Here is a 144,179-nt window from a genome sequence, read left to right on the forward strand (position 1 = left end):
TTATATATGTCATTTAGAAGCATACATAACACAATCCATTCATCTTTCTCACAAACAGTATATTATTCTCTGTATTATTCTAGATATTTTTAACGTTCGCGATTGAAATTGTTATTAAAACTCTCTCTGATAACTATAATCAAACTGGTGTAACCGAACTCGCACAGTACTGAATATTTTTTCTGGTTTGGCAGGTTTCCGTTTTGGACAGGTTTTTACTGTATTTTCAGATCTCCAGCTATTATAGGACCACAGTGAAGATCAAAATTGTTTTATTTGCAAAAGTTAGACACAGTTTTCAACTACTTATCTATGTAATCGCTGTTTCGATTTACGCATTCATCAAACCGTGGCACCAACTTTTCTATACCCTCGTCAAAGTTCAAACTGGAAGTGTTTGAACTTTGGTGAGGATATAGAAAGCTGACTTAATACCAAGTGTTTTCCATCTGTTCACTCACTTAAAGCTGTGGTTAGGAGGATAAGGATTCCAAGCTATCGAGGAGTTGAAGGCCAGAGTGACGGGTTTGCTGAGCGACCTAGCGGCAACCTTCTTCGATGAGGGTATAGAAAAGCTGGTGTCACAATATAAAAAACGCCTAAATCGAAACGTTGATTACAAGAAAAAGGTAGCTGAAAAGTGTGTCTAACGTTTGTAAATAAAACAGTTTTGATCTTTACTGTTCGTTTTCTTTTTTCCTGGCACGTCGAAGATGAAAAAAACTCACTCGTATCTATCGGTTCATTTATTCAGAAATTTGACAAATAAATAAATAAATAGGAGATATGTTCTCATGTTTATATAGTTTGTGTTTATTCTGTATACCGTATAATTGTATTTTCACGAATAATTTATAATATTTTAAAAATGTTTACCGCATAAATTTAGCAATGGAATACACAACATCGTTAGTATCTAAATTTTATTATTCTTGATAGTAATAAAATTTGTTTATTGACTAATAAAATACCGTGTTCTATCAAACTAAAAGAAAAATTACCTGAACTAGTTACTTTTTATCTTGTTGTTGCTTTCCTTTATCTTCTTTCTCTTCTCTTCATACGAAAATTACGTTTCGGACTTATTTTTCGGAAAGACTTGTTACGATTTCACAAATTTAAAGCTCGACCAACTGCGAAACTCCCGGAAATTTCCGTAGGTTAACATCAATACAAAATAAATAGTATAGTTAACAAGACACTTAAGATGCATTCGTTTTGTCTTAATAGTGTACACTATTACTTCAACTTGATATCATTCTCACAGTTTTCTTACGAAAAAAGTGTGATAATGACATCAATTTGACGTAAAAGTGTGTATTATTTACACAAAACGAATGCACCGTTAAATTACGGAAGAAAAAAAATCTTTAATACTACAAATCGTTACCCCTTTACTTTTACCATATATTTTATTGTAGGGCTTTAATTTTCAAACTGAAAAACTATACACTTACAACTGTCTGTTCGTTGTTAATCTCGAGAATGAAGTTCGAAAGATGAAAATAGAGACCAGTATGAAAAGCTTAGTGTCGTAGGTCCCGATTAACCATATACAACTTTCGGTCTAGACCGGAAACCACGTGATTTTTAAAAACTTAATAGTATGTTGTATCTTTAGGAAAATAAAACTTTATCCTATTACCTAATACATAATAAGTGTCATTGATAATTGATTGATAATTTAATTATAGTAATAAGCAAATTATTTATATTTTCAGAGTTGTCATTTTATAGAAGAGAACAAGTTAACCTTTTGGTTGTTAATTTCATCGAAAGATAGTAAATTAAATGGAAATAACAAATAAATTGTATCATTACTTCGAACGAAGTCAATCGTTAAAGTGAACTCCCAATAGACAAGATTATTTAAAATTCAGAAAATTCATTCTTCAGCAAATTACTTCACTCTATGTACATTTATTATAAATGATTTACTTGTAAACATAAGAAAGTATAAGCTTTTAGTGAAAAAAGTAAGTTTTCTTACCAATTTTTTTATTTAAACAGTAATGAAGTTCTATTTTCTAAATTAGAAACCTTTGTTTTTCTCGCTCGAATGCATTCTTCATCCCACATTTTGCTTATTTTGCATAATTGAGAGAACCCATGCCCCGACTCCAAGTGGGAGCAATTATCTCAGTCGGGCGATTTCTTTGACTCAGGCCGCCAAAGGCGACCTTTACAATTTTATTCGTTAAAATAATTTACTTGAAAGCACTAAAATATCTTATAAATTACTTATTTATATACGTAAATTCAATAAATAAATTTATTTGTTAATAAATAGATGTGATTATGAATTTAATTTATGCTTTATTTAATTATTCAATAATATTAATTATTTTATGAATTGTTCATTTATTCATTATTAAAAAATCCAGCAACGAGTTGTGTAACTTTCTCGGAAAAATATTTAAATTTGTGGTAGCGCCATCTGTTATGATATTTATATTAAAATGACTTGTATTATTATTTATTATAAAATGGTAAAAAATTTAATTTTGAGAGTAAAGATGAATTTTATAAAACATTTTAAAAGTTAATAATGAGTAAAATTTCATTAAGTCCGACCCCACTTGAGATATGACAAGTGGCCCGTCTCTATCTCCTCAACCCCTTAACCTTAAGACACCAAAATTTAATAGCATCAATTCCCCTAAAACGCAAACCTATTTTCAAAATTACAGAAATTTTCAACAAAAAGCACAGGAGTTAAGCTTCAAACAGGGTGAACAAAATCGTGCTCTCCAAACACAATTAACGTCCATACATACAGAAATAACTGCATTTCTCAACGTTTCAAGGTACCCTTTATTGATAAAAATTTTGAAAACTCTGTTTTTATTTGTTTTATTGTATACTTTCAAGGATTTTGAGGAGGATGGGCCCCCACATTTGCTACTAAATCAGAGAGTGCGGCGCTAAACTAGGTTCTCAAACTTAAGAATTATGTACATTGATAACGCCTACACACTAATTCGATTTTGAAAGTCACCTGATTTGGTTTGCAATGAAAAATCTCGTATTTAGTAATTTACAGATACTGAAGAGTTCTGTATTTAATATTCACTAGGAAGATCCGCTTACATGAATTCGCAGGCCTTAACAAATTTGGTATTACTCAGGGGAAAGCCATATTGAAAATATATTATATCAATATAAACCTCAATACTGATATAAAACAAAATTGAATCCAACTCGACAGTTATTCAGCTGCTTCCTCTGTAAAGAAATGGTAATTTGATCAATAAATTATATCAAAACTTCAGTTTTAAATTAGAATTAGGCAAGGCTTTAACAATGTATAACCTTTTTTCATTACATTAAATGATGAAAATAGAATTATTGGCGATAAAAAAGATAAAAAATTCAATCTTCTTACGCTATAATTTTGTAAAAATTAATTAATTATAAAAATTTTAAGTAATTGGAAGAGGGAAATTATAAGAAACCATACTTGCATTCGAAGACAATAATTATTCAATACAAGAAATTGGAGGTGATATTTGTCATTTCTGCTTTTGTGTCTTTATATATTTGAATACAGTCACAAGTATTATATAACGTAAATCACTTCTTTTTCGTATATTAATATTACTTTTTTTATGTTGGAAGACAACTCTCTCTTTTCTTCTCTCTCACTCTCTCTCCTCTTTCCTCTCTCTCTATTTACGAAGACAGAATAACAGATATAAGATATAATAGATTCTTCAGTTTATTATGATATTATATAAAGGGGAAATTTTAAAATTGGGGGTTGGGATTGAAAAATTGTAAAAAAAATGGGATTGCTAACCTAACCTAAACATAAAGTAAATGTTTTAACAAGAAATTTTTCCTTCTTAGAAACGAATTTTAATTTTTAATTTAGACATTTTTCTAAATTTTTTGTAGTAAAAATTAATATTTGAACAGTTAGGTATTTAAAACAGGCTAATTGAATTACTTTTTAAAAATAAGTTTATAAAATTTATTAATAATAATGAATATTTTCAATGCACCGTTCATTATCATTCAAGTAAAATTGTAAATGTGTTCTATAAAACAATTTTGAAACGTTTTTATAAAATATCGATTTGAACGAATTAATTAAAAATTTGGAAAACAAAACTAAATAAAGTTAATTAAGTTTTAAAATATTAATCTACTTTTAATGAAGGATATATTATAAAGGACATACTAATAATAAAATTTTGTTTAGGAAATAAAGATGATTGAACACAAAAGAGGATATAATGGGTCCTTCCCTCACCACTCAGTCGTTCCCCCTGTGAGCTTGACAGAACCCACGATGAGTATGGAATAAAGACACTGTTAGTATTCACAGAATGGAAAGACCCAAACATGAAAAAGAGAAAAGGACTGGCTTTATGAAATAAGGCATGGGCGATCTGCTAAAAGTGGAAGCCTCCCGGAAGGACCTTTATGAGAAAATGTCTCATATTTAGGTGTTAAATACGTAAAGAAAATCAGGGAAACTTCACTCGTTGGTGAGGTTCGAACCTGCGACGTTTGGTTTTTAGTCGCTGGTTCTTTAATCGAGGGTAAACATTATGTTCTCATTCTGTAAAAAAAAATTAAAAAATGTTAAAGGATATTAAATAAAGAGGAAAACATTTTATCTTTTTACATTAAATTTATTAAAGTAAGTTTTTGTAAATGTAAAAAAAATTATGTAAAAACAATTTATATTAAAAATGACTTTCATTAAGAGAAATTAAATTTGCATTTAAAAATTTTTATATAAATATAATAATTACGATATTTTTATAAAGAAAACATAAAGCGAAGTTATTATAAATTATTATGTATTTGTATTTTTAAATAAAAAAGTAATACAGCTGCTTTAGACTCTTATTTATCATGAAACATAAATTACAATTTTTATATTTTTAATTTCAATTTATATTAAAATATAAAAATTGAATGTAAATATAAATATTTAGTAATTATAAATGTTAGATATTTAAAAAATAAATTTACGATAAAAAATAAATTAAAATTTTAATTTTTTTTTAAATCATAAACATTCATCTAAGATAAAAAAGCAAAAAGTCTTTTTACTTTTTTAACTTTAAATATTTAAAATATACACGTATTTATATATATTTTTAAACAGATATTTACAATCGAGGGGTTTGGAAAACGGCGTATCCTTCAAAACCAAAAACACAAGTTATTAATAAATTTGGATTTGTGCATCATCGATCCGTCTTAAGAAACTTTCGCAGCTCCGTTGCTCGTCCTAAGGATTGTCGTCGTCATCATTGTCCATGGCACTATTGTCCATTGGAATCCGATGCCATTTTCACCCCTCTTTGTCTAGGGCTCAGTGAACCAGCTTCAGAATAATATTCTTGCACTATTCTTTCACATCATTCATCTATTCTCTATGTGGTCTGCTTCTTATTTATCTCCTCCATGATTTCAAGTGTTATTGTTTTAATTTCTCTCTTGTCACTCATTCTACAGATATGACCAATGAGACTGTTTCTTTTGGATGCCAAGGATTGTACACCCGCATTAATAAAACGTTGCATATTAAAGTGTTGGTGAATTGAAACACAAATCCTCCATTTTTCTAAACTTGGGTGGGATACGTCGATTTTAGTAAAAGTTTCTCAATTGTAACTTTATGTAACGAGTAGGTTATCAAGTTTTTTGTTATAGATTGTTTATAAACAGGCTTTCAACAATATTGCCGAACCTAAGTTACGAATTAAAGAAATTTTTAATTATATTCGATTTGGTTTGGTTTTATGACACACATCAACGCAACACGATCTACTAAGGAAAGCTGCCAAAAAAGGTCCTTAATTTTGGTGTTAGGCCCCGAAAAAAATGCGGCTAGATGGTTGATAAGGTGCGAATCCACGACCATTGTTTAGTGGTTTATCCACTCGTCAACTATTCGAGATTGTACAGTGCATTTTTCTACTATTTAGCTATTCAATGAAACAACATTAATACAGTGAAACGTAGCTTTAATAATATAAAATGTTCTCAAATTGTAATTAATTTTAGAAAATTCATGCACTATCAATATAATTAATTCATGAATTCATAATATACAGATGTTACGAATTCATTTCACCAGTATTCATAATTATATTTAAATTATTGTTTAGATTGTTGTTAATTAATCGTTCTTCATTATTTTGAATTATTAGAGTTTTGAATGCCAAAAAACCAAGTGTTAGTCGCTGTTCTAAGGAAAAGTTCGAGTCAGGATCAATTTCAGAAACATTCATGGATGGTTTGCATCAGATGTGTTAGACTCTGCACCTCATTTTGGACATGGCCTAGAAAAGATTCTCCTGATTCACGCAAAACGGAAAGAGTTTTAAAAACTTTTATATCTAAACGCAAAATAACGTTTATTTGACTGTGGATCAACCATTCAATCATTTAATCATTTAAAGAAGAGCAAACAGGATAGAGAAGAAAAGATATTACAACGTCTAGTGTATGAACAAAGTCACCTCTAGCAGAAAAATCAATGACAGTAAATGGAACAAGTGTCGCATTCGGTAAATACATCAAAACCTAAAGTTGATGAAGCGTTAAACTAGAAATAGAAGCATGACGTCAATATCGGTAAACAAAATCCATACAAATTTGACAATCGGGATAAATCTCAAAACATTTTAACAAATGTATTCTGCCATCGTTACAGAGATACAATATTATTCTGCCTTCATGAAGGAGCTGGGTTCGAATTTCATTTGAATGGTTCCCATCAAGACAGGTTTCTCTTTCTTCCATTCTTTCTATTGACCCAAATAAGGGTCGAGTGCCTCCTTAATGAACAATATTGAGATCAATCACTTAGCCTTTAGTTTGCTGGAGCCAGCCATAGGCTATTAAGAGATAAGAATAACTGATAATGTTGTAAATTCGTAAAAATGGGCAAAATAATAGAAAGTTTTGAACAAGAACAAATGATAAGACAGTAGGATAATACGGAATAAAGAAAAAAAAAGGAAAAAAGAGATGGCCCAGGAGGATTGGAAATGAGAGCCACATAAAAAGAATATAAGAATACTTTTGAAAAATTGGATAGGCAATAATAAAGAAGGTAATTTATAAAAGAGAAGTAAGAAAATGACTTTCAAAGAACATAGTTTATTGGATATGAGGGAAATTGAAAGATTTGACACAAATAGAATTTGAAAGATTCCCTTCAAATAAGGAAAATCCTTTCAATCGTTGATTATACATTATTTTGTGCGTTTCTTTTCTGAGTAAAAAATAATAACACGAAAAACCGTAACATCACAAATGCCTCTTCATGGCCACTAATTCCACTTTATTAGCATTAAAAAAAATAATTTATTATTTTTATGTTAAAATTCTCATATTCAATACTTGAAAACAATAACAAAGATAAATGTAAAATAAAACATCAAACTAAAGACAATTTCTATATCTAAAACAATCACATAATTGAAGCTTTTTAAACAGTTTTCAACATTATATAAATGAGATTTATTTTCAAAAAGTATCTTATTTAAGAAAGTGATTTATTTAAATACAATAATGTGATTATTGAATAACTCGACAATATCTTTCTTTCGACCTTGCAACTATTCAAATATTATGACCTTACTGTTGATAAATATATTCGTTTGATGATTTTTCAAACAAAATTGATATCAGACATAAAATTTCGTTTGGGTCACATCATATCCGTGTCGTACATTTTATCATTCAATCATAAAGCCATAACTATAAGTTATATTTCCAGAGCGCAATTGATTATAAATTGTAATTGATATCACAAATCGTTTGCCATTTTTACTTTCCCAGTGTTATATATAGCAGAGGGAAAGTATGGCAATTGATCAACTCCAAGATTTTTGGACTCAATAGATCTTGAAACGTCGACAAATGCAAAAGAAATTTGGGAAGTTTCTTCTTTATGTATGGATGATTGTGTATGGGGAACATGATTTTGTTTATCCTGTTTGAAGCTTAATAACTTCTGTGCTTTTCGTTGAAAATTTCTGAAATTTTGCAGGGAGGTTTGCGTATTGGGGAAATTGAGGCTGTTAAATTTTGGTGGATTAAGGTCAAGGGGTTGAGGAAATAGAGAGGGGTCAATTGTCATATCTCGAATAGAGTCGGACTTAATGAAAAGATTACTCGTTAGCATTTACAATTTTTGTAAAACTCATCTTTATCTTCAAGATTAAACTTTTAGCCATTTTATAATAATTAATAATACAAAAAGTTTTTAATAAAATATCATAAGAAATGGCGCCATATACAATTTTAAACTCTTGCAGAGAAAGTTACGCAACTTATTGCTGGATTATTTATTATCGCCGATGCTCGTTTTTTTTTCTATAAACGAATGTTTAGAAGTATATATATATATATATAAATACCGATTTTTGGTGTAGTTGCAAAAATTAATTTAATTTATGTCTGTTGTATATCTTTATATTCATTTTATCATAAATTACAATAAATATAAGATTCTCACGACAATAGAATTTAACATTTTTATGGCTACGCTATAGAATTTTAGAAAAATAAATATTCTCCACAACGTTTTGTTTAAAATATAATGAAGGTAAACAGAGATCTTGATTTAAAATATTATCCAGGCCAGTTTCATTAGAATTAAAATCTTTTAAATGTGTTCTAGCTATCATTTTATGTCAGTAGTAATATAACCACAATAAATTTCTTTAGTTTCTGTTTAAAACTTCTTAAATTCTAAAAAAAATTAATAAATATTATAATTAATATTTTTAAAATAAATTAAATAAACGAATAATAGTCATCGTCTTCTAAAAAGCTCTTCTAATCTTTCTTTTAGATTTGCCTATTTATTACACTCATTGACAAAAACAATAAGAAAAAATTAATCAAATTGAAGACAAGTCTGCCCAAGAGGGACCACCATTTATTTTGCGCTCCAGACTAAAAACATACACATATGGCGACAGGCCTTCCTTTTTAGGCTTCATGTCGCCAAAGGTAAAAAAGTCCTTTAAAAAAACACAAACATCCAGTTAAAACTAGGAGTCGGTGACACACAGACGTCTTACTCTTCAACCATCCAGCCAGTGGGTGTTTCCGCTGTGAAGCCTAAAAAGGAAGGCCTGTCGCCATATGTGTATGTTTTTAGTCTGGAGCGCAAAATAAATGGTGGTCCCTCTTGGGCAGACTTGTCTTCAATTTGATTCATAATAATCTCGACATCGGTCGGAAAAATCGACAAAAAGTCGAATAAGAAAAAAGTTACGCACCAAGAAGTAGCTGTTACAATCGAATGAAACTCTATTCATGGAAACGTAATGACGTTGGTAATAAATGATTAAAATATCATAACAAACCGATAATTTCCTGTGCAGTGACGGTACAATTTAAAGTAACCTTTACTATTTTGTATAACTTCTTGCCTGGATACATGCAGCGATAGATCGGATATATAGGCATTATAGGCACCGTATACTATACTGTAACAGATGTTGCAATTCGCGGTCCAGATTCTTCTCGTTTGTAGATGGATTAAGCCATAAATGCTCGATGGATAACAAATCTAAACGCGAGACCCCACGAAAATATGAAGACATTCTTGGGAATCCTTAGCTATGGTCACTCGCATTATCTTGCTGGAAAAAAGTTGTTTGCAGTCCTGCCATGAAAGGGAACAAAGAAGAGCACAAGAAACCCGAACTTTCCTCTGTGTCGTCAATGTCACTATGCACACATTCGCACTACTGCCATGGATAATCGATTGCCATCCGAGATGGATCCACATATCAGCACGCTAGCAATAGCAGCAGAGTGCCACTCAACGTCAAAGGAATTGAAGCGCTTACCACTGGCGATCCATACTCTAACACGGTGTTTGTCCATTCCCAAACAGAACAAAGATTCATTGCTAAGAAGGACATAAAACTCTGAACACTGGTAGTTACCTAAAACTATACGCTGTTACTATTTATAAAGTGTGCAATGAGTTTAATATATAAATTTTATTTCAACACTTACAAGTCAATTAAAAATTAATAAATGCATTAAATATTTCTGATATTAATTGTAAACAAATGTCATAATTAAAGTATTAATATCTATATTTGTTATAAATATTTAAATTAATTGCTTTTACAGTGAATTGAATACAAAATATCTATAAATAGATTTGTCTACTGTAGAATTTATTCTTGTTGAATTATAAATAATCGAGAAATAAAGGAAAATAAATTAAATCAAAGGTAAAATTAATGATAGTTAATTCTTAAAATTACGTGTAATTTACTTAATTGTGTACGTAAATAAAAGTGTCGTTGATGAAAAATTTGGAAACGGGCTGGCTTCTATTGAGAACTTTACATGTTACCACATTTCTTATATTCAGTAGATGTGAATCAATCAATTATTTAAATTCTTAAAAGTTCGATACGTAGATGAAGTTTACTACACATTTTAACATATAATCTGTATCAAAATAGTAACTAAAAAACTGATTTCATATATGTTTACATGAATGTATGCATGAGTTATTGTTTGGTTTCGATGCGATTGCAACACATGAGGTATCTGCAAAGGGGGAACATCCCGAGAAAACTTTCCATGGAAAACTGGTCCTATTTAGGAATTAGACACGTGTAGGAAACCCAGAAAACACTACCTAACCAGTCAGTTGGTAAGGCGCAAACCCACGACCAATACCAAAATTCAATGATTTTATCTACAGTACGTGGCCATTTGAAGGACCAAATCGTGTTTAGCGGAGAATGTTCATCTTTTTCTTCAAATTTAAACATTAAATGTAATGATTAATATTTAGCTTTGCTATTTAAATTTTTAATTAACTGAGCCTTAATTTCTATTAAATATTTTACCACGTTATTGATAGTTTGTATATTCTATTAACATTTTAGAACTAAAAATAATTCTTAACGTTTGTAAATCCTTTTATGTCGGCATAAGCTAGTAGTAATTGTTAAATATAACACAATGCAGACGAGAATAATATTCGTATTTTACAATCTTGTTTACAAATAATTAAACAGAAAATTAAAAGGAAATAAACTTGAGATAGGATTGTAACAAAAAGTAATAAGCATTTCTTCGAATTGGTTAAGGTCAAATATTTGGTGAGTAGTATCGGTTCCAGACAACTAATTCATGCTATAAAGCGATAAAGTGTACTTAAGACATCCAACTTGTCATTGAACAAACTAGGAGCTTCCTGATTTCATGCTTTGTGGTTTATGAGATATTTGTTTTCCATTTATTTTAACAAAAACACAGTCAAATCTCAGTCAAACCTCCGAATAACTGCCACAGAAGGAAACATAAAAATATCGCCGTTATTGCAGTTTGTATAATTATTCATTCAAAATCGATTTTAACGTGGAAATATTCGTCAAATTTCTATTTGGGAACACTTTTTTAAACAAAAATGTTTACAGAATAACCCCCCAACAACGGCCATTTTTTATGTATCCATCAATGGTTTAAAAGTTTGACTGTATTTCTTTATTTAGAAAGGTCGATAAGAAGTTTGTCTAAGTAATTAATTTTAATAATATAGGCCTATTCTTATTATTTTCATTTGAGATATAAGAACAAGAGATAAAAAAAAATAACAAAAGAAATATAAAATTGGGCTTATTTGAAAAACTGAAAATTTTAATATAAATCTGTAATAACTATCTTCGCGTGGAAAACCACCATTAATTCACCCGTGTATTCAGAACACACAAAAAATATGGTTAACTGACTACTGATCTACTCTTTATTTAAGCATATCGAACAGAAAGTTAATTATAATAATGTCGTCAATAACATTTGAGAGCTATTCTTATAAGTTATGTAATTACAATGTTTAAATGCTTAAAAGAATAATTTGAAAACACAAATATTTATTTAACAGACTATTGAAAAAACATCTATTCATTTCCTATTTTAATATTAAAATTAATATATTGAATGTGTTTACTCTTTCTGGATTTAATGGATCCTCTCAACAAGTCGTTAAACAATGTTTTCATGTTGTTCTAGTTGAAGTCTTGCCAACTTGTGTACTGAAAAGTGATAAAATCTAAGATATTAGAAGCTTTTCCTAATAATTATTTAATATTTTTCTAATTAATTTAATAAAATATATCAAAAAATTTGTCTTTGTAAGTAAAATAACAATTTAAAAAAATCCAGCAACGAGTTGCTTAACATTCCCGGCGACATTTTTTAACTGCGTTTGTGGCGCCATCTGTGATGGTATTTTATTATTAAAAACTTTTCATACTTTTAATTATTATAAAATGGCAAAGAAGCTTAATTTTGAGGGTATGGATAGGTTTTATAAAATGTTGTAAATGCTAACGAGTAAAATCGTCGTTCAGTCCGACCTTACTCGAGATACGACAAACGACCATCTCTATCTCCCCATTCCTTCGACCTTTAACCACTAAAATTTAATAGCATCAATCCCCATAATAAACAAACCTCCCTGAGAAATTTCAGAAATTTTTGACAAAAGGCACAGGAGTTATTGAGCTCCAGATTGAATGAACAAAATCGGGCCACACCGGTTTTGAATAATTTAATTTCAATTGAAAACGTGATTTCTCCTAAAGCGATAGATTAATCTGATGTTTTAATTACGATCAAAGCGTAATTAAATGATCAAAATGATGTCTTAATCCCGTATTTCAATAATTAACCACATTAAATACGATAATTACAATTTGATTGAAGATGGAACGAGTTTAGCGCGAGTTAAACTCATTCCATCTTAAGATTAACGTGATTAAGATTGAATTATTAAACTTAAAATCCAATTCTGATTGTGATTAATGTGATTTAAATAGATGAGCAAATATTGCAGAGTTTGGAATGATAAATTAATAAATACTGTAGTTAAATTTTAAAACGAAATATGGAATTCATTTAGTTTGAAGAAATATATATCCATTTTAAATCCATTGTAGAACGTTGCAATTTTATTATAATGATTTTACTTATATTGTATTAATTGCTAACTACGTGTGCTCAGGCTTTTCATGGATGAAAATTAGTGAGTTTTCTTGGTTTGGGATAGGGTTATTGATTATTAATCTCAGTATTTACAACAACATAACTGCAAAACACAAAAACTTGCTCGAACTAAAGAGGGAGTTGGCTTTAAAGGTGTTTCGAAAGTGGAATCCCATAATAAAATCCCACGTTTTTCTAGGGTTTCGAATAATATTCATGCCAAATATGGTGCGAATATGTTGAACGATGTAGAATCCTTTATTTAACAAATGTACAGTACATAATAAGCTAAGAGGGAATAAGACTTTACGGGTGGTTAGGGATGGAGACCCGCAATATTTTTTCTAGGGTGTCAAAGAATATTCATGTTAAATTTGGCTAGGATACGTTAAACGGTATAGAAGTCTTTGCGTGACAAACAAACAAACATACATTTAGATTTTTTATATAAATATATACATATAGATATTGTATTAAGCAGAATTCATCCAAGTGCATATGACACTTCACATCATGAGATTAATGGACTATAATTACAGTATATGATTAATCGGATTTTGTTATGATTGCAAGAATGGCTTTGTTTCCTGTAATTCGACTATTTATGGAAAACTTCTATTACATAATTCTTCATTCGGATAATAACACAGCTTCGTCCTTGAACTTTTTCAAGGATACTTTACTGCATTTTAATCATAATCGAGGTTCATTCTATCAAACGTACGTACAATTGATTATCGTATTTTATATTTAAGAAAATTTCTTAAATATAGTTAAAATGGAACTTAATAATAAACAAATTTTAGATATTCAGACTAAAAATAGTCTGAATGATCCATGAAAAACAATAAGAGCAACTTTCTTTGATGATTAAAAATTTTCTAGAAGGTTTTTTTATACACAAAATCATTTGCTCAGGATTGATGCAATAAGGCAAACGCAACAGGTGGACCAATGGAAAACTGGCTTCATTTAGGTGTTAGACAGGTGAAGAAGACTAGAAAATTTCCACGAGACCAGTCCGTTGATGAGGAACGAACCCACGACTAACCACTCTTATTCAGTGGATCTATTCACTCGGTCACTGGTAGGTCCAGACTCAGATACAGAAAAGTCCACCAAGATTTGGATTTTTCTGTTAAAATGTATGAAAATAACAGTGTGTTTTGGTAAACGATGCAAATTTTTTATTACTTTTATTGATTTTACTCATATATTTATTTATGGTTTTCGAAGAGAAGTCGCATTTCATATTTGCGATTGTCTCGAGTCTCATCTCGCATCTTTCCGGTTTTTAACATACAAAAACAAAATTTTCACAAAAATATTTCATAAATTGAATAGTTTCTTTCATTTAAAATTGGACAGACCGACATATTCCCGAATGGCTATTATTAAATACACCAAAATTACATTGTATATATTATCATACATTCAAAAACTTATGATTAAAATATTCACGTGTAATCGAAATTTTGGAGTCGACCTTTATCTTGAGGCTCTCATCTGCCTCAATATACAAAACTCATTAAAATTTCCCAATTATAAAAGTAACAATATATTTTTTAATAATTGTGCTATCTCCAGAGGGAATTTTTTTAACGAGTTTCGCATATTGATGCTGATAAGAGCCTCAAGACAACGATTGGCTCTACTGTGAGACTATTTCCTGAGGTGCAAGAAAGGAAGAAATATGAAAACACTTTTAATTTATTTAAGTATTTTTTCTAATTATTGTAACTCTTTTATAATATGCCTATCGTCCTGGCTTCTTATCAGTATACGGACGTACCATTTCGTCAATTTGATGTCATCTTACGCTTCCTTATTGTAAGAAAGCATAATAATGACGTCAAAATGATGCAACAATGTGCATTGTTATGACGAAATGAAGATGTCTTATACACATAGACAAGGGAGAAGCAGAATAGCCTATTAACACCCCTTCAAAAGTAGTAGTAGAAGAAGAAGAACAGCCATTTTCTCTGGCCCCAGGCACAAATGATTTGTCAAAACTTCAAATTTTATACAAGACAAAAATGCAATGTACAGATTATGTAAACTAAAATTTTATTTATATATTTTTAAGGCTTTTTCGGAGAGGGATGAGATTCTACATTTTTAACTAGCCTGGGCATCTACTTTTAATCTCTTAATGTATAAATCATTAATTAATTTTTTATTAACTAAATTGCAATTTATACTATCCAGAAGACAAATATTCATAATTGTTGTTTAAGTTTCGGTAATAACACGGACTTATAGAAAACATAATGAAGAGGTAAATGGACGGGTATGATGGGCGAGTAAATTGAAGTGTGGAAGGACAATTATCTTAAAATGTTTACCAAAGCGAATTACAGTTAGAGTAGAATGGATATTGCTTAGTCTGTGGCTAATGTCTGACTTGTGCTTCTCCACAAGTGACTAGTTGTATGAGAAGTTCTCTTCTCGTTCGATCGATACATCAACTCAAATGACGTTTTGTTTGTTGTGCTCTGTTTTGCCTCATTAAACTTGACAATGGATATTGTTAGACGTGCCGATAAATTAGGGTATAAATGCTAAAGAAACGAAGAGTAAAAATTCTTTTGACAATGTTCTAACAAAGGATATTTTTTTTATACTTTTTACAATAATTTTCTAGTTTAGTATATTAAATTATTCTAATCGAAATTATGTTAATACAGAATTTATTTTTTTATATTTTTGGTTATTTATTCGTTATCAAATTATTTAAATCAAGTATTCTTGTTGATTTTTATGATATATAAATTAATTCTATTAGAATTAATTTGCTACATTCGTGTGTATTTAGCGATAAATTAACAAAAGATTTGAGCTAGGATATAGGAAAAATTTCATTTATTTCTCCTGTATATTTTATAATTAAAGATCACATTTAACACAAAAGTTAGTGTCAGACTACCACTCTGGGGTAGGAAATGTATTCAAGCGAGCAACCCATAAATTTTCAATGGGGATCTATTACAGACAGATCGTATTCTATTGTTCACCATATCCATTGCGAGCCTAACCATTGATGGGTATGACAAAAAAGTCCGTTTTACTGGTTACAGGAGTAAAAGAACTCCCAAAATTGATCATTTAATGAGAGTTATTAATAATGATTCACTCACTCTTTATTTCGTTAACTTCATATAACGATAATTTATTAATGAAACGGTAAAGGCAATTACTGTAAAATTTAATAAGATCAAATAGAAAATTTGAATTTTTACTTTATAAACTTTAATAAAATGCAATCTCGGTGCAGTTTTACATAAAATTGTTACTTCGATAAAATTAACACGATAGAAATTCTTTTTGTTAAAGTTTATTTATAGAAGAGATGATTCGTTAGTCGTATTAAATACGAAGTTAGAAAATAATAATTTTAATGATAAACAGAAAAATCTCCTCTGTGAATAGTATTTACGAAAAATTCAGAAAAATAAATAGCGTTTTGAGCCTTTTTTCTGTTATTAAATCATTAATATTTAATTTTTTTTAGAAAAAATTCAGCAACAAGTTGCGTAACTTTTCCAACAAGAAAACTTAAAGTTATATGTGGCGCCTTCTGTTACGATATTTTATATTATTAATTATTATAAAATAGAAAAAAGGTTTAATTTTGAGAGTAGATGTAGGTTTTAAAAACCCTAACCCTATTTGAGATATGACAATTGACCCCTTCTATCTTTTCACCCTCTTGACATTTAACTACCGAAATGTAAAAGTATGAATCCTCCTTCCTTACACAAACTTTCCTGAAAAATTTCCGAAATTTTTGACAAAAGGTACAAGAGTTATTAAGCTTCAAATTGGGCGAAAAAACCATGCTCCCAGCACACATTACCACCCATACACACAGAAAACCCCCCTTTTGCATTTTAATGTCCCCTGAGTCCAAAAATGTACATAGTTTGGGTGTAATTTTTGTGACCAATGGTTACACTTTCCCTCTGTTATACACAACCAGCTCGAAAAGTAAACAGTTAATGAAGAATCTATATAAAAGTATTACTCAAATAATAAAATTTAGCATGATTAATAAATAGTCTTGTTATCTTTTTAAGTTGTTTGATGCTCCATAATCTTATGAATTTTTTCTTGAAACAAAAACGTAAAAATATATACATTTTACTCTGTAAAATAATTTTTTAATGTAGTTTTCTAAATTTCTTCATCGCTTAAAACAACCATAAACATTACGAAATAACAAATAGCAATTATGTAAATAATATATTTAATATACTGTTACTTAATTGACTTAATAATATGGATTTAATAAATGTTATTAAAGTTTGAATGCTTAGAAATACTTTATGAGAAAATTAATATCTTAAACTAATGCTTCCCGACAGATCCAGATAGAAGAGCAAAAAGACCATTGATCAGAGCCTTGTACACACAGAGAAATCTCTTTTATGTAAAAAAAAGAAATAATATGAAAGTAATATGTGATGAAAAACATGTTATTATTATTCTTATTTATTTTATACATTTATTTTTCTGTCTTCCGGAGTGTGGTGGAGCTCCACATTCATAATCTCATCTCTCATGCACCAATTGCAATTATATAAAACTGTATATGCTACAAAGCTATCCATTTTAATTATTTTCTTGTAAAACGTTCACAAATATTTCATATTAAAGTAACTGATAAGTACAGTTATTACTTTTGTACGAAGATAAAAGGAGTAGAAAGAAGTGAAACTGAGAGAAACCAATCAATAGTTAATTTACCAACATGATATAAACCGTGACAAGCTTGTTATTTGGTACGTTGTAACATATATCTGTAAGAAATATGTGACAAATTCTTGGAATTTTTCTCGTGTAGTACTTCCAGAAAAGTAATTCATATTCACAAAATAATTAACGAAATTTAAATTTAATTATTTTTAAATTGACAATTGAAATTCAAGGTTTGATTTTATTTGGTTATATTTGGGCAATCTGTCGAGGGGATGTCTCGTGGGAGGACTTTATGGGAATCTGGCCCCTATTTAAGTATTATAGACGTGAAGAAAACCTGTAAAACTTCACGCTGTCAGCCAGTGGAGTTTAAAGTTTTTGTAAACTTAATCACCATCCGGCAAATAAGTATTTTTTTAAATATTTTAAAAGTTTTTATACAAATGAGGAGGCGTTTAATTTCATTTTTTAATTGAAAATTATAATTTAAAGAATCTAAAATGCTGATAATATTATTTTAAATTAATCTATACATTATTTTTGTAAAAGATTTTTTCACAAATTGCAATCGAGATTAAGCATATTCTATAGTATTCGAATACAAAAATATTGCTAAAATGTTCATTAGTACCCTCTGGAGATCCTGGTTTGACCCTGGATCCCAGAGGAGAACCCCTGGAGGGAAATTCCAGAAATATTTTAAGGGCACTTCACCCCATGTCATTCTGTAGCACTATTCATTACCCTTAAAAATATTTCCCTGTTACTATTTTTAAGACTCTGTATTAGAAATTGTTATGTTTTGAATTGATTTTGTTAAACTCAAAATACATGTTTTGAATGTTTATACCACTTTTATGATGGATATAATCATGACGCGACACGATACACTGAAAATATTGGAAGAAAAGAGTGCAGAAGATTGTAAAATTCTGTGAAAACTAAAGGTTTTTTATGTGTTACGGACCAAAGATTTTTGGCCACACACTAGACAATTTTGGTCAAGTAAACTTAGATGAAAGCTATCACGTGTGCAGCCATTCATAACTATTGATTGATGAGTTTCAAACTGAAATATTCCAAAGGGGCACACCAATAGCTGTAAACGTGTTATAAGAGCCGATTTTACAGTAAATAAGAAACTTTAATAAACACTAAGATTAAAGATTAAAAAAAATATCAATACTTAGCAAACGTGGTCGTTTGATCAATCAAACTTATTCACACGGAAAAGGATTCGAGATACAATATATTTTAGGGTTTCTGTCGTTGCAAAGCAATATATTTAATGATGCTAAAGAGCCTATGGCGATGTTGAAGCCTAGTTTTTTGGTTTATCTTTAGATTTTTCCAGAACAGATGCTAAAGAAATGTAAAGAATAAGAAGAAAAGTTGCTACTTCTCATTACTATACCTCAAAATAATGAGGTAGAGTAACCAGAGGTGAATTAAGAAGTCATCTTTCATAATTAACTTCTCACTTCTGGTTACGTAAAACCTGTTTAAGTTTTGGAACAAACACTACTTTTTATACCGTTCCACGGCTTGTAGATTACGAGAAAGAATTAAACAATACAAGGGTGACACATAACAGTATTATCTAAGCTAGTAATAACAAAAGACTATTCTTGCTGAAATTATATCCGATTAACCATCTCTTATCACAAGAAAATCCTAATTTTTATTACAGAATCCTTAGAAATTCTAATACAAAAACCCTTCAACATCGACAAACTAAGCGATATATGAAAGCAGTTTCTTCTTTAATTTCTTATTTATTCTTTGTCATAACACAATACTACAACCCAACCTTTATTTCATATTTTAAAACATTTTATTTAAAATAAATCAAGCGAAAATGTGTGCTGATTTTTTTAAATCTTTAATTTTCGTATTCATTAATTTCTTTTATATTCTGTAACATCGGCTTAAATGTACATTTATTATAATCCATTTATATTCTGAAGTGGAAACGGTATATACCATATATACAAAAGCTTAATCTTCTTCCATAAAGAATTCTGGCATTAAATAAAGAGTAATTATTTTTGAAAAATTGCAGTAAAGCAGAAAATATATTCTCGGCATTAATTTATAGTATGAATCAAGTTTCCACTTTAGTTAAGCTGAATATTAAGCATAAACTACCCTTATATTTAATAATAAATTGTTAATTGTTTCGTTTAAAATGATCTATTGTTGTTATCTTAGACATTTACTTTCTGATATTATCAGGTTTATAAATTTACATTCAAAAGAAACATGGAATATTATGAATGGAAATCGAACCCGAACTCATTTGGTTTGACTTAATGGAATACGGCAATGCAACACGCGGGTGATCTGCCAAGTAGAAGGACTATTTAAGTGTTAGACACACGAAGAAAACTCAGAAAACTCCACGTGGCCAGCTAATTAGTGTTCAGTGGTTTTATTCACTCGACCAAAATGAGCCTTGAACTCAGTTGACAATATGAAATGTAATTTTATAAATAAATCCATTCTCGAACGAGAGAATCTTCAAACTCCTGGAGTGTTCTTGGTGGAGGCTGACTGGATGCAAGTTAGAGCATCTGAGACAAGCTCTGTAGCATTTATGCCCAGAGAGCTTGCTGGCCATTCCGTGTAATAAATATCTTCACTGCCCAAGAAAGTTATTGGAGAGATAGCCATGAGCATGCATATAACTTAAAATTTTAAATATACATTTATATTTTAAATTATTTAGCATTTTAATATAATATTTAAATAAAAAATTTTTAAATTATGAATGGTTGTAATACCTCTATGACTAAATGCTGCAAATAACGAGGAACGTTTTTATTTTCTATCAGATATTATATAATTTTGCATATAAAACGGAATTAATAAACTGAATTTACTTGAATTAATAATAAAAAACGAGGAAATTGCACTTCTTATCTAACATCTTTTGTGAAATTCAATGTCTTCAGAGCTGAATAATGATAAGTATTCATGAAAACAGTGTCTAAATTTATCTTTTAGTAAGGTAATTGAGATGTCAAGATTAATTATTTTTTATTTATATTGGTAACAGAGCTTCATAATGTACAAAGAGATGATAAATATTAATTAGATTCATAAAAAAGACTTTTTCCTCCCCTTAAAAACCCTCTAAATAGAATCTTATTGTGTCTTTTACACAATAAGATTCTATTTAAAGGGTTTCAAGAATAACCGCATTTAGACGACTTTTGCAAATTTATAAAATAGAAAAATCTTTGGTAAAAATCATCTTACTTAATTCTTTTTATAAGGGTAATATAATTTCTTACTATACCGTTTAAAATACCGTTTAAATACGTTTAAAATATTTTATACGTGATATAATATACACATGTAAATAAATAAATATAAGATTTTCGAAATATTAAATATAAAACTTTAAATTATTTTGCAATATTCTACAATTTGAATAAAAGCACTTTTATTTGAAAATTTTACAAAGTTTTACTTCTAAACAGCGGCCACTAACGACAACACAAAAATGGCCGTCGTTTAGAGGTTATTTTGAATGCATTTTTGCTTAAAAAAATGTCTTCAAAATGGCGTTGTTTAGATGTTCGACTGTATTTGTATAAGAAAAAAGCAATATTCATTGTTTTCACAATGAAATTCTTTCCATACAACATCTATTAAAATAGATTAGATTTTATATTAATGCGGTTGTAATTAAGTTAAAAACTTTAATAATTAGAAAAAAAATGTTTAATTAATGTTCGAAGATAGCAAAAAGTTTCATTTAAGATAAATTACATTAATAGTTATCAGTAGTAATGAATTCATATAATAAAAATAATCAAAAAACGTTAATAAAGTTATACTTTATTTGTTATTTCTTTGATTTGAATGAATAATTATTTGAATTAAATCTTGTTTTGTTATTTTCGAAAAAAGTAAAGATAAAAAGTGTATAAATATACAATTTATTATCGACGAATGAAAATAATTAACAAAATAAAAGCATTCAAATATTGAGTTTCCGAGGAAAACAGTCCATTTATAGCAATAATTTTCTCTTTGTCTTCTACAAATCAATAGTGATGCCATTATTATCTTTGTTTTTGCTGTTATAACTTTGTGATGCTTTATTTACTTGATGATAAAGTATTGAGGTTACTTGTGGTGTCTGAAAGAAGCATAAAACTTAATGATATAGTTCGATTATACGCCTATGGATTATTTGTCTTAGAGTTCTCAGTCATGGAAAAGTAATCAATGAAACAACTACAAATCATATGATTACAGCAAATAAATTTTTACCAAGTGAAATCGTTATATATAGGCCTAATGTGACAATTTCCGGTTACAATTTATAACCATCTTTTAATTTAAAAAAAAATTACGTGACCGGAAATTTGTGTAACCCTATAGTTAATCAGGGCGACTGGCTCCTAAACTTTCCATATCTGATCTCGATTTTCATTTATCAGATCCATTCTGGAGATTAACGAAGGGCAGATAGACAGACGGACGGCACTTGGAATACATAAGTCTGCATTTTAAAAAAATTGCATCCAATTAACAAATTTATTAAAAAAATACTCATCTTGCATTAGATTATAGGCATCTCTATATAGAAATATTTATCTCCGTGTTTCATACTTTGAATGTTTAACAGATTATCATTAATATTCAAATTACTTTTATTTTCATTAATTTTAAAGATATAACTAGCAGACATGCGGCAGATCTCCTAAATTATGTACTGTACACGATGTACTCTGAATTAAATTCTTTTTACGTTACAGTGTGGATTGTATTTGTTTTCGTCGCAGTTAAACTCCTTTTCACTATTACTTATAGGCCTACTGATATGAACATAATGAACTTTCCGAACTCCAACTTTAAGATGGGCAGGGAAGAAGTCTTTATTCAGGTCAATAGTGAACAATTCAATTGCATAAAAATTTGCTTCTTGTCTTTCTTTTGAAATTTAATGGTTATCAAGCTTCTATATTGGCTTCTAGTCTGAGGACTTATTACAGCTTTTGAGGAATGTTTTCACTTTAACACCAGAAAAAAAAAATAAAAATAGACTGTTGGTGTTCAAGTGAAACAAACGATCACGTTGAAACGGTGGCTACTTTTTAATAAATGTTTCTTTAGAAACGTATATAAAATAACGTTCAAACAACGGCAATTCTTTATCTTCTCGTCAGTGGCCGTTTTTCGGAGGTTTGACTGTCTTTTTTATTTATTTATTATTTTTGACATTGGATGTTCTGTTTAATTTATTCTTGCTTAACTATAAACCAGTGTGGAGCAGTTACATGTTATTCGTAATTTAAACAACTACTTCACGTATTTTATCAATCATGTATATAACTATGTCTATGTATATAGTGAATTGTTCTAAATCGATTTTAATCGTTTATAAAATAATTTTAAATCTTATAAGTTAACTAGCTTTTGTGCTACCCTGGAAATGATTTTCAGTAGTTAAATAATAATAATAATAAAATCAGTATTGTCAGATATGAAATAATTGTTACTGTCGATCGATTTCGAATGCTTCTTCGGCACGAGATGTTACAGAGTCTCTAAATGGCTTCCACGTAACTTATATAATAAAATACTAATAAGCCTGTCTACATTGGAATCGCACAGTACCCAGTATTTTTTCATGGTTTAGCAGGTTTCCGTCTTAAAAAGGTTATTTTTAACATAGAAAATAGCCCAGTTCTGAAGAACTTTTTCCGTTTAGGCAGGTTTTACTGTATTAAATAATACAGAAAAACGCTCTTAATTTCAGAAATGAGGCAAAATAATTCAACTTTTCCAAATATTCCCTGTGAACAATTTTCAGATGGTTTTCAATTGAGTTTTTTCTGTTTATTCTCAATCTCTTTAATAAAATTTATTAAAGAGTATGTGTGGCTTGGATTAGCCACACCATACTCTAATTATAAATATTTATTAAGATTAAATATAATATTAATAATATATTTCTGATATAAATAAATAAGAGTAAAATAAATACCAAAAGATAGAAGACCTAGAAAATTATACATTAAATATAATTAATAATATAATGTGTCAAATTAATAGGATTATGATAAGGACATTGATACTCTGCTGTAATTACTCGCTAATGAGATATTCTTACACCTGTTAATTATATTTCACAAGTATCGATAATGAAATTAATGCATATTAATTTGTTAATTATTAAATGGAATTTTTGAACAATTAACTAATTATATTATTTATAATTTGAAGTAAATTATTCAGGAGCAATTTGGTAAAATATTCTTCAAAGAAATGTTCTCGAGAGAACTTCTGATATATCAAATTAACTCATAAAATGTTACAGTTTGTTCAGTTTTATGGCTTTACTTTCGTTTTTTCTCAACATTTATTTGGTCAAATGTCGACTTTTAACGTTCTCTTGACAGAGATCAAAACTATAAAACACTTTCGTTCAATAAGGTCTTTTCTATCTTATTCTTAGTTTTTCTCTATATAATCTCTATTTTCTTGTATCAAAGGTTCTGCTGATTCAACTTTATCATTACAATTCTGATTATTTTTAATTATTTAATTACTTTAAATGGATGATTCTTTAGGTATTCTTGAAACCGTGTTTTCTTATATGTTGAGCATCAAATACAAGACCGTGTTATTTATTAAACACTTGGCACTTTTCCACTTCTATTAGTTGAGACGAGATTTTATTTCACTCGTTTCGGGCATTTCGCCCCTCTTCAGTCAACTAATAAAACAATATACAACATTTCAAATAATATAACACACACCAATAGATACCACAAAAATTAATTTAAAACGTACCGTTAATTCCTTGAACTCAAGGGTGCGCGTGCATAGCACAATTTGGACCTCAAAGTTACAGCAACAAATGTACATGTTCTACGTACGGCTAATTAAATTGTAAAATTTCTTTTAAAATATATAAACATACAGGCTTATTTTATACATATCGGTATATTAAGCATATTCGGTATCTTACTTTTTTAAAATCGAACGCAATAAATCTTTAATCTTCTTTTTACTAACTTTTTTCTTTTCTTCATTGTTGTTTTATCTTGACATAAAGCAATAAACGTTTGGACCTGGTGTTAACTAAAAAACTCACTTTTCATCTAGCACTAGCTCATTATTATGCAGTTGTTTGTTGGCCATTTGCATATTCTGCTGGTTATGACGATCTGAATTTACATAATTAACTGTATAGCCAAAAGTAGCCAAGTTAGGCTGGATCTGTTTTTTATTTTTTATATGACTATAATATTCTTAACCAATTCATGTTTATATTTATGCTTAAATTTTTATTTATAGAATTACTGGACTTTATGATAGCCACACTCTCTTTAAATTTTCTATTATAAGCGTATTTTTCTTTATATAAAATTTTTGTACCATCTTGATCTATATTACAATTATTAAGTAGGCAATGATCATGAAAAACAGAGTTTACTCGATTGTATCTTAAGTCGGCGACGTGTTCCTTTAATCTGATATTTAACTTACGTTTCGTTTCTCCAATATAAATACTATTATTCTTACAAGTACACGGAATTTCGTAAACGACATTCTTTGTTTCTTTGTGTACTTGTAAGAATAATAGTATTTATATTGGAGAAACGAAACGTAAGTTAAATATCAGATTAAAGGAACACGTCGCCGACTTAAGATACAATCGAGTAAACTCTGTTTTTCATGATCATTGCCTACTTAATAATTGTAATATAGATCAAGATGGTACAAAAATTTTATATAAAGAAAAATACGCTTATAATAGAAAATTTAAAGAGAGTGTGGCTATCATAAAGTCCAGTAATTCTATAAATAAAAATTTAAGCATAAATATAAACAAGAATTGGTTAAGAATATTATAGTCATATAAAAAATAAAAAACAGATCCAGCCTAACTTGGCTACTTTTGGCTATACAGTTAATTATGTAAATTCAGATCGTCATAACCAGCAGAATATGCAAATGGCCAACAAACAACTGCATAATAATGAGCTAGTGCTAGATGAAAAGTGAGTTTTTTAGTTAACACCAGGTCCAAACGTTTATTGCTTTATGTCAAGATAAAACAACAATGAAGAAAAGAAAAAAGTTAGTAAAAAGAAGATTAAAGATTTATTGCGTTCGATTTTAAAAAAGTAAGATACCGAATATGCTTAATATACCGATATGTATAAAATAAGCCTGTATGTTTATATATTTTAAAAGAAATTTTACAATTTAATTAGCCGTACGTAGAACATGTACATTTGTTGCTGTAACTTTGAGGTCCAAATTGTGCTATGCACGCGCACCCTTGAGTTCAAGGAATTAACGGTACGTTTTAAATTAATTTTTGTGGTATCTATTGGTGTGTGTTATATTATTTGAAATGTTGTATATTGTTTTATTAGTTGACTGAAGAGGGGCGAAATGCCCGAAACGAGTGAAATAAAATCTCGTCTCAACTAATAGAAGTGGAAAAGTGCCAAGTGTTTAATAAATAACACGGTCTTGTGTTTGATGCTCAATGGATGATTCTTGTGAAACCGTGTTGTATTATTCTTCGAAGTATCGAACACAAATTCGTGTTAATAACAACCACTTGGCTTTTTTCCACCTTTATTTAGTTGATACGGTACACGTATCGGTCCAAAGCTGGCAGAAATGGTAATGATAGATATTGATGAGAAGATAAACAACATATATGGAATAAACTTTTATAAACGCTACGTAGACGACATAATAATTATATATGATACTTCAATTATTACAATAGATAAGATAAGATAAATACGCTCATAAACAATATACACAATAATATTAAGTTCAAAATCGAAGAAGAAGATAGTATACACAATAATATAAATTACTTGGATATTACAATCAAAAGGAATATAAATAATCTAGAATTTGAACCCTTCAAGAAACCTTGTGCCATAACAAAAACTATAAACTACAGCTCCCAAATACCACTGTATATAAAACAAAACGTCTTCTCATGGAATACAAAAAAATTAAAAGTAGAACTAGTAAACCTGAAAATGTTCAAAAGCATCTAAATAATTTAAAGAAAAAGTTCATATTAGACGGATACCCAATTAGATTGATAAATACATGGGAAACACAAATAGAAAAATCACAAATAGAAAAATCAACCTATGAAAAACAAATCCAGGAAATAAAAAACCAAGATATATAATACAAAAGTTTCCCATACATAAAAGGACTGTATGAAGAAATAAACAAAGAAATGAGAAAAATAAATATAAAGTTGGCACCAAAATATCAAAAATTGCAATCACGAATAATAAATAAAAGAAAAAAACAACCTGTTGAAAACATCGAAGAATCCAAAAACGTCGTTTATGAAATACCATGTACTTGCAAAGACCCACATACCTACATTGGAGAAACAAAACGGAAATTAAAAGTACGAATAAAAGAACATATAGCTGATATGAAGCACCAAAGGATGCAATCCGTTTTCCACGACCACTGCTTAATAAATAATTGTAATATTGATAAGGACAACACCAAAATTCTGTATAAAGAAAAAGACATATATAATAGAAAGTTTAAAGAAAGTTTTGCTATAATCAACTCAGAAAATTGTATAAATAAAAATACAAGTATAAATATTAACAAAAACTGGTTAAATATATTATAAATTTTAATATTTAGTTAAAAATACAATAAATCTTAATATTTTACCAAAAATACCACCAGGGGGCTTGATTTGTTTCAACCCCCTACATGTAGTTATGCAAATTTTAAATGTCACACAACCTAAACAACGTTGAACAGGGGAAAGTTCAGACTAAAACTTATACCCAAAGTTTGTCTACAAATTTGTCTTTAAGGAAATTTTCTGGATTCTGTTTCAACATAAACGAGCCAAAAGTGCTCGAACGACCTTTGAAAATGTACTGTGTATTAACCATCTCTACTAGAAGTACAAGAGAACAACAAAGTAAGAACTTGTTCCAGTTTTATTCATAGTTAATTTAAATTTATTGTTATATTAAATAGTTGTACCTTTTAACTCAAAATAGATATGTACAAGAATTTTATAATTTTTATTCTCGAGTTTGTAATGTCCAAACTTACCGTGTACAAGTGCCATACTGGGGGAAGAACTGGTATGTTATATACGTTTAAATGTTTATATAACTTGTCGGTAAAAACGCTGTATACATTATTTTATATTATTTTAGTTGACTGATGAGGGGCATAAGGCCCGAAACGTGTACCGTATCAACTAAATAAAGGTGGAAAAAAGCCAAGTGGTTGTTGTTAACACGAATTTGTGTTCGATACTTCGTACTTTAAATGGTTTCAGTACATTTTAAATATTATATGTATAAAGTTCTTTACATTTATTAAAAGAAATAATATCAGCATTTTTTAATACTGTACAGTGGCCCAGTGGTGGATCAAGCATATGGAGAGCCTCAAGTGCAACCTAGTTTTGAGCCCCAGTTGTTCTAGATTAGTATTTAGAACTAACAAGTAATGATATTAAATCATTTTATATTATTTATAAAAAACACTAATCAGTTAATCGTTTCCTTAAAAATAAATCTCTAAATGTCAAGAAATGTCAAAATGGTATCTGTGCCTGAGGTTCTTGGAATGTATCTCTTTTGAAGCTTCTAACTTTCGAATGCCTCAAGCGCGAACTTCTTGCACTTCTTGCATAGGATGATCCCGCACTGCAGTGGCCGAGTGAATAGCACTACTGAATACAGGTCATGAGTTCGCGCCTGACTAATGGGCTGACCCCGCGGAGTTTTCGGATTTTGTTTACATGTCTAACACCTAAATAGGAGTTAGTTTTCTTTCGAGTATATCACAGTACTGTACATCATAGTTTCCTGTCAGAAATAGTCGATCCGATCAAATATCTAACTCATTTCAGGGATAGTTTTGAATTGAAATAACGTGATTTCCGATTTGCTAGTTGTGTAGTGAATAAAACCACTGAATACTAGTTAGTCATGGGTTCAAGTCTAAACAACGGGTGACCATGTGCAGTTTCCTGGGTTTTCTTCACGTAAACTGACACGTATTTAGGTGTTACAAGGTGTTACATACATGTAACACCTAAATAGGGGCCAGTTTCTCACACAGTCTTCCTAGGAAGCACATCCTTCCATTTCGCTCCTGTTTCTTTGCCTTATCCCATCAAATCAAACTCCTTTTTTCACGTTTTTGTATATTTTATTCAATATAGTCAATTAGTTTATAACAGTTTTGTTTATTATTAAACGGTTATTTTGCTTCATAAGCATTACATTCCAGTTACATAGTTCATCATCATCATTTGTTTATTAACGATAAACAGAGAAACGAGAGTGATTAGACTGAGGGGAAAACAAATTTGGCAATTTTATCCTTCTGAAGATGTCTATTTGTAAAATTTATAATTAAAAGTGCAATGATTCCGATTATAATGAAAGAATTGAATTTTTGATGGCGTATCTCTGCCTCTCTTGCCATTTATAGGAGCGTAATTACGAGAAACGAGATAATTAACGATTTAGGATACTGCAACTGCAGAAACATTTTAGTTAAAGTTGCTTTGCGGGAATTGTTAATGGGAATTGTTTTGCTTCCGTTAAAATTCTTTCTTTGCAGATTAATTCTCCATAAGACGTCAGCTAGTTATATTATTATTTATATTATTTTAATAATCATGTATATTGTTAAAGGCAATTATGTAGTTTCTCAAATCAAAAATCTGACAATTTTGGAAGTTCGTATATAGTTAATCCCTAAGCAATCCTCGACTTTCGCCTATCAAACTCCATTCTCGAGATTAAGAAAGGACAGACAGACAGGTGGACGACAGTGGAAATTTATAGTTCTACAATTTTTCCAAATTGCAGTTCAATAAATGGAATGCGAGTAATTTGGATAAATACTTTCAGAGAAATAGAAGTGTAACGGAAAAAATACCAGATTCATACATTTGTACTGAAATAAAGTATGCAAACTATATTCTAACGTATTGAATCACAACTGATTTTAATAATGCAAGATACTATATGCAAGATTATTTTGTTTATTTTCAAAACAATCGTAAAATATTTACACTTCGTGTAACTTTAAAATAAACAAACGAACGAAATATTGCTTAATTGCGTAAATATATAAATTAACTATAATAATATTAAAATATTAATTATTTATGTATTTATTATTCATATAAAAGAACATTAATTATTTTTATTACCGTTAATGCTAATTTTATATAATATTAATAGTAGTAGTCAAATGAGTAGCACGAATCACAAAAATTCCCATAGGATAACATGAATGAGTAGCACGAATCACAAAATTGTCGAGTAAATAATTTTTAGACTTACCTTTTTCAGATTATTTGGATTGTCAAGTAAATTGTAAGTTGGTTGATATAAATTTATTTTAACTTATCTAGTCAACTTATATAAGTTGGCTGATATAAGTTGTGTTAGAATTTATTTTGTTTGCCAAGTAAATTATATTTATTTTAATTGTCAAGTAAATTAATTTTTCAGATTATTTTGTCAAGTAAATTAATTTTTCAGATTATTTTGTCAAGTAAATACATTTATAAGTTGGTGGGTACAAATTAAATTTTAACTGTTAGAATTTATTTTTAACCTAAATAATTTTTTAAATCATTTGTATACTAAGTAAATTATTTCGCAAATTGTCAAGTAAATTATATTTATTTTTCTGGTAAGTTTTATTATCACGAAGTGATTTGAAATAATATTTTGTAATGGTATTGTTCTCAATTATTTTGTACTCAATTACTATATGTACTCAAATAATATTTTAATGAACTCAAATATTATTAAATATATATTCAAATAAAACAGCAAATGATATTTATTTGTAGATAAAGAACCACCCCCAGTCGACTGGAAAATTTTCTCATCGTCTGTAAACGAAGACACCATAAGACAATTTCAAGACCTTGTTCACTGGAACACAATTAGTCAACAACGCGATTTATCTCTCCAATTTATTTCGGATTATGCAAAAAAGTTAAATTGGATACACATGGTTGAAAATTGATAATTTTTCCATATTTATTACAACTCATCTTGATTACGCAAAATGGGATTTAATTTGTCAATATCAACAATTAGATGACCTTTTCCTAACAAATTTTTCGAACCATCTTGATTGGAATAAAATCGCTGAATTTCAAACTCTCCCGGATAATTTTATTATCCTCTTCATACATAAATTTGATATAAAAAAACTATTAAAACACCAACAATTAAAAACATCAACTTTACGTAAAATAGAAGGGCACCTAAACTGGAATTTTGTTTCTCGTTATCAAAAACTTGACCGGGACTTTATCGATACATTTCAAACTAAATTGTCTTGGTGTGCCACATTATAAAATATCAAAATTTAATCAGGGAATACATCGTTAGCAATCGCGAAAATTTATACCTGTATTTAATGTCAGAAATATGTCTTAGTTTAGACAAACTGAGAAAAAGACACAATTATTAAATGTTTTATTATACACAATTTCTCTGTAATGCAAAATAAAAATCTTTCAAAATAATTTCAGTATTATATTATTTCAAATCACTTTGTGATAATAAAACTTACCAGAAAAATAAATATAATTTACTTGACAATTTGTGAAATAATTTACTTAGTATACAAATGATTTAAAAAATTATTTAGGTTAAAATAAATTCTAACAGTTAAAATTTAATTTGTACCCACCAACTTATAAATGTATTTACTTGACAAAATAATCTGAAAAATTAATTTACTTGACAATTAAAATAAATATAATTTACTTGGCAAACAAAATAAATTCTAACACAACTTATATCAGCCAACTTATAAATTACAGATAAGTTAAAATAAATTTATATCAACCAACTTACAATTTACTTGACAATCCAAATAATCTGAAAAAGGTAAGTCTAAAAATTATTTACTCAACAATTTTGTGATTCGTGCTACTCATACATGTTATCCTATGGGAATTTTTGTGATTCGTGCTACTCATTCATGTTATCCTATGGGAATTTTTGTGATTCGTGCTACTCATGTTATCCTATAGGAATTTTTGTGATTCATGTTTGTCATTTGACTACTACTATTGTTTTTATATATTTATCATTTAATTGAGTGGTGAAAAATCTCTTCTTTGAAATGTAATAACAACGAGATGATCAACGAAAATATTGTTGGTCTATAAATACTTTCGTTTCTACATCGTTTTTTTCGTTTGAACAGAAAATCTTCGTGAAAAAATTTAGTTGATTAGCAATCAGAATGAATGGATTGATTGAAATCAAAAAAAATTTTTATAATTGCCAATTAACATATACAAACGAAAAATATTATGGAAGAGAAGTAAACAATGAAAAATGGATTCCAATTAAAATTCCTTTTCATTTAGACGAAAAAATAATTTACAACAAGGACGTAGATGAGTGGATTACATTAAAAGTAAAAGGTAACTATTTTTTTTATATTTTTTAGTAAATTAAATAAAATAATTTGTTTTAGTTAGCTTTCTTTAAAAAATTTTACTAATTTCTAGAATCTAATGACCGTGAATGAGTGTGGGAAGAAACTGATAATAGTAGTAGTCAAATGAGTAGCACGAATCACAAAATTCTCATACGATAACATGTATGAGTAACACAAATCACAAAATTTCTCATGACAATTTTGTGATCGAAATAATTATTTACTTGACAATTTTGTGATTCGTGCTACTCATTTGACTACTACTACTACTAATATTATTATTATATAAAATTTAAAATTTGTATTGAGTTTCGAAAATATTAACTGTCTTAGATCGGCTGTGTACAGTAGGCTTATATATAAATAACATAAAAATCAATGATTAACGTTAGCATCGATCAATATGAAATGGAAAAATTCGATCCTTCCATTAGGAAAGATTCCAAAATTAAAGTAGCTGAATATTACTAATTCAAGGGTGCTGAATATGAATATGACAATAAGAAATGTTAACTTGGCTCTAGTTTTTAAGATTTCGAACCAAATATGTCAAATTTTTGGAAAAATTGCCATTTTTCTGTAGTTCATTGAAATGAATTCCTATACAGCTTGAAGTACATTTTTTTGAATGTCTGTGAAAGAAAAGAAAACAATCATTCTTATGACAGCTCTCAATATAAGCTACAAACAATGAAAAAAACTGTAAAATATTACACAAAGTTAATGTTCAAAATACAATTAGCAATACGAATATAAAAAGACTTCGTCAGAGATGCACTTAATTGGCAAGATAAATTAATATTTATCAATGAATGCGATTTCAATTTTTATCTTAGAAGAAACTATGCCTATGGTAGAAGAGAGCAAAGATCTTTGCAAACAGTTCCAATCATCCCAAGGCGCAATGTCAGGTTAAATGAGAGAATAAATTCTGTTTCAAATCTTCACTATAAATTTATCCATGAACCAGAAAGATTGATGATTTTACAGGTCTTGTCGTCTTTTAACTAGTTCATTGTTAAACTACTGTACTTGAATTCTGTAAATAGAAACCTATCAACGTATGGTTAACAATAGATAATGCGCAAACACATTAAAGTCGAAAATTAAGAGATGTGTCGACTAAAGGATACATGTACTGAAATTTTCTCGCCATACTCTTATATGCTTAATGTTTTTAAGAAAACCTTTTTGAAAATAAAAACGTCACAAGGTATATTAGCGTTTGTCTGCCATGTATTGGAACCTATCAAACCGAAAAAAAATATTACACAGGTTTTACTGTATAAAAAAAAAGCTTTAACACAAGATTTCTGTTGGGACTAGTTTCACAAAAATACAACGAATTTGTTATCGTGTTTATATATCAATATATCTTCTGTTATTTAAATATTTATATTTAGGCCTATATTTAAAAAATACTTTATTTATTATTAAAATATTCTTATATTCTGCATAATTTATTCTAAAAATTTTTCTTAAAATTTCTCTCTCAATATAAAGAGCTAAAATATCATCTGTAATCTATAATTTATATAATATATAATAGTTTTATAAATTAAATTTATTGATATATGTAAAATATAATGTTTAAGATATTTCAGAATTCATAAAAGAATCTCTGATTAGTAGGAGGTCAACCAAAAGCGAAGATTTAAATCACGTCATATCTAGAGTTGAAACTTTTTTCTTCTAACCTAAAGCTAGATTCTCGATTATCCGGCCTGCAAAAGTGAACGGCGTTTGTCTGAATTACGGAATTCCAGATAATATATAAGTTTCAGATAACATTCTACACTTCACCTAACGTGCAAGGGATGTAAGCACCGAACTAAAATCAATATTCGGGTGTATACACTAAATTTCACCACATCGAATTCGGTAGAAACGAAGGAATTCGGTGTTGTGAAACTTAGTTCTCACATTTCCCGTTCGATGTTCGCGTGAGATAAAGGAAGTGACATTGATGGAAAACTGTACATAACAGTTAATCAGACTCGAAAAGTAACTATTTTTTTCAGAGGGAATTACCTGGTGACCTTGTTTACACAGTATCATGAGCTGCATCCTCCCCGAAAGGAAAGAGAAACACAATTTTCTCTTATTTGCGGGTGATTTTTCGGGAGAGCTGGTCTTCATCGGGATGAAAGGGGTTAGTCATCACTGAATTCAGCTCCTAGTAACAAGACAGGAACCAATAGGAACAGGAGAAGCAGCGAATCGCTACCAATCCGAACTCCGAATTCGGGGAAAAATTGTATAAAATCCGTGTTCTCAAGGACATGGGGTCCTTCAAGTCTGGTGAACGAATCAGGAAGGAAACTTGTCCTCCTTACCCGTCTCTGCGAGATGTTTTTCCTACTGGAAGAAGATACTACAGCGCCTGAAAAACAACAGTCTTCGAGAGATAACCAACGGCAAACTGGACTTCTGTGCTCATCTTCACTCCTCACATGAATCGGAGTTAGTTTTGACTTTGTTCCAAATTCTCGAAATGGTAGTCAACTGTAAGCTTACTTTGTATCAATAAACGCGAATTTGATTGTCAAACTGTAAAACTCCTTGTGTATACCTTCATACGGTCCTTCCTCCTTACTCGTCTCTTTAACTTCGCACTCGCGTCATCTTGAATAAAACGGCCAGCAACCCTATCTTTGGCAGTAAGTCGATAGACCTCATCGTTGGGAAACATTACAATATAGAACTACATGTAATATCAGCTTTATTTAGAAATACATTGTTATATAAGTCAGTAACAAGTAATATAAAAAAACATGCTCCCGACAAATACTTGGAATCGCTGCAACAAAGAGTCAAGAAATTCTCTTTAACCCGTTGGCTCGTATTTTGCGTATGCATAACTCAATATAAAAAATTTTTTTAAAAGTCAATTACTACTTAGGTCAACAGAGAAAAATTTTATTTTAGTTACTTTTTATTAAATAATTACAATTAATATAAATATATATATACATATGACAGAATTACAATATTAAGTGGCAAAATAGAAAAAGAAATCGAAATTGAACCAAAAGCATAAAATTTCTTCGATTTTATTTTTTGAGAAAAATCCTTCATTCTAACCACTCAGCCACAACTGCTAACTCACTCTCGAAAATCATTTGGATAAAACGTCTACTTAAACCAAAAATTTTCAAAAATTTATCGATTTTCGCAAGAATTGAACTCGCATTCTTCACCTTCACGTGAAAAATACTGAAATCCTTGCATTTTACCGACTGAGCTACTGCCTGTTGATTTCAATTTTCATTACAAACTGCTAAAACTCTATTTAAAGTATTAATAATTAGGTTAATGTTACCTGTGGTATCGAAGATGGCGACGGGAAATTTTTTCCCTAGATACTGGACGGCGACGGGAAAATTTATTAATTTGCATAATGCGACAGATAGTACGGGTACGCCCCCTAATGTTTAGATCACTCGGTATTCTGTTTCGAGATTATCCATTGTTAATCTGCTTCCAGATTATCACTCGAGAATCTGATTCGAGATTACCGGAAACGCGGCCATCTCGAACGTAGGGGAAAAAAATTCCCCGTCGTCATCTTCGATACCACAAGTAATATTAACCAATAATTAAATTTAATTAATGAATTAATATTTGAAAAAACTGTATTAACATCAAGTGTCATCCACTACAAGTTTAAAAAAATGTATTTGAACTTGAGTGGATGAATAAAAAGTATTTTATTAACGATTGAAAATTTTAACAAGAGATATATATATATATATATATATATAGGGAGAGTGTAAACTAATAGTAAGAATTTAATAAAAGAAACTTCATGAACACTTTATTTATTTAGCATAGAATTGCGTGCTGTTGGCTACTCTGCACCTGGTTTTTGATATATTTTCACTCAAAACATCCAATGAAATATTTATTCTATCGAATAATACAAACTGAAACTTTAACTTCACACGTGTGTGAGGTTTCAGTTTTGTTTTAGAAGTGTTGAAAGTGGTCGACTTGGAGTGTTGAGCTTCAATTATTGCTCCAAAAAGAAAACATGCTTCGTTTGAACTCTTGCAGAAATTGGAAATGTCGTCTCTCAGTAATCTAGCATTTCTCTTCTCAAGGAATGGCCCAATTATGAAGAATCTATTGTATTATATTTGTAAATTATGTATATTCCTTTAATATCATTTATTTTCATTATTATATTATATTAATCGGACCGTATTTAGGTGTTAGACACGTGGACAAAACCGGTAAACTCCACGTGGCCATCCTATTAATGAGGCACGAACCCACGACCAGTGTTCAGTAAGTTTTACCCACTTGGCCATTGATGGACCAAAGTTCAGATAAAAAATGTACTATAAATTAATTTGTGAAATTTTACAATTATAAATTCAATAGACAATCTAACTATTCATAATAAAGTATATAAAATTTCATAACTGAGTTTAATGGAGCAAAAAGGAATTTTATATTCAAATAGAAACACGACCAAACCTTTGAACAACGACCACTGACGGGGGCATAAAAAAATCGTCGTTGTTCGAAGGTGGACGTTATTGAAGGTTCCACTGTATAAAGTAAAAAGTAGCAGTTAAAGTATCATTCTATACTCATTAAAAAATATTTATACAATTGACTTTTATTGCATTTTTTAAAGTTTTAGAAGCAACTCATGTTTCATTTTACGTGAAAAAAACTAAAGAATTGATATCAAAGTTGTATTATTTAAAAATATATATATTTTATTCCTTATTAATTCTTTAATGCATTAAATAATTTATTATATGTTTGTGTTAACATCTGTTCCAATTTACGATTTTTATTATATAATTTCAATTGCACTTTTAACAATTCAGTCGAACAGAAGAAAATAAATCTGTTCCTTTACGATTTTATATCTTTTAAAATATTTAATTATGTAATAAATTTGTTATTTTTTATTTCATATATTTATTAAGCTTCTTTTTGTTATTTTTTCATAAAACTTTTATACATTAATTTAATTATTTAAGCTATTTTAACGACTAATGACAATAAATTAAACATGAAAAATGCATTGAAATGTGTACTTTTGACTTGCAAACGATCGATATTTTCTGAAAGCTCATTTAGCTATCGACTTCAGATGTGACGTGTGGTTTTACTGCTTATTCATGCATTATAAATTTATCATTAGATTAACCTCAATACATCTTGTTACGTGGCCTGTAAAATGCAATTTACATTCTAATAACCGTCTTTGTTTAGTACGTTACGATATTAAATTCCTTATAAAAATTATTTTCAGATTTAATTTTGTTAACCGTGTTTACATGACATTCATCTACGACATATATTTCTTCTATATTGTATGTAATCTATACTGCGTTGTAATTTATTACAAGTGTTTAATAAGTGTTTTACTTGATATTTTTATAAATAATTTTAATTCATTTTGTCGGAAAATACATTAACCAGCCGTCGTTTGTAGAAAAGGGAGTTTTGTTTTTAAATTGGCAAGGGACGTCAGTAATGTCTCACAATGTCACCAACCTTTGCCACGTGCCAATGTGAATCAATGATGTTTATTATCTTATTAACCTGAAATTTATTTAATTAATTATTAATTAAAATTTACGAATTTAACATTTCTTCATTTTTATTGTTATAAGAAAATATATAAATTGGCCGTATCTATTATCGATTTTGAATTAGACACCTACTTCAGTAATAAAACAAATGTAGAGGCAAAAGGCAATTATTTTACGATGACGAGTGGATAAAACTATCGACGTTGGTATGGGGTTCGTGCTTGATCTATGGGCTGGTTGTATGGAGTTTTCTGGTGTTCTTTATATGTCAATCATCTAAATAGTGATGGCTTTGCCTTTGAAATTCTTTGAGAGGCACCTCTTGGCAAATGGCTCATGTGTTACATTGCCTTATCTCACCACTTTCCTCCCATCTATCAAGATATAATTTAATTATTTCGGAGCCTTTTGTTTACTCGTAAGCCAAAATTAATAATAATTTAGTTAAAAAATAAATTGTTAATAAATGAGTTTGGCCGAACTTCCTGACAAGTGGCACTTGGAACAGAAGATTAAAACCAAAATTATTATTAATTTTGGCTCACGATTAAATAAAATGCTTTGACAGAATTAGTTATAATCCGAATTCCCCAGAATATAATTACGGTATAATTTATTTTGAAGTACTACAAGTATATACAATAAAACCTGTGTAAAACGGAAACCTGATAAACAGGGGAAAAAGCATTCAGTACCGTGAGATTCCGGTTTACACAGGTTTTCTGTAATATTAAATGAGCAATGAATGTATTAACAGATATGTCACATTATATGAAAGTAGAACAATATCAAATGACTTAAATTATTATTATTAATATAATAATAATAATAATAATAATTTAACCTGAACCTATGTTGACTTATATCTTTGTAGATAATATTAAAGTTAGCAAGTTTTTTATTAATTAAGAGTAATAATACATAGTGTATGTTATATGATACTTGCGGGTGGACGTGATCATCTAATTGAAAAATCTGTATATGAATACATTATTCTAGGTAAATAAATAAGTAAATAAGTAATAAAATAACCGATAAATGTTATTAACTTTTTAATACAAGATACTTTAAAAAAAAAATTTAACTAACTAGTATAAGTCCATTAAATCGCTACTATTGATGCGTCTACAGACAGGGTCGGATTTGTAGGTAAGGTAAATAAGTTGCAGATTAGGGCCTCCATTATGAGTCTACAGGCTATGGTCTCACAGTTTTACATATAGATAGTCAGAGGGAAAGGATCTGTAATATTTTATAGCATAGGGTCACAAGAAGTCTGAGTCCAACCCCGCCTATACATGATATGATTTTACAAGTTTCCTCTTCATACTAAAAGATTTTATTCTTCAACTCTATTGATTTTGTTCTGTAAATATTTTATTTACTATTTTATATCTGTATGTATGTTCAATTTTACTTTTTACATTTGTAATTCTTGATCATATTTGTTGATGCCAGATAGATTTTTTCCGACTTCGTGTTTCTTTTGAAAGAGATCGCTGAATACGTTTAAAATTAAATTATAAATAAAAATGAAATAGAATTAAAAAATATATTGGTTAAATAATATATTAAATTATTTTATTAAGAATAAGAAAGGATAAAGTTAAAAAATACGAAGCTAACAGACTATAACAGACATAAGAACAATGACAAAACTGTTTCTCCTCCAATTAGATGAGTGTTTAACTGAATTAATCAAAACTTAAATTCAAATTGTATTATTCAATGAAAGTTTTCTTAAACTCACCAGGTTATGAGTGTGAGAAATCATTTGTAACGTCACCTACACTTTAGTTTAGAAACTCACTTTCCTCATTTCGTCATTCGTCATTCAAAATGGCGGACTGCACGGACTTTTGTTCGACTTGACAATGAAAATTAATAATTCAATAGTAAGAGGAAACGTTACCATACATTACTTATCATTTCTGAGTTCTTCCACTGTCTTAATGTTCATATTAAATTGAAATATATAATTATGAATAAGTACATGTAGTGTATATTCATCATGTATGCTACCATTTCTGTTTTTTCTCTTTTCCTTCCTGATACGTCACAGTCATCACATAAACCAACTTACCATAAATAAGATGAACTAGTAACGTCATTTTCTAACTTTATGAACGATTCAGTCTCCTTCCCAGTCTCTTTGGCAACTTCACGCTGACTGCGGGACCATACATCAAAATAACTGAATTCGTTCTTCCTAATTCAGTCTCATGCTTCACCAGTAAAAGAATGAACAAAAGCAACCCTCTCTCGGGAAAATGACTCCTATTTAGGTACTAGACACGTGAAAGAAAAGCGATAAATTCCACGTGGCCAGCCCATTGGTGAGGCGCGAACCCACGACCAGTGTTCAGTGGTTTTAGTCACTCAGTTGCTGAGGGGCCATTTAAGACTTTTCTAGATAAAATGTAAATCTCTCATTAATTTCTGTATCAATTCTACGTTAAGTTTATTATAGAGTAATAAACTTTTAAAAAAATACTATAGTAAAACCTGTCCAAAACAAAATCTGAATAAAACGGAAACCTGTGTAAACCGGAATTGCACGGCGGAAAAACCGTGCAATTCCGGTTTACACAGGTTTTACTGTAAATATTACATAAAATTTATATTTATTTAACGTTTTTCTTAAATTATTTAAAGAAGAAAATGTAAACAATTAAAAAATCTACAATCTTCAAAGAGTTTCATTCATAAATATAAAATCATTTAGTAGATTCATAATTTAAAATGTGTTTACGTTTTAACGTTTTTTAAAGTAATTTAAACTTAACTTTTTATTAAAGTTTTTAATAACATAAATACATTTAAAAGCTCGTTTTATTTAACACGTTTTCTTAATAACTGTAATTATGCCACTACTGTAGCACGAGACCTAAATAAGTTATATTAAATCGTATCTAGAAGATTTTTTCCGCTATTTCCTTTCAGGAAATAAATAAAAGTGATTTTAAAAGTTTTTTTTATGATTGCAAACCCTGCTTTGGGAATTACTTAATAGAAAAAATCCAGCAACAAGTTGCCTAACTTTCCTGCAAAAAGCGTTTAAAATTGTATTGTTAACAGATTTTATTTAAAAACTTTTTATATCATTAATTATTATAAAATGGAAAAAGGTTTAATTTTGATGAGTTTTATATAAAAAAAAATCATTGCAAATGCTAATATCGAGTGAAGTCATTATGTTTGACTTCAACTTTAGATATGACAAGTGACCATTCTATCTCTCCAACCCCTTGACATCTAACCACGAAAATTTAACAGCATCATTCCTATTAATACCCCAACCTCCGGAAAAAATTTCAGAAATTTTCGACAAAAGAGGCAGGAGATATTAAGCTTCAAGTCCCGCTACACACACTAACATCCAGACATACAGAAAATTCCTCCAAACTTTTATTTTATTTTATTATGCACTTCTTGATTTTTCTCAAGGTCCACCTGTGTTCAAAATGAAAAAATGGGGGGTTCATTTTTTAACCTATCGCCATACTTTCCCTCTGTTATATACTGTATAACAGCCTGTAAAGTAAAAATAAAGATAATTTTGTTTATGATCTGTGTTTGTGGAGCTAATTTTATGTATAAATTTAAGATTCATATTAAATACTTATAGAGTACTTAATTATAGACTATAAACTATATATTTATGCTCTCTTATAATTGATATTTGTTTAAAATATTCTATTATATGCCTTTTAAATATCCAATAAACAAAGTGTTCTACATATGAAAGATTGATTGGGCTGCAATTTGAAAAAATTGTAGACCTATAAATTCCCACTGTTTCTCTGTTCTTCCTTAAATTCGAAGAACGAAGTTAGATAGATGAAAGAAAAGACCAGATATGGAAATCTTAGGGGCAGGAGGGCTCGATTAACTATATAAGAATACCCGACGCAAACTCGAAGTCATGTTATTTCAATTCAAAAAATTGCCCCTAAAAGGTGTTAGATAGATGACCGGCACGACTCTATTGTCAAAGGAAAAATATGTTGTACAGGGGCAAGATACTAATTTGAGGTGGAGAGCATATATTTTAAATTAAATAAATTAAAAATATGATTAAAAATTGCAGTCTAGCATTATGACGAAGTCACAATAATTTTGTCGATTTGTCGTTTTTTAAATGCGACATTTATAGATGAATTTTCATATCAATTGTATATTTTTTATGATAACTACTTTTATAAATTATCAGAGAATTAATCTTTAGATATTAATAAAAAGAATTATAATTTTTGTATGACGTGGTTTTGTTATCTCTACAACCAAAATAACCCATATTATTGCCTAGTGATAAAACATTATCATTGTCAATACACGAAATTCTTACATCATGTTTTATCTGTGTCATAAGATATTTTATTTCAACAAAGATATCAGATTATGTTAAAGAAATAAAGCTTTATGAAATTTTTTACACAGAAAATGAAGTTATATTTTGTCATTTTTATCAATAAAATTTATAATAAAACTGAACATTGCAATTGTATCAGACATATCTGAAATTTTCTTTATTATCAATAGCTTAAAAGACCTATTAAATGAAATTCATCAGAAACAATGTTTTTTTTCTAACTGTTTCATATTTTATTATAAAACATTTAAAAGCAGTAAACATTGTTAATTGTTAATCTTTTATGCTAAAGTTAATATAGAACCTGAATTTTTTAAAGTAAGCCCGACTGAATTACTTTCCCAGCAGTTATGTAATTTTATAACAGAAGAATCGGTCAAAAATGACCCCTTGTAGTTTTACATTGGATTCAGGGCCCTTTGAAACGTCGAAAAATGAAAAAAATTTGGGGGTTTTCTCTGTATGTATGTTTGTTTGTTTGTATGGAGTTCGGAATTATTATAATATGGAAAAAAGCTTTGTAAAAATATTGTAAATGCTAATAACGAGTAAAATCTTCATTAAGTCCGATCCTACTGGAGATACACACGATTCTCTTTATTTCCCCACCCCCTGGATCTTTAAACACCAAAATTTAACAGCATCAATCTCACTAATACAAATGTTTTCCTAGAAAATTTCAGAAATTTTCGACAAAACACACAGGAGCTATTAAGCTTCAAACAAGGAAAACAAAATCGTGCCCCGCACACACACTAACATCCATATATATAGAAAAAAATCCGAATTTTTTAAATTTCTCGATGTTTTAAAGTCCTCTGACTCCAGAAATGTAAAAATCTGAAAAGATTTCTTATTAAAAATTGTAATTTTTTAAAAATAATTTTATATGCTTACGCGATGCAAAGAAAATACTCTTGATGTCGAACTGAATGGATTAAGAAAAATTCTGTAGTTGTCTAGGATTAGTCCTAATGAACTTTAATCCCTTATGTATCAAAGTTTCTTGGGACATGATTCAAAATATTATGCAAGATGTTCTCTCAAAGATTTGAGACATCATCTTAGATATAATTTGAGGCATAACAGATAACAATCCTCAGACAGAATTACTATTTTTAATAGAAACTATCCACAGCGGAGAGATATCGAGAGGAAACACATCGATTGACATTTCACACAAATATTTTATTGTGAAAGAAAAGGGCAAACAGATATGGCAACAATTCAAAATTTCTAAATTTATTCAATGACAAAAATAAAATAAATACTTTAAAAAATTGTTTTCGTTTAAATTATTATTTACATTTTATTCTGAAAAATAAATCTCGCGGTTACTTTCTTATCGCAGAATGGCATTATGCTTAAAAATCATCAATTTTCCGGAACTCTTCTAAGGAGCCACCCTCCTCTGTATTATTTATAGTTGCAGATGGACAACATTGGATTGTCACAATTTATAACTTGGAAATTGAATGAGATCTCTTTTGAAATATAAACTGTCGACTAAGATGAGATGTTTCTTGTTACACCAAGATATTTCTTGTTCTTTCTTCTTGTTTTCTGTCCGTCAACTTTCTGTCGATGATAGACAAGATTTTTATTATCTGCTATATTCTTTAATAATATTTTCTTACTGATCGACAGAATGAAGTATCTTTTCATGTGGTTTCAAACATCTAATATAAAAAGAGCTGTATTAAAAATGTCAAGACGATTTTCTGAAATTCTAAACTTGAAAAATTTAATTCCGAATAAATTGAATTTTATTAAATATTTAAAACTATGTTCTGCAACTTCGTTCATGTGTAAAATCTTTTAAATTGATTTTGATTTCTTTATACATTTTATCTTTTAGTTTCTGTTTTATCTTTTATCTTTAGTCTGTTAGTCTTTAGTCTCTTATCTTTTATCTGTTATCTTTTAGTTATTACTGTTTATAAATTGTAAGATTTTTTCTTAAGCACAGAAAGATGGAAAGAGTACATTTTCGAAATTTAAACTTTAAAGAAATGGTTAAATGATAGTTTTGTATACCTATGGTACACAAAATGGCGGCTCGTCTCTAATTCCAGCAAACAGAAGAAGGGAAACAGTGGGGACGCACGTTCTAACCTAATCTATTCTAATAAATTACCATAATTATTACCAACCAAATTATTAGAATAGGTTAGGTTAGGTTAGAACGTGCGTCACCACTGTTTCCCTTCTTCTGTTTGCTGGAATTAGAGACGAGCCGCCATTTTGTAAACCATAGGCAAATTTAACCAAAGAAATTCCTATCAATGTAAAGGTAACTTAGGATTTTTTTTTGCCTTTCACTGTACTGCTCCATTGTTACTTTATGTAATTTCAATACGTAAACATTTCTCAACAAATGTATTTATTTGCATACTTTTTAAATTCATGCTGTCTGCTTATTTTTCTTATTCTCTTTCTCACCTCTCACTCTTCCTTTCTTTAACTTAGAGCCTTGAGTATGCTCTACTCTCTTTAACATCAATAAAATTGCGAATTTTTCATATTCCACACAACTTTCATCTCAACAAAAAATTATTTAAGTTGTCTCAAATGAAATTGTGTTAAAGAAATTTTTTGAATGATTATACAGTGTAATAATATTGTTCATAGTTAATACATCATACGAGTTTTTGATTACCTGCAGTATACCGTTCCACATCACCTTAGATAATAGAGATTTTACTGTATATATTTAGTATAAATGAGATGCTTAGAATGATGGATAACAGACTAACTTTTACCAATCTCACTAGTATAATTCATTCAGTTTTCTAATAATAAGCAGTGTTTAAGAGAAGATAAGCAACACAAATGAGGCGAAAAATTATATGACGCATGAATTTATCACAATCATTGATAACTTAAATATTCTAGCAATCTTAATTTCCAAAAATCGTAAGGAGATATACAAATAGAGTGATACAATCGTTATTTTTACGGTATCTACAGTGAAATTCTTTTAAAATGTTCTACTTAATATATAATTTGTAACCTTAAAATGCAATTTCTAAAATTTGATAACGAACAATTTATTATTTTTTTGGCGAAAATTACCTCTTAAAAATCTGGAAAATGTATTGTGCTACTATAAAATGGATATTTCAAAACGACTCAGGATACTTAACTGTTATGTATGGTCAGTTTTCTTGTATGGCTCAGAGGCCTTCGACTATAAGGAAATAAGAAATAAGAAGAATATTCTCATTTAAAATACAGTGTTATAACAAAATGCTAAATATCATGGACTGGAAGATGTTTAACAGGCATATCATTTAAAGAATTAGTGTTAAAAAGGCCCAAACTTTTGAGATATTCTGCTTAAAAGCAAACAAGATACTATGGCCACATTATGAGGACATGAAAGAATAATTCAATTTTACCATTGATCCTACAAGATAAAGTAGACGGAAAGAGAGGAAGAGGAAACAGAATAGTATATGGAAAGTATCTCGGATTTGACAGTGGTAAAAAGGCAAAAGGAAAATATAGTTACATCATGCAGCAGATCTAGAAGCATGGAATAAGTTTTGGTTGACATCTTCCTCATCAATGTCACTCGAATGAATAGATGTATGACGAAAGTAATACAAAATGCATTTATTTGCCATGCTTTTAAGTAGCGAATAGATAAGTAAGCATGCCAACAACATAGCCCGTTTCATATGAAACACACTATTCCATTAGTTTAATTACTTAGCAACTTATCACTTAAAAGTACACAAAATTTATTATGGCTAGAATTAAAAATAAATTTGCAAGATTTACTTATTTACAAAATAAACACGAACTACACCTCTCTTACACCAAGATATTCATATTCTTGCCAATTTCATCCAAATAATACCGTTCATTTCTCACTATATACCTACAATTTTATTTCTGTCAACTTGTAAAAGAACCATTCTCTTTTAAATCGGAAAATGCATAATTTCTTTTCAAAATTTTAAATTGTGAGTGCAGTTTTTAAGCAAACAATCTAAGAATTACCCTGAAATCTGGAATTCCAAACACAACCGCAATTTAAGTTTCAGTGTAATCAGTATAAGCTGATATTCCATTAAGTAGCTTTACGTCTTGCAGTGATCGTGTCTGAGATGAGAATTGAACATTTGATAGTATCCTACATTTTGTCATTCAAGAGAAAATGTGCTGTGATACATTGGAAACGTTTTTCGAATCCGAGAATTTCCTTTGAATTTAGTGAACCAAGTCTATCTTAGAGATTCATATACGTATTCTTGTAAAAGTTTCCCAGGAAATGAGTAAGTCCTAAAATATGTAAACTAACAATTTTGTTACTTCTAAAACTATTTTACTTTCCCGTCTGTTATATACAACAGAGGAAAAGTATCTCAAAGATTTTAACATTTTTGGACTCATGAGATCTTCAAACATTGAGAAATGCAAAAACGTTGAAACTTTTCTGTATGTATGGATGTTGGCGTGTATATGTGAGTGTGAAGCACGATTTTCTTCCCCCATTTTAAAGCTTAATAACCCCTGTGCCTTTTGCCGAAAATTTCTGAAATTTTGCAGGAAGGGTTATATATTAGGGAAATTAATAGTATTAAAGTTTTGTGATTAAATAACGAAGTAGTGGGGAGATAGAGGCAGTCATGTGTCATATCTCGAGTAAGGTCGGACTTAATGACGATTTTAATCATTATTAGCATTTATAATTTTTTATACAACTCATCTTACTCTTAAAATTAAACTTTTTGCCATTTAATAATATAAAAATTCTTAATAAAATATTATAACAGATAGCGCCACTATCATTTTAAATTTTTTTGCCGGAAAAGTAACGCAACTCGTTACTGGAATTTTTTTTGTACTGAAACTCGTCATGGTTATATCAGAGTAATTAAAAAATAAATGTATATTATCAGATATCTTTTGAAGATTACAAAGACCCTCTAGAACTGAACAGAGATACGAGGAATATACATTATTAACAATAAGGGACAATTTGAATTTGATATTTCTTATGAAATATCTTTTATAAAATGTTTGCCAAATTTTGTTTTAATTAAGAACAGATTTAGATGGAAAGGTTAGAAGACTATTTAGTCCGAATCCCAGGCACAGAACTCCACAATTTACACTTTTATACAAACGAAGAGATAAAAGATAATACATAACGTTTCTTTTTATAAGTGATGCAATCTGTTCTTACTTGTTTAATTGATTTTATTGACATCTGAGAGACAAGGAGGGATGTAATTCCACGTGACTGGTTCTGGTCCCATTTTACTTCTCTGAAGCCATTTTTATAAACAAACTTTTATTATATTAAATGTTTTTTCAAGTACTTTAAAAAGAGTTAATATTTAAATTAGCCATAATTTTTGGCTATAAATGATGTTAAATTTTCCCCAACACTCCACTGCTAAGAGAATAGCGTGATTATTCTTCTTTTATGCCTTAGAAACAGATATGAAAAGCTTAGGGACTGAGTCCTAATTAACTATATACGTTCTTACGATCTAAACGGAAGTCACGTGGTTTTTTTAAATTAAAAAACGATTAAAAATTGCAGCTCGACATTGTGACGATACCACAATAAACAATAGCTCATTATTTTATATTAATTAATCTAAAAAAGTTCAAATTTTTATCTTTATAGAATTAGATCTTGAACTTAATTCAATATTAATAATACACATGATTTAAATATTTATGATACTCTAAATGTATTAATGTAACGATAGTCAAATAGAGTACCATTAAATGGACAGATATTGTCAGATATATAGTAAGTGACAGCGCTTATCTCGACCGAAAACCGAGAAACATTGTATCAAATCGATATCACATCCTGATGACATTTCTCTTTTGTTTCTTATTATGTAATTACAATTTACTATCGAGTTTCATAGAAATTTCTCGGGGACAAACAATTAAACGGTTCATTAAAGACAATGCAATGACACTTAAAAGGTAATTATTCTTCATTACAGTATCAATTCTTCCAAAGTGGAAATTTTGCTTGTAAATTTAAATATTTTCGATATTTAAATATATAAATATACGTATACATTATAGCTAATTCAAAGTAGCTATTGTACAGCTGTTCGGATTAGAGAAGTATATAAAAAAAAATAGGAAGTCAAGTAAAAATACAAAAATATAAATGCCGTGAAACCTCTTACAATAGCTACTGACTGCTAGAATATAATAAATGACCGTTGTTCGCAGGCTATTTTGTCAGCATTTTAAAAAAATACGTTTCTGAAAGATGGCCACTGCTTCGAGGGATCGTTATTGGAGGTTCGAGTGTTTGTTTAAAAATTGTTTGCATTGTATTTGGTACACACATAGGTTAAAAGGTACAGTGCATATTAATTTTATAAATTCGTCAATTCTTTTTAATATCTACAATTTCTTTTAGCTGGAATATACTGGCAAAGAGAATAAAATTAATTCAATTTAAGTAGTAAAGTTGGGATTACTGAGAGTGTACTATATATATATAATAATATAATTTAAATAATGTTTTTATAAATATAAACAGAAGAAATTTGCTAAATTTGTACATTTATAATGTAATTATCTTTGTAATTATAGTTCATGTTCAGAATGAATTAATGTAAAGTTAATTAAGTTAATAAGAAAACTAATTACCGTAATTATTTTTAAAGTTAGTTAGGAAAGATTACATTTTAATAAATTTTTACAAAACAAATCAGATTTTAAAAATATATTTATATTATAAAACCTTTTATTTTACATGATATAAATTAATAGAATTCTTAGGGGAGGAATATATTTTTGTGCATGATCCGAACTATGCAAATTCCTTTTCCTTTATATCGTGTATCATTTATTGTAAACTTTGACGAATTTCTTATAACTTTCTTTCAAATTTTAATAATGGCAATGTTGAAACCTCACAGATTGCATTTGAAGATGAGAAGGTTGAAGCAAATTTTAATTAGAAGGCCCCACGCACAGTGTTGACTTCAGACATTTTTCTTCGTAGGAATTTTTTAAGGAAAATATTTTCTTAAAAATTGAGGCCCCCCGTTGATGAGGTCTCCAGAAAATTGCCATTTTTGTCCACGGAAGAAGCGGCAGCTTGTGTTCGAAGTAGCTTTTGGTTTTCGATCCGTTCAAATACAAGCATTGAAGAAATTTCTGATAAGTTAAGAACTGCAATTAATTATTAGACCAAATTAATAAAATAATTTATTAATTTTTACAATATTCTAACTATATACGAACTTCCAGTCTGGACCGAAAGTCATGTGATATTTTAATTAAAAGATTGCAGCCCGGCATTGTGATGATGTCACAATAAATAATTGCTTGTTTACTTTTATTGCTTAGGCCTATATTAAGTTAAATTAATGATTTGTCAGATTTTATGGATATAAAAATATAACATATTTTAAATTATTTTATATCCTAGTTTTTAATTAGATAACGTATAATATTATTAGGTATATTTTTGAATATTATAAAAATAATTGCAATGAGTTGAATAAATTATATTTGTATAATGGCTTTTTTGTCATTTAATTAGAATTAACTAAAACATTTTATATTTACAGTATAAATTTACAAGTAATTTATTTTTTTTTGTTTTAAAATATAATTTTAATGGATAAATATTAATAAAAATAAAACTATAGATAGTTATATTTTTTAAGATTTTTCTTATTATACAGCAAACAATTTTATGAATAAATTTAATTAGATTCTTTTATACACTAATAACGTTTGATCAAATGTTATATATACCGGGTTGTTCAAAAGGGTGTTAAGGAGCAGGTAATTTACGCTGTAAATCGTCTTAACATCGCATCAAAGTATACTTACAGTTAATGACACTTAATTATTTAATGAATGTGGCGTGTTTACTTTTAATAGTTGCAGTTGTGCAGATGTGAAATGACTCAATTCACAACATTCGATATTAGTTTACACATTTTACAGTAATAAAGTTGTAAAATACTGTAGTTTTCTAAGTTACACACCCATTAAATAATTAAAAACTAACCAACTATACAGCAAACCTTAAAAATTACATGACAATTTACACAGTAAATCACATGATTCCCAACATCACCTCATATGATACATACATACTCGTATGTGCTATGAATGCAAGCAGCCACTAATCCGTTACTTTTGAATAACTTTGTATACTAGAATTAATAAATTGAAATTAAAACATCATTGTCAGCCGTCATCAGCTATCAATCGTCATTACGTTCTGAGTACCACAGAGGGAAAGAGTTTTAAAAATACAAAATAAATGCAAAATACAGTCATCATCAGCAACTGATGTTTAATATTTTTCTGAATAAACAGATAACGCAATAAGAAGGAACAAATTGCACAAGGTAAGCAATTTGTTCATTAAAGATACGATTTTAATTCATGAATTAATGAAAATATCTTGTGGGTTTTACGTATCTTGCTGTGTTTCCGACGGGACCGATACTAACCCCGATGGAAAACCCTGCTTTAGATGAATGAAAGTGATACATTTGCAATTAGACACACCTTTAAAAATACATGTCCACAGACAACTTCGCTTAATAATTGTTAGATATTTTATCTAGAATTAAGAAATACAATAATGGAATAAACCTATTCAATTTGAAATTATTACTGCGTAAATTTTTTCAATTATTGTATTTTGCACATTCTAATTCATGAATTAATAAAAACATATGATTTTTTTCGATACAGAAAAAACTATTTCTATTGTAAAACCAATAAATTACTTCGCTAAATTGAGCGAGTAATTTTTTCATCGCTTTTTCATTTATTCTTTAAATCGTTATAATAGAAATTGGAACTCTTATTATGCAAATGAAGCGTGGAATGAATAAAACATTCTATGAAAATAAAACAGTAATAAAAAATATAATTTAATTTTGTTGACTGTAAGAGGACGATTAAACCGAATAGAATCAATTTGATTTTAAAATAGATTAGAAAGTCATGGCCCCGGGAAAACACATTAAATATAATATTATTGATTTTCTTTTTTGGAATGATTTTCTGTTTTGGTTTCTCGCACTATTTTTTAAAAGAATAAAAGATTAATTTGTACAAATAAATTTTAAAACAAAACATTTTAATGTATAACGGGTATCCGGAAAAATCCGGACAACTTTGTGTAACGTAGTTTTCACCTCGAGAGGAATTTTATCAAATAATTAATCATTTTAAAGGCGATGAATAGCTGTAAATTATTTTTTGTTTTGCAATTCTGCAACTCGACTTTGCAAGTGCAGTACAAAACTTTGGTTCACATCTTTTAGATCTTTCAGATGTGAACCAAAAGGATAGAAGGCAAAAAATGCGGATCACTGATCAATCGCAATACTTTATGCGATCGATCAGTTAATCTGCATTTTTTGCCTTCCATCTTTTCCCCTAAACGGCTGCCTTCAGATTTGGGGCCTAAATCCTCGATTGGGCTAATATTTAGCACGTTTGAAGGGTTGTCCTCCTTTTCAATGAAGATGATGTTTTATTGTCCCTACGGTTTTGGCGCAGTGGGAACTTACTCGATGTGGTCAGAAAACGTATTCTGCTTGGAATAATTCTTCCGAACGTAAAGAATAGGTCGACGTAATATACATTCATTTAAATATCACTAGGCATTGATAAGAAAAACTTGATTTTCTGATTAGAGTTTGACTCAATTCTTTTGGTCCTATTGCAGTCCAAATAAAAACTTTGCCCTCAAAGTTTTTTTCATGGAAAAATTTACATTGACAAGTGTAGAGGAAATATTAATAGTATAAAATCCACTATATCAATGGTATAATGGTAGGTTACCATTGATTGCGGAGAGATTCTTCGACCAAAACGAAGAATTTCGCAATAACCTGCCGCACTTTGTCTTTGCCAGTGACTTTGCGTGTCCGTTCCGCTCAGAATTCAGAATTATTTGCTTCTTTTGATATTTAATTTGTGTTTTTGTTTTCAAATCTCCATGGAACAAACAATGAAGTTTTTAGTTTTGAGACTACAGATTTAAAAACACGTCTTTTTTAAATTATAGCACGTTCAGCATAATTAAAATTTATTGATCGTTTGCTAAAAGCCTGGGCTATTTTGTGCTGATTTTTTCAGACACCCGTCACTGTGATTTCACTTACTTTTCGAAAACAATACAAAAATAAATTTACCATAAATCCTCTTTTCCCCGGACATGTTATCCTATGAATGTACAGTTTTTGTATGGGTGAATGGTTACAACATGCAAAAGTTATAAAAGGAGAAATCAATGTTGGAAATTATATATTTCTTTATTTTCTTCTTGTCTTTATAAAATAAAATACTGTATATAATGCTATTTGTGTTATAAGGATTTTATTCAAAAGTTTTCATAAATATTCTCCTTTTATGGATTGATGAGATAAGGCAACGTAACACAAGGATAGTATATCAAGGAGGGTGCCTTTTATGAGGCCTTTCTAGGAGAAACTGGCCTTATTTACTAAAGGAAACAGCAAATTGCACGATGTCTAGGTAAAACCCAGAATCAACTATCAATGTTCAGTGGTTTTATGTACTGAGTCACTGGAAGGCTTTCATTCTTATGACTTAGTTACAGTTTCATAACTAAAAATACATTCAATTTGTACAATTTTACATCAATTTGATATCATTTCTACATTGTTATGAAGAGAAAGTATAAGAATAAAGTTCAATTTGACGTATTATTACAAATAACAATCCGCCATTTTGTTTTTCACTGATTTTTACTTTACTGTATGAATAATTTTTAAAAATGGGGATAATAAATTCGAGATTGAAGATTGGATACCAAGTAGAAATAATATTGTCTGTAATTATAACAACAACACACCTGAATGCTTATTTGCCGAGTTATTGAGTTATTTTCTCTTTATTCAAACGTTTTTAGCCTATTTTGATAGCCTGACGATGGCCTATCAAAATAGGCTGAAAACGTTTGAATAAAGAGAAAATAACTCGGCAAATAAAAATTCAGGTGTGTTGTTGTTATAATTAACTAATATTGCTGAAAAGGAAATAGATAATTGTCTGTAATATAAATATTTTACAATAAATATTCTGAATTAGTATTAAAACTAATACAATATTATAGATTTTTAATGTAAGATTTTCAATATATTTTATTTGCCAGGTAAATTGAATAGACTGAACAATATAAATATACCTCTAAGTTCAAGGTAATCTTAGTGTTTCAGAGTTGGTTTCTATTCTACGTACACATGGACGTTCTCAGAGGAGGCAAATGGGGCGCTTGCTCCTCCTGGGATCGAGTAAAATATTCCACAAATTATAATGGTAAAAGTGATTCAAATACGTAACCTCACACTGTCGATCATGGGACACTTTGTCTGTCTTTTCGTATTGACGCAATATTGTATTCTATAATCTACTTGTGAGAATGTGAAATCACAATGCCGGTCAGTAATGTTTAATTATCTTTTAATTTTTAAAAATCACGTGACATCCGGTCTACACCAAAAGTTCGTAACTAGTTAAAAATCATAATTTTTCGAAGTTTGTAGAAGATAAATTTTATTTAAATATACAATTCCAATTAACATAAAGAAGTAAAATTTATTTGAAAACTATCAATTAATACATGGAAATTCGATAAAATATTAACATATCAGTGGTCGAGTAGATAAATCACTGAACACTGGGAGTTAGTTGTGGGCACCTTACTAACGGACTGTCAACGTGTCTTTCGGGTTTTCTTCACCTGTCTAACACCAAAATAGGTGCCAGTTTCTTATAGAAGCCCTCTCTTGAGGTATTTCCCTTGGCATATCGCCTAACCATCATTCCAATAAAATCTCCTTGTCCATTGTCATCGAAACTGGTGCTGAAGGAAGAGGTTTTTCACACGATAAAGAAAAATATACTATATTTTACAGAAATAATGAATATTTACTGAAAAATTGGAAATTTCAGTGTATATAATTTAGAAGTTTTTTTTGGAGGATTTACGTAAGATTTAAAATTTCAAGATAAATCATGGTAATAAGCTTGCAATTTTCTTTTCAATTTAACTATTTTTAATATATTTAGAATAAATTTAAATCTTTTAAAAGTTATTTAAAGACAGACAAGAAGTTAATGATAAAAATTTTCAAATTATTCAACTTAATTTTATGAAATTTACATTAGATTTAGAAAAACGACATTAAATGACATAACCTGACACCATAAAAGGTAATATTCTAATTTTCATTTATTATAATTTTAAATTAAATTATTTTAGCTTTTTTTATAACTGTAATATTAAAATAATCAATGTTAGTTCAGTCTCAGGCGACATTCTTTCCAAATAAAATCATTTAATATATAATATTTTTATTTTAAATTGACAAATATGAATTATCACAAATTTAAGTTAGGCATTAAATCTGCAGCCACCATTTGTTTGCATATGAAATTGGCACTAAATCGAGTATGGCTCTACATTGAAGAGTGTTGATGAAATCGTGTGAAAGTGCATTTAGAAATTCATACACACTGAAGAGATCTCTGTTTCACATTTATGGGAAAGAACATTCGTAAATATATCATTGACGCTTTACGAGAGAAGGAAGGCGCTGTATCGAGGTTTGACTGTATAACACCAAAAATTCCATAGTAGCGAATTTTAGTACTAATTTTTTTACAAGAAATGTCTGAAATTTCACCATCGAATTCCATTGCATTTGGATTGTTAAACACCGTTGAATAGGGGTGCTTTATTTACGATCACCTGTATATAACATAATATGAAAATAATTCATATTATTAGAAGAACTTATCTACTTGAAAATGTATAAAATAATAATTAAAGTTCACAACTAATTAATTCAATTCAATCGAACCTCTAATAATAGTTATTTTTCTCAGTGACCCGTTGTTCAGAGGTTTAATCGTAAACAAATTTTATAGAAATATAAATTAAATATATTTTCCTCTTTTAATTACTTAAAAGTAGTTAATTATAAATGTTATTAGTGAATGAAATTATTAAAAATCCCACAAGAGTTATACATTTTTGGACTCAAACGTTCTTGAAATTCCGAAATATGCAAAGAACTTGGGAGGTTTTTCTGTATGTATAGATGTTTGTGTGTGTGTTTTATGGGCACATTTTTATTCACCCATTTTTAAAGCTTAATAACTCCTTTGCCTTTTGTCAAAAACTGTATACTAGGGAAATTGATGCTGCTAAATTTTAGTGGTTAAAGGTCAAGGAGATGGAGAGATATGGGAAGTATATATGGCGTGTCTCGAATGGTGTTAGATTTAATAAAGATTTTACTCGTTATTATCATTTACAATATTTTATAAAACCCGTGACTACCCTCAAAATTTTATAATAATTAATAATATAAAAACTTTTTAAAATAAAATCTCAAAACAGAGGGCATCAAAAACAATTTAAATTATTTTGCCGGGAAAGTTACGCAACTCGTTGCTGGATTTTTATACTTCGTTTGAAGAAAACAATAAAAAAAAATTAAATATAAAATTATATCAAATTAAACACAAGAAATAATAATATTTTATTAATATATTTTATATAATTAATATTATTTAAATTAATTAACATAAAAATGAAAACTTAAATTTGCTTCCATAATTATCTTTTCGAATAATTGTAAATTATAATAAAAAATTCGTTAATGGATTCAAATTTAATTACTTTTATCGTCTTTATTATTAAAATGTTTTAGAATAATTTGAACTTTTCTATAAAAAAAATTCCTATTTTTACTTGAGAAATTTAACAGTTCATTTCTTTTGTATTAACTAAAGTAGAAGTTTATATTTCACTATTAATTCATCAAATTTTAATTTTATTTCATAAAACTAAAATAAATTTTAAGTATAATTATTGAATGTAATTAGTATAAAGTTCATACAAAATATTTTCGGATAGAAATAAAATTAATTATAATTAGTTAAGTGAAATTTATATAAGCGCAAATTAATTTATAATTAAGAAAATGTTATATTGTAATTATTACATAGAAATATAATTAATGCAATAGATGAGGAGTGAAATAATCGAATGAATGTAGTCTTCACGTTAGTAGAATGTACATAAAATTCCCATTAACGTTTTAATTATCAGAATAAGCTTCCATTATATGAAAAAACACAGTTCTATTTTTCTATAATGCGTAGGAGTTATATACAGTTTTCTAAATAACTCCTCTTAAACTGAATTTTAAACACGAAACATTGTGTTTACCATATTTTTTATTATTCAATTAGATAAATTTTAATAAAAAAAATTGTAACTATAACTTAAAAATTAGCCAATTTACCTAAAAATTATTATTCAATGCTCCCAAATTACCATAATTTTATATAGAAGAAAATTAGAACAATCATACTCACATTTTGAGGAATTTGTTACTTGTCAAATAAATTCTGTTCAGTCAAGTGGCCTTTTTTATATGTCATGCATTTAATATACTATTAACAGTAATGAATATTTAAATATATTTTTTATTCTAAGAGAGTTATTCAAATTAAAATATTATTGCTGATAACTGATGAAGAAAATCTATTTTATTTGTTTTATTGATTTTGGAGTGGGATGGGCCCACAGTGTGATTGATCTTAACTCTTAGATTCTGTATCAATATACATAATCACCGTAATTATGTGTACAGTAAAAACTGTGTAAACTGGACACAATTTTCCCGTTTAGGCAGATTTCCGTTTTTATTAACATTTCTTTTTGAATAGGTTTTACATTATTTAAAGTAATTAAATGTGTGCGTTATAAAGTGGATTAAATTTTTGGAATAAGGCAATACAACACATGGGCGATGTGCCAGGGAAGTACCTTCCGGTGCTTTCGGGAGGTACTCCCGAAAGAAAATCCGGAAAAATCCACATCATCAGCTCGTTGAGGGGTTCGAATTTGCGACTAGTGTTCAGCAGTTATATCAAATTGCAAAGTAATTACAATTACTTGTCCTATACTAACTTTATTTAAACTATATATGTATATTACTTTATGTATAATAAAACTTATATCACTTTTCTATTATATATTTTTGCATAGACTACATTTTTGGGCCCATTTATGAGGTGATAGATAAAAGTAATAAAAATAAACGTGTGTCTGTATAGTATTTTCCCAATCTTCACTATATAATAAATATTATCAGAATGAAGTTTATATTAAAGATAATTTTTTTACATTAGATATTTCAATTTTAATATTTCTTCAAACATGCAGTTTCAAAGTCTTGATATTGCTTTCTTGTACTTATAAAATATGCTACAATATTTTGTCTAATAATTAAAAAACTGTAAGAAATATGTCTTCAACAATCTAAAAAAAACGACCAATCATAAATTATAAATTTTTCTTTGAATATTATTTATGAAAATTTACGACAAAATGAAATGAATAATGCCTGGAAATTATTCAAAATTCTTTTTTTTTGTACTGGCAACGGTAAATATTGACATATAAATCATATAAATTAAGTACTTTTGTATCCTTTCAAGAAAGAAACCTTATAAAAATAATATTAAATTTTAAAAATAAATTTAATTAATTTTAACAAATCATAAAGATAATTATTTAATTATATATATTTATTTTTCAGTTGTTGTATATACAGGGGGAAGTATGTCGATCGGTTCGGTCGAAAAATAAGTCTTCAAAATTTAAAAATTTTTGAATTCAGGAGACCTTGAAACGTCGAGAAATGGAAAAACTTCGTGGGGGGGGTTCTATTTGTGTACAGAATGTTAGTGTGTGTGGGGAGAGCACAATTTTGTTCACCCAATTCGAAGCTTAATAGGGCCTAATTCCTGTATCTTTTGTCGAAACATTCTGAAATTTCGCAGGGATGTTTGATTATTAGGGGGACTGATGCTATTAAATTTTGGTGGTTAAAGGCCGAGGGGATGCAGAGATTGAGGGAGAGGGTCGTATTTCGTATCTCGAGTCGAGTCGGACTTAATGAAGATTTTATTCGTTATTAACATTTATAATATATATATATATTTTTTTTCAATATAAAACTCCTGTCTACTCTCAAAATTAAGCGTTTTGCTATTTTATAGTAATTAATAATATAAAAATGTCTTCTTTTTAAAAAGAAATAAAATATTATATATATATTATTTATTTAATTTTTTCATTTAAAAAATACTTATTTAAATTTTAATTACAATATATATATTGTAATTAAAATTTAAATTAGTATTTTTCGAAAGTTTTCATGAAAGGAAAAAAATAAAATAATTAAATTTATTAAATTCAGAATAGAATAATTTTTATATGTTCATTTAAAATCTTGTTTATTTTATTTTTATTTTATTTTAACAAATTCATATTTTTAAATTTAATATCTTAAGAATCCTTTCAAACTTCGATAATTAATTTTGTTATGGGATTCTGCCTGAGTGATTTTTCATCATACTAACATTTAAATAATTATAAAAAAAATCTCCTCAAAATACTTATCTAACGCTAAATTTAATAAATTATTCTCTCTCGTTGTAATATACAACGTTTTCATTTTAATTTTTATTTTTTTTTATTGCATTAAAGTTCAAAAAAATTCAAATACAAATTTGAATTTATTCTGACAATTTAAGCTGCTGGGGCATTTTTATGCGTAAAACTTGATATTTTTTCTTGTATAAGTGTCAAAAATTTATTTATTTACTTTATTAATTTTTTTCATACATTTTTATAGCTTTCTAAGAAGAATGACGCCCTATAAACGAGACTGGCAAGGCCCTATATCACTCCTCTCGGGCCTTGTTCATTATGATAGCACCTAATAAATTATAAATTTCATTTAATGTAGGTTATTATTTTAAAATTCCCAAATAAATATATGGAAGTTTTAAGATTGAAATTTAAAAATTATCATATTTATGAAATTTTTCTTCCTTATTTTGTCATGTAAAAATTACAAAAAAAATTATATATATTTTTTAATACAGTAAATCGAAGTAAATGCACTTTACTTTTATTTAAACAATAAAAAATAGTGAACAAATGCAATGACTTAAAACTAAAAACTACAGAGTTGAATACAGTTTAGGCCTTTTAATTAACTTAAACATAACCGAGTGAATAAAACCGCTAAACACTATCCCTTTGATCGTGGGTTCGCACCTCATTAAAGGGCTGACCATTTGGAACTTTTCGGGTTTTCCTCGCGTGTCTAATACCCAAATACATTGTAAGTTCGTTTATGTGTTATATTGTCTTATCTCATCAATTCAATCCAATTAACTTACACGCTGTTTTTCTCTTATCAATGTGTCATAAATAATTATATATTTATAATATCTCCATATAATTTTAACGTTTTATAAACTAATTAACTTTTAAAAGTTTTGACAAGTTTTGATGATAATTGTCTCTTGGATAGGCAACAATATTTGTTTAAATTGTATCGATTATTTACAAAAGCATTAGACTCTAAAAACTTTAATCATCAAATAACTTATACGAGTATAGCTTAAAAGTTAAATTTAACTTATTACAAGCAGTTTAAATTTCATTAAAATAAATTGTCTAAAAATTAAAATTATTAATAAAGATAATTTCAATTGAAGATAAATAATAAAATAATCATAGATGCTAATTAATCTAACTTGGCCGCAAATTCTCTATGCGTGCATTCTTAATTAATTAATTAATTAATTTTTTTAGTAAACTTAAATGTACTTATCACTAAAATTATCTCATACATGGTATATCAAAGACTTATGATTCTACAAACATCATACCATCAAGCAATTGAAAAAATTTTAAAAACTAATGTACTCAGGAAATTTAAAAATCTATTTAATTACTAAAACCTTGAAGATGATTTTAAAACATTATTTATCCTATAATTCAGCTTTTTTCGATTTTTTTTTTGTTTTTCGATAATTATTTGATTTTTGAGTAAAGCTCTCTTAGTGACAACTTTGAAGTTTGTGCGACAGTAAACTCTTCCGAAACCGTTTAATCGATTTAAATAATTTTTTGTGTATAAATAGAATACATCTTGCTCTAGGTCATCACGCAAATAACATTTAAAAATTCGACACGCGACAGGAGATATACAAAGTCAAAGTTCACAATGTTGTCTATAGACGAAATGGGAGCCAAAGTACGCGCTCGTCAAACTTCAATCGATTTTTTCGATTGCATTGCAATACTTTTTTTCAAGATTTTCTATTTTTTATTTATAGTTGACAAATTATCTAAAACTTTGCTGATTTATATTTTGTAATGTAATATTTAAACATTCTAAATTTCTAAATTTGGATTGATATAGAATACCCCAGAATACCCCTAAATACTACTTTACATGAAATTTACGTTGACATGTGACAACGTTAAAGAGGTGTCCAAAAAAATTAACCATTGCTAAAATCAAACGAGTGTCTACGGTTCAAATCTGTTCTTCATTTGAAAGAAGTGATTAAGAAATAACGCTGAAGTTTACGCTGAGTACTACGAAATTCAAAACTTGCACATCAAGTTCCTCCATTCAGTACTAAAGATCCTCAATTTGAGAAGGTGCAGTTATCGAAAAGAACTTCATAAACAAATAATCCATCGAAAAAAAATACGAAGAAATTCAATTCGAAAGATTACGAAATAAAAAATGTATTTGAAAAAATTACTGGGTTTCCTGCAAAGTTGAAATCCCTACCGCTCGATTCGCCATCGATTGTTGCTAGTGTTAATTCACCAATGACGTAATCCAACACTATTATTGAGTACTGTGACGTCAAACTCGAAATCAAATCGACAAATGTTCAATTGGAAAATTTAAATTTAAATAGAAAACAAAAGAGAGCGGAACGAGGTGTCTAGTCCACGCGAGAAGACCTAGTTTATTTCAATATCTTTGAAATTAAAAAAAATAATAATCAATTTTTATGTATGCTTTCTAGCATATCTTTTCTTTTATAAATATATAAACAAAAAAATCAAGTAGTTATAGGAAAAAGATTTACGTGGCACCGCATTTATTATGTGTATATACAATAACTAGATGTTTACTCTTCGTCTATAGGTGCTAGTGGCTATACCCACAGTGGTACACGGGTGAGTGTTTGTAGGTTTTAATTCGGCCCCTGTATATAGGTTCTAGTTAACCTACATGTATGCATTTATGCAGGCGAGTGCGTGAAATTTTTAAAATGTTGCTTTTAATTTTGTTATAAAGGATTTTCTTTGTTTAATCACCATCTTAAAACGTTTATATTTATTTTTATAAAAATATACATACCTTTTTAGTTTTTAAAAATTAAAAATAATTTTATAACAGTTTTGTTTTAATTTCGTTTTATGCATTTTTTAATTAACCTTTATAGAAATTCACATTTACTTTCACTTTTATAAAGCTTATAAAGATAAAGTTGTGATCACTAACATAATTCTAAGAAATAGTCGAAGTATAAAATCTGTAATAAAGGATGAAGAGGGGCGGAAGGCCCGAAATGCATTTCCTGTTAAAAGTTTGAATAGTGAATTACTGGCGTGTTTCTTGTGTGATTTGTTCTCTCCAGCAAAATTTATGCTTATAACTAAAGGAAGACCTAAGTTGATAACATCAAAAAATGGCCTAACCTTAGAGCCTTCAGTGACCTGCTAATTAAATGCAGAGACAGAAAAATTTGGTGTAGTGATGTAAAATACAAGTAGTTTATAAATTCTCTATTGTTTATTTTTAGCTAAAAGAAAAACATTGGTTTAGATTAACATATATGGCAATGTTACATTTGGGCGATTTGTCAACGGGAATGACACCCAACAGGACTTCCTATAGGAAACTGGCTCTTATTTAGGTCTTAGACACTTGAGTAAATTCCACAGAAATCTACCCTTTTGTCAATAGTTAAACTTCATCGTAATTTATTCACCCTAAAAATTCAACCCGTGATTTTGTAAGGGAAGAAAACTGAAGCGAGCTACATAACTTTAATCCCATGTCTGACAAATTAAATAATATAAATTATATTTATACATGTATCATAATAAACAATACCGTAGCAAAAATGAAAATTTAAAAGATAATTTTATTAAATTAAATTTTCAATTAAAGCATTTAAATTTCTTCTTAAAAAGTTAATTAATTCAACTCTAATATTTACCATCTACTTACATTTAAATATTACTACAAGTTTGTCAATTATGCAAATAAATGATCAGTGCAGCCATTCAACACAAATTTTTGATGAATGGGTAACGTGCAATCGATAACATTAATTACTTATTTGTTCAAACGGAAAGTAATAACAGAAAATTGAATATTCGGCTTCAAATTTATTATAAGTTAATTTCTTTTTCATATTAAATTATTTACAAAAACTTAACTAACTCGCTGAATTAACACTAACACCTATATATACGTTCTCCAGCTACACTTATAGGAGTGGATTTTCACACAGTTAATTAGTTAGTTAATTGGCATTAAATATATAAATCCCTCTTTACAGTATAAATAAATCAATAAATAATAATCAATTTTTATCAAAATAGCCACCTCTAAGCAGCGACTATTTCGAACATTGGCCACTTTTAATATTCTTGTCAATGGCCGTTTGTCACAGGTTCGACTGCAATTTAAAGAACAAATAAATATTTATAAATTTAAGATTTTCCTCAAAGTAACTCGAACGTGTTTAAAATTAACTCAAGCTAATGAAAGCACGTACGAAAAAAAAAAAAAAAAAAAAAAAAATTATATATTTCAAAAGTTTTGCTGAGTAGTCGCGTATGAGTTACTTAAATAGCTAAACTTCATCGTAATTTATTCACCCTAAAAATTCAACTTGGTTTATTAACTAAAATAAACTGATAAATCACATCTTAGGAAATATTTTTTGTAAGAAAACTGATTGCCACATCACTTCTTGAATCTATTAAATATTTTTTTCTGACTTCAAACATCGATAGGGCATCCATTTTCTGGAATGGAATTTCTAAAATCCTTTCAAGATTTCTTATTGAAGTATCGAGTTAATCAGCATTTTACTATTTTTTCCAGTTAATTTAACATTTAACCTTCTGAACTTGTTCTATCTTAAAGTTTAAAGAGATATTTTTCAGATAACAAAATTTATTGTTCTAAACTTAATGGATTTGGAACGTTAAACTACGATTTTATCTGAATTTAGTATTTAAAATAATACTTTTGTGTCCTAAACTACTAAGTTACTGAATAGAAAATAAGGAACTGCATTACAAAATGGAAACATAATTAATTTTACTTTAGAAAAAGAAAATGCAGCTAAAATATCATTGTCAAGCGAATTAACTATTAGTTAGCAGAGTTTGTTTAATTAAAATAATTTTAATCGGGCTCAGATAAAGAAGGGCCTAGCAGGACAGTTTTATCCGGACATACAGGGCCTCAAAATGTCGAAATTTCAATAACGGCTACCTTTAAACAACGACTATTATTTCAAGAACTGTTCTTTTTAAACAAAAATAATCTCCAAAATAGCAGACATTTTTATGTGGCCGTTATTTAGAGGTTTGACTGTATAATAAAATATGATATAAAATCGATATAAATTAAAGTCATTTAGAATAAATAGTAAACAGTTTTTGTTCTCATATTTTTATAACGTTAACAGAGGATTGAGTGCCTAATTGTGATCAATCTGTACCCTATTTCATTTCTATTCCCTGTGACCATGATTATATAAATGTTTTTTGAGACAATAAACAAATTTTTTAGCAAAATTTATTACACTTCTTGTCTACCATTCAGTTATATGCATACAAAACAACATATGCATGTAACTAAACGTATATATTAGGCTATAGTGAGGCAGAAACTTAATAAGAAGTTAGATGATGATTTTTTACTTTGTCATCATTTATAAGTCTATAGGAATAAAATAAAACAGAAAAATTAAGTAATGAGTTGCGTAACTTTTCTGGCTATTATAAGGTTTTATTGAAAAAATAACTTTTATATTATTAATTAATTAATCATAATAAATAAAATTGTGTGTGTTGCTATCTGTTCTGCGATTTTGTTATTTAAAACCGTTTTATATTACTAATTATTATAAAATGGCAAAAAGCTTAATTTTTGAGGGTAGAGATAAGTTTCGTAAATAATTGTAAATATTAATAACGAGTAAAATCGTCATTTCATCTTACTCCATTCGAGATATGGCACGTGACCCATTCCATCTCGCCATCCATTCGATATTTAAACATCAGAATTTAGTAACATTAGTCCTACTAATACACAAACAGCTCTGCAAAATTTCAGAAATTTTCGACGAAAGGCACAAGAGTTATTAGCTTTTAAAGTGGGTGAACAAAATCGTGTCCTCACACACTAACATTCATATATACAGAAAAGATCCACAATTTTTTTATTCGACGTTTTAAGGTTCTCCGAGTCCAAAAATGTAAAAATCTTGGATGAGAGTAGGAAGTCAAAAAATGAAATGAATTATTTTTTGATTACTCTGTCATATATAACAACCGGGAAAGTAAAAATTATTTTACTGCATTCTATACATAATTTTACTTATTTATAAAGCTATTTTATGTATTAAAAGTGTACTATCAAATCTCTGGACAATAGCCACTGATGAAAACATAAAATTGGGTTATTCGGAATGGGCCATTGTATGGAAGTTATTTTGTATGCATTTTTGTTCAAAATAGTTCCTAAAAATGGCGCTGGTTAGAGATGACTTTTCTTGGGAGAGGAGGTTTGACTGTATTAAAAACGGTGTTTTTCATATTCTTAAATTAGTTTCTTTCCGAAATATCAGTTTAGGCTAATTGTTAAATATTACACTTATATAACTGATTATAATTATAGAATTGTATAATTTATTTTTGTTGGACTTGCAGACCTATACTTTCCCACTGTCATTCGTTTGTCTGTTGTCTGACTGCTCTTCGTTGATGTCGAGAACGGAGTTAGATGGATGACCGGCATGACTCAATTGTTATCAGAAGAAGTATGGTGTACAGGGGCAAGACGCCAAATTTTTAATCGTTTTTTTTAAATAAAAAATGATTAAAAATTGTAGCCCGGCATTGTAATGATGTCACAATTAATAATTGCCCGTTAAAAAAAATTCTAGAGAAGCTTAATGTAGATTATTTACTATGACTTGAGTGGCTTTATTGTTTAGAATGTAAAATTATATATAAAAAATTAATTAAACTTGTTAATTTGTATGTTTTTATACGAAAATATACGTAAAATATTTTAATAAGTAATGAAGTCAACACTACTGTCATAAATGTCTACTACATAAATGTCAAAATAAATATCGAATTTGTAAGTAACTAGATTTATAACGATAGCGGATTAAATTAACTGAAATAGTACAAATGACGGTGTAAACGTACGAGTTAATAACTCTACAGTACAAAATTTGAAGTGAATAAATCTCCGTAATGATGCAAGGCTTGTTTCCATGTACTGTACATTTCTCCAGAGACTCATTTCAAAGATGAAGGTGTTTGTTAGATAAGTAGATGTTAATGAATGACAACATCGTTTAATTTAAATTTGTTTACGTTTCATTTATGAAGTCAGAACACGAAATTTCTAATTTAAAGACAGAGAACTACATCCGAAATTTATATAAACTAAATTAATTACTAAATAAGAAAAGTAATTAGAATTATGTATTAAAATTGCTTTACTATTTTTAAGGATTAAATATCAAATTTTTTATTTGTTTTGCCATCTTATTCATTCGATTTTTTTTATCTAGAGTAAAATCTAGAATTACTAGCTTGACAGTACATAATGAAAACAATCCTCAGAATACTGTATTGACTAGTATACTAAGTATGAACATAAGCCTCTAAGTTGTATATGTTCCTCTAAGTGAAACTTGTAATTTCTCTAGAAAATTAAAATAAATTTGAGCGAAAATGTAATATACAAACTGCTAAAATGTTTTGTATTTTATTGAAAAAATTTCGAAAGCTATCCAGTATATCCTATGACTGAGTAAAATATGCTTCATTCACAGAATTTTTATGGAATATCGAAACCTTTGTTTTAAGTTAGTATTGTATATTTTCAAATTTTTCCTGACGTATTAGAGTTTAAAAAGAACATAAATTGTAAAGCTATATTTAAATCTGTCTCCATTTTAGCTGCGCTCTAGTGCCAGTAGTACGTTATCCTACGGTCAAAAAGAGCAATTGCCTGGGGCCCCTCAACAGGGGTCTCCAAGACATTCTTTTATAAGAAAACGTTCCTTCAAAAATTTTTCGAAAAATATCTGAATTCAACGCTGTATACGGGCCTCTCTAATTCAAATTCTCATTACAGTCCCACAGGTGAGCTGTAAATCGCCACTGCAACACCTGCTGGAAGAGGTGCTTCAGGTAAAACATACAATCCGTAGTGTTCCAGTGAGAATATGAAGATGTAAATAAAAATCTCAACTAACTTTTAGTCATATTCAATGCTTTCAAAATCTTTCACAATTGTATAATACTATTGAAATTTACAAATGTAAATATTCGAAATAAATATTCAAAATTCTGCCCTCTCTCATTGAAATATTTTGTGTTTAGTTTCAATAAGGTGGGCAGAAAAAGAATACCACTAATGGTAATTGAGAATATAAATGGATAGAAAAAAATAAGGAGAAGTTGAAAAAAGAAGCGATTCAGGGATAGGAAAGAAAAAATAAAAATAAAACTGATGAGAAGAAAGGAAAAGTGATGAAAGGATAACAAATAGATAGGCTTTAGCAAGATAATCGGCAGCAGAATGATGAAAACTAAGATAATGACGATGATCATAGGATCACAGCTATTAGTAAAATATAATTTTTTTTTTCATATAAATAATAATAAACATTAAATATTCAATATGTAAAGTATCGAATATCTACTGGTGTATGTTGTTACCTATACAGTAAGCCTGTATACATATTTATATATACTGTACAGATAATCACAATCTGATATTTTATGAAAAGATAAAAAAAATATATATAGGTAGTAATTAATTGTAAAGTGTATTTTAACTCAGAAATGATAAAATTATTCTAACGTCTCAAAGATTAGACAAACTAAATTTTTATATATTTACTTTCTATGAAGGTATAATTTCATAATTTTATTATTAAAATAAATTTATCATCTGTATATAACTCGAATAGTTAATATAATTTAGTAAAATTGAATGTAAGTTAAATCGAGCGATATATTGAATAAATGTTTATTTACGCTTCAATAAGGAAATTACATGTAAGGTTAATTATATTTAAACATATCTGAATGTAACTTGCTTGTAAATTATCCGAATAATTCTCTAGTAAATGAATACACGAAGACAATATGGAATTAATTCAATTCACTATCTTTAAACCATATTTGAAAATAACTTTTATTGATTAATACAGTAGAATTTTAAATACTGTATTAAGAAATACTATACAAAAATATTTATTTTTAATTAAAAGAAATAAATAAATTTAAAATTTTATATTATTTCTAATTTAGAATGATGAATTTAGAGATTTTATTAAAATTATTTATATATTAAATACTCAAGAGAAATAACTAACTGAAATAATGAAATATTCAGCAACGAGTTGCTTAATTTCCCGGCAGTATTTAAAACTGCGTGTGGCGCCATCTGTTATGATATTTTATTAAAATAAATTTATATTTTAAATTATTATAAGATGGCAAACAGCTTAATTTTGAAGGTAGGGATAGATTTTATTAAAAAAAAAAAAAAAAATTGTAAATGCTAATAACAAGTAAAGTCGTCATTTAGTCTGACCCTACTGGAGATACACACGACCCCTTTTATTTCCCACCTCTTCGACCTTTAATCACCAAAATTTAATAGCATCAATCTCCATAAACAAACTTCCCTGCAGAATTTCAGAAATTATCGACAAAAAGCACAGCAGTTATTAAGCTTCAAAGAGGGCGAACAAAATTGTGGCTCCCCATACACACATGATTTAATTATATTCTGTAGCTTCAACACAACTGCTAATATAAAACGAGCATCTCTCGGAATTTCTCTGACCTCTTCTTTGGTATTGGGACACTTATTAGTGTACCTTTAATTAATTAAAGATTTTCCATGCGATGCCATTTTCAGACAATTATTAGCATTGTCCTTTATTGAGCTGCAATTTAAAAAAAATTGCAGCCCTATAAATTCTTACTGATGGCTGTCTGTCCTTTCCTTAATCTCGAGAACGGAGTTAGATAGATGAAAGACGAGACCAGATATGGAAAGCTTAGAGGAGGAGGCCCTTATTAACTATATACGGACATCCGGTCCAGACCGGAAGTCACGTGAATTCAATTCAAAAATTTTCCTGTGAAAGAAGTTAGATAGATGATCGGCACGACTCCATTGCTAGCAGGAAAAGTATGGCGTACAGAGACAAGATATTACTAATTTGAGGTGGAGAGCATATAATTTAAAAATTGAAAGTATGATTAAAAAATTGCAGTCCGGCATTACAACGATGTTATATATTCATAATTTTTCTTTATTGCAGGAAAAATATATTTTATTTTCTTCATCCCATAAAGATGAAAAATGAAAATTTGTTGTCTAACAAGTGTGAAATCAATAAATTTTCGTCTTAGAAATCGAATATTACAGTTTACTAAGTGTTATAAAAACACGTAAGCTGCAAGAATAAATAAATAATAACACATGAAAGTATGTTTTTGAATTTTATTTTTATATTTGTTATTAAATAATTTAATGATTTATCAAAAGGCCTGACAAGAATATTGCCGTCTATAACAGTCTGAGTGTAAACTGTCCGTTCATTACATAAACAATATATTTTGACAAATATGAAACGTAACATAATTTGCTAATTTGATAATCATAAATAGGTTGAAAACGTTTGTGGATATTAAAATAAATATATCCTAAGCAATCACAAGGCGGTTGAGTATATTTGTTGACTATCTCTTTCTGCTAAGAGAAAGTCTATTTATATATATGGACTCTTAGCGAAGTGAGTGAATCTGACCGGTCACAAATATAAAATCCTATTTCATCCTAAAATCCAGGGCTTTGGAGATGGAGACTTTTCTTTTTTTAATAAAATTCTTGTTTCCAGCTCTAGATATGTTTTACTTTTTGAGAGGGCTTATGTGTTAATTTCTTTAGCTAGAAAGTTTTGTGCTTTACACTTTGCAAAAATGTTTAAAACAATTGTGAATCCAAGTACCTGGTAGATAATAGTTATTAGTTAATTATTTACTGTTATCTCATCCTTTGATATATCTGAGAATAATGCTAAAATTACATATTGTATCTTATAAGTGATGAAACGATCTATTTCTATTGTTTACATAAATTGATATAAAGCAATTGAAACAGGTTATAAATAAATTAATAAAATTAAATGGTTTTAATAATGTACTCTTAGCACTTAAAAATTAAATATTTCATTGGCTAGTGCTAGAGCCATAATCAGGACTCTTGTACATAAATAAAATGTAAATTATATATAAAAAAATTTTGCAAACTAATTATCTCTTTGTATTTAATGTCTTTTCTCTGCTAATTTTTATATTTTGTCAATTTTTTCCTCTGTTATTTTCATAAAAATTAAAAAAATACTTGGAAATGAATTTTTGATTTTGTTCAGATTCGTTTAGAATAAAAATTTAACAACTAACAATGTAAAAAAGTACTTTAAATTTATTAAGAAATATTAAATTGTGTGATAACACTTTATATAAACTATAAGAATTTATAAGGCGTAAATAATTAAAATCAATGCTTTTATATATAGAAATTTTCTTAATTACATTTGAAATTTTCGAAAAAAGATGCAAACTCCCCAAATATTTTATAAAATCAAAAATTTTTAACAAAAATAAAGAAGCATAAATAAAACTACCGACTTACTATTTTGAAACATAGAAAATTATAATTTACGAATATAACTTTGAATTATATTTAAATAATTATTCGATTTTAAGATTAAATTCTGATTAAATATCATTCAAATTGATTAGAATGAGCTCAATATTTCAGAGATGTCTTGGATGGTCATTAAAGAGAAATCTGTTATCACTTGAGAGACATTGATGTGAAATGAACTGTGCTTATATTTTACAAGAGTCATTGTTTCTACAACAAATGAATGCCTATTCTCTAATACTATTTACTGTTAAATTCTAATTTCAAATTTAAAGTCACGCTTTCTGGTGTCTCCGCTTGGCAAGATACTTTAAAAGGATTTAAACAAAGAGAAAGGGAACTGGAAATGGAGATTAAACAGGAACCAATAAGAATTTAAGCTGATTTAGTCTATGAAAAGATTCTGATGAATGGAAAATTTTAGTTTTGGTAAATTAAATTATTTATATAAACTTTTCATTATAATTATTGTATCTATAGTAAAACAGGACTCACGCGATACCAAATATTTTTTCCGATTTCCAGGTTTCCGTTTTAAACAGGTTTATTTTAACGGAGAAAATGGCTGCATTTCGGAGAATTCTTCCTATTTAGGCAGGATTTCGTCTCGTCTATTTAGGCAGGATTTCTCAACAGGTTTTACTGTATTATTAAATGTATTGAAAGTGTTACTTTTATTTCACATTTTAACGAGTAACATCACCACATGCCTTTCCTTTTATATTTAAATTTGCACAATCAACTGTTATTGACTTAGTGGCTTGTCATCTAGATGCACTCATGATGAAGTTGTTCAAGGAGACTACAAATCCACTAGAAAGTGTAATTCTTCTCCTATTTTACACTTTGAGAAATCTTCAGATTAATTTACTTTATAGTCAATGAAACGTATACAGGATAATACAAGAATTATTATTACAGAATTTTCGATGGCCGAATGGCTAAAATCATTAAATGCTGATAGCTGGTCGTGGATTCGCACTTCGCCAAACAGTTGACCACGTACTTAGTAGGGCCAGTATCAGTGGTTTTATCCAATCGGCCACTGGTGAGCGCCATTTGTTTATAAAGAAATTTATAAATAATAAATAAGGAAATTTATAAAATAAATCTACAAGAAGTGTTTCTTTATAAATTTTCTATTACGATTGTATAAAAAATATTGTATGAGTTGGTATTTTCAGCTTATTTGTCGTGATGCTTATTCTAAAAATACATGTGTTTGTTTGTTTTTAATATCTTATTTTTATTATACGATATTTTTATTTACTTATAACAAAACATAACAATAAAATCGTTATCAAATTTTCTTTCGAAATGTACATTCTGTCAAATAAACGGAACTATGACAATGGATGCTTCTAAGTGACAAACAGCTAAGTAAGGTAATCAATAGCAAAATCCGTTTTATATGAAACGGAGCATGCTGTTTTTTTGTTTACTTAGCAACTCACTACTTGGAAACTCCCAATGTTGGGCTTTATATTAGGTCGGTATATATTGCTCTGTCGGGTTTCTAATTATTAACTCTTTATTACATTTATGTCTTTCAAACATAAAGTAATATTTTAATTGAACAGCATCTTTACATAAGTTAACTAATGTTCATAACTTTAGAAATATAAATGAATAAAATTCTGAATGGTAAAAATTGATAAGATTTAACTATTATATATGAATATATATGTATAGTTTCACAGGATTCGAGTGGTTTGGCCATTACTATGGAGTTTGGGTAATTGAATGGGTTTAATTTGGTTTTATTTGTGTACGACAATGCTATACGAGCGCATTCTGCAAAATAGGCACTTAGAACATTTGCTTAGACTTTAGTTTGGCCATGAATAACCATTAAATTTTTTAAAATACTTTATAATATTCGTTAAATCTTTCAAGTGAAACTAATATGATTAGACTTAATATTTTAATATTCACAAAATATTTGGTAAAGGAATAGTAATTCGTTCGATAATTAAGTTAAAAGCAGAAGTCTTTGAAAGTATCATAGTTCATGGGGAATGAAATTGGTTCTCTCTTCAAATTAAAAATTTATTTATAAATTAAAATAATTTAAACAGAAAAACGTAATAACTAAGTATTTATTTAATTAATTTGATAAGCACATTTAGATAACTGGTATCTATTTTCATGAAGATAATCTGCCATCGCAGCAATTAGTCATAATAATTTGCCATGAAATAATATTCAAGATAATTGCCTAGTTAATAAAGTCTGTAATTAAAAGTTTAATTAAGTTTTAAAATTAAAATTAATTTTCAATTCGTTAACTTGAATTTTAGAACTTTAAACATAATATTTTACATATTATAATACAATATTACAATTGTTACACTTTTTATTTTCCTGTTTATTTAGATTAAATTAGCTAAATTAATGTAAATTAATATTGAAAAATTATTAAGCAAGGAAATGTATAAAAAAATTAAATATTTTTCTGAATATATTCAACATAAACAAGGTGGAAAAATATTTTTTAATTAGGTTGCAATTTTCAAATTTTAGACCTATACACGCCCACTGTCATCCGTTTTTTATCTGTTTGTCTGTCTGTCTGTCCTTCGTTAATCTCGAGAACAGAGTTATACAGATTAAAATTGAGACCAGATGTGGAAAGCTTGGGTGTCGGAAGGCCTGCCCGATTAACTATACAGGAACTAGTTGGCTATACTGGAAATCACGCGATTTATAAATTAAAATATAGTTAAAAATCGCAGCCCAGAATTGTGACGATATCACAATAAATAATTGCTCGTTATTATTAAAGTTATTTTTAGTTTCTTTAATTACTCAATATGAAATTTATTTTCGGATAAATAACTTAATGCAGCTTATTATAGTAAAATTTAGACATAAATATGTAATTTTAGCATTATAATTAAATAGTAATTAAGAAAGCTTAATTATAATTATTTTAATCGATGAAAATATCCATAAATAAATTTTAAAAGACAGTTTAGAGTCCCCTTCTCTTTTCTAAACAGTTTTAAATCTTTGGTAAAAAGATTAAAGGATTATGTAAGAAGAAGTAATTAATCAGCATGTGTAATTACTCAACAGCTAAAATATCGAAAAACTAAAAATAAAATAAGAATAATATGTTAGAGTTCCTATATATGCTAATTAGAATGCTTTGTAATCACCTTCTGTAGGAACACCGTTCATTACACAAATTTGGAGCCACTAGTGGATTAGTGGATAAAACCACTGGCCACGAGCTGACCTTGTGGAGTTTTTCCGGATTTTCTTCACACGACTAACACCAGAATAGGGAACCACTTTCTCATGAAAAGTGCTTCACGCATGCATCCTTCAAACGCCCCATGTGACGCGATGCCAATTCAATCGTCACAACTTTGAATTATTCGTCGTGTTATGGGTATCTTTCTTGTTGACTAATAGAACTTGCACACGATAATTGTTTCAACTATTATAAACAGTTTTCTAATGACAATCCACGATGCCATAGAATAGAGAAAAATACAATTTCTTGTGTAGTTACGCTGCGTTTATATATTTTGTTTACGTTTTAGATATTGAAACATTCTTTAAATTTAAATTTTCCTAAGCATAAGATGCATAAAATAAGGCTTACCTGTATAAGACATTTTTTACAATCGTAAAAAATTGAATTTACATCTGCAGTTAGCCTATAACTCAATTTAGCGCCGCCATTTGTTCGGTTTTGAAACTGGCAGCTGGCGCCAAACCGAGGTATCTAAAACCTTAAGAATTATATATACTAGCGCAGTGTATAGGCCTACAAAAATCTGAATTTGAGAGTCATGAATTTTAGCATGTTAAACAGTGTCTTTTGAAATGCAAAATCATGCACTTAGTAAATCACAGATACTGAAGGTCTCTTGTTGACATTTATACTATAGAGAAGATCCATTTACAAATTTGATCGTAGGTTACAAATAGAACTAAAAGTCACGTCAAAATAAATTGTTACATTCGGGTTAAATATTCTACTGCGTGTATCAAGTCACGAATCGAGAAGTGATCGTTCTATTTGTTATACCTCCAGATCGTTAAAGCAGAAGGGTGCCACCCTAATGACACCCTTCCGCTTTAACGATCTGGAGGTATAACAAATAGAAGTTGCTTCTTCAATCTAGAGAAATGCATGGCCATTTTCTTATCAAATTCTTTTCTTTCCGCTTCGATTAGATGACTTCTGCAAAATAAAATCAAACATTGAATATTTCCTGAAAAAAAAGGTGAATTGAGATAATGTGAATTTCTCAAAATTTGCACTCATTTGAAACGGTGATTTCGCAAATGTATATATATATATATATATATATATATATAACGGTTGACGGTTGGTAGGAAGATTACCTTCAGGATTTAAGACAAGAATTAAACCTTTTATAGGTCACACAGTTCTTCGAAATGAAAATATAGACTTACACAGAACGTTTGAGACGTTGCACGAATACCAGAAAGTACTTTCAATTTGAAAAAGTAATGGTTCTACATTAGAATTACAGTTTGGAATTCATCAAATGGATAATAAAAATGAAATGTTATAAGTCTTTATTAAGATGTAAGCCACATATTAGTTAACAGTTGATTATATTTTAAATATATTTTTCGTATGCATTAATAAATAATTATTGTTTTCATATGGATTAGAGTGATGAAGGCAACACAGCACATGGACTATTCACCAAGAGGGAAGTACCTTCAGGCACAACTCCTGTGGTAAACTAGCCCCTATATATGTGTTATAAATGTGAAGAAAACCTGGAAACTTCCGCTCAATCAACAGCCAGGAGCAAACCCATGATCGAATAGAAGTGTTCAGTGATTTTATCAACTTTTCCACTGGTGGGCCTAATTTTAATATGAGAAATTTGAAAAAAAATAATTTTAGTATATTTAATTTATTTATATATTTAAATTAAAAAATGATAATAAATAATTTCACGAGGAAAAAACAAACAGAATAAATAATTTACCGTAACAAAGTTTGGTATCGGGATTAGTTTTTAAAAGAAAATTATCTTATTTTAATCCGATTAATCTCAGTTGTTCCTGACTTTAAAGCTCTTCTCTTAATAAATTGCTACTCATAAAATTTAATCTCACATCCAAAGTTTAATAATAAAATGCTACATATCTTATAAATTCTTAATTTCATAAATTATTCTGATAATTCTTCTTATATCCTTCTAATTCCAGTTTTCTTGTTAACGTTTATATTGCTCCGATAAGGAAAACCATAGCCACAATTCAAATTCCATTGAAGATTACGAAGAGAAGATACAAAAAATATAGATTAAATTGTTTCTCTTTGGTATTTTCATTAATTAATGAAGAACGAAAAGATTTTTTATTAAATAAAATATTTATATTGTAATTTGAAACCAGTTACAATGTTATCTTATATTTGTAAAGAAAAATTAAAATTTTAATAAATAGGATTCTGTATTATTTATTTATTTATTTATTTACAGAAGGAAATGTCATGTATATAACAAAAGATTTCCTTTTCGATTAACAGTATAAAGCAGATACATAATATAATATACAATACTAGCATGTAAGCCTGGTGTTGCCTGGTTAAAAAATAAGAACATTAAGATTATTAGATTTTCTTATTCCTACCTTAACACTTCTACTATATTACATTACTAGGAGATGAGCCGGCGTTGCTCGGGCAAAAAGTAACGATAGCGAAGATTAAGTTTATTAGATTATAGTCGTTTTCATCGGGTGCAAGAATTAAGTTTCGTCTCTTCCGAGGCTAATTAGAGAATTTATAGATAGATTAAAAAGTACGTTCGATTTCCCTCAAAAATGCAAAAAACCGCATCTAAAATTGTGCAATACAAGCCGAGTTCTTGAGGGTAATCCTTAACCCTCTCCCTCTCCAACACGGGGAATTTCGAAAAATCTCTTCTTAGTGACCACTCTCATGACATACTCTAACTGTGTACCAAATTTCAACTTCCAACTTTTAACCGTTTGTGCTCTACGCTTATTATTGTCAACCTATCTCGATTATATTATAAGATATACCTGAGTGGCCAAAAAATTAGACACCCTCTAATAACGAGTTGGCTCACCTTTAGCTCTGATAACAGTCAATATTCTTCTTGGTATAGACTCAACAAGTTGCTGATACTGTTGCTGAGGAATGTTGGCCCATGCTAACATAATGGCAGCTCTAAGTTGGGTCAGATTAGATGATAGCGTTTCCAAGCTTCGAAGTGATTTTTTGACTTCGTCCCACAAATGATCTGTAGAATTGAAGTCAGGGACTGAGCTGACCACTATTGATGATTAAACTATGATTGATGTTCCTCAACCAATCTGAGACCAATCGGGCACTGTTCAAGGTGCATTGTCCTGCTGAAAGTGACCATCTCCATCAGGAAACATTACAGCCATAAACGAGTGTACGTGATCGGCAACGATGTTGAGGTAAGCTGTTTTATTCAGAGATGTGTCCACAAATATCAAGGGACCCAGTGTACTCCAGAAAAATATTCTCCACACCATAATTCCACCGCTACCAACCTATCACGTTGTATTATTTCAGAATTGGTTAGTTAATATTTTTGTTCTGTTTTGTTTCTATATTAGAGAACGTTAAAAATGAGGTCATTTGTTCATATTTTTATATTTATTATTTGTGTAAAATAATAATAAATACATAAAATTTTAATTTCAATTTAAATAAAATATATAAAAAATTCAACAATGAGTTGTGTAACTTTCCCGACAAAATAATTTGAAATTGTCTGCGGCGTTATCTACTATAATATTTTATTATAAAATGGTAAAAAGCTTAATTTTGAGGGTAGAGACGAGTTTTATAAAAATTTGTAAATGCTAATAACGAATAAAATATTCATTAAGTCCTATCTCACTCGAGATATGACCGACTACCCCTCTTCTATCTCCCTACCCTTTCGACTTTTAACCACCAAAATTTAATAACATCAATCCCACTAATTAATAAACCTCCCGGCAAGATTTTAGAATTTTTCGACAAAAAGCACAGGAGTTTTTAAGCTTGAAATTGGATGAATAAAATCAGCCCCCACACACATTAACATCCATACATACAGAAAGAACCACCGAACGGTTTTGCATTTCTCGAAATTTCAAGTTCCCTTGAGTCCAAAACAAAATCTTGGGGGGTCATTTTTTGACTGATCTTATCTGTCTGTATCTCTGAAAGTATCTCTCTGTTATATTTAACAGAGAGATACTTTCTCTCTGTTAAATATAACAGAGTCTGGAAAGTAATTAAGAATAATAATTTCCAAAATATGCTGTCTCTTCTTAGAATATATTTATTATCTGTGGATATTACTCTAAATATTTAAAAATTATAAGAAATTTCAAATTTCCTCGCCACATATTTGAATATTAAAGAGTGGAAAAAAGTTTACAAATTACGTAATCTTTTATTTTGTTAGTCACCCACCTCCTCGGAGTTACATAATGTATGGAAGCCCAAAGTTTTATATTAACTTGTATCAAAACATTAAAAATCTTAAATAATGCCACGAGAAGATAAATCCTTCCATTCAGTTTGTAGTCATTTATTTTTAATCTTCCAAGTAAAGTATAATTATCCACATTTCCTGTTCGTTTAATCAAATATAAAAAAAAAAAAAAATTAAATGAATCTGTAGTAATATTCCTATCAGAATAATTTGGTCTGTTCATTAAGAGGTTAGTATCTGTTATTAAGGTTATTAAAGCTGGGAAAGCCGAAAACCAGTTCAAATCTTTTGTGTAATAATATCTTGCAGCACGACATTATGTAGATGATAAACGGTATAATTCTGTGGCGAAGTAAATGATAAAAATGTTTCAGAATTAAACTTTTCTGTCGATTATATAATTATTTAACATGTTTAGTCAGTCGACTATGCATATATATATATATATATATATAATAAAATGTCTATCTGTATGTCTGCTTGTCTGTTCTGTATATACTTCTAACCGTTTGCCTGATCTACAATATTTTCATACTTACTCTCTACGATCTGAAAGTATAGGCTACTATAGAATCTCGACACTTCACCCCTCCCTTGATCTAATGTTCTTATTTATAACAGTAAACATTAAACATCCTACAAAATACAATTGTTGGGGGCGATCTGCCCAGAGGAATGTATCCCAGAAGGATTTTCTATAGAAAACTGATCCATATTTAGGTGTTACAAGCTTCAAGAAAACCCTGAAAACTACAAGTGGCCAGCCTGTTGACAAGGCAGGAACCCACGTGTAGTGTTCAGTGGTTTATCCACAAAGCCTACAACGGCCATTTTGTGCCAAGTCAAAATGTAAATATGTTACATGACTAATCGAAGTGAGATTTAACTTGTAACATTACATTTCGAGGCATTGTAAACTACAAAATTCTTCAACTCTTCTTTAAAATGTTTGAAGATCTAAAACTAAGTATTGAGCCATGAATGACTTTCAACTGTAAATATGGAAGGTATCATAAGAATATATGAGAAATTTAAGTCTGTGAAAAGAATGGAAGGAACATTAACTGTTGTTTTCTTACATTTATCTCTTGAGAGCATGATTACAATTAACTTGGAAACAATTGAAACATTCATTTGCATATTCTTAAAATCTCTTGTGAATTTTTAAAGGAAACAAATGATGGAATTCGTTCGAGAAGATTAAATTTTATATTTTTCTTTTCTGTAAATTAAAAAAATGAACTATTCTGGAAACTAATTATTTTTTTATTTCCATTTTTCCCCCGGCTCTTACAGAGGGAATGTAAGGCAATCCCAAGACTTTTACATTTTCGGACTGGCGGAATTTTGCAACGTTGTTCATCATTTTTGAAGCTTAATAACTACTGTGCTTTTTGTCGAAAATTTTTAAAGTTTTGTCCGGAGGTTTGTTTATTAGGGCCATTGATTCTATTAAATTTTGGTTGTTAAAGGCCGAGAGGGTGAAAGTTAGAGGAGGTCACTCACTTGCCACATCGCGAGTGGTGTCGGATTTAATGAAGATTTTACTCGTTATTATAATTTATAAATTAAAAAAAAATAAAACTCATGTTTATTCTCAAAATTAAGCTTTTTGCCGGTTTATAATAATTAATTTAATAATGTAAAAAGGTTTTAAATAAAATATCATAACAGATGGCACTACACCAATTTTAAATGTTTTTGCCGAGAAAGTTACGCAATTCGTTGCTGTATTTTTGAAGTATTGTTTCAAATAATATAAATTTTAATTGTAATATAATCTTAGGAGGCATTTTAAGATATAAGTTCAAGACTATTTTCATATTTGTTAATGTTTTTTGCTGTTTGACATCCATTTATCTATTTTAATAACCATGATTGAATTTATTGGTGAATAACGAACAAATTTTGTTTTCCATCTCTTTTAAAGACAGTAACTTTTCTTTCGCTTCTAAACATTGATTTTAGATTATCTAATCCTCTATAATTCAATTTTCCTGCGTATATTTACATAATGTCTTCGAGGAAAGAAATTACAGTCAAATTACTAGCTTGATTTAATTGAGTAACTTTGTCTGAGTGCAATAATTTCAGGTTGACTGCAGGTAAAATACGAAAAAATAAAAAAAAATATATACAGGTATACTTATAAACTTAATCATAGACCAAAATAGAAAAAGTCAATAGAATAATTTTTACTGATTTCTGAGGTAAGTTTTAATATTTCAAGTAAATAACATAGTCAACACATACAATAAAGATTTTTTCAAAGAATAGGAAAATAAATTATCAATCAGAATATTCAACACGAATAATTTGACTATAGACTCTAGTATACCTTTTAAACACAGCCGTTTATTGCTAATATTCGAACGTTTTCGGTTATTTTTAATAACCTTTCTCAAGAACAGTTACTTTCGAATGCGGTCGTAAAAATTGAAAACGTTGTTCTTTTTTTTACGACCGCATTCGAAAGTAACTGTTCTTGAGAAAGGTTATTAAAAATAACCGAAAACGTTCGAATATTAGCAATAAACGGCTGTGTTTAAAAGGTATACTAGAGTCTATAGTGCAAATCTACGCAGTCTTTGAAGAGTATATAGAATAATTTGACATTAACTTAAATATAATGATGTTTATGATAATATTTCTCTAGTATGCTTAACGCAGATTATCTTGATATAGCATATTTCCTCATTTGCAATTTTATTTAATGCTGAATTTTATTTAATTTACTGAAATATACGTTTCATGGAGTAAGATAAAGCAACAAAAATTTGATCTACCAAGAGAAAGTGCATCTTGGAAAATTTTTATAGATAACTGTCCCGTATTTACGTATTACACACGTGAAGAAATCCCGGTAAACGGCACGTAGCTAGCCCAGCAGGCCAGGCACGAACCCACGACCAACTACCAGTGTTCAGTGGTTTTATACACTCCACCATTGCTGGACTTTAGATTTTATGGTTTAAGATGAAAATAAACTTCAATGGCCGGATGGTTGAGGCAGTTAAAGAGTCAGTCCCCCGCTTTGGGAAACCCGGAATCAAATGGCGAGTACTCCTAGGAAGTTTCAAGTGGTTTGTTCTGAATATGTTGGGCCCTGTCACACCATTCGATCGCCGTCATTGTAGGTCTCGTCGAACTCACGATAAGTATGATATAAAAAGGGCCCTCTTATTGCTTACAGGGAGGAAAATTGGTATGTTAGAAATTTCAAAAGTCGAAAAGTTTTGAAATTTGTGCGAGTGTGTCGAATTTCTGAGATTGTACAGGCTTAAAAACAATGAACGATCTATCGCCTATTTTTGGAGGCAGCCGGCTAATAATAAAACACGTTGACATGCAATACCGTACACGAAAATAAAATCCGAGTGATGAGGATAATAGGATGAATTATATCGTTAATATTTTCATAAGCGCACCTGCGATTACACTGGAGCCGATTAGCGAGAGCCTACTGTATTGTTTACGATACTAATTCCATTCTTCTAAAATTATAAAAATGCATGATTAAAACCAATAACAAAATTTACAAATAGCTTTTTTCTATAAATCAACAAAAAGTTTGATTATTCTCAGATACTGTATATTTCAGTATAAAAAACTACATGTTGAGGGACGTTCTCTGTACAATCAGGCACTGTGGATATTTCTATTTAAAATTGCAATATTAAATATGTGTACTTTATGTACAGTGTGGTCCAAAAAAAATAGTTAACTAAGAATATCGAAGAATTGATTAACATCTAAATAAGGGCTAGTTTCCCATACAAAGTTTTCCAGGGAGGCTTTTTATTACATTTTTAAAAATAAATTAACAAATATATATAATTAAAAGTATTTAAAATAAGTTATTATTCATGCCTGTATGCAAATTACATTAAAAACTTTACTTAAATAAAATTATTAATTTATTTCGCTAAGAATATTGTTTGTTATAAATTCTATTCAATAGATACAAGATGTAGAAAGCGATTTTGGATAGATTTATTTATGAAAAATTATTTTATAAGCATTTAAGTTACGTTTATTAATATTCTATAAGCGTTATAAACATTATTTTGTAAGAGTTTAACATTTTAAAGTGTTTTATAGGCTCTTAAAATTTATTTATTACGAGGATTTACATTATAATCGTTACTGGATCGTTTATTGTGGAGAATTATCTTTAAGCGTTTAAAACACTAAAAAATTTATTTACTTTAAACCACTAGTTTATAAATGTTTACTAACGTTATAAAGTATCTAAAAATTAATTTATTTGTATTGTCTCAATTGTCACAGGGAGTGACGTCTCCTATGATTACGACCCTGACGTTTGAAGCAGCATGTCAAAACAGAATGTAAGAAACTGAAAAACGCAAAACTGTAATAAATAGGAACGTAGACATAAGAGAAGATCTAGAAATAAGATTATTTCTAATTAATGGTCGTATAAACAATATAGGCAGAAATGGAAACAATTGTAAATAGAATGGCAGACAGAAGACTTCCAAGCGAACTGATTAATTATAAATCAAGAGGAAAATTGGACGTGGAAAGATCCAGAGAAAGATGGAATGCCCCTTGAAATGATCTTTGGAATGACCTTTGAAACAGAAACAGAGGAAATCATCCAATCTTTAACGACCCAAGAACAGTGGCGCGTTATCCCATGGACAAAAAAGGGCAATTTCCTGGAGCCCCCACCAACAGGGGGCCTCAAAACAAATCTTTGATAAGAAAATATTTCCCCCAAAAATTTCCCCGAAGAAAAATGTCTGAAGTCGGCACTGTTCATGGGGCTACTAATTCAAATTCGTCTGGCCATCCATGAAACACGCCACTGTTCAAGATTTTCTCAATTGTTGATTGTTTTGTTCATAGCTTGAATACTAATAATCGAAATGTTTGTATATAATAGAAATTTAATATTATGTACTGTTTATTTTAAACCTTTTGTTAATTTTATGAATACTTAACAGAAATAAAATTGCCTTAAATTTGATCTGTATGGCATTTAATGAATTCTACTGATCAATTTATAATACAAATAAAGATTTTCCAAAATTTAGGGGCTTCTGTGAGTAAAGTTTATTTACATCCTTAAAAAGTAAAACATGAAAATAATGATCCAATAATAATAAATCTTTCTTTTTGATAAACCTTTGATAAGATAGATAAACCTTTATTACTATAAAAAATTCTAATTATTGTTGTAAATTGGATCACATTATCGAAGAAATTCTAGAAGTGCACTTTATTATAATTAATTTTAAGCAGACTTTTCTTAACTTACAGCGTATATTTTTCTAAAGCCATTAGTTATCTTATTATATTTTTAATATACCCGGGAAAGAATAATGAAGATTGATCAATCAATTAAAAAAAAATTACAATTGATACTTGAAAATTTTAATATGTTGTAGCATAAGATTAAAAGAGCTGTTAAGTTTAAATTAAATCACCTGATGAAGTTTTAAAAAGAAATTTAATCAACTATTCTTTGTTTTGAAAGCTCTTTATAGGATTTTAATAAAATTTATTTGAGTATCTTTAAACGGGAAGTTTTCAGATTATTTTTACTTATATAATGCTTTTGAATAGGTTAAAGGAATGCGATACGTGGATGATGCTTCCCAAGAGTATTTTTATGGAAAACTGCCCCCTATTTAGGTATTTCAAACGCGAAGAAAATCCGAAAAACACCTCTGGAGTATTTTTTTAAGGAAAAATGGCTCCTATTTAGGTGTTGGAAACGTAAAGGAAATTTGGGAAAATTACAGGTGAACAGCGGATTGGCCAGGCTCGAACTATGTTCAGTGGCTTTATCCATTCGCCCACTGTTGGGCTTTAGATTAAGTTACTTATATTTTATCTTATTTATTTATTATTAGTAAAAGAAAATAAGTACTTTTTAAAGCTATTTTTTATTAATACTGTATATGTTTTTTATCGTATAAAATTTAATAAATAATAAGATTTCCTTCCTGTAATAAATTATCAACCCAAAATCATTAATAATGTAACGTATGATAACAAGGAAACAAAATTTATTTACAATTACATATTCAAATATAAGTATGTTTCAAACGAAACAAGAGTAATAATTGTAATTATTTTGCCTAAAATGCTAGTTAAAATAACATATATCATTTTTGAGGATACATATTACTCTAACACACTACTTTTATCTTGTATAAATGTGAGGTCCCGAAAGGAATTTAAAATTTAGTGTTTAGATGTTAACAAACATCTGACGGGACAGTTAGATTCTTACCTATAGAATCTAAGGCAACACAATTTCTCGCGAAGGCAATTGAATTTTTTTCTTTTTTTTTTGTCAAAAAAATAAACCAAAAGCTGGAATTACGAGGATGAATTTAAAAGTTCAAAGACATTCGGAAATTCTATCTGATCGGTACTGGGTTGAGCGTCGATGACGACCTCTCTCGCTCCCGAAAGGTTTCGAATTGTCAACTGGAGACAAGGGGAAATCAATCGGAAAGCGATGAGGAAGATCGTCGTCTAATCGGAATGCGGTATCGAGCAGAGAAATCCCTTAAAAACTCGTGTTTCAAGGACACGAGGTTCTTTCTCTCTATGACCACGTCTTGAGGAATTAACTCGCAAAGACACATCTCATCTGAAAGCCGTTCTTTCTATTAAACTATTGCTATTGAAGATACAATTCAGCCCTCTTAAAAGTTTAAGTTCACTTTGTTGTACCGGTGGACGAACGCCTTAACTGATCCAAACCTCACCTTATCCACAATTTCATCGGACGAAAAAAGTTCCGGGCCATAGACCCATAAGACGTAAATCGCCCAGGGCCCGATCGTCAACAACCACAGCAACATTCAAACTTTTCCTGAACTCTCTCTTCCGACTGAACAATCAAAGTTGAATCCTTTGTAGGTGAAAACAAAAATCTTGTAAGCATAGTTTTTCTCAATTAAACGAGATCAAAATGTAAGCGGTAAGCCTGATTCAGTGTCTAAATTACACGCAAATCCCAAAAATCGCATAGAGTCGGCGACCTTACATAAATACTATTTCTATCACATTTTCGGACAATGCTTGTCAGAATAATATTCAAACACAGATTAGGCTGTACAAAAGGTTAGTAATGCATTATAGAAACAAAATAAATTGCTAAATTTTTAAAAAGAAAAGTCATCGATAATCGTTGAAAACAAATGAATCGATTCTTAGAAATAGTACTGACAGGGGTGCCTCTAGTGGCAAACACGTAAACCTTAAACGGATAAAATATAAACGAATTTACCTGCAGTAGAATTAAATACATAGTCGTAACTACTTGTACTTATTAGCGTGACGAAAGGTCCTTTTACCTTTATAAATAAATTAATTAAGAATGTGACAAACTTACACATGTATCTGAGAGTTTACTCTTCATCAACAGCGCTAGTGGCTACATTTACAATAAATGGGTGAACTTAACAATACAATGGTGAATGTAAGTTTGCACGTTCTAATTCGGACTCCCTTAATATCACAGTTCTAGTTAAGCTACTGCTTAAATTTATTCTGGAGCCAGTTAATAAAGAATTGCATTAAGTTACTTTCAGATTTGTCTTCCTATTACTTCGGGTTTTTTTCTGTATGTATAGATGTTAATGCGTGTGTGGACACGATTTTGTTCACCCACTTTAAAGCTTAATAACTCTTGTTTCTTTTCTGAAAAATCTCTGAAATTTTACAGGGAGGTTTGTGTATTAGGGGATCGATGCTATTAAATTTCGTGGTTAAAGGTCGCGCGGTGGGGACATGAAGGTGGTCAAGTGCTATATCTCGAGTGGAGTCGGACTTAATGAAGATTTTAGCATTTACAACTTTTTATACGCTCAAAATTAAGCTTTTTATCATTTTATAATAATTAATAATATAAACAGTTTTTAATAAAATGTCATAAAAGATAGCCCCACAAGCAATCTTCAATGTTGTTGCTGGATTTTTTTCTTTATCCTTTATAATCGATATATTGAGACAGAATTCTGAAAAATACAATAAACTTTTTAACGATTTATTTTATTGAAATGTTAAAATAAAAAATTGGTAGGAAAGTTTACTTTTTTGTCCGAAAGTGTAACAAAGGTTTTAATGAAAAATACAAATAACTTATTAAAATATTTCTATTCTACTTTAATATATTTCAAATAGTGAACTCTTTTAAACATAAAATTCTTATTATAATAATAAGATAAATAATAATATATATTTACAATAGGTGAAAACTTTCTTTGTTGCACTTAAATCACTTTAAAAATATGATTTTCTTACTGCAAATGTTACATTCAAAGGCTTTAACAATACAGAAAGAATTTCAGATAAGTAAATGTGTCTATACATTTTCTGATCATGGCATAAATCGAATATATTTTACAAATATATAGTAAATATAGGAAAAATGTTACAGTTTCTCGATTGAATTTAAAGTAGATATGTGGAAATTGAAAATTTTTCTTCAAAGCAAGGCGACAACTTGTTTACGTCAGTGTTGTACAAAAGTATTTGAAAGTGAAAGCTTTCAGACAGAGGAAATAAGAATGTACACGTAATATTGGAGAACTTGATTGTGATCATATCTTAAAATTCAAAAAAATATATATTAAATAAAGAAAAGTAACGTAAAAAAGGTTTGGAAGTTCTTATTTTCGTAATTATAATTAAATTTCTTAACGTGTCCACTGACATTTTTAGATTTGGCACTCGATCTTAGTCAGGGGCGCATTATCCTATGGGCAAAATGGTAATTTCCTGGGGATCTCACCAACAAAGGGCCCCAAACCAGTCTTTTATCGGAAAATATTTCCCAAAAAGTTCTTCCGAAAGTGTCTGAAGTCAAAACTGTATATGAGGCCACATAACTGAAATTCGCCTGGGCCCATGAAGTTACAATGCGCCACTGATCTCAGTACATTCATGCAGTGTGTATATAATCTTCAGATCTATTAAATATCTGAAGAAAACAAACGAGAAGCGTACAACAGCGTGCTTTAATACAAAATGTACTGTACAGCAATGTCTGCAACGTTCAGATCAGATACAACTATGAATGTTGCAAAAGCACAAAATGCCCTGTAATCTAGCATCATTCTGGACCCATTCGTGCTGTATTAACAAACCAACTGTATAAGAATATTTCACTTTTTTCAAAAATATTAATGTTTATACTTCATTTTTTAAAAATTTCCCACAATGATTAAAAATTCAGATGCATTTCACTGGATTCTATTGAAGATATCTTGTGTTTTTCTTATTTCATTTTAGAAGAATGATCTCTTATAAACTATTTCATTACATTAATACAAAGAATTTGGAAATTTATTTAGAATCAAAAAGAAATTTTTCGATAAAATAATGTATATAAGGAATGTACGAAAGGATTTGGAATTTACACAAAATTTAATTAATTCTTGAAATGAAATAAATAATTGAATAATTAAATTGTTAATGTAACTTTAAGGAATTTTTATATCTTAATCCATTGCATTTGTAAAAAATTTTTGCTATTTAAAACATGAATTAAAACATTAGAGTATTTAACTTTGCATCTAGAATATATTTTGTTTGTTAAAGTTTAAATATTTGTTATATAAACAATATATTTTAACAGCCTGTAATTTAAATAATTAAGATTTAAAGACTTTATAAGCAAATAAAATAAATTTTAAACAATTTAACTGTTATAAGTCTTTGGATATAGTTTATATAACCGATTAAATAATTGTTTAAATATCTAACGATTTCCTTTACATAAATGGGAGCTTGTGATTAAATTTATTTAAGACTTTATGTTATAAATAAATTGTCGAATTACACTTCTAACTTTTGTATTTGTAATTTATATAATGTAGCGAATAAATTATCAATATATTTTTCTTTACTGTTGAATTATTACTTTTTAAATTAGATTTGTGTTCGAAGTTTACTTGAAAATGAGAAAATTAATTTTCCGATGAACATTACTTATATATTCTCTTAATTTTCGTTACTTTCTCAGAACTTTCTCGTATTAATAACATTATTAAGATAATTAACACATGGTTAACCATGTGTTAATTATCTTAATAATGTTATTAATACGATAAATATATTAATAATTATCTTAATAATGTTATTAATAATAATTAAATTATTATTTCGAATATATTTCATAAAATAACAAGAAAAACTAAATAAATGTTCACTATGGAGTCAAAAAAGTTAGAGTGATTATAGAATTGATTGTTAAATTGAATCATTCTAACCTAAATTGTATCCTTTCAAGTTTTTTTCACGTTAGTAACACCTAAATAGGGCCAGTTTCTCATAGGAAGTTCTTGTGTTGCGATGCCTTATCCCATAAACTAAACTGCCATTCACATAGAAAGAATGTCTCCTACTTTTCGTTTTTATTATGAAGTGGGGAATTCAGAATTTATTACTTATAAAGATAATAGTTTTCTCGATAAACATCAACATCACTCAGCAATGATAACTGATGCTTCGTCGCAGCTTCTGCATACTGATTTCTCAAGTTATTGCTTTCCACATCATTAACCATAAAAGAACTATTAAAGCAAGTATCATTCTACATATGATCCTACCTCATTAAACACTATTTGAATGCTTAAAACAAAATAATTTAGGAGAAATTTATGAAAAGAAAGTGTAAGAAGAGTAAAACTTAGAAATTATGATAATTCTGTTGTCATTATTTAGCATTTTTTAAAGTAAGAAACGCAATTATACGTTTATTTCAGAAAATAACAACTATTCTTGCAAAGTTAATAATTCATTACAAGGGAATATTTGGTGGCCAAAATTATTGCAAAATTCTGTTCTACATTTCTCATTCTAGTTCTAATGCAATTAGTATTCTGTTGAAAATTATTTGTTTTGCTCCATGAAATCTATATTGATTTCTATCAAACGTTAATTGACACCATGCCACAGAGTCGCAGCAATTACTAAAGCTACAGATGGGCCTATTTATTGATTATTAATTTATTTGGTGACTTATGAAAAGTTCCTTTTCCTGTAAGCAATTGTCGCACAATTTAGTGCATTTCCTTTATTGCGATAGATTGAAGAATAGAATACAAATAGACTAGAATCTGTCTTTTATGATTATCTAGAAAATAATACATCCAATTGGCATCTTTTTTATATGGAAACAAACCAAATAATATTGAATATGATTCAACAAATTAAAACTCCGGTAATCTCAAATAGTAAAATTTTTATGTTTTTATACGTTTTATTGTTCTTCGGCTACAATTAAGCAGTCCTCCTCACGATTAAACTACGAATTTTTACTTTTCCGGTTGTTATAGACCTTACATAACAGAGGGGGAACGGTTAAAAGTGACCACTCCAAGATTTTTATATTTTTAGACTTAGAGGGACCTTGAAACGTCGAGAAAATGCAATAAACTTTGTATTTTTATCTGTATGCATGTATGTTAGTGTGTGTGTGTGTGTGTGTGTGTGTAATAGCACAATTCTGTTCATCCTCTTTGAAGCTGAATAACTTCTATGCTTTTTGTCGAATATTTCTTAAATTTTTTCAGAGATGTTTGTGTATTAGGGGGATTAATGTTATTAAATTTGGTGTTAAAGATCGAAGAAGTGGAGATCGTGTTATCTGATGAATAAGAATACGTGTAATCCGAATTCCAATAAAATAATTAAGAATTTATTCGTTATTGGCATTTACAATTTATTGTAAAAGAAAATTGCTTAAAGAGAGTATTAAAACTTATATAATCATTATTATTCTATAATAAATTTCATAGTTTAAGTTTTAGTATTTAAGATGCAATCCTGAATGCTAAAATAGATGTTTATAGGCTACTTGAGATTAGGAAATCTAAGAAAATGCAGTGTTTATTCTTTCATTATTCATGTCATATTTACTTTAAATCTCTTTTATCAAAATGGATTTTGGTATTAGATAAAGATGCATTTTAGATCAAATGGAGTCAATCAATACAATTCAAAATTTATGATAGAATGAATATAATTTATGTAATAAAAGCTGATACTTTTTCTTTTGTTATACATTTTGCCTATAATGTTTTCTTTATAAATGTAAAATCATAATAAAAGAAGAGTTATTTGACTTGGCTCTGTTCTCATTCTATGTACTGTACTTACGCTTCTTCCTTAACTACATTTCCTTAAGTAATTACTTTTTTATAAACTTATAAGTTATATTACTGTATATATATATATATATTATTGATATATACATCAATATTTTGAGTTCAATATACATCATCTTATATTAGATCGGTTTTAAAACCTGAAAATACATTATGATCTATGTAGAGACTTTTTAATTTTCGACAATTTCATTCACTCGACCAATAAAGACGAATGACCAAAGAGATTAGGTGTCAATCTACCGCTCTGAAGAATCTAAAATGGAATTCTGACGATTAACTCCATGAATTTTCATGTTAAATCTGTTCCTCGTGGATACGTCGGGCCCGTTCCTCGTCTCCTGGCCATCCCCATTGTGGGTGTGGCCGAACCCATGATGGATAAGTGAAAAACACCGTCTTAGTAGTCACGCGGAGGAGAGCACAGGAAAAAACCAAGGACGTCATCTCTACGCGGAAGACTGACGACTCTACCGTGTTAAATTCTTGTCATTTGTATTAATTAATTCCAAATAATTAAATGCATAAAAGATAAATAAATTATTTATTTAATTTTGAAAGTAAGTAATAATATTTCCACATTAAAAAATGATAAAAACCTTTCATCATTAAATAAAAAAAAGTTTAATATATTTAAAAAATCCAATTATTATCCTTTAACACATAAATATTTATTTAATTATATTTAATTAAATTTATTGTTGTCAATTATAATCTCCTGTTTATTGTTAAATTGTCCAAGAGATTATCATTTAAAATTTTAATTCGAATGATAAATATATTAAATTTTAAATACTTAATTTAAGAGAATTTTCTGTAGATAAAATTTATATTTATATTTAATCTGTTTATGATTTTTCTAATTAATAAAATAAAGGTAAATTTTTGTTGCTTACTGAACTATTAATATAAATATTTTTTTTAAACTAAATTAATTTGTAAACATGTTTATTAAAAATAAGATTATAAGATAAATAAGATTAACAATAAATTCAATTAAATACAATTAAGAAATGTCTTGTTGACTCCAAAACGTAAACAAGAGAACAAAAATCTGTATGTACTGTAAAGTATTTATATGTGTGTTTGTGAGTGTTAGTCTATATTATGCTTTATATTATACGATTTCATGGACCAAAAGTTTTGAAATCTGGCAGGAATACGTTTAGTTATATAAGGGGTATTAATTCGATCACATTTTGAGATAATAAATCAAGAGAAAGGACAGATAGAAGTGATAAGGGGTGGTTTTTACTCGAATGGAGTCATAATTAATAAAAATTTTACTCGTTATTAGCATTTATAAGCTTTTTAAAATTTCTCCCCTATTCCCGAAAATACACCCACTGGTGGGCTTCATGAGCTGGTGGTTTTATTCATTCAACTTGTGGGTTTCATGAGCTAGATGGTTCTATCCACTCGGTCACTGATGAAGACCACCAAGCGGCCGAGTGGATAAAACCACTAAATAATCGTTGATCGTGGGTTGGCGCCTCGCCAACAGGCTATCTACGTGGAGTTTTACGAGTTTTCTTCACGCTTATAACACTTAAATAGAAGCAAGTTTCTCATAGAAAGTTCTCTTGGAATGTCTCTCATCGGTAGATCGCTCATGTGTAGCGTTGTCGTATAAAAACACAGGACAAAAATCAGAATGAATGAATGATTAATTGTTAGTTTATTGTGTTTTCATAAAATTTTAATATTTAAAGAATTATAAAACTTTTATTACAGTGCACTATACAATATACATCATTTAATATTCTTAAATTATATAGACTAATATTTTTTGCTGTAATATCTTATTTAAAAGAATTTGATTTCTACTTTACAAGAATTTACAATTGAATAGTATTATATATTATTAATACTTCTATTAATATTCATATTAATATATTATGATAATTTATAACTTTTTAAATCTATTCTATTTCAATTAAAATAAACAAATATTTTAAGATTTGATATTATTTTTCAAACAATTAAATTTTATATAACAAATTATAACCCACAGATATAAGTTATCAAACTTGGTTTCTAATATCACAGGAAGAAAATGAATAAATGCAACAAGCATAGGAGAATCTATTGTAAAGTTTGTCAAGATGTAAGAAATAAGAACAATTGTAAGAAATTTTGTCAACTAGAATAAAGATGAAAGGAAGCCAAGTGATCGTTAAATTGCTCTGCATTGTGTTTGAGAAACAATAGAAATAGAATACGAAACGGTTTCAAGTTATCAAAAAAAATTATAAGAAAGTAAATAGAATAAAATAATTATTATTTGCACTTATTATTTTCTAAACGTCGTAATTAGTTGTAATAAAAGTTTTTATATTTTTTCATGAATTTTTTTTTATAGTTAGTTGATGTTCTGTTTGAATGTAGTCATTCAACAACTAAGATATTGATTTTAGATTTAGTGAAAAATATATCTTAAATTGATTTTTTTTGTTATGTTTTAATAAAGATATATAGTACTTCAATGCTCATTTAACATGACATTAATAAATTCCCAAATTATAATACAAAATATTTTAATATCCTGCATAATTTCTTGCCATCTTTGTTTTTTACATTTCTTTTTTTACAGAATTTCTGGTTAATTTTATCAGTACAATAATATTAATTTCCTTAACAAAAATAGAATTTTGTAACTCTGTAGTTAACTTCACTCTTTTTACATTTTCATGAAAGTATTTTCATTTCTGGACATCGTAAAGCGAGACATCGTATTCCTAATATATTGAATATCTAAAATGGAAATTACGTTCTTGGCCATGGGCATCTTCAGAAAATTTTCAGGGGGTAAAACTTGGAGACAAATAACTACATCAATAAATTTTTTTTTAATTATGTTGTCTTTTCACAAATATTGCCTTAAAGCGTATCATAATTGAGGGGTTCAGGTTACATATCTGAATCTCTTTTGCCTCGAGTGCCCAGTTTCTTGGGAGTACAATTTTATGTATAATATCATAAAGAGATGACCAACAAGCTATGTTTAACAACTATGTTTCATATAATTATAATAGAAAATATATACGATTCGTAAAACGGTGGTTGTAAAGTTAGCTGTCGTAGAGTGAGATTACTACTTTAATCTTTGTTTACAATACTGAAATATAAATTTATTATTATTCTTTTTTCTCATGTGATAAGACAATATTCATTTGTTATCGCTTCTCGTGATAAAAATTCTTTTTTTTTACTTGTTTTTATTCATCACATATTCATGAACACATTTTTATAACGTTTCTATACGAAACTATTACGTAAACGTATGTTTTCAATTTTGATATCCTTATAAAAAAGTTATTTATTTTATGTAGATTTAAGAGTTAACTAAATTTACATTATTTTGCATTTCTCAGAACGTTTTATGGATTTACAAATCGTTCACAGATCTATTTTCTTAAACCAATTGAATAGATCTATCAATAATATTCGTGTTAACACAGAATTCTGTTGTTGAGTTCCATAAAATACTTTTATTTTCTTATTTATGGTTTTACGAGAATCCGCTTCGGAGTTATTTTATTGTTTCATATGCTAGAAATGTATTCATTTTTGTTCAGATTATTACTAATGCCCATATAAAATTTTTGAAACAAAACTAGTGGAATGGGATCTAAGCCATTCACAAAATCACTTCGAAACTATAAAAATATATGAATGAAAGCTATAAAAAAGCTTATTTATTTACTATACAAATATATAACCCGAAATTTCTCTCTTTAATATATATAGAAGAGTAAATTTTGAGTTTTTGTCTTTCAGGAATAGACCAATTGATCTTGTTTTTGGTTTTTGCATGCTTCTTCTTTGAATTTACGCAAATATATATAATGACAAAGGAAAAATTTTAATATACACAAATTTCTTCATATTTTAATTATAAATTTTCTTGTTTTCCGATAATCTTATGTTTTCCTAACGCTATATTAACATATCGAAATGATTTAAAAAACACACAAAACACGACTATCAATATATGTACTGTATTTTAGCTACGATTTAAATATAAGCATATAAAAATATTAAATAAAATAATTTTAATTAAATCTGTCGATAATTTAAATTTTATGAATATTTTAAAATATTTATTATATACTTCAATAATGAAATCAATCAACGGAATAGTTATGGTAGACCTACATCACGTTATGTTGATTCATCTCGTAACAAATGTATGGGTATAGCTTGTACATTTGGGTTGCAATTTTAAAATTCTTCCTGACGTCCGTTTGTCTGTCTGTCCTTCCTTAATCTCGAGAACGGAGTAGATAGATGAACGTAGATATCATATATGGAAAGCTTATGGGCAAGAGATCCACATTAACTATATATGAACTAATGAGTTAAATGACAGGCATGATTCAATTGTTATCAGGAAAAGTAAGATGTATAGGGCAAGGCATTAGTAAAAATCACTGGAAAGAGGTTGGAGACCCGATTAATTGTACGAACTTCCCTTAGGAACCGGAAGTAACGTAATTTTTTTTAAAATTAAGGTAGCATTGCAGTTAGTAGAATAGCACAATGCATCAAAAACTGCTTACGTGATAATGATGAAGCATTGGAGCAATAGTGATGTAGCAACTCGTCAGTGAATCGAGAACGAAACAAACAACATTAACACAATACATTCAAAATTAATTGTAATTGCAATTATCAAAACTACACGTAAAAGTCAAAATAAAAGTTTCTCATACATAGAGTAGGTATATAGGCATACTTTACAGTCTTATTAAAAATTCTCACTCCCGCCCATATTGATTCGGATATGGGAGAGTCTACTATACTAGAATCACATTCAAAATAAATCTTTCTTAATGAAAATCGTTCTAGAATAATTTTAAATGGGACATTATTCACGATAATATTCTACTTATTACTACAATAACATTATGTGATAACGGTAATATTTTTGACAAATTAGAAAAATTAATATTGTTTTATAGTCTATAACTATCATCAATTAATTAAATATATATGAATCAAACCACAATTCTGTGCCGTATTTAGGCGATAAAATATTTTTATTACCAATAATTTACTATGTGAATATTTTTACAGTTTAATTTAAAGACTTTATATAAATATAATAGAAAAAAATTGTATTGTTATTAAATAAATTCATTTATATTTTATAGCCTATTAAGAAAAATATAACTTAATAAATTTTTTTTAAATGTATTTTTCTATGCACAGTCTTTCAGAATTTTGCATTTTTAACATCTAATTAACTATAATTTTTCAATTACAGTCAAACCTGTTTTTATGCGCTCTTTTTATGTGCGATTTTTTATTTGTGCGGTATAGTTGGCGACTAGTCTCGTGCGATTCGTCATGTCTCACGTTGACTTATTATAGCATAAACGCACTTATTATAGTAATATTATTGCATGAATATGCGAAAAATGAAATAATTTACTTTTTAAGTCAACAAAACACCACCTGGACAAAAATATGTAAAACAGACGATAGACCAGACGATGCAGTCAAGTGCTGACATCTGTTGTTAATAAATTCTATTTCGTACGGTTTTGAGTTATTTTCTATGTGAGACTTTTTTTATGCGGTCCCTGTTGACCGCATTAAAAAAATATTTTTTTAATTGTGTTGCGAAAACTATTTTTTACAGCCATTCGTGAAGTTTTGTGCGATTTTTTTATGCGTTTTTTTAATGCGTTCCCTATCCACCGCATAAAAACAGGTTTGACTGTAATTAATTCTATTCTATAAATTAATAATTAATTTCCTTAATTCCCCGAAGATAGTTACATTTTTGGTCTTAGGGTATCTTGAAACATCGAAAAATGTGTGGATGTTAGTATATGTATGTATGGGGGTACGATTTTGTTCACCAACTTTGAAGCCGAATAACTCCTCTGTCTTTTGTCGAAATTTTCTGAAATTTTGCAAGGAGGTTTGTGTATTGGGGGGTTTGACGATATTAAATTTTGATGGTTAAAGATCGAGAGGTGGAGAGATAGAGAAAAGTCGTGTGTCATATCTCGAGTGGGATCGAGCTTAATGATTTTACTAGTCATTAGTATTTACGATTTTTTTAAAAACTCGTCCCTTTATACTAATTAACAATATAAAAAGTTTTAAAATAAAATATAATAATAGATGTCGCCACATACAATTTTAAACTTTTTGCCAGGAAAGTTACGCAACTCTTTGCTGGGTTTCTTTAAGTATTTTAATTGAATGAAGTAAAACATTTTTCAGATTGAATTAAAAATAAAATAAAATCGCTGAAACATTTTCAAGGAAAACAAATATCTTTCTATTACGTTGATAAAATATTTTATCGTTTAAATGATTGATTACATTGTTTTTTAGTTTTTTCTTCATTGAAAGTTTGTTAATAATGATTTCCTTATAGTTAAAGTAAAGAAATCCATCACTCAGGCGCAATGACAAGAGTCAATTAATCCTCCATTATTTATGATATGTGAAATTTTCAAAACTACCTAACGATTATCAAATTTTCAATTAATAAATAAATTTTATTTTTATTTAAGAGAATTTTAAAAGAGACGTTATCTAATTTTTTGATATATTGACTATATTAATATGTTAATCAGGAATTTTTACAATTTATAGTTAAAAAGCTGGACGTTGTTACTTGACTCTTCCGGCATTCTTTATTGTTTTCATCCGTAATAATTGTTACCAATACCTTTATGATAAGATTGGTTCGGGAAATATTAAAGGAATGGAGTGTATCTACAAAACCAATGCTAGTATTTACCTGAAAAGTTCTAAAAACATTTGCTCTCTATCACGAAAGGTACAGGAATTATTAACTTTAAAACTGAGGGAAAAAATAATATCCATCACACACAAACACCCCGCACTTTATTCATTTATCGACGTTTGAAGGTACAAAAATGTAAATATATTGGGGAGGGGTTATTTTTTAACCGATCCCCATACTTTCCTCTTTTATATAACAGCTGGGAGAGTAAACAACTGGGAAATATATTCGTATTTTCTTTTTTTGAACATTTAATAGGAAATTTTCAAATATAGTAATTTATATTTTAATAAATCTCATGTCATGAAATATTATCCTAAAAGCTTACATTATGTAATTTCTCCTCATCTTCTTAACAGAGAGGCAATGAAAATTCTTTCTTTTCTCTTGATATTAAATTGTTATATAATACTAAATATTGAAAGCACATTTATATACAATGAGAATACCTCTGAAAATATTATATAAATCAAATCAATATTCTCTGAGCGATTCTGATGTTGTATAAGTATAGTATATTTTGGTATTGCATAAATAAAAATCTAACAACGAGTTACTTAACTTTCCAAGAAACATTTAAAATTTTGGTGGAAGCATCTGTTATAATATTTTATTTTAAAAATTTTTTAAATTTTAATTATTATAAAATGTCAAAAAGCTTAATTTTCATATTAGAGATGGATTTTATTTAAAATTATAGTTGCTAATAACGAGTAAAATCGTCATTCAGTCCGATCTTACTAGAGATACGACACACAACCCTCTCTATCTTCTCATCCCCTCGACCTTTAATCACCAAAATTCAACAGCATCAAACCCCCTGATAAACAAACCTCCCTGCAAAATTTCAGAATGTTTCGACAAAAGATATAGGAATTATTATGCTTCGAATTGGGAGAACAAAATCGTGCTTCCCCACAACACTGACATCCATATAGACAGAAAAGAAACCGATTTTTTTGCATTTCTTGACCTTTTAAGGTCTCCTAAGTCGAAAAATGTAGAAATCTGGGAGAGGTCATTTTTTAATTCACCTTCATACCTTTCCTCTGTTATATATAAGAGAGCCGGAAAAATAAAAATGATCTGAAAATTAACAAGAGTTTCTTCTTTAAATATATTTAAATAACTAATGTTGTATTTCTTTCCATTACAATTTTGAAACGTAAATATTGATTTTATAAACTAATTTAGAAAATATTTCGATTATTTAATGTTATCAAAACAAAGAAATATAGTGTTATATCAGAGAAGAAAGTTCAACGTGAAATTCAAGAATAAATTTTTTCATAAATATAATCATCAATTAATTTATTTATAATACTAATTTAATAAAATGTAAAAATGTTTTAAATAATGTCCTAACACCATACTTTTAAGTATAAGAAATTTGTTTTTATTCAATGCCTACACGTTAGTGATTTAAATTTTTTACGATGCTATAAATATTAAATGTAAAATTATAAAAAGAAAATTTAAAAAGTCGTAAATTTATATAGAGAATTTTATTTAGTATTCGTATGACTGAATTATTAACTTTTTAATGATATCAAGTTTCAGTAATCTTTAAAAGTATATGACAAATGTAAACATTTTATTTAAAATAATAAGATTATGTTACAACATATTTCATAAATTTATTTAAATTGACGAGAAAATGTAATGAAATTTATATATAAAATAAACAATTTAAGTAATAATTAATTATATTAATGAATTTATTACTTAATTCTGATTAAATGTTACAATAAAAGTTCGTTAAGGAAATATCTTACCGCTCTGGAGGACAATCCTAGTGGTAAAAAAATCCCAGGAATTTTTCGGGGGTGGTCTTTTCTGATATTTGGACCCGTTCCTCATTACCTGCTTTTGTGCTTCACATGCTTTTCCTGTTAAGAAGGAAATCATGCCAGTCATCTACCTATCAATAACTCTGTCCTGGAGAAAATTCTGAATTAAGATAATGTGATTTTCGGTCCAAACCGGGGCCTTTTGCCCCTAAGCTTTCATATATGATCTTAATGGTGGAAAGACAAAGGTGGAAATTTACAGGTCTGCAATTTTTGAAAATTACAGCTAAAAAGCTATAATTATACAATGTTAATTTATACAAAATTATTTATTATATTTATATAATTACGAAAACTTTGAAATAGTTGTAACATTAAACGGTGTGCATTCTAATTGTTCTTTCTCTTAACTTTCTTTACTGAAGAATATTATATAATTTATAACATCTATGATAATCTTATTAAAGGACTTATAATGCTCTAAATACTAAGTTATTACTTTTTATAATAATAATCCATCTGAAAGTGAAAACTAATCTGATTCTCTTGTGAATCTTATACATTTCATACCTAAAATTCCCAAATAATTATTTATATTTATAGTAAATCTAACAAAATAACTATATTCAGAAGTACATAGTAATAATAACAAAGATTTACAGTTAATTCACACGTTAAATTTTAAGTACATAATATCTGAAGTAGGCCTACGTTAAAAATGTTTACTTTTCCTATTCCAAGGCATCTATACTTTATACAAGAAGAAAAATAAAACAATTTTGTAAGACGAGACAATATATTACAGATCTAACCTAGTGGAGTCGTTTCAATTGACATTCATAAAGCGACTTTATTGAAAGCTGAAGTACAGTATGAGTAAGACACGAAATCTACTGGATACAAAAAGATTTTCTACAAAAGAAATGATCAGTTTTCTTCTTCGATAGAAGAATTATTGCTTAAACTTTGTATAGCCGAAGGTAAATCTGTGTGATTGAATGTAAGGACGATGTAAAATCGATAAAGATAGCAGAACTGTCGTATTACTCCAACTGTAGGAAAGTAACTGTCGTTTTTTAACACGAAAAAATGAAAAAAATGTATAAAGACAAGTAAAAAACAGCTGTTGATATAATAGATTTAGAATATGTTATTGTTGTTTTTAAACGTTTTTATTTATCATGTCTTCAAATCAAATTTCATCCACCTCTAATTAACACAGAACGCCTGAACTTTGAAGATTTACCCAAGTCCATGACAATGCATTTTAGTGACGTATTAGGTGGTCCTACTCCCGTTTTGGGGGCACGGTCGCCCCAAAACAGCAATAAAATGTTTAGAGGAGGATGAGGATCCTTCTTAATCTTAATCTTAATTCTTATTTGATTGTGTTATTCAACACAATCAAATAAGGAATTTAATCATGAAATATCTGTGTGAGTGTGAGTGTTTGGATGTATGTAAATGCATTGTAGTGATGTATATGTTCATGTGAAGTCATTCCCCACTTCAATCTCAAAAACGTAAACCAATAAAAACATTTTTTAAAAAACGATTTTTAAAATATATTAAAATTATTTGAAGGTTAGATCGTTGCACTCTTCTAACTTCATAATTAGACATGAATGAAATATTTTAAAAATAGAAAAAAATGTTTCTTTATAAAAAGATATGAGAGAAGAATAATAAATAATTCAATCGCTTAGGCTAATTTTTTTTAACAGAAATTTATTTAAATATTAAAATCTAGACTTATGCGAGTATATTAAGAGCGTTTTCATTCTCTCAAACGTTGCGACGAACTGAAAGAAATCGTGAAAATAGATTTATAATAAAAAAAGTTTCTATTGCAGAAAGTGAAAAAAATAAGAAAGAATATAACAGATTTTAATTCTAATCTCCTCGAGAAAAAGAAGTTATTTCTTTCGAAATGTACCATGAAAAAGAAAGTAAAATCAGTTTTCGATGTGAAAATAAAATTCCAAGTACTAAAAACTGTACTAAATTCCATCAGAACAAAAGACAATCAAACGAATCAAACTGTAAACTGGATTTCGATAGTTTTGATCGTCTCCATACGCTGTAAATTTCTATTGAAGTCGTTACAACTGTGTTCATGATAAATTCCAACAATATGTTTACGATCACAATTCTAAAGAATTAAAATTATTACTGTTTTACAGTTTACAAACTTATTAAATTCTGTAATTTTTCAATATTATAATACTCTATTGAAATTATGTTGATTAGTTTCTTTCTTCACATATTGTTTTTATTATTTTTGTCCTTTTCTCCCTGTAGGCACCAAGCTTTTTTTAATCGAATTTATCTTGGATTCGATCAAGCATACAATGATGGGTCAGGTGGTGGCTTATCCGTAATAGACACTTCATCATCTTCACATTATATTAATTGTGTTTAATTAACTAATTTTAATTTTAAATATAATGTAGTTTGTTTATAACCTGATTCGTATTAAACGTTTCTACACTTTATTAACCATAGAAAATACCTTTTGAGTAATTGAAAGTAATCATAACAGTATTTGCTTAGTGTATAAAGAAAATTGTATTATTAAATAAATTATATTAAATATAAATCACTATTTATATTGGATATAAATCAAAAGACTTAGTATATAAAGACAATTAGCTGTACCAAATGTGTTGACGCGGATTCATGAAAAGTGAGAATTTGGTTGTGTCGTGTAAAGTTCTAAGGAGAAATTCTCGTATTCACAAATTATAAGTTATGTTTACGTGAAGAAATACTTCCTAACGCGGTACTTTGACTATCTGAATTTACCATTTATTGATAAAATGCGGGTGAGTAACAATTGAACACAAAATGTTATGTGATTTGACTGTATTATTAATTGTTTATCGCATCTGATACACCAAACAATTATTATTGTTATTATTATTTACAGTTTTTGTGATTTTTAAAAAGATTGGGATTCAGACGGCTGGGAGTAGAAATTCTGGATTTCAGGAATTTGCTTTCAAGTTAAAATATTTTTCTATTATTCTCATACAAAACTTTTAAATAAATAAAAATTGTGTGAGAAAACCCCGAACAAATCACTTCTCGTTTAAAATAAATAATAATAAAGCAAGTAATAGAAGGCCGGATAGCTGAGGAGGTTAGTGACAGTTCTGAGAGACCCAGAATCGAATCCCTAAGAATTTCTCAAGGGAATGGTCTATCCCTCATCACCAGACCAAGCCATTTGTACCTCGCCGAACCCATAAAATGTTTCTCTTAGAGCCAGGGCGGAAGGAAAGGAGGAACAAGTGAGTAGTCCACCAGTGGTGAAGTGGATACACTGGTTCTGTAGTTAGTCGTGAGTTCGTATTCATATATTTTATAGAAATTTACTAAGTTAGGAAGCTTATCAATTAAATCTTAAATTATATCTTATAAAGCATAAACTTTTCATAAAATAATTCCATTTAAAAACTTTCAGGTTAATTCAATAGACTTTATAGAATTAAATTAAAAAATTCGAATTTTTTTTTGAAGATTTTAAATATCTTAAATATAAATTCGTTATAGTAATTGTACATCTTCTAATTGAATTTAATATATTCTTTCTCATTAGCTAAGAAATCTTTTAATTGGTTTGTATATATTTTAAAATATAATTATAATAGTTATAAATTTATATAGGCCTACCATATGTAAAAATGTACGTTATTTTGCTAAGACGAATGCATCCTATGTATCACGAAAAGTTGAGCCTGAATCATTGTTCTTGAGACATTGAGCGTGTTGTCTGTGTTACTGCGGCTTTAATACAACTGAATAAGCAGGCCAATGATATATCTCGCTTCGTTAGAAATGAATTCTGTCATTGGCTTGCTTATTCAGCTGTGTTAAAGCCGCTTTATCAGGCAGAGTGCCCGTCGTGTCGTATCTTTGCTTTCGTAAGATTTGAATCCGTTTAAAGATAGAAATTTCTCTTAAGAACTGTCAAGTCAGTAAGAGGTTATAGGATTTAAGAAATTGGCTCGTAAAATCAAAGAAGCATAAAACGTTATGAAGCTTAAAGAGATAACAAACCTACAGTTTCTATTTTATCATTGATTGTTAGACATCATTATTAGTTTCGGGTAATTGATACAGGTTAAAAGAAAGATCTGACTATAAAAATTAAATTAATTTAATTAGATGGAAAATGTGAAATATAATTCTAATTAATTACAATTTTATACGTTATATAAACATATGAATAAATTATAATTCAAAGATTTATCCTGACGAAATTTTAAATTAGCAAGTTAAATCTCTATATATATATATATATATAGATTATATAGATATATATATATAAATGGACGTGTGTGTGCCTATATCTCACTCTGCAGCCAAAACTACACATCGCACATGAATGGTGTTTGCGTGTGGTAGTAGCCCCAAGTCTCCCATCGTGCACTATGGTGGTTGCGTCTCGATAGTTGTAAGGGTGTGGGAGATATGAGGGTTGAAAGTGGTTGACTTGGAAAACGTGTGACGCTTCAATGAGAATTTTCCAGTTTTTTCTAGAAATTTCCAGAACCTAGAGATGAAATTTGGTACACAGTCATGGTACGCACACTAAGAAGGGATTTTTTGAAATTCCCCCGCAGGTGGGAGAGGGAGAGGATTAAGTCTTAACCTGAAGAACGGCTTTCTACTGTATTATTTTAGACTAGCGGGTGGGCCCGGCATTGCTCTGGCAAAATTAACGATAGTGAAGATTGAGATTATTACATTATAGTCAACCTTACCCGTTTTCACAGAATGCAAGAATTGGGATCCCCTGTTTCCAGACTAAATAGAGAATTTTTAGAGGGGTCTAAAAATATATTCGATTTCCCGCAAAAACGAAAAAAACTGCATCTGCGTCTTGCACGTCGCTTTCTCTTAACAATTCCATTGTTGATAATTCCGTTGATACGTAACACTTTTATTGTTACGTAACGCTTCCATTGTTGATGGACGTGTTAAGCCTTATTTCTCTCCCTCTCCCCCCGTGGGGAGAAATTTCGAAAAATCCCTACTTAGTGTACATTCTCGTGACGTACCCTAACTGCGAACCAAATTTCAACTTTCAACTCCTAACCGTTTGGGCTCTGCGCTGATTATTATTATTATTATGTTGGGTTAAGTGAGAAATACTCGGTTAACACCGGTGGCTATGTACTATGCCGGACCAAAGTCAAGGCATAGTAACCAAAACAGAAATTAAAGAAGTGTATCAGTGTGTGTGACTGTATTCAGGAATTTTCTCACAATATGACATCTATTCAATATAGTGGCCTTCTGTAGTGTGATGTATGTGTTTCTATTCAATTGTAACGTGCCCAGGCTTTTGGATAGTGTGTATGGTATGACACCTGTAGAGGAGAGAACAACAGGTACAATAAGCACCCTATCCATCTTCCACAGATGCCTTATTTCCTGGGCAAGTTCTGTGTACTTGCTAATTTTTTCAGTGCATGCGTTTTGTATATTGTGAGTGTTTGGAATGGATATGTCTATAATGTATGTGATTTTATTGTGTTTGTCAATGAGTGTGATGTCTGGTCTGTCGTGGTAAATTGTTTTATCTGTGATTATGGCTCTGTCGTAGTACATTTTGTGCGTGTTGTTTTCCAATACTCTCTGCGGAATGTATTTGTAGTATGGTTTGTGGATGTCTACTAATTTGTGTTTCTTTGCAAGCTCTTGGTGTATTATATTTGCTACTTCATTATGTCTGTGTAAATAATCTGTCTGTGCCAAGAGCTTGCAACCAGAGGTGAAGTGTTGTATAGTTTCTGGCATGATGTGACATTTTGTGCATGTATCATTTGTGAGTGTTGCATCTTTGAGTATGTGTTTTCTGTAGTTTTTAGTATTTATGACCTGATCCTGTATGGCGATCATGAATCCTTCCGTCTCCCCAAAGAGGAATACCCGAGCTAACCAGCTGTTTGACGCAGTTTTGTCAACAAAATCCTGGGCCAGATCATAAGGATGCCTGCCATGGAGTACTTTTCGAGCCCACGATTGCTTAATGGTGTCTATGCTTTTTATATGTTGTGTTGTGTCCATATGATGTGAGTTTAAGTTTAATGGTGTGTTATTCGAGTCTGCTAGAGTTACTGCTTTATGTAATTGTGATGTTTCTTGTTTTTTATAGAAAAACTCTCGCAGTGACTATTTGTTTGTAGTGAAGGTTAACTATGTCAATCAGGCCACGTCCACCATCTTTACGTGGAAGGGTTAATCTTTCTGTGGCGGATTTAGGATGATGTTGTTTATGCTTAGTAAGTGTTGTTCTTGTTTTCCTTTGGAGTTGCTAAAGATCTGTGTGAGTCCAATGTATAACTCCAAAAGAATATGTGAGTACTGGGATGACATATGTGTTTATTGCTTTAACTGTGTGTTTTGCATTTAACTGTGTTCTGAGAATAGCATTTAACCTACTTTGGTATTCTTTAATTAATCTTTGCTTTATTTGTGTATGTTCTGTTAGTTTGGCTTGTTGGAATTTTAAATACTTGTAGAACTCGCCCTCTTCCATGGATTCAATAACGTCTCCATTTCCAAGTGCAAAATCTTCTTTCTTCAGGATTCCTTTTTCTATGTGAAGTGTTTTGCATTTGTCTAGGCCAAACTCCATTTGTATGTCCTTGGTGTATGAATGTGTGATTTGTAGGAGTTGATGAAGTTGTTTTTGTGTGGATGCATAAAGTTTTATGTCATCCATGTACATGAGATGTGACAGTGTATACTGTGTTGTTTTCTCATGCCTGATATTGTAGCCATATTGTGTGTTGTTTAACATGTTGGATAATGGATTCAAGGCTAGGCAGAACCAGAGAGGACTCAAGGAATCTCCTTGAAAAATTCCTCGCCTAATAAAAATTTGGTTTGTTTGTATGGAAGTGTTATGGGCCCTGAGACGTAGTGTTGTTCTCCAGTGTTGCATAGCGTTTTGAAAGAATGTAATGAGTGATGGATGTATTTTGTACATGTGTAGAATATGTAGCAGCCAACTGTGTGGAACACTGTCGAATGCTTTTCTGTAGTCTATATATGCCATGTGTATGTTTCTGTGTTGTTTGTGTACTTGCTGTAGAATGACTGAATCTATGAGTAACTGTTCTTTGCATCCCTTGAGATTTCTACGGCAACCTTTTTGTTGTTCTGTTAGAATGTCGTGTTCTTCAACATGTTTGTATATTTTGTTTGCGATACAGGATGTCAATAATTTGTAGAGTGTTGGAAGACATGTAATTGGTCTGTATTGTGTGGGGTCTGTGGTATTGTTGTTTTTAAGTTTCATGTAGGTGATGCCCTGAGTAAGAAAATTTGGCATGTCTTGTGGATTGATGATGATGTGTGTTAGGTGTTTAGCTAGTTCCTGGTGCAGTGATGTAAACTTTTTGTACCAGAATTTGTGAATGTTGTCTACACCAGGTGTCTTCCAGTCTTTTGTACAGCAACACGAATGCTTGAGGATAGTATAGATAAATTCATTCAGTAATTAAACATATTCCTTGCATGTGATAATATTGTATTGCTATACGAGAAACCAGTAAAACTTCATTGTAATCTGAAATTTACTTAATAGAACATCTAATGATTTTTTCCACTTTTGACTCTTCCCTGTGGATGTAAAAAGACCTTTTTAATTATATATGTCATGGGTTCGATCAAGGCTAGAACAGAGATGGTCAGATGGTGAAAGACAGAGTCCCGCATATTAGAACTGAATGGAATAAACATCTGAAATAGTTGATGAAATATTTTCAATATTTATGTCAATGTATTAACAAATACTCGAACGTTAAACGATATTCCTATATTGGTCATTTTTCGGGGGTGCATCTCAAACTTATCTACTGTACTATAAATTGTATAATCCAAGTTCTTACTGGAAATAGAAGTTCTTACCTATACATAGATTTAAGTAACGTTGAAAGATATCCTTAAAAATCTTTTAAAATAATAAAAATAACAAATAAAATACACTTTAGAAAGTTTCCTTCTTTATCTATTTTGTAGACTCTTCTAATATTCAAGCAGATTTATTTATTTTAATTGAACATGGTATTTTTACAGCCTTTATATTTGGTAAACTATGGATAGAATTGACTTGATGATACTGCAATAAACATTTATTTCCAATTCTCTTAAGTAGAATGTTTATAACAGGATAAAAAAGAGAAAATATTTACATTTTTTCACATGATTTCACTCTGTTTCTAAAACATTCAAATCTCTAAACGACGATTATTGACGAACGTAAGAATTACGTTGTTTGAAGTTCCTTTGTAGTGAAAAACCGGTCCAATTCAGTTAAGTTTGGTTCATAATAGTCGATCTAATATGTCGATATTAACGATCCATAATGATGTCTTCAGAAGAAAAGATCATTTACCAGCTTGACAAATAAGATCAACGCGGATTGAGCGACAGCATTTATATTCTCTTCAAATAAAATGCTGATGTCATCTAACTTTAAAGTTTTATTGTGATGTACAATGTAACCTTTGACCAATTCCAGGCTAACTCAATCTGGCTAGCCTGGAATAGGGCAAGTGTATCAATCTGGCAAAGTCTCAACCTGCATGATATATGGGGTTTACAACAAAATGCCGCTGCTACTTTAAACATTTCATCGATACAATAATTAAAATACGACGACTTCTCTATTTTCACCATCTTCAATTGTTTCAATTGTTTTCGTTGCCATGAAATTCTTTTCTCGAGTTAACAAGTCACGATATTTTCTTTTCTCCATGAATTTGTGGTCAGATTATGAATTTCTGTGATACCTTGCATCATCCATAAGAATAGCAGAATTACATGGAATGAGTAATAAAAGTTTTAAATTATTCTTCAATATTCTTTCAAACCGTTCATTTTTTGATGATACTCATGAGTGTTATATGATGCAAAAAGTATGAAAATGTTATCCAAAAATGTATTTTTATTGCCTGCATGGACACAGATTAAGTGTTTACACGATCATTTAGATTTTTTAATTCAGTTGACAACCCATATCTTGACAAGACTTTACAGAATTGTCTTTCCAACATTTGGAAATTGTATGACCAGAGTTCATGAACGCGTTATCTACATAGTAAATATTCCCCTTGAAGAAATTGAATTGGATTGACTTCATAAATTCAATTTTTTTGCAAAACTGTCGAAAAGGCCTAGATTATCCACATCTTAAAATTTTCTAATTTAGTATATGATCTATGTATAGGGGACAACGAGACTTTTGTAACGCTTAATTTAAAATTTATTTTGTATACTAGTACTTTTTATATATTAACAGGACTTATTATACTGGAAAATATGGATAGTTAGTCTTACAGATCAAAAATAATGTTCTTTATTTAGTTCACCTGGTCCAGGCTTCAGTCGAGTAAACCGGACTTCTCACCCATTGAAAGTTTGAGAACGTTTGTAACGATATCCGCCCTATGGGCACTACGAGGGTCTTTTCAGCAAGTCTATTATTTGTTAGGCCGCCCCAACAATGAGAGCGGTCAGGTGGTTTGGACATGGCCGACATATCCAGAAGCATCACCTCCGAAGAATTCCTGAGGTCCGGATTCAATTCCAGATCCTTCAGAGCGGTAGACATTCGTCTTAAATGCTCGGTCATCCGGCCATCAAGATAAACCTAAGATAGTTGTTACAATGAGTTTATAACATTTTCTGATAAGTACAGCATCTCACCATCCACAGAACATGCAGCTTGTTGAACAAGTATATCTCACGTAAAGATTGAGTTTGTAATAACAAGCGAGTTTAAATTGTGTGATTTTTGTCATTTTATATTCTAAAAGTAATTTCTTTTAGTTGTATTTCTTTCACATGTGATTTTGGCTTGAAGGGTTGAAATTATATTTCCATTATTGCATGCTTATGTTACTTAATATTTAGCTTTAATTTCACGTTGTTACCGATCAGTTTGTTTGCCTATGTTACGAGCAGGATTAGGATAAAGGTAAATCGATTCTCGGGGTTAGTTGTTACAACGTGAACGAGGCAGATTGTTACACTATAACTTACTCGACACTTTTATCATCTCATTGTTTTCGTCTTTCTCTTTAAAGAATGGAACAAACATAAGAGAATAATTCATAAAGGATCAATAAACGAAGACGTAGATGAGAAAGGAGCAAAAAATGTTACAGGAAAAACATCTGCAGATGATCTCTCAAAAGATCTGAAAATATCCTTAATTCAATTTCTTGACATTCTAACAGTACGTTATAGTGTTTTTCTTCCTCAAATTTAGTCTACATATATGATACTTTTATGAATAATTTGGTGTAATAAACTATTCTGACTCTGCAATCACTCGCCCAGTGTGGAATAAGTTGTATTTGAAAGAGTTCCAAATATTTAAGATTTTAAATTTATAATATACAGTTATTTAAGTTAGAAAAATTCATATGGTACCCAAATATGTGGTGGTTCATTACTGAAAATATCAATATTTTAGATACAGTAAGAAAATTTTAAAAATTCTAAGCTTTGCTGTGGGTCGGATATGGCTCGGTGGCTGTAGTTTGGACACCATTGATGTACACTAATACACATCGGTTCTATTCTTATTCAGGAACAGATTATAATTTTTTCTTTCTAATGTTTTATGCACTGTGAGCATTAAGAGGGCCTTTTTAATCACAGTCATCTTGGATTCAGTCAGAACAATAATGGAAGCGGAGGGTTGGTAAGGAATTGGGCTCGACGTATCCGGAACAGACTACTTCTAGAAATTCTTGGGGGCTGTTCTTCAGGATTCGATCCCAGATTCACCAGAGCGGTAGATTGACGTGTTAACAGCTTACGGTTTAAGTTTAAGTTTGTTTGATTTGGCAGCGCGACACGTGGGTAAACAGTCGAGGGGAGATGCCTCTCGGATGGACTTTTATGGGAAACTAGTACCTATTTAGGTGTTACAGACGTGAAGAAAATCCGGAAAACGTTTCCAGTCCGTTGGCCATGTGCGAACCCACAACCAACTATCACTGTTCAAGTGGTTTTATCCACTCAGCAACTGGTGGATCTTAACCTCCTCAGCCATATATTATGGAGGCTATAATTCGTTTCATGTATAATCAAACTGCTACCAAATTAATGAGAAAAAGTCTTAATTTGTTCTTGGCTGCAGGTAATTTTTCTTCTTACAAAAGTTTTTTACATAAAAAGTTTTATCGCGGTTTTGTGATAAATGTAATAAAATCTTATCACAATTATATTACAATTCATTTTAGTGTTATGATAATGAAATCGGCCTTTCGTTTCATATTAGAGAATTTTATCTGTGTAATGAATAATAAGACTTCAACTACTATAGTACTTAAAATATTAAATCGTTAAGCTAAAAAATGGCTGAAAAATTCCCTGAAGTAAAACAAAAAAAAATAATAATAAAAAAATTCAAGTGAACTTATTAAATGCAAGAGAGAAATAGAGATAATGCATTTTCAACCACTCGGGGTAAATTACTATTCTAATGCCATTTACAAGGAAATTTTTGTAAGTTGAAGAGGTTCGTGGTTAAAGGAAAATTGCCTGATTTTCTTATCGGTTTAAATTAATAATTCATAGTAATTGTTTCAATTAATTAAAATACGATAAAGCATACACTATATTGATTAGAATGAAGTTGTTGCATCTCAACACTGGAAAAAATTGTTTGAGAATAAAATAATGAAGTAATAATGCAAAAAATGAAATTTCTAAATTTATAAGATAAGAATTGCATTTTATTTTATTTTCTTCTAGTAAATCAATCAGTAAAATAAAGATTCGAAAGTTATTCATTGATATTTTATATAGGTAATATATTTAATGGTTATAGGCGGCTCAGAGAGCAATGGTGAGACTAATACTTGGTATGAGTTAAAAAGACACACTGTCAAATACCTGGATTTGGAAGATCAGGAGTTACAGATATCACAGAGATTTAAGTGGAGATGGGTGGGTTAAACCATGACTACAGATGAAGTAAAAGAATGACTGAATAGTAACGCAGAGATGGTATCGATGGAAAACAGTGGACAAGAAAGGCACGGTATAGAAAAGATAAGTTGGGAGAGACCTACGAGGATGTCAAAGAGCTGATGATGGTGATGAATATATTTAATATTTTATGCCATTTTATCTACCAAATAATAGCATTTGATATTCAATAAAATACACTATATTTTTATTATGTAATTTTAAATAAAGTAAGCATGATTTCACTCACTTTGCTGCATAATGAGTTACTTTATGAAATGTATAATTATACAGTTAAACTTCTTAACAACGACCAATAACGGAAAGATAAAAAAGTGGCTGTTATTTAGAGATTATTCTGTATACATTTTTTTTTTTGAAAAAGTCCCTGAAACAATAATCAATGTTCAGGGAAGAACTTCAATTCTCGGAGGAACGACTGTAATATAGTGAATTCTTACTTGCAATATTATTTAATAGAGTTAATGCACGATACTCCTTTGTACTTTTTACTAGGTAAAAGCAAAAATAATATTATAACTTTATTATTTATCAATATACTAAAGTAGTTTTTGTTAAAAAAATATGTGCAGTAGCTTTTCTGACTGTTGACATTAATAAAAGAAATTCTGTGTATTCACTCAGAATATCTTGTGACATGCTTCGAGCGATGTACAGGAAAGTTTCAAAGTTGATATAATTAATCAATATATTTTATAACTTCAAAAGATTTTTCTAATGTATTTAAACAGTGTTAATTAAATATAAAATAAATTTTAAAAACTATTTAGTAAATCAATATAGAGTTCATCTCCGTTCCATTAAAGATATAATATTTTAAAGTTTTGTAAATAATTTTTAATTGTACAGAAATAATTAAATTGTTGTATGACATTGTTTAAATTTTTCTTCATTCTTTTGTATAACAAGCTATTAACTCGCCTATTTAAATGAGAATATTCTGATGACAATTTATCTTCTCTTTTCTAATCATTATGTTTCTTATAAAATGCGTATACAGAGTGATCCATAATTCAGATCAAGACGACCTGAAAATGTAACTGAAAATTCTAAGCAATGTACTAGTGTGCTGCAAATTGTTTACTGAACACGGAGGATCTTATTTGAAACATTACTTTTAAAATTTAACAGAAACTATAATAAAACTCTTGTATTTTAAAATTGTTAAAGAATTTTTAATTCATCCTTTATAAATATAATTTATAGTTTTTGTAACGTAATCGAAAGGTCCATCAGAGATCGAGTGGATAAAACCCTTAAACATTAGTAGAAGGGAATGTGCCTCCGGAGGAGCTTTCAACGCTCCTATGCCCAATAAAGGCTCTAATATCCCTGACAATCTCTTGTGTTACTATTGATTTTAATTTCAAATTAGATATGCTTTGTTAATTGTGCTGCGAATTCTTTGATTTAGTGAATAACCAAATTCATAGGCTCTCAGAAGATGGCTGACATTGTTGTGTTCGAATCCCCCAATCAAAACATTGCTCGGAAACAAACCATCATGATTTTTTAAACATATTTATAATAAAATTTTAAAAATTACCATTGAAAATGCGTAAAAACTTTAATATTAAAATACTAAAATTTATTTTATTGTAAATATATAAATTATGTAATATAAAAATTATTTTAAAACTGTATGCACTATAAATTTATGCTACAAATTGATGACATGAGAACTGTTTACCAGACAAAAAAGTTTCCTACTGTTTATTAATCTAAAAAAACAATAGTCTTATTCAAATATTTATGTAAATAATAAAACCACGTTCAATTGCTTCAATAAATTTTGACAAAAATTGTTTATTTTTCTAAAATAATTTTTCCAAGATCAACAAAATGTAACTACTCAGAAAATGTCACTTATTCCCAATTGTTAGTAATTTTTATTGTCTTTAAATCTTATTCTTCTTTCAATGCTTACGAAATAAATTTCCCAAGAGATTATTTCTAAAAATTATTTTTGAGATTTTATAAATATTTATATAAAATAAAATAACATTGTACATTTAAACCTTTATATTATTTTATACAGAAAATGTTTTACTTAAATATACTTTGAAGAAATAAATTAGTACGATTTATAATTTTAAAATATGTAGCAGTGGTATTCTGCTTTGGAAAAATTTCATTGTGTGTTAAACAAAAAGATTTTTTAAATGTTTATATAAAGATCTAAATAGAGGGAAGACAACGATGATATTTAATTTTTAAGTGAGAAAAATACATGATATTAAAGTGACATAACTTAAAATTCTTTTCATACATTTTTTTAGATTTCGGACAGGGATGTCCTTAAATTTATAACTAGCGGGTAAGATGGACTTGATTTTCAGTACAGTGTCTCCTGGCTGATCAGACATCGTATATGGATGCCTACGGCTCGTTCAAACATGACGTCACCAATTTTTAGACCTTTTTGTCTATCTATCCCTCCCCTTCACATTTTGTCACTAATTTTTAGACATCCTCCATGCTGCTGTCACACTGATCCGTCACTCTTTAATATTAAAATCAAACACTATATATATACATATCAAGGAGGATGCTTGTTTGTTTGTTTGTTCGTTCGCTATACACACCTAGGCCGTTCGACCAATTGCTACGAAACTCTGTATTTTCGTAAACATATTTAGATAATGTCATACATCCCACTCGAAAATTTCGATTGGATTTCTATACATCAATTAATTGCTGGTTACATTCGATTTGTTGGCTTTACACCATCCATTGGAAAAATATTTAACAAAATAATAAACTAGATAAAATTTTAAAAAAAGATTATAATTTTTAAAAATATATATTATATTCATTTTATTACTGCAACAATGATTAGCGCGAAATAGATGCGGTATATTATTACTGCTACTGGTAGCATATAGCTCTCGCCTGCGTTGAATCGAAAGTGGTCCTGTGAAACGTCTAGAAGTATTTAAATTTCTATCTAACAACTTGGATTTTTTCATTTCCGAACGATACTTTCCTGATTTTAATAAGTGTCCTCTGGTAGCCAAGTGGATAAAATCATCGAATACTGGTAACCGATCTTGGATTTGAGCATGGCCAACTGGCTGGCTACGCAAAGTTTTCCGGGGTTTCTTCACGTTAGTAACACCTAAGTAGGGACCAGCTTCACATAAAAGTCTTCCGGGGATGCGTCCCCTCTGTACTGTCGTCGTGTTACAGTAACCAAATAAACGAAATTAATTCTATTAATTTTTCTATAAACGCGATATTTACGAAAACGTACAGTACTTCCCACGCGGTTTATACATTCCATTGAAAAAATATAAACACTTTATTACCACATAAAAGAACTTGTGATATTTTTACAAGATTTTTTATTTAAACAAGTCTTTCGAAGTTTAGGTTAGCAACTTCGATCACAGAGAAATCACAACCTGTCTAACATGGATCACTTTACTAATATTAATAATAGACCAGTATTAATTAGTAATCGTTGATTATCCTTTCTTCCAAAAGAAGGTCAACTACTACTTTTGCTCGAATTAACTTCAACCCCCTTCCGCAACAACCTTTCTTCCGGATAGCAGTATGGTGGCATTCGAATAGGAAAATTGAATAATACAAGGTTACCAGCGAGCACAAAATATGTTTTAAGTGGTTTTCCAGGGTGCCGAGTTTAAATATTTGGTCTGTTTTTAGCGAAATTTGATTCGTTGGCAGATTACCATTTAATATTCGGCTGTGAATGGTACAGTTTCTTAGAGTTAACATTAGAAAAATTATGGTATCTTAAAACATTTAAGATACATTTTCGATTCCTGTCTACTTGACCAATGAGATTGTTACATTTCGTATCATCAGAGCATCGCGATAAAAGTGACAATTAGGGTTTCTCATTTCCTGATCTATTGCTTTTCCCGGGATTCCGGGATTAAAGTGAACTGCTTCCCGGGATAGAATTAATTATTTTTTAAGATATACAAAATATCTTGAAATCAAATGATATACTTATTTTTCATTTTTTAAAGTAATTTAATATGTTTGCAACCCTAAAATCATATTAATAATGCCGTGTAAGATATATATTAAAAATTACCTTTGAATTACGTAGAAATTCTCACAGACAGAAAACATTTATTAAAGTTTGCTGGAAACTACATACAACAACAATAAAAATGCTTTGAATTGAGTTAAAAATTAAAAAAAAAGAACTTAAAAGGTAATTTCCGTGATTTAAATAAAACATAATACAAAATATTATTGTAAATTTTTATAATAAAATTTTAAAAAGCAAAGATGGTCAATACTCCCCTCACTCAATCTGATTCTTATTTTAGTAATGGAAAGTCCCGCTACCGAGAATGTTCTTTCCGATTCAATTGATATGATTGGAATCGTGTTTAATGCATTTATGAGAAGACAGATGTTATGTGTTTTTTTCATCTGTAGCCTGGAAGATTTCTAGTTCGTTTTCGAGATTGTAGTACTTCTTTTGCTCTCTAGTATTCTTGATTTGTCTGCCTCGGCTGCTGTAATAGCGGCATCAAGCTTATAGCCGGATAATTCGGCAATTCGTTTGGCTTTAATAATTAGGTTTATGAAGAAAAACTTCATACTCGTCTGTATCCTTGTCCAATTTGCACAATCTGGCGTTACAGCTACGCAGTTATTGGAGCTACTGAGCATGGTTAAAAATTAACACAGCATTAAGCACAATTATTCCAAATATTACAGGTTCTGACAAGTAAAGAATTTTCAGAGTCCTGCCACAAATAAGCTACGTATTGATTATTGACTATTTATGACATGCCATAACGAGGAAAAATTAAAAAAAAACTAATAAGTAGGTTTAAAATTAATAAATACAAATGTATTCTGACAGTTTATGTGTTAATTATATTTTCTATTGGAAAAATTTTCACAACCTTAACATAAAATTAAAAAAAAGTGAACTTTTAAGAAATTTGCGGGATTTCCCGGAATGGGAAGAAGTTCCGAGGATATTTCCCAGGTTAAAAAACAACCGTGATTCCGTTTGAGAAACCCTAGTGACAATAGTAGGCTGATTTTCGATTTAATGTTTCTTATATTATAGTATTTAATTTACATAACTACAAAGGTTATTTTACGTTAAGATTTATCGGATTGAGTGACCAATCTAACACATTTAAGAATTTTTTTTTTTTCTCTACTGTACACAATTTAAAGAATTTTTAAAATGTGTTAGATTGGTCACTGAGTGAGATAAACCCTTACGTAAGATTACCTTTGTAGTTATATAAATCAAATACTATATTATATATAATAGAAGGTTTAGAAGTACGAAATATTCTAATAAACTTAAAGTTTGTTTTATGCCCTGACAACGCTGGGTTTATCTGTTAGTTTATTCGTATTTGTTACGAAGGCGAAGCTAATTTGAAATATAAGCCAACAGTAAAAACAAAAACAAACTTCAACAATTTACCACAGAAAAGTCTGATGACATTGTACTAACTCATAGGCTAAAGATAATATGTTCAATACAGCTGTTGTTGTTTACAAAATAAATTGTTGCCATTATCCTTTCACTTAGTTCTACTAGACAGCTTTCGACAAAGTATATTTAGAACAGTGCTTCTAGTAAAGTGAAACTAATTAAAGAAGCAAGAAATTGTTGTGTGATCATTGATTAAAATATTACAGCACAATAATTTTGATAAAAAGAAGAATTTTTGAGAATTTTAAGACGCCCACCCGTAGCGTTAACCAAATAATCCAATTAATTTTTTTATCATCTGTATTCATATTTTCATAAATAAATATATATATTTTACATATACAAGATACATAAATTACTATTAAGACGAAGGTAAAATTAATAGGATCTTGAATTTAAAATGAACATAGATATGAACAAATATCCATTTCTATAAAGAAATAACCAAAGAAAAGACTTAGATTATATAATTATATTTCTCTTTTACAAAATTCCTTTGTGATAAGTAGAAAGCTTGATTTAAGCAAATTATTACAGTATTGTCTAACGTAAACAGTTATTTGTGTGACACATATTGATTCTTAAAAATGGTGTATTTAAAAGTGAAAATAGCAGTAAGTATACCCTTCAATGTCTTATAAAATAGCATCAACAGCTACTGTGATTTAAACAAAATTATATATAAATTAGTAATTAATCTTAAAAATTTAATCTAATACCATGCTCTATATTAAGATGTATTACAAAATATTAACTTCAATTTTAATATAATTTCCTAAGTAAAATCTGTAGATGCAATCGAAATTAATACAGTCGAACTTTCATTAGTGGCCACTTTTAAACAGTGACCTTTCTTTTATCTTCCCGTTAATGGCGGTAATTTCGAGGTTTGACTGTACTTCCATTGTTTAATTAATAAGATTTATTCTTCTAATTATTAATAAAAAAGAAAAAAGTTTCTAATTAAATTTAAATCTTTACAATATTTAAAAACTATAGACTAAACCAAATGAAACAGAGAAAATTAAAGTATGAAATAAATAGCAAGTAAGCCCGGCATTGCTAGGGCAGAAAATAACAACAAACATTAAGTTTATTAGTATATAAATCAAATACTATATTATAGTATTTGATTTATATAACTACAAAGGTTGTCTTACGTAAGGGTTTATCTTACTCGGTGACCAATCTATCACATTTTAAAAATTCTTTAAATTGTGTACAGTAGTAAAGAATTTAAAAAATGTGATAGATCGGTCACTCGGTGTGATAAATACTAACGTAGGATAACCTTTGTAATTATATAAATCAAATACTATGATACAGAAAACATTAAATCGAAAATCATATAAAAAGTTTAGTTATTTCAGCCTACTATTGTTACGTTCATCGCGATACTCTGATGATACGAAATGTGACAATTTCATTGGTCAAGTAGACACCAATTGAAAATATGGTATCTTAAATGTTTTAAGATACTATAGTTTTTCTAATGTTAACGCTAAGAAACTGTACCATTCACAGCCGAATATCAAACGGTAATCTGCCAACGAATAAATTTCGCAAAAATAGACCAAATATTTAAACTCGACACTATGGAAAACCACTTAAAACATATTTTGTGCTCGCTGCTAACCTTGTATTATGCAATTTTCTTATACCAGGGCCCACTTAATACTCTTATGCGGCCCACTGCACCCTAAATTATTTTAGGTATATTTTCATTTATTTTGGTAAAGTATGCCGTAAAACTTATTCTCGTTTCGCATTATGACATCAAAGTGTATCACTTTGATGTCATAATGACGTAATTGGTGTTAGAAACTGTTTTATCTAGAGAACTGTTATGCATGGGGGCAGCGGCGGCCTTAATGATTGCGAGGCTCCGGGCAGCAGATCTTTGTGAGGCCCTTGTCCTTTGTGCAAAGTATGTGAATTGAAAATAGATATTTTTGATGATTGACGAGAAATGCAAAAGTTATAAATAAATAAATTTAGAATGTTAAAATATTATATTAGAAGATTTATAAAAGTTAAGAGTCATAAAGACGACAAATTAGTAATGATGATAAACTAAGGTACATAAATGCCTTAAAAGATCTACGCAGGAATTTAAAAATGACGTTTGCGGCTTATAACTAATAGCTAAGGATAAAATAAAAAGTTTTAAATATTTAAATACCAACTTTTTTCTACTCAAGTTGTTGCGCGAGGCCCTTGCAAGAGCGAGGCCCCGGGCGATTGCCCTGCTCGCCACCCCCTAAGGCCATGTGGGTAGTGCATACTGTTGTGAACAATTCTTTGTATGCATTAAAAGCATCGAAACTGCTGAAAGAAGTAGATTGAATGATTCCAATTTAACTAACATTCCTAGAATTAAGACTAGTATCATAAAAGCAGATATTGACAATATTATAAAAAGAAGGCAATGTCAAAAATTGCATTGAATTTGTTTTTATTTTGTGTCAGTATAATTTCTTTTTTCACTGTCAATGATACAGTATTTTTTGTAATAATATATATTTGTTATTAAAATTTGATATTCACATTTCGAATTTTTTAAAAGCGAATATTTATATAAAGTACCTTTGTAGTCCGCTGAATATATCTAAATTTTTAATTTGGTCCGTTAGGAAAAAAGTTGGACAACCCTGTCCTATACGAATGTTACCATACCGCTGTCCGGTAGAAAGAAAATGTTGCAGAAGTGGGTTAAAGTTAATTCTAACAAAAGTAATAGTTGACCTTCTCCTGGAAGAGAGGGTGGTCAACGATTACTAATCAATACTGGTCTACTTTTAATATTTGAAAAGTGATTCATATTGGATAGGTTGTGATGTCCCCGTACGTGATCGAAGTTGCTAACCTTAACGTCCAAAAGACTTCATACAAGACTTGTTCAAATGAAAAAAATGTAGAGATTCGAGAATAATTGCTTTTACGTGATCCGGTAAAAAAGTGATGAAACCAGGTTGAAAAAGTAAAGCTCTGCAAAAACACCTAAGTAAAGGAAACTTTTGAAAGTTGTGGCATAGGCATACTGGAACCAGATTTAACAGTAAGAGTCAACATGTAAATAAAGTGCACATTACACAGAGAGGTAACAAAGCTGTACGTTTTGAGATAATTAACAAAGTCGAAAAGAAAAACCAGGAAAAATTTCGTGGATATGTATGTATATATGTGTGTGTGTGTGTGTGTGAGCGTTGGCATCTATTTCGTTTAATATCATGGAGTAAAGATTAAGAAACGAAATTTTATATGGTAACCTGTGTATAAAGAGCATTGATGCTATCAAATTTTGGTGGTTAAAGGTCGAAGGAATGGGAAGTTAGTTAGTGGGTGGTTATGTATCATATCTGGAAGTGGTCGGACATAATGATTTTACTCGTTATTAGCATTTACAAATTTTTACATAAAATTCATCTCTACCTTGAAAATAAAGCTTTTTGCCATTTTATAATAACGAATAATATAAAAACATTTTTGTAATAAAATCTTCTAATAGATGGCGCCACATATAATTTTATTTATTACGATTAATAATTTAAAAGTTATTTTTTAAATAAAATTTCAAAACGTGCGGGAAAGTTGCGCAACTCGTTACTGAAATTTTTCCTAAAATTTACTGTTATAGGATCAAGTCCTATTGATTTTAAATTATCATTTATGCATTTTTTAAATTAAAATATATATTTGGAAATGTATTCTTAATAACTTACTTAAATAAAGATAAAACATTGAAAAACTGAAAATATTTAGAAAATATCACATAAAAGAATTACAGGAAGATACAAAGAATAAATTTTAGGAAAAGAAACTCAAATTAATTCTTATAAATAACTTAAAGAAAGAAGAAGTATCTTTTTCTTATAGATAGAGCTCATTTCTCTTCTGCGTTTACTTTTATATCTTAATATACTAATATGATTATCGATATGGTCATTAGGGATGAGTAATTCAACTTTATTTCTTAGCAACAACAGGAAGCTGATAATTCAATTTCTTAACACTTCTCTAATATTTTCTATACACAGTAGCGCGTTTGGAATATCTCTAGAGCTTATTTACTTGCACAGATTTCCTAATTTGGTATCATTTTTTTTGTGATTTTCTAGCTCTCAAAAAAAATAAAGTTACTTAAAACATTTACTAATTTATAAAATAAAATTTATTCTTTTAAATTGAAATGTAAATCTGAAAAATTATACCGTACCAAATCTTCCAGAAAATTTATGTAGCATTAAAAAATTCTATATCCTAATTTATGAGATGTGAAAGTGATAAAACTATGACCAATAATCTAAGTTATTACACAGATTTCAGTTAAGATAATAATTCATCTTATGCATAAGCGTAATATAAATTCATGGATAAATGCTGCATACACTAAGTGCTTATTTAATATTTAATACATTTAAAATATTCATAATGTGATAAATTTTCAACGTAAAATATCAGCAATTATTTATATATAACATCGAATTAACTATTGATAAATTATTAAAATCTACGGTTATAAATGTTTAATTGATTTAGGCGGCTACAATATAGACCCAGCATTAAATTAATAACATATTTATCAATTTTAAGTAATTAAATAGTAAATAAAATAGATAAGAAAAGAAGACATTGGCAATTTTAAGCGTAAGAGTGGCAGTCCTAGGAAATGATACCTGGAGTAATTATGAGGGTGTGATACCTGGAGTAATTAAAAGGGTGTGATTATGAACTTAAAAAACAAAAGATATCTAAAGTATACTTTGCTAAAGCGACGAGAAGAAAACTATTGCAGAAACAAGTGAGCTCATCCATTTTCTTATTGGCAGAAACCCCAAGATTATGGGGAAAATTAGTATATATAGCAAAAATCATAGTCTACCATCTACAGTTTAATGCAGCACACAAACCTTACCATGTATAGCCCATTTCCTCCTGTCTTGGGTCAGTTTTGCCACGTTTCATACTTCCGCGCAATGTAAAGTATTATACGTAAGTGGTGAATAGTGTAGAAGTTTAATAAAAATACGTAACAGAGACTAAAAATATCTTCACTTTTCGCCATGTCAAATCACCAGAAACAACTATCCTCAACTGCAGAGACAACCCTTCCTTAGAGGCCACACCTCTGCAAAAAATGCAAAACAGGAAGAGTCGTCTCTGAAGTAGAGGATAGTTGTTTCTGGTGATTTAACATGGCGAAAAGTGAAGATATTTTTAGTCTCTGTTACGTATTTTTATTAAATTGTAGATTCGTCAGCCCTTTTTGCAGTGTAGAAGTTTTGCAGTGTAGAAGTGCAGTATGTAAAATCAGGTAGACTAATGCTAAACTAGATTCAATACTAACATTAATTTTGAATTACCGAAAGAGATCAAAATGCATTTTAATTCAGAAAATAATTTTAATGCTTATAAAAATAATGAAATAAATATTTTTATATAGTCTATTATATATTCATTAAAATTTGAATAGAAATAAATCTAATTATATATATATATATTTTTTTTTGTTCAAATTATGATTGATAATTTATTGCTTGTTCATAATTTGCCAAAATATATTACAATTTATTGTAAATATTATTGATTCTTTTCTGGATTAATGCTTGATATAGCTCAGGACTGGCTAATTGTACAGAATTATCACACTTTGCGAGTTAAGTGATGAAACGGAGTCAGAGATAAAGTCTGCATTCAAGATTATCTGAACGCCCCATACGACATCTTGACATGTATTAATATTATTTAGGAAATTTTGCTTAATATTCTACCTGTAAACATCAATTTATTTCTGTAAAATAACAGAATTTTGAAATTACTGTAATTCGTCTTGTATAGGTCTAATTGAAACCAGGTTTTGTAACTTTTCGATTTTTCTCGTTAAATGACACTATAATGGGCACAAGCTGTTACAGTATAAATAAAAACCATGGAATATTTTAAATATTAAATTTTTGAATCTTCTCATAAGTAATATACATTTTATTATTTTTGTTTGAACCACTCTTCACCAGTGGTCGAGTAGATAAAACCAGAACATATTTGTATTTTCTGACCAGTTCTTGCCTCACAAATAAGCTAATTACGTGAAGTTTTCCGGTCTGTTTTCATGTGTCCTTTTGATACAAGTGTTATTGTCTTTCCTTTTAGAGCAGTGATTGTATAAGTGTTCTAAAAAATATGTAAATGAAAGATTAAAATTGTCAAAAATCTAACTTACGTTCTCTCTTTGTTTATGAAATCTCTCATGAAAAATAATGAATTCTATATATGCGATTTATGAGTCTTCTCATGAAAAATTTATAAAGTAGAATGTCATAGTATAGGAGAAATAATTTTAAATAGATACAGGCTTTATCCTTTGATTCTACAAGTGAATGTGCTTTTGAAACGTAAATACAATTGGGCGGCTATTTGAAAAAATTGTACACTTATAAATTCCCACTGTCGTCCGTTCGACCGTCTATCTATGTCTGTCTGTCTAATCTCCAGAACAGAGTTAAATAGATGAAAGCCAAGACAGCAGGAAGCCCGCATTAACTGTATATGAACTTTCGATGCAAACCGGAAGTCACGTTGTATCAATTCAAAAATTTTCCCCTCAACTTCCCCTTCCTAGATAAATGATCGGCATGACTCTGTTGCTAACAGGAAAAGTATAATGTACAGAGGCAAGACACTACTAATTTGAAGTGGTGAGCATATATTTTAAATTAAATAAATTAAAAACATGACTAAAAATTGCAGCTCGGCACTGCGACAATGTCACAATAAACAACTGCTCGTTAGTCTTAAGTTAAATAAATAATTTTAAACAGAATGATTTTGCAATGTTTAATTTTATTACTGCTGAATATTGAAAAAATGAGCCAATTATTTAACTCAATAACACTCAGTCAAATAATAAATCAAAGAGTGAATATATAACTTAACAGTAATGATATGCTTAAGTAGGCAAAGTTTTTGTTTGCATAATAGAATGAGTAAATTGAATATTTAACTTACAATTAATTATTCAAAAATAATTTACTTTTTGTGGATCAAATTTAATTATTTTTTATAGAAAGCTTAGTAGATGGTTCACTAATATATAGCAATTTCTATTATTCATGAAAGCTTGATTGAGAGAGAGGAGTGAATAATGCACATATATTTAGCTATTTACATTGTTAATGTCATATTTTCATATATTTATTTATTGTTAAAATACTATTGATTGTAGATTTTATGGATCCTGATGTAATGAATTTTAAAGATAATGAAAAAAATTTGTTTGTTCCACAGCATTTGTCAAAATGGAATTATAGTAATTAAAACTCCAAGATAACAATAATAAAATTGATAAGTTCAGAAAAGCAATACATTAGCGTTTTCATAAGTTAGTTATTCCCTCTCATCGCCTCGAGATTGCAAAATATAGCTGGAGGAGAGCTAAGTTAGTGTTTCTTCTGGACTTATAAATTTTAATGAGTTCGTCCTGCATTTTTGATTAATATAATTTTTATAATCATGTCATCATCACAGACAATTTTAAAAGTTTATTTGCATATTCAGGCAGACAAGAGCCTTAAAATGAAGACCAACTCCGCAGAGCTCTGCTCATATTATATTGTCCAATCTTGAAGTATGAAAGGTGAACAGTGAAAACAAGTTTACTTTAATTTTGACTTTAGATTTTCTTCTGAACTTGTAAATTTTAATTGTAATTAACATTTGAGAATATCAGATTGAGATTTTTAGTGGTGAGACGTCATCTAAGCGGCGTATCTGCAATTATAATTTACGTTCCAGCTCGGAAGTGAGACGTTTACTTCTTTCGTGTTTATCACAAATATAAATTGTATCTCTTATCAAATCACTTATGAAATTTGTCGTGTAACTAACCCTAACATCATTTGACACAATACACATATTATCGTTTCACCTATTATATCGAGGATTACCAGTAATTGTAGAATCATGTAACAATAATTTTTGAGTAATTCATATAATAAACTCAATCTTTTTAACATAGAATTAATTTTATCGCTATTTTTATATTAAAGAATTTTATTTGACTTGTGTTTTTAAAATAAATTCTTTGTTTAAATAAGTTTTAAAGAGAATTCATCTAAAATACCAAATACCTTTCCTTGTATACAGCTGCGTAAAATGTGTATTTAAATAAAAATCCAATTTTCTTTTATGAGTTAGTTTATCTTCACATAATACATTGTAAAATGTGTTTGATAGATACTCCTCATAACATTTCGAAGTTTATATACATTAAACTTTATATATTATGTTGTAAAGATAGCTGTAAACTGGGAGAAGTTTAAGCCTTTCAATTCGTGTCATGCTTCTCTTTGAAAATGATATATCAGTTATTCGGGAAGTGCCAATGTGGAAAAGATTATTTGATAAGCTACAAATTCTAAACTTAATTCCAATTGATTTATGTTTAGTAATCTTTATTTGTAGATCATAATATAATTTAAAGGTTTGAAAGATTTATTTATTCGAAGTATCCTACTCGAATTGAATTTTTATCATTATTCTGATGCTTTTTTCATTCCTTTCCAGTTGTTCTGTTAGTAAATTTATGGTAATTTTATGTAATTTTTTAAAATTAAATGAAAATCGTTAATTAAGAAATGTGTTTAATAATAGTGTCAATTATTAACTATAGAAGTCTCTAATTACGCCTTCCATTTATGCATATAAGAGAAATATTTTAAAGACATTTAAAAATAACTTTATGTATAAAATAGGAGTAATTTTAAAAGCATTTGTAACGCAAAATCTTTTTTATATTTTTAAATATCGAATAAAGTATAGAAAATGATATAGACATTTAAATATTTTAAGCATAAAGGTTGTCTTGAGTAAAATTTATTTAAAGAAAAATAATTTTTATATATTTCAGTATTAGTATAAAACTGTTGTGCTGAATTTATAAATTATGATTTTGTTGTCCGTAGAAACTGAGTGCCAGCAGGCAGTGTGTAAGACGAAATTCCGCTTAAAATTCTTCCATCAAGTAGACGCAGATGATTGCCTAGATACTTATGAAACCATTTATAATCAACAATATAACGTTAAACTGTGTTTAAAACGTTTTGCTCTCATGTTTTTACTGTATAAAGTCTTCTGAATTTCGTAATTTAAAAACAAAAAAAAATCCAGCAACCAGTTGCGTAACTTTCCCGGCAGAAATATTTAAATCGTGTCGGGAAAGTTACATTATTATTATAAAACGGCAAAAAGCTTAATCTTCAGAGTAGAGTTAGGTGTTATAAAAAATTGTAAATGCTAATAACGAGTAAAATCGTCATTAAGCCCGACCCAACTCGAGACATGACACGATTCCCTGTCTATCTCCTCACCTCGTCGACCTTTAATCACGAAAATTTAATAGCATCAATAACCCTAATACGCAAATCTCCCTCGAAAATTTCAGAAATTTTCAACAAAAGGAGTTAACAAGCTTCAAAGAGTGCGAACAAAATAGTGCTTTCACACACACTAATATCCAAACATATAGAATAAACCCCCCAATGTTTTTATTTTATTTTATTTTTTGACATTTCAATGTCCCCTGAGTCCAAAAGTATAAAAATCATAGTGTTATTTTTGGTCGACCGCCATACTTTTCCTGTTTTATATGTAACAGCCGAGAAAGTAATAGTCGGTATGTGCATTAATAGTAAGAATTGCAGCTAAGAAGTAACCTAACCATTCGCCATTTGTGAAAACATGAATCCTCGTAAAACAAAGCCTATTGTATCGTCGTTCAAGTATATTTATATAATTTATACAGTATACAAGTACATTGACGTCTGTGCTTAGCACTGAACATACAAAAAGTCTGTATTCTAAAATATAACACAATAAATACAGTCTACATTGATTCGCATAATCAATAAAAATGTTACATTAAAAATTAAAACATTTTCATTTATTATTTAACAACTACTTTACTATTAATTATTTACTAGATCGACACGTATTTTGATTCGAAATGTCACTCAATGCAATGTACTGTACAAGTGAATATTATCATCAAATTTTTTATTTATTAGAAAAGAATTTGGTCAGATTTGTAGACATTCTACTAAGAAAATTCAATTTTATAGAACTCGAATAAGTAACTCAATAAAAAAAATCCATATCGACTTTCGATGTGAAGCGTGAAACAAAAATGCTAATGCACCTCGATCTAAAAAGTCCATTTTGCACTACCAAAAAGTTACTTTAGGTGTGTGGTGTCTTTGAAAAGGATAAGAACGTTTTAAAGAAGAGATGAAGATGTCATCTGCTCTCGAAAAGGTGAACCCAGATGTACAGTACAAGTTTGCCAGAATAAAGAGCTGCCATTCACGAGCGAGATAAAAGAATGTCTCTTCACACACACACAAGAATCATAGAAGAGAGGAAAGTTTCACTGAACACAAAGTCTTACAAAATCATTGAATAATATATTGTGAAAAACAAAACTAGAATTTTAAATGGTGTGAATAATTTATTTATATTTGTAGATAAAACATTTAAAAAAGCAATAGAAAAAAAGTCAATATTGCTCTTAATAAAGTAAGAAATTTTTAAATTAATATTGTAATTTAAAAGTACAGTATCTCATATAAGGAAATTTATTTTTATTAAATTCTTGACTGATGATGTCTACTTCATTTGCATCTAATGTTAACTTATAAAAAATATATTTAAAAGATATTTTTAAAATATTAAAATAGTAAAAAGTAAAGAGAAAATTAATTATTACATAAGCAAGTGCAGTGGCGAATCGAACACTCGGAGGGCTCCAAGTGCAACGTATTTTTGAGGCCTCCTCGTTCAAAATACTAAATAATGCTATCAAATCAATTTATTATGTAATTAAAAAATACTGATCAATAAATCGTTTCCTTAAAAATAAATTTCCAAAAGTTTAGATAAAGTTGGCATCTGTGCCTGAGGTTCTCAGTTATATCTCGTTTTGAAGCTGCTAACTTTCGGAGGCCCCAAGAGCACAGGCTTCTTGAGCCTGTGCAATAATCCGCCACTGAGCAAATATGAAAGATCGGAAGCGAAAATTGCAATATCTAGGGCAAATCTGTTGCAAGATAGCATATTGATGCCTGTATGCTTCATGCTTGACTGTATCTAGGCAAGAGAAAGATCTATAAAGTACTACAGATTGTAAATTGTACCGTTGTTGCATAGGAAATCGTTGGTTTGCTATGATCTGTAATCACTTATTACCATGGTCATTAGTCTCATTACGCTTGCTTCAAGTTTCATTCAATTGCAACACGTTCATGTTGGCTTGTAACTTTTTTATCACTGAGTGTATATTAATTACATTTTACATTCAATACGTAAGCCTATTTTACAGTATGCAATGAATACTACTTTTCATTAGAAGCTCATCACTACAATAAACAATCATAGTAATACTGTGATATTGTATTGGTAGGATCGTTTACTGAATTAGTGAGATTTCTATTGATTACCCTATTTCTTTTACAGAAGAAGGGGTAACAATGCTAAATTCAATTACAAAACGACAGAACGTATGCATTTATAGAATAATCTAAAAGATTCATGAATACAATGTTAAAATTTTGTAAACAGTTGAATTGGTTCTCCTGAATCTGTGCAATTTGCGGGTAATTGATACTCATAATTCTTCATGATCCCATCGCGAATAACATTTACTTCATGCTCTGATACATGAATTTTTCAGATCTTGGTTCGTCATTGACGGATCCCGTTCCTCTAAATTTATTCGAAAATTCGCGTATTGTTTTGTCTGTAAGATCTAGCTCAGAATTCCGAATTTCTATCTTTCAGTACGCAAGGCTTCATTACCAGTTCTTTCCCATTCATCTTCGTGGAGGTTCAGCAATACAAGTCAATCTTTCACTAAACATATATAAGGAGTTTACAAGTTTTACTGTATTTATAATACAGTAAAACCTGTGTGAACCGGAATCGCACGGTACCGAATATTTTTCCGTTTTGACAGGTTTTTTTTAAACATAGATTATCGCGCCGTTTCGAAGAAGTTTTCCTGTTTAAACATGTTTCCGTTTTATTCAGGTTCAGCTTTAGACAGGTTACTATACTTACATTATAATATTTTTGCAATAAAATAGTGAAATATTTTCAATTAATTATCTTTTTATTTAAAGTACTAAAAATATATTTTGCCATTTTAAATAATTTCTTAAGTGCTTTATTAAAGAATTCATTATCTTATCCTAATGTATTTGCCTCCAGAGAAGAATATGTAATATGTTTTATCTGCAATTTTTATAACTTAATAAAGTTACCGTAATATTAAAAAAACTTAAAATTGATTTTTCGACATAATAAGTTTTCTCTCTAATCCTGATTAAAATGAATTTACGTTTAAGTATTTTCACAAATTTCTTGAGAAATTAATGTAGTAGAAAATAAGATTAATGAATTAAACACTTAAAGAGAAGAAATTTTTAAGCTTGAAAAAGTTAATAATGACTTAATTCAATTTAACGAAAACTTATATTCCATTAAAAGCTGAGTAAATAAAGTTTTATCGATAAAAATATGCAGCTTTAATTTAAAAAAAAATTTAATAATTTAAGCAGCAATCGTCGCTTTATGGTTCTTATCTTTAACGTTTGTTTATCACTAATTTTAATTAAATTAAGAATTTACTTCTAATGATTTATAATGTTATAAAATATAAAATAGATAGAGGCAGTCCCGGTTTGGTGGAATACGGAAACGTAACACGTGGGTAATCAGCTAAAGAGGATGCCTCCTGAGAAGACTTCCTATAGGAATCTGGCCTCTCTTTAAATGTTAACACGTAAAGAATAACTGGATAATATAAGAATCTTACTCCTCTTTAGGTATATTAACGTGTGAAGAATATCCGTAGAACGTTACGCAGCTAGTCGATCGGTCGGGCACGAACCATGACGAATATATTTCTATAATTTTATCTGAATATAATATTTGATTTGGAGAATATTCGAAAGTGAAGACCGCCTGCTGAAACTGACTTAGGTGTTACAAAGATAAAGAAAATCCAGGAAAGACAACGTGATCAGCGAGGCGCAAACCCACGAGTGTTTAGTGTTTATCCTCCCTGCCACTCGGAAAAATGCATACAAATGGTTTCCATTTATTTAGAAATGGCCGTTATTGGAGGTTCGACTGTATATCGTAAATCTTTATTAACTGGGAGGTTTTAATGAACAGCAGCACTCATATAAAAAATAATTAAAAGACAATTTAAAAATCTTCATAACACTTTTAGTGTTAAATTTTGAATTTTCTGTCCTTAATACATTTAAAAACATGTATTTTTTCTATAGTCTATAGAGAATTAATTTTAAGTATATTTAAGTATAAGTTAACTAAGAGGAACACAATATATAATTGTTTATCAACACGAGCGTTAATTCGTTTAACTGTAGAAAATCGATTAGATTTTTGATACATTTATCGGAACCAAACATAAAAAGTAATTAATTAAAGCTTACTAACTACAAGAAGTTGCTGGATAATAAAAGAACGATCCAATTTACTGTTGACAAGTGAGAACTAATGATGCGTTTTATGATCTCTGGAGAACCATTTATAGTTGATAAGTGAAACCAACTGATCATTATTAATTGCAGTTTGTTAATAATAGTTTCAATAAAAAATATCCTAATTGATTTTGTTTTTTATATCTAAATTAAAACTTCATTATATATTTTTATTAATTTTCGCATTTTTACCTTACAGGTTGGCTCAAAAGTGAGTTAAAAATTATATCCAGGATACTTATGGTGCTTCAGCATCACCTTGATATCAAAGCGTTGAATAATATTTTATAGCTTTTAATGCTATATCATCATTGAATTTATTTCTATAAGAGGGGGCTTCGCTCCCTTATTCCCACCATAGACTATTCATAACAAAAATTATGTGACGATTCGTCGAGTCTGTTTTTTATCCTTTCTTACCTTGACGGAAAAATTATCTGATACACATTTTACAAATCTGAAATTTAAAAATTGCAGCCCAATAAATATTTTTATTAGGTTGGAAGAATAATTCAATATCGTCATCATGTTTTATTTGTACAGAAACTATACAAACTGAGAAAAAAAGTAGTTAATAATAGAATTTTAAGAACAATAACCACAGCCAATAATAGAATTTTAAGAACTTTCACTTTAAGAACACAGCCAATAATAGAATTTTAAAAACTTTCAGAGAAGTTCTTAAAATTGAATTAACACAAAACAGTGAGTTATGTGTTAAAGCGACTTTAATAAAGCTGGATAGGCAAATCAAAGACGTAGTCCAAGTAATTTGAAACGTGCCACGTCATACATTGATTTGCTTATAAAGCTGTATTAAAGCCGCTTTACCAGCATTATATTAATACCTACTTCTACTATTGTCTGCGCCTCACCTGGACGTCTCCTTTGAAAATTGCCATTTATAATTCAATATATGGAAGAGTAAAAATTAAAAATATTTATAGCAACATTCGATTTTAATATATTAATAAATTTTAGAAGGAATCCTGGATGAAAAACAACCTTTGATTTTTAAAACTATTTAAATAGTTTTATTTAGTTTTAACTTCAAATTTTATAAATAATTTAGAAATAAATATTATTAAAGTTCAACAAAAGAAACTACAAATTCATAGTAATATCATTAATATCAATTGAAATCTTTATCAAGAACCTCGTAAATTAGTTAATAAATATATCATTTATTCACATAAATGTTTATTTATTTAATTACTTGCAGGTAAGAGAATCGAATGAATTTTAAAATACGTACTGTACATTAAATTAATGTAATATTTTCCTTTCGGCCACATGAGAGATGTCCTGGCAACCTCTCTCAAGTGGTCATCCCTGAATTTTCTCTGCAAAACTACATAAGTTTGATTATAAATTAAATTCCATCTTGGTGGCAATTGTAACCAAGATACTTGCCAGAATAGACTATGGCGTCTAACACAGATACGGAATTTTGCCAGAGAAACTCTCAACTACGCACTGTACAAAGTAATCTGGAACGAGCGATCTCTGCAGGCTCTCAGAAACGCAAGCAATCTCCAAGACAGACTATGGACTGTGATAGTCCTTGTGATGCTAGTTACCGGATCTCAAAAGTAAAATTCGTGCAGGTAAACTTAAGGAGAATGATTGCTGCCAATTCGCAGCTCTGCTATGAACTTAAAAACTTTGATATAGGCCTAATGCAGGAGCCCTATTGTGTTAACAATAGGGTGGCCTGCTTTCAAACTAGAGACAATATCATGCAACATAATGAGGGGCAGCCTTGGGCAGCAAACATTGTGACAAATCAGCATCTTGCCTTTATACCACATCCAAGATACTCCTCCAACAACTTGATTTGCATGGAGATTGCCCTTCCACAGCTTCAAGTTATTATCTTTAACGTGTACTCTTCAAGTGATACCAGTATCACCGATGTCCTTCATCCTCTCTCAGAGGCAATGGGACGCTTCAGAAATGCACAATTCTTAATAGCTGGGGACTTCAATGCGCACTCCCCTACATGGGGTGGTGAGCGTAGTGACAGAAGAGGAGAGGCTCTGGAAAACTTTGTGGCAGTGCATGATTTACTAATCCTTAATGATCCTAGCTCGCAGCCTACCTTTACAAGTGAGAATGGAGTTTCCTGGATTGACATTACTATCTGCTCAGGAGGACTTCATCCTTTCATAAAGGACTGGAAGGTTGGCACCATAGATAGTCTCTCGGATCACGAATATGTAACATTTGATCTCTTTTATACTGACCCTCGCTCAGTACAGGAGCTGACCACTTCCCGCCCATTTAACATAAGGTCTGCGGATTGGAGTCTGTTTAGAGATATCCTCGAGGAATGTCATCTCTCTTCCAATCATGACTACACAAAGGAACGGGCAGAGCAGTACATCGAAACCATTATTGAAAACATTGCTTATGCATGCAATATTGCCATTCCCAGAAAGAAAACCAGGGCAAGAGCCAATCCCTGGTGGAATGTAAAACTGGCCACAATGCGCAGGACCAACAACCAACTGAGAAAGAAATACCAGCGTTGTCATGGCATACAAAGGGAGGAACTCCGCAGGCGATATCTTCAATTCCAGCAGGAATACAAGGAAGAGATTAAGAAAGCAAAAATAGAGTCCTGGCGTGCTTTCTGTTCTGGGGCATGTGGCAACCCTTGGAGCTTTGTATACAAGCTCAGTGTCAACAAACTTAAGACATTGAATCCAATTAGCAGTGAAGACTCTGGGTCTGCCGCTGATGATCTCCAGGCCACTGTTGGCAGGCTCTTTGAAGCCTTCTGCCCCAGCGATTCCTGTGAAGAAGACACTCCAGAACAATCCAATATTAGGGATTACAACCATACCAAGAACCTCTCAGGTGATGATCCACCTTTTTCATTTCTAGAAGTAGATGACATCATTGCCAAGATGCCAAAGAAGAAGGCTGTTGGTATAGATCAGTTAAGCGCTGATATTGTTCAAGAGATCTGGAAAGTACGACCAGATCTGCTCTTGGAGATCTTCAATATCTGCTTGCAAAAGGGCATCTTTCCTCGTCCGTGGAAGTGCGCACGAGTTATCATCATTCCCAAAAAACGCGGGGAACCATTGACACTGAATAACATGCGCAACATTTCTTTGTTGTCCTCTTTGGGCAAAGTTCTTGATAAGCTCTTATCTAACAGAATTTACTGGTTCTGGGAGTCAAGAAGGCTCTTTCACTGTGCCCAGTACGGGTTCAGACGGCAGAGAGGAACCATCGATGCCATCATGGATTTAAAGAACCACATTAAACAACTACTTGCAGAGAATGCTTATGTGTTTGGGATAAGTTTAGATCTGAAGAATGCTTTTAATTCAGCATGGTGGCCACAGATCTTACGCAGACTCAGCGATAATGGCTGTCCCAGAAATCTGTTTTACATAGTGAAAGATTACCTCAAAGACAGGCAGGCCACGATCACAGTGGGTCAACACCTCTTTTCCAAAGATCTGCAACGAGGGTGCCCTCAGGGCTCTGTCTGTGGCCCCCTGTTTTGGATAATTCTTTTTGACACTTTTCTCCGTTTGGACTTTGGGCATCAGTGTCGAGTTTTTGCTTATGCCGACGATGCTTTTCTCATTTTTCCGGCCAGATCCAGGCGCATGATTGAGACTATCGCCAATGACATTCTTATAAAAGTAAATGAGTGGGGAGTTAACAACAAACTAATCTTTAACACTGCCAAAACGAAGGGTATTGTTTTTTCAGCCCTTAGATCAACGAGTTTATACCGGCGGGTTCCCTGTGTTCGCTTTGGAAACACCTCGATTAAGATAGTGGATCATCTTGCTTTTCTTGGAGTGGTCTTCGATAACAAGCTCACATGGAAACAGCACATTGCGTATATTACTAAGCGGACAAATCTTATCTTCAACAATCTTCTTCGTGTCGCCAGAAACAGTTGGGGACTGGGATACGAGGCTGTCAATGCAATTTATGACTGTGTATTCGTTCCTATTATCTGCTATGCTTCGGCTGTCTGGGGCGAGGCGGCCTTTCATTCACACAACCACCGCCGACTCAGATCAGCTCAGCGCCTTGCGCTCGACACGGTGTTACTGTACAGTCTCCAATGTCGCCTTACCTATTCTTGCCGGAAAGCCACCTATCCTTCAACAAATCCAATACTGCACGGGAAGGTTTCTTCTCTCCCGTGGTAAGTGCATCAACATTTCAGATACCACATTTGATGCGTCCTGCTATGAGACAAACAGTTCTTTTGCGGACTTGCCCCATCCTGCTCTCAGAAGAGGCCTTGGATCCCGGGACTGTTCGACTACAATTGAAGTCTATACTGACGGGTCTAAGACCAATCAGGGTACCGCTTGTGCATTTGTGGTTTATGTATGTAACAATGAAATTCACCATGACATCTTCCTCTTACACCCAGAGTGCTCAGTGTTCCAAGCCGAAGTGTTTGCTGTTTACAAAGCCATCGAATTCTGTAACACAAAGTTTAATAATTGTAATATCTCTATTCTTTCGGATAGCAAGGCTACTGTCCAAGTTCTAACCAATAAGGATACCACTCATCCCATTGCAAGAGAGACTTTGTCTTCTGCCAACCAGTCTAGTAACAAATTTTACATCAAATGGATTAAAGGGCACTGTGGCACTCCGGGCAACGAACATGCAGACATGCTTGCTCGTACAACAACCATGCTCACGGACATCATTCCAGCATACAATCAACTCTTGGTTTCAAGACTAAAAGAACTCCTGTGGCATCAGACTGTTGCCAGATGGCAAGAAGAATGGGAGCGAACTCCGGAATCGCATATCACTCGACAATTCTTCCCAGACGTCGAAAGACGGCTCAAGTGGAAGTGGCTTCACCCTGAACACCGCAGTTCTCAACTGCTTACAGAGCACGGAAAATTTAACGTCTACCTGTATAGGTTTCGGCATAGTGACACTGACTGTTGCCCTATCTGTGGGGTGCGTGACGGGGTTAAACATTATCTGTTATCATGCCCGATATTGGAAGATATAAGACGCGAACTCAAGATCTACCTAGAAGAAGACAACCTGAGTTGGCCATGTAAGCCAGAACACCTTGTGTCAAGCAAAAAGTACTATTTTCTTTTTCAAAGAATGGTTAAACTTTACTTCATCAGAACATTAATACACTAATTGTTGTTTTACTGTTTTAGCTTTATTGTATCGCCAAAGACCTTTCATGATCTTCTACTAGCCTACTATGTTCTTTTGTGTTGGTTGCTGCACAAATCTGCGCTGTGCCCTCATTCTGGCCTACGTTTTACGGGACATTTCATCTGTTTAATCTGAGCTCAGGAGCTCTTATATACTTACTGTGAGTAAGTTGCTGCATAAGATCTGTTCAGTGTTTGTCACCTGGTCCTCTGTTTATACGCGGATTCTGTTTAGGCTGTTTTACGGTCATAATAATTGTCAAAACACATTGACTCATCTACTGACATGTTTTTTTTAGTTGATGTATATTTTCGCGTTTTTGTTTTTTTTGTTTTCTATATTTTTATTTTTTATTTCATTATCATTCACATTGTCGCTTCTTTTGCTCAAAATGTAACACTAATGTATTCCATGTATTTCTACCCCGACTGTGCCTAGCGGTGTCGGGAGAAATAAAGTTTATTTTGTCTGTCTGTCTGTCTGTGACCAAGATAGGAGTGACCTAAAGTTATATTTAACCCCTGTTTGCAATAGGTTCATTCATGTAGTGTACAGTAAAGAACTAAACGATTCTGTTCAGTACTGTACTGTACATACAATATACAGATATAGAAAATAATACAGTAATAATAAAACTACATAGGCCTATCTGACTGACTTTCTGACTGACATGAAATATTTGAATATAAGCTGACTACGTATTAAAAAATGAAATAGAGGTTTGTAAATATTATTCATGAAGAAAATGATAGTGAAAATTTAATTTTTAAACTTTCCATTGATAAATTTGTTACGAATTCTTCATTAAAATAAAATCACATAAATTTACGTTCATAAAGTGCCTGAAAATCTTTCTATATTATATTTCATTATTATTCTGGTTTATTAACTTTCGTTCGTAGTATTATTGGTAAAGCTCGATTAACCGAGACCCGTTTAACGGAGGTTTCACATGTGAGAATCGGGGGTTACGCGATGAGATCTAACCCGTTATCCGACACGGGGAGGTGATTCCCGCTCACGTGGTCAATGGATGGCAATTTAGGAGGGCAAAAATCGAGTGGGAGGTCGTGGATAAGTCGATAAGGTGTTGGCAGCGTTCGAGTAATCACACCTATTTAAGATTCTAAACATATTTAATGAGGATATTATATAAAAGATGCATACATTACTAAAAATAACAATAATGGTTATACTAATAATAATAGTTTAGACGCGACGCGACAATAATCCTTCACGGAATAACAAATGAGGTGGCTATCGGGGGTTTGACACTCGTACTCGCATTCCGAGAGATTTCTAACCCTTTCCTCTGTCTATTATTAACTAAACCTCGACCAACTGAGGGGAGAGAGAGATTTCCGTATGAAAGGCCAAAAATTACCTTGCTATCCGCGTAAGTCGTCGGCGTCAATTCGAGTGGAGGGCACGGAGGAAGATTGTGGATTAATTCTTTTCGAGATCCTTGACGTCACACACCCCAGTGGGGGGTGTGAACACCTTTTTATACCTAATTCAAGGGGTGTGAACTGTCATATAGCCAGGATTTATTTGCACACCTGTTATTGTGGTCATGTCTGGATTTTGTTGGTACGGACGCCGGGAATTGAGATGTTTGTTTTAATTACAGACCTAAGTGCTTCGCAGAGGTGAACTTAAAATATAAATTTTTATTGACATGACAGCTCGCACCCATCAATTAGCGTGTAGCTGACAATAATTATTACAATCTTGTCTACAATTTCGATATTGTTTATGTCCAATGTCGGGTTCGACGACGATCTATGGGATTTATTACTGCTGCACGTGTCACGTGCAACAAAAAAAGGGGGATGAGAACATCGCTTATTCCCGTCTTGTTGATTCTATCGTCTATCGAATTATTGTAATACAAACGATTATTTCCTTCTTGTTTATACATATATTTTAACAGCTATTTTGTAAAGATCGTTGCGGTTGTTAACCTTAGAAAGCCTCTTTAACTTTCTTACTTCACATTCTTCCGTAGAATTAAAGGTTTATAAAAGAGAACGATACTATTCAGAAAAAAAAGGGGAAAGTGGGTGTTTCGGATCCTGGCACACATTATCAGAGGTAAATTGTGAAAAAATACTCTGTCAACGAAGGAAAAACAATGTACAGTTATACGGTGCAGTTCGTTCCATATTCTTGATCAGGCAATGTACAGTACTTGAAAAATGATCTAGAAGTTCCAGAAAGAATTTACTCTGACGACTTAGCACGAAAATATGAATTTTGAAAAAATTAAAGAAAGTTATAATAAGTAATTTTATAACAGGTTTTCTTATATTACAAGGAAAAAATCTTTGTACTATAAATTACATATGATCCGAATTATTCTGCTTCACATTCTTTACAAGTAAATACATTTATTTGTAAGGTTTTACAAATAAATGTATTTATTTGTAATTAAACAACGGTCCTTTAACAATATGAATTAAAATATATATATATACGTAATCTCTTCATGTATTGTAATCTTCCTTTACAATATGTTTTACAAATCAATTTCATTCAAGAATACTTCCACTCGATTGAATTTCTAACAATAGGCTCTTTCTGATATTTGAATTACTTTTGTATTCTGAAATTAAACTAATTTTTTTTTATACAGATAAATACTGATTTTCATTCAGAAGTAATGTTATTTGTGACAATTCTTAACAATTATATTTAAATGTCATTCAAAGAAAGCATTTGACTGAAACTAGATAGGCCATTGTTATTGTTAATAACGTAAACGGGCGTTTCGGATCAAATAAAGAAGATTCATTAAAGAAATCCTCTTTATGAAAAATGTAACAAAGAATTTTACGTAAAACGAGCAATTATTTATTGTGACTTGATCACAATGTCGGGCTGCAATTTTTAGTCATATTTTTAAAAATTTATTTAATATAAAATATATGCTCTCCACCACAAATTAGTAGTGTCTCGCCCCTGTACATCATACTTTTCCTATTAGCAATAGAATCATGCCGGTCATATATCTAACTCCTTTCACGGAAAATTTTTGAATTAAAACAGAATGACTTCTGGTGCGAACCGAAAGTTCGTATATATTTAATCGAGCTTCCTGTCTTTAATTATTCCATAACTGGTCTCGGCTTTATCTCTTTATAACTCCGTTCTCTAGAGAACGGAGACAGTCAGGCATACAGATGGCAGTGGGAATTTATAGGTCTACAATTTTTTTAAATCGCAGCCTAATACAAGTTTAGATTTATCAAATATATATAAAGAGTGGTAAAAATGTCTTTCTGCATGATTTCGTATCCTATTATAGAATATCTAGACGACAAATTCAATGAACGTGGTTACGATGCAGCGCGGCATCCTGAAATTCAGACTTAATATTTGACAATTCTCTTTAAATTGTTATGAAATAGAATACTGTATTTCTCAACTTCGCATTACAACAGGCCCACCAGTGACCGAAAGGTTAAAAGCAGCGAACCCTCGTTTGTGGATTCACTCCTCACAAACGTGCTGGACATGTGATTTCAGATAGTTGGTCACGTGAAGTTTTTTGGTTTGGTATTTGGTCGTAATTGTATTTGGTAGTGTTAATATTTCTGTGTAAATTCTAAATTTGCATATGTTTATTTAATGCAATGTTTTGTTTATGGAAGATTTACTGTTAAAAAATGAAGATTTTGAAGTAAACAATGTTGTTACTAACATAAATTTATTCATACTTATTTTAAAATATTCCTTTGACTTGGCACAAAAATTCATTCTTCTAGGTAAAACTTTTTAGTAATAAAAAATTATCTCGGATGAGCAAACAACGAATGGAAATGTGCATTTAATATAAATATAAAAATTTAAATTTATGAAACTATAACATAAAGTTAAATATTTTGAATTGAGAGAATAAAGAAGGTCCACGAAATTGTATATTTTAACCGAAAATTAAAAGAAATTTTATTAAAAATAAGGGCTGTTCCGTAGACAAAATCATTATGATAGTAAATATGAAAAATTCATATAACTCGTGTTGCACTTACATGGTAATATGACACTGCAAATGCATTTTACATGTTGGAAAGTATCAGATAACAATGTTGAATCGACAAGTATCACATTATTGTAAAAACTTTTCTAATTATTCTAAATAAGAAATTTGGACGCTTAAGGTACACAAATTTAGTGTTTACTTAATTGATCCACTGCATTTAATCCTTTGTCTGGAAATAGCTGCATTCAAAAAGAACCATTCTAACTTCTCCTAAAGGACTAGACTTAGGGGATTTCCTTTATAATTGAAAAAGTAACCAGCTCATGTTAATGCAAATGAACAAGTAGATAGTGTAAAATATATAATTAATTAAAGTTAAAACGTTAATTTAATCTGTTTACCGTAATTTCTATGTAATTTGTTTTTAATTCACTTACTTTTGTATTGCTTTAGTAATGAGTAGGTACAGTGTACACGGTAATGTTTAGTACATGTGTATGAGGAAGAGACAAAGATGAGCCGAACTTTTAGCGTAGATTTTATTACATAACACAGAAACTCCTACACTACTCCATTTTCAAAATAAGCTCCTACTGTAGCTTAACACTTCTGCTTGAATCCATAATTGTAAAAGCAGTACTACAAGATATTTTTCTATGATTGAACTTGTGCAACACATCGACTTTTCTTTAGTTTAGGAAACAGCTGAAAGTCTGCAGAGGCAAGATCAAGAGATTACATAAGTTGTGGCATATAGGTTCTTTGGCTTGATATTCATTAAATAAACGCTAATAACATTAACAATAACATTCTAAACGCTAATAACAAGTAAAATGTTCATTTAGTCCGATCCCACTCGAAATATTACACGCGATCCTCTATCTCCTTACTCTTCAACCTTAAACTACCGAAATTTAATAGTATCAATTCCCTAATACACGAACAAACCATATTTCAGATGTAAAACATGTATAATTTCAGATATTTTCGACAAAAGGCATAGGAGTTATTAAGCTTCAAAGTGGGTAAACAACGTCTTGTCCCCCACATACGCATACAAACTTCCATACATACAGAATAAACTCCGACACTATTTGCATTTTTCGATGTTTCAAGATCCCGAATCCAAAAATGTAAAAATCTTGCGGATCATTTTTTAAATCGATGGCCATACTTACCCCATGTTATATATTAATATAATAGCCGGGGAAAATAAAAATGGCTTTTAGGACTGTCTCGACAAGAGAATGAACGGACCTTAATAAAATGAAAATCCAGGAAAAAAATTATTCGAGCGAATCCGGTTTATACAGGTTTACTGTCGTTTATAAAATTTTATTTTACGAGGATAATTTATTTTTATAATATTCATGAAAAATGTATCTTTATAAATCTTTTAAATCTAAAATTATATTAAATTGATTTTTATCATGCTTGGCAGACTACAAAATTAAATGTCTTCATTGTTTAGTGATTAAACGGGGTGATTATCTGTTTGAAGCTTTGTTTGAATAATAAAATAATAGCTTTTATTCTCAAATAATAAATAAATAAAGGATATAAAAGAAACAGAAATTTTCAATTTGTTTTATTTAATAGTTGATTGGGATAAACCGAAATTAAGTTATAATTAATTAATGTGACATCCACACAGTGCCGTGCTATAATTTTTAATTTAAAATCACATGACTTCCGGTTTGAACAGGAAGTCATGTTCAGTAATCCGGCATTGCGGTCCACGTGAAATAGCCCTTACGAGGTATGTTACAAAGGGAGTCTGATGTACTGTGTTACTTGTATAATGTCAGTCATTAGTTTGTTGTACAGTAATCGGATTACAGTACTCTTCTGTGCTTTTATTAGTCACCGAATCTCTTCGTTCAGTTATAATAAAGCATTTTATGAGTTACCGTCTAGAAAAATAAAAATTTAGAACAAAAATTTACTTAAAATATAAATAATTTAAAGGCAAACACAAAGGTACTTTGAAGTCTTCTTACTGCGTCCTGCTTATTATTTATCTTTCCTTTTTTATTTTACTGTTTCAATTTTGTATTGTATTTACTTTTCTCTCATTAATTGAGTTTATTTTTATCATTTTTTGTGACTTTTATCATATTCATTCTGACTTTAATGCAAACTTCTTTGTCATTGTTTGCAAAATTATTTTCCTCAGAAAACAAAATATGATGAACGTTTGTATAACGTTTGTTCTTTTTAATAAACAAATTCAAAACTTTTCTCTGATTTTCAAAGTTTTAAATTAAATTTTTCTGTTTTATCGCAATAAAAGTTTTTTCAAAAAATATTTAGTTCTATATTACAGTAAAACCTGTTCAAAACGGAAACTTAATAAAACGGAAACATGCTATATAAAAAGAATTCTTTTCAACACAGCGATTTTCTACGTTAAAAAAAACTTATTCAAAACCTGACAAACCGGAAACAATATTCAGTACGTGCGAGTCCGGATTACACAGGTTTTACTGTATAAACAAAGTGTCTATAGATCTGGAACTATAGTTAGCGCGAAGTTGCAGAAGAGCTAACATGATAACGCTAACTAGACTTCCCGCTAATAACGCAAAGTGGTCTGAATGGAGTCTGTTAAACTCTTCTGTAACTACGCGTTGACTGCGGTTCCTGTCATCATCAAAATAACTTGAATGAGCTTTATGTTTCATCTGTTAAAGAATTTAAAAAATATATCAACATAACGCCCATGGTTCCAGACTTGTGAGTCCCTTTATAATAACTTGCATACTGAATATACGATAAAGAAAAATCTTAATCTGTATCAGTCCATAATGAGATGTGTGTTCGCTTGCATTGAGACTCATGGACAACTCTAGTTTAGTCTATAATATTCTAAAAATCAGTCAGGTCATAATAGAAGATATTGTAACACTATATCTTATTATGCTAATTGTGGTATGTACAGTAATGCATATATTATATTCGAAATAAAACTCATATAGAATACAAGATCATTGTGTGTTGAAGAGGACAGAACGATAATATTTAAATTCTAATTATTATACAATTATGCTCGTTCTACATTTGTTACATCTTTTTTCGTTTTCATCACTGATTATTGTAAAATCAAATTATCGATAAATTCTGAAAAACGTGAAGATGTCCTGTATCCTGCAATGTCAAATACAGTATTCAGTCAAGATTTAACTTTATAAAAAACTAAACAAGCATATCCATCTCATTGTATGCAAATTCGCTCTTTTCCCAATAAAATAATAAGTGATAAAATTATAACAAAAAATTGTTTGAATTAAATGTTTAATGTTTTGTTTGAATATTTATTTTATGTACTTTCCTGCGTATTGAGAATGGAAAAATTGTAAGAAGCCCTGCCCTATATAATTGGTGATGCTTATTTTCGTATTTTTCTGTCCAACTGTACAAACTACATTGACAAGTTAAACAAATTTTATGTACAGTGAAAAGTTTTCTGTTGAAAGGAATGCGTTTAAAGCAGGCATGTCAAAGATATGGCCAGCGGGCCATTCATGAACCGCGAGACAATTAGTTGCGGCCCGCGACACCAATTCAATAATTCTATTCGTTTATTTTTTTTTATTATCTTGATACAAAAGGAAATGTGACATTTCGTACTTAAACAAATAATACTTAATAAATAAAATTGTTAAACTTATTATTATTGTTGTTTTTGTTTTTATTTATTTATATTACTTTATTTTATTATTTTATAATAAAATATTTATTATATTTATTTTATTTGATTTATTTTTGTTTAATTTCTTGCTTACATTATTTTTTCTCTATTTCATATTTCAAATTTCAAATTAAAGTCCATCTTGGCGAGTTCATTTATTGCATAATTTTCAATATTTTGCATATGAAATGCGTGTTTTCGACACATTAGTAAATTACAGTTTATACTTGTATTTTGAGTCTTGCCATCCTTATTTCCGGATCAGTTTACAGACCTGCTTCAGGCCGAAAATGTTTTGTTATTCCTGGAAAAGTACAAATGGTGTATTTTTTACTTTATTGTGAATTCTCGAATTATTAAAAAGGAATCTTTTCAGTTGGCTACTTTTGGGCAACTTTTTAGAAAATTTTTGGCTACAATAGCTAAAAACATCTGGCCCGCTGTCATACTTGAGACAAAAAATTGGCACTTAAGCAGTTTGAGTTTGACACCCCTGGTTTAAAGGTTTTATTGGTATATAGTGAAATAAAACATAGACGATCTGCCGAGGGAGAAATACCTCTCGGGAGGTCCTTATGGAATACTAGCATCTATTTAGATGTTACTAACGTGAAGAAAACCAGAAAAACTCCACATGATACCCGTTAGTGAGAAACGAACCCACGACCAGTATTCAGTGGTTTTATCCACTCGGTCAATGGTGGGCAAATTCATTTAAAGACACATTCAATTACTTTTAATGTATTTAATATACAACTTTATAGGAAAGATGAAAAATATTGGTATTCAGTTATCGAGAAAAATTTCTTTTTATGAAGCGCAGTAAAAGGAAAGAAAATTTTCTGGATAAACCCACAAAAATGTTACAAGTTATTTATTTTTATAGCTTTGCATTCAATCTGGAGGCAACTGTTATAAAAAATTTTAACTTTCTTTTTGTCACAAAATCAAAAGTATAAAAATATTTTTATTCGCTAATTTCGCTTTTTTTATCACATCTATATTTATGTAATTTTCGTAAGTTCACTAGTAAATAATTAAATTGATATTAAATTTAAAGATATTCAATTTAAGCTACAGTTATATTCGAGAGTATTATACAGTTCAAAGTATATATAGGAAAGTTCTATCGAAATAAAACTCTAAAGAACTGACAGATTAAACATCACGAATGCCTGGAAAGTTTATTACTAGTGGCCGATTGGATAAAATTACTGAACAATGGTGCTTGGTCGTGGGTTAGTGCCTCGCCAACGAGCTGGCCAAGTGAAGTATTCTTCACGCTTGTAACACCTAAATAGGGGCCAGTTTCCCACAAAAACTCTGTCGAGCAGAATTCTCCCTCGGAAGTTCTCTATGTGTTACGTTGCTATACGAATAAAACTTAATGTGTATGATTTATTTCTGCAATGGATCATCTTTAAATTCGAAAATATTATGATTTTAATTTTTGAATTACTTCTCGACGTAATATATTTTCAAATATGGCAAATGTATTAAATTAAAAACATATGCACATTTGGTTCCTGCCACTGTAAATTAATATTATTTTTACAAACAGAAATTCTTAATTTTTTATTCATAAAGAAACATTCTATCTATTTTATTTGTTCAGAAAAAAGGAATTCGGTCTACTCCAGTCCCTATACAAACACTGTCCTGCACATATACATATTAATTCAAAATAAACTATGCTTAATTTTAAATTCCCGAGTCCAAAAATGTAACAATCTTCAGAGTGAGTCATTTTTTCACGATTGCCACACTTTCCCTCTGTTATATATAACAGAGTCTGGAAAGTAATAGGCCCTATAGCTTATATTTTTTATATACCGTACAAGTTTAATTGATAAGTTTATATTTTGGTGAAATTATAATAAAATATTGAACTAAATTTATTTAAAATGTGAAGTGAAACTGAGTGATGGAATAAGGTACCAGTAATCTACCAGAGGAAGATGCCACCGGGAAAACTACTAGACACGTGAAAAACCTGAAAAACTGAAATGACAAGCGTGTTGGTCACGCGCGAAC

This window comes from Centruroides vittatus, unplaced genomic scaffold (genome assembly GCF_030686945.1).
Source record: "Centruroides vittatus isolate TY-2023 unplaced genomic scaffold, ASM3068694v2 contig_983, whole genome shotgun sequence".
Taxonomy (NCBI): domain Eukaryota; kingdom Metazoa; phylum Arthropoda; class Arachnida; order Scorpiones; family Buthidae; genus Centruroides; species Centruroides vittatus.